This window comes from Podarcis filfolensis (assembly GCF_964270895.1).
Source record: "Podarcis filfolensis genome assembly, chromosome: 9".
NCBI classification, from domain to species: domain Eukaryota; kingdom Metazoa; phylum Chordata; class Lepidosauria; order Squamata; family Lacertidae; genus Podarcis; species Podarcis filfolensis.
Genome location: NC_139610.1, coordinates 50220238 through 50364416, shown reverse-complemented (window position 1 = coordinate 50364416; position 144179 = coordinate 50220238). Strand labels below are relative to the sequence as shown.

At 41.4% G+C, this 144179-nt stretch overlaps 3 protein-coding genes and 1 long non-coding RNA gene across 7 annotated transcripts in view; 2 read left to right on the top strand and 2 right to left on the bottom strand.

The window, feature by feature from the left end:
* Nucleotides 1–55198, bottom strand: part of PRSS12 (serine protease 12) — a 57648-nt gene extending 2450 nt beyond the window's left edge. Inside the window, exons 1-12 of one of the 2 annotated variants that reach the window (XM_083571219.1) lie at nucleotides 55092–55198; nucleotides 33862–34000; nucleotides 29627–29805; nucleotides 26881–27031; nucleotides 23733–23911; nucleotides 23265–23406; nucleotides 22113–22309; nucleotides 16788–16929; nucleotides 5894–6099; nucleotides 5599–5677; nucleotides 5039–5161; nucleotides 253–533 (exon numbers count right to left, since the gene is read on the bottom strand). In XM_083571219.1, the coding sequence (XP_083427345.1) occupies nucleotides 253–533; nucleotides 5039–5161; nucleotides 5599–5677; nucleotides 5894–6099; nucleotides 16788–16929; nucleotides 22113–22309; nucleotides 23265–23406; nucleotides 23733–23911; nucleotides 26881–27031; nucleotides 29627–29805; nucleotides 33862–33926 (1744 nt within the window). In that variant the 5' untranslated portion in view covers nucleotides 33927–34000; nucleotides 55092–55198. Of the gene's footprint in view, nucleotides 1–252; nucleotides 534–5038; nucleotides 5162–5598; nucleotides 5678–5893; nucleotides 6100–16787; nucleotides 16930–22112; nucleotides 22310–23264; nucleotides 23407–23732; nucleotides 23912–26880; nucleotides 27032–29626; nucleotides 29806–33861; nucleotides 34001–46180; nucleotides 46800–55091 lie in introns of those variants that run through there. The other variant, XM_083571218.1, reaches the window with a different exon arrangement.
* Nucleotides 2313–4263, top strand: LOC310742604. The gene is made up of 2 exons (XR_014538602.1): nucleotides 2313–3339; nucleotides 3388–4263. It is a non-coding gene; the product is annotated as an uncharacterized lncRNA (long non-coding RNA).
* A 14084-nt stretch (nucleotides 55199–69282) lies between the features above and the next one.
* METTL14 (methyltransferase 14, N6-adenosine-methyltransferase non-catalytic subunit) lies at nucleotides 69283–85636 on the top strand. 2 transcript variants are annotated; one of them, XM_083571530.1, is made up of 11 exons: nucleotides 69283–69443; nucleotides 70854–70942; nucleotides 71567–71654; nucleotides 72281–72361; nucleotides 72927–73014; nucleotides 74148–74238; nucleotides 75532–75673; nucleotides 75795–75887; nucleotides 78121–78237; nucleotides 82260–82470; nucleotides 84067–85636. In XM_083571530.1, exons 1-11 carry the CDS (start codon nucleotides 69378–69380, stop codon nucleotides 84369–84371), a joined length of 1371 nt encoding a protein of 456 aa, XP_083427656.1. In that variant the 5' UTR covers nucleotides 69283–69377; the 3' UTR covers nucleotides 84372–85636. The 2 variants fall into 2 exon arrangements, with proteins under 2 accessions (XP_083427656.1, XP_083427655.1); XM_083571529.1 differs by having other exon boundaries at nucleotides 71567–71660.
* Nucleotides 85637–86077: 441 nt separating this feature from the next.
* On the bottom strand, nucleotides 86078–142127 carry SEC24D (SEC24 homolog D, COPII coat complex component). 2 transcript variants are annotated; one of them, XM_083571118.1, is made up of 23 exons: nucleotides 141940–142127; nucleotides 135702–135879; nucleotides 134904–135030; nucleotides 132614–132743; nucleotides 131113–131359; nucleotides 129131–129252; nucleotides 127676–127787; nucleotides 125833–125960; nucleotides 113039–113177; nucleotides 110673–110788; nucleotides 107469–107593; nucleotides 105207–105398; nucleotides 104190–104283; nucleotides 99388–99504; nucleotides 97976–98146; nucleotides 97060–97156; nucleotides 95942–96087; nucleotides 94255–94393; nucleotides 93528–93646; nucleotides 91514–91693; nucleotides 89967–90158; nucleotides 87968–88057; nucleotides 86078–87776 (listed from the first exon to the last, which is right to left on the bottom strand). In XM_083571118.1, exons 2-23 carry the CDS (start codon nucleotides 135847–135849, stop codon nucleotides 87636–87638), a joined length of 3072 nt encoding a protein of 1023 aa, XP_083427244.1. In that variant the 5' UTR covers nucleotides 135850–135879; nucleotides 141940–142127; the 3' UTR covers nucleotides 86078–87635. The 2 variants fall into 2 exon arrangements, with proteins under 2 accessions (XP_083427244.1, XP_083427243.1); XM_083571117.1 differs by having other exon boundaries at nucleotides 131113–131373; nucleotides 132616–132743.
* Nucleotides 142128–144179: the final 2052 nt, after the last annotated feature.

Below are 144179 nucleotides of genomic sequence, written 5' to 3'. Positions count from 1 at the left end.
AAGCAAAAATCCAGACAGACCTGTCTGAAAAGCTTTTACTAGCTGGGTCATTCCATATCAAGTGATCCAACTTTTTTTACCTCATGTCATCCAGTTTTCTTCATATTTTGTACACTTGTTGAATGATCAAAACTTAAGTTTAAATCTAAAATTTTAATTTTTTTTATCTCATCCCGTAGGTGAGTTATGACAAGAAGCCCACATTACCATTGTAAGGAAAAAATGATTTTGTGCTGTAAAAGCAATCCTTACCTGTGTCACCCCATCCAGTGATGTAACAATTGGGAGCAGTTTTCTGTGGCCTCTCTCGTCTGAGTGGCAAACAAGCAGGCAAGACATGGGTGCTAAAGCGAGCACACTGCTCTTCGGGTCCTTGCAGCCTCACCAGCGCAATGTCATAATCACTGCTATCAGGCCTATATTCTTTGTGTTGCACAATCTCTTGTACTCCAATTTCTTCCTCGTACTCCTCAGGCACTAATGTGTGGTAGTCTCCAACACGCACCACATAGCTCCGAGTATTATTGCCATATCTAAGAAGAAGAAAATAAGCTATCACCTTTGGACTGATCTTCTCTGGTAAGACGCTGGGAAAGTTTCATTAAAGATTCAAGCTTTTTGTAAAATCCCCGCCCCGCCAAAAAGCGCCTCTACAATTTAGTAGTAGTTTCAGCTACTGTAAACACAGAAGCCTGGTCAACTACGGTCAATTTATTTAATCAGTCCAGTCTGTTTTGACTAAAGAAAACCGTTTTACAGGATTAAGAACTCCAATTATAAATACATCACTGTATGTGCTTTAAAGAGTTTGCATGTTTTAGATGTGATCTAGCACTGAGGAAGAGAACAACGGGGGCACGTGACAGAAAACCCTTTTCCAACACTAATATTTTGTATAGTTCTCTTGCAAATCCCCCTGTATTTCCTTTGTCTGGAAATTCAAATGGAAAAATGCAGCTGATGTTAAATATAAAAAGTGCAATGTGGAAAAATTGACCCTTGTTATCATGAACACCCACTCCCACTTAAAATTGTATTTAATTATACTATATTTAAAAAAACAAAACATTAACACGTTTTTCCCATAGGAAAAATAGTGTCATTTTCCTAACTGGTCAATGAAGATTGTTTTCAGGATTTATCTTCTGAGTTGAAAAAAAGGCATGGTTTTTTTAAGTAAAAAGGAGATTCAGAAATTATGTTGACACCTTTAAAAAAAGGTTCATAAATACAGTTCGCTCACAGGATGGTGTGAAGGGCAGCAAGGACTTATAGAATCATTGATATTTCAGAAAGATAAAAATCCTTCACACAGCATACTCGCATATATCTAAATTGTGGCTATCATTCATGGGAGTCCTTGTGACTTAATCTAAGCAGCTGAGCTAAAGGTAAAAATAGCATTGCTGCCCCAATACAATTGATTTTCCAGTTTGAGATTTGTATTCCTGATATACAATATGAAGGGAGGGAAAACACATTTCCTAAGTTCATTTGCAATGAAATTTCTAACTTCTGATACTCTCAGTGTTCTCTCCCACTATTTAGAAAGTTGTTCTAAAATTATTTTTTCACATAGGAATGACAATTTTGAGAATTGGCATACATTTATGAATTTATATTCATTGGCATACATTAATGAATCTCACTATATTGTATATTTCAGGTTTCTGTGCTGGCTGTTACAATTTAAGAAATAATTTCATGTCAATAGTGGTGTGAATAAGCTTCAAATACTATGGAAATGTGTTTTCCAGTGACCTGTCAGCCTAGAATCTTGACATTAATTTACTTGTAGGAACTCTACCATCTGAATGAGAGAAATCAATAGAATACTTTGACTTAATTCGAAAATGTCACAACTTAGTCACAAATGATGTGTTCTGACACCCACAGCAAAGAGGTGGCTTGTCTCCCTTCTGACAATGCTTGTGGCTTTGCTTCAATCTTCTTTGAAGAATGAAGGATAGTTGTTCACAGTAATGAATACATGAAGAGCTGAATTAAGCTTCAGTACTTAATGATGCAGCAAAAAGTTCTCATTGAAATTGCCTATATGTGGACAAGTAAACCGATTTTGTTTCCTGCACTAGTCAATAAAAAATTCCCCACTAGGCTATCGTTTCCCATAAAGCAAAGGTATATTTACCGTTTGCAGTTTGGAAAAATCTGTAAAATAGAGGCAGCATTTCGGATACAGATATATAGAACCAGAGGCATAGCTGGGGGGGGGGGGCAAGGCACAGTGGGCGCCACACCACGGGGAGTGGCACCATGGGGCCTGCAGTGTGTCCGAGTCATGCGTCTCTTCGCACTGCCCGAAACAGCTGAGGGAGAGGCAGCGAGCAGACTGCATTGCAAACTCTGCGCTGCCCACAAAGGCATCATGCAGCTTGCATCTGCCCTAGCGGCTAGCTATGCCGTTGTATAGAACAGATTATATTTTGTATGATTTGGCAGAATTTGGGTGACAAATGACTAGGACAGATTAGGAGACATTTGTGTGTATTCTTGTGTGAGAATATGCAAATAATATTGTGTGACCTAAGTGCTGCAGAATTTTGAAACTTCAGAGTATGGGTCCTACATGAGCTCCTCAGTGCTAGAAATCCGTTGTAGTTCTTTTTCAGTATCTGGCCTAGCTAAGGTGCTTTCTGTCAATGCAATGTCCTGAAACAGCACCGCATGTGTAGGCTGGGAAATAAGAGATAGCACAGTTGTTCTTTTGCGGTGAACTCACACTGGTTTAGGAAGAAAGCCGAAAAGTAAAGGCTGCAGAGCGTTTTATGTGTACTTGCTCTACCATGCAGCAGATTATTCACAGAGCAGATGTATAAATGGAGTTTAAAAAGCATCCTGATACAGGAACGGATTAGGTTCCCTGCCGAATTCCACTCCCCACATCACCTCTTCAGCGGGTGAGATTATATACTAAGAGGATAACAATTTGGCTGAAGTTACCAGTCCCTTAGCCAATTTTTACAGCCCTCTTTAGACTATTGTAAACATAAGCACAACTGTATGCATGCATACAGCCTCCTCTGAGGACTGCTTGTATTAAGTAGTCACTGACAGACTGATAATAACCATCACTGTGAAACGCACAATTGCCCTACAGGAAGTTGCAAGAGCTGAGCTATGGAACTCATTGCAAAGAAAAACGCTGTGGGAAAGAAACTTAACAATTTCCAAAGATGAATTTGATATTGGTAGAAAATTGTGTCAGTGCTTGCTAGCTGATTATGCCAAACTTTTCCTGCATCTGCCAACATTTTGCGACTGGCTCAGCCCTTGGACCACAGTCTCAACTTTCTCAAGTGGGTCCCGAGGGTAGAAACTGTAAGAATCCCTGCACTGTTGTAATATCTCTTCAGGCTCATCCAATAGCAATGCAGCTAGAGGAACTTGCTGTTAAATTTGTCTCTCTTTACTCAGCATATTTAGTGACTTTTCGTCATTTTAAGAGGAAGTTCTATTCATCTCAGTCAAGCTTGAATGATGCTGTACTATAACAAAGCTTTTAAGATATCTAGACTACATATCATGCTTGTACAGTAGATCCACTTCACACATATTCTATGATCTATGCTTACGTTATTTTAAACTATTACATGAACTTCCACTTTATTTCTGATTCTGTGAATTTGGACAGGGAGTGGGTGCGGAAGGGAGGCTATGTTAAAATACATTTTAGATATTCCTACTGGCCAATGTAGACACGTTTGTTACCTACAAGGTAGCTTTATATGCACTAGAAGCAAGAAAACAATTACTCTTTTTTTAACCCCAATGTTGTTGACTGTTAAGGGAATTTCAAAATCTAAATCGGGTTGAGAACAGGATCTGTTTAGAAGGCAGGATGCTGAGCTCCGCCATCCTCCACAGGGCTGCCCACTCATCAGTTGCTTGAACTTACCATGGACTTTGTAACTGAGTCAGCCAGTCACAAGCTTTTGCCCAGTTGAAAAGCACAATATACAGATTTACTGTCCTGGACTGACAATGATCAACTTTATTTCAAAATGCTTAGTACCTGGAGAACCTGGTGTTTCTGTTGCACTATGTAACTGGTTGCTTGCTTTGTAACTACAACTGTTAGTTTATGAACTAATTAAATTATAATGAATTGTGTCATTATTATGTATTATTCCCTACTGTATTTCACTGCTGAAAATTAGTTAATTTTCTGCAATTTTCAAAATGATATTTTCTATATGCCTTAAGTGAAGCATTGTAACACTAATAAAATTATTGATTCATTTATTATTATTGATTCATTTAAGCTACAATACTGAGCCTGGTTTTGATCACTGGTCATGCTTTACTCTGTCTCACTGGGTTGCTGCTGAGCAAATTCAAATCCTTACTGAAGAACCCATTTAATTTTTCTGCACTGGCCTGGAATGGCCGGACATGCAGTGGTCTTGGCTGAATCTCAAATTACCGAATGTTTCGCTCTATAGGACGCACTTTTCCCCCCTCCAAAAATTAAGGGGAAATGTGTGTGCGTCCTATGGAGCGAATGCAGGCTCCTTGGCTTCAGCGATAGCAACGCGAAGCCTCCAAAGTGCAGAGGGAGCACTCCCTCAATGCTCCGGAGGCTTTGCGTTGCATTCGCTGAAGCCTGGAGAGCGAGAGGGGTCAGTGCACACCGACCCCTCTCGCTCTCCAGGCTTCAGGGATAGCCGCCTGAAGCCTTTGGAGCGCAGCGGGAACTCCAAAAGGCTTCGGGTTCCTTTTGCTGAAGCCGGGAGAGCAAGAGAGGGAGAGCTGCGCAGCGCCCCTTCAGCGAAGCGGGAGGAGAAATGGAAGGGGCTCCGTTTCACCTGCCGCTTCACTGAAGGGGCGCTGTGCAGAGAGGGGGAGAATTCCCCCCCCCTGCTCTACCCCTCCTATGGTCCGGTGCATCCTATGGTCTGGTGCATCCTATAGAGTGAAAAATACGGTAACTGTCAGTGGGGTCTTTGTCTTCCTTGCACTGGTCTCCTTCCTATACTAATGACCAATACATAGCCACCTGCAAATCATGCAATGGTACCTCTTAAAACAGTGTGCTGCCGTAAGCACCCAGCAGCTGCTGATGAGAGTGGCACCACACAGCAATCTTCCATCACCATGGGATGATTTCAAGCGCAGAGCAACTTGCCAGGGCCATCCACCTCTAGAAAGAGAACAAGAATAATTCAACTTAATATTCCATTCAATATAAGGGTCTATGTGAAGTAGCAACTGGCGCCTTCTCTTTGATACAGCACCTTCTCTTGTGCTTTGTTTTCAATAGTTCAGCGACATTAACTGATGAGACTTGTTAAGTGACATTCTGAATTAAGATTACATTTATACATTATTCGGCAAGCGGCAGTCTTTTCTCCTATTGTAAACCAATAAAACTAGCTCTTCTTGAGCTACATGTTTTGTTGCAAACAAGATTGTCACTGTATCTCACCTGGAAATGACAATAAATGAGCCTGGGACATGCAAGCAAGGTATGTGCCCTATGACTGAGCTAAGGCCCTCGCCTTTTCACACTCTGGTTCTTTGAATCCAAGCTAATAGCTTTTTGCCCAAGTATCATTTTTAAAAAATTGCTCCATTTACCTTAAAGAATTTTTCCCTCCAATGATCCGCTTCTGCCGACGATGCAGTAACCTCAAACCACACACAGAAGAAAGAGAATCTATGCAGGAATGAAATCATAGACATTAGAGTCTCCCATCAGGAAACAGCAGAGCACTATTTCAATTGTTGGCTTGTTTTCCGTACGCCATTACTAGGGCTGACCCACTACTTCTGTATCTTTTTTATTAAAAAAAAAAACACACACAATCCACATCAATATATTTTTTCCTCCTTCCAGCAAGCACTGAAGAAATCAATATAATACCCACTTCACCTTTATTACTGTTTGCAGGTGCCTTCTTGCTAAGGTAGTCACAGATCACCCCCGCATCTTCACTATGACGACAATTGTGTCTGCCAATATCCTGTTTAATGCAGTCAGCAAGAGATCTTTCATTTCCTGTACATTTCACATTGTCCACATGGATGGGGCCCTTTCCTTCTCCAAAATATGCCATGGTCCTTGCTCGTGCAGAACCTCTAGAAACAGAAAATTTTAAAGGTGACTTTTTTATTAAGACACTACAGCAACAATAGCAATTGAGGTTCAATACAAATTATCTTCCATCTTTAATATTGCCTGCTACAGGAAAATATAAATATCTGTAATTAGTAGGCATATCAATGGTTTTGAAAATTAATAGCAACAGCTCAGATCAAACCACACCACAACAGGATGTCCAATCCAACTACTCACTCCTTGAAATCTATCTACACTGAGAAAAACAGCAGCTATGGTCATGACAGTAGCAGTGTCCACACAGCATGGTAAACCATAGTTGCCGTATTGGCCTGAATATAAGCCGCACCTGAATATAAGCCACTTCCTTAAAATTCTGCAGGCACTCACACCCGTTCCGTTTTACCATATGTCTGTTTCAGCAGCAATATCATAAAAGTCACTTTTCATGGTCAGAATTTGGGGAAAAGCTGAGAGTTATATTCAGGCCAATATGGTAATGGTTTACCATAAATGCACAAGAGGCCCCCATTTTGCACCTCTCCTCTTATCCAGCAGGTCCAACAAACCACAGTTCCTCACTTAGCATTACATCCAAACCAGAGATCATATTTTGTTACACCAAGGTTTGTTCTTCGCTTATTAATTGTTGTTTGAACACAACAAACCATGATCCCTTGTTTGGCTATAACACTTAAGTCAGGAATCATGCTATGTTGCTCTTACTGGCTACAGAAGTGTTGTGACGAGAGCCTCTTGGGCATTTACACTAAGCATTAACTACAGTTTATCATGATGTGTGAAATGGGTCAACGTATCAACCTGCATTAACAGCTCATTGTCAATACAATATTGCAGTTGGTGATCTTGCACTTTTCTTCTTTTTTATTAGCCCAACAGATCTTAGGGCTGTTTCATAAAGCATCACATATCCTTGCACAGTACTATGCAGTATTCATACATCATAATGTTATCCAACATAAACTGGTTCAACTGCAACATATTGGGATCTGCAAGCTATATATTTTCCTTAATCCGTTTAATCTTTGCATAAAATCAGCAGCTGTGTGAGTTAAAAATAATGTATTTTATAGTGTGACTCTTCTAGGAAGCTAAACTCATTCAGACAGGGAAGAATCCTTATGCTACATTTTGCTGCAAACCTTGCCTACAAATAAGGCATTCTGAAATAAATCATTAATATTGCACATCAAATAATTAATAAGCGGTATACAGGGCCCCAACAAAAGCCCTTTTAATTTTGTACTGACGCTAGCAACACCAGTCTCCACAAGCAGCCGATTAGATGATAAACTTAAATTTGAGGCATACTACTTTAGCTTGCAAGAGGGTTAAATGCTCCTCCAAACGAAACATCCCCTGCGTGTAGAAATCTAACATGCCAGGAAGAAAGTTGGTTGAGAACCCTTCTTTCTGACATCCAGTTTTCTATATGCAGGGACTTTTTTTCCTTTTCAGACATGCCGATCCTATCTGCAGTTTGCAACGCTACAGTTGAAAAACAGATTTCCCATTTCATCTGTTGCTTGTAGGAGCTAGGTCACAGGTATCTGACACGAAGACATATTTTATCATCCGAGTAGCTATACTTCAGCTTCTGCAAACTGGACAGCTCCTTCTGTCCATGGATCCAGTGGCAAAGTGTGAGAAGTCAACTTTTGCACCATTCCCACACTAGTCTAAAATCAACAAAAGTTACCTCCCCACTTCTGATGGGAGTCATGTCTGGATCCAGCCCATTATGCTGTTCCTTTGGTCAACATCTAACATTTTCATGTTCAATTGCTTCTTAAACCATGTTTGGGTATCATATACTGTAATATCAAGTCTACATTTATCAGTTTGTAAGGGAAGAATGTGATATAATGTGAGACGCTGCTTTCCCAGAGAGCAATTATAAATCAAATTTATTGTGTACTCATCGGTCACTGCAAGCTTCATCATGTGTCTTTTACAAAGACTTGCGTCATCTGCCAACATTATTAAACCCACTTCCAACCAACTTGTATAAACAGAAAGAAATGAATACTCCAGGATTAAAATTATTTCATTCTTACAGTTTCACTGTTTCTCAGCCAGGAATAACGCAGCATAATTTGAAGTTGGGGAAATATACTATAAAATGTTTTTGCTGTCCCTGCCAATCCTAGATTGGCCATAAACCTTAGTATAAGGCACTTACTATACAGGAAACCAGTCTGCAATCATAGTGTTCTCTTAGGATGTCCACATTATCTAAGTGAATAAAACATACAGTTCTATGGAGAGTTCTCAATCTCAGCATCTAAATGTGCATTGCAGATGTCCCTTTTTAGTGTTCAAGAGGCTGATAAATTCAACCCTACTGTAGGTAAGGGAGACATCCGTTCTGACTTGCTGACTTTTGCAAATTATTAGGCAAATCATGCAAGCAGTTTTTATGGGTGAAAGCTACCTCCCATCCCCCAAAAATATACAATCGCAGACAGCACTGCTTATAAAAAAAAGTTCCTTTCAAGAGCAGATGCCATTTTGCTTAGTCCTTATGAAGTTAATATAAGCCAAAGTATTACTTTAGTCATAATTAATACATTGGCTTATATCAACTCTTAAAATTATGAACTGTATGACCTACAGAGTAAAAATCATTCCCTCTGCACCTGCATAAGTTGGAATCAATTACACACCTGCTCTTTTTTTGGGGGGGGGAGGGAGTGCTACCCCCTCCAGAGCAAGTAGCTTGCCTGCTGCCCAGAGCCACCAATCTGCAGTGTCTCCTTGTCAGGATTCATATTAAGTTTACTGACCTTCATCCAGCCTATTACTGATTCCACGTATCAGTCCAACACCTTAAACAAACAGCCTCTCCTGATTCTGCTGGAATGGCAAGAGGGAGCTGAGTTGGTCAACATACTTTATCCCCAAAACTCTGGATGACAGCTTCTGGCAGTTTCGTATAAAGGTTAAATAGGATTGCGCCACAGTATATGCCTTGATGGTTTGAAGCATGCTTAAAATACCCTCTATGAAAACAAAAATCCAGTGCACTCCATTAAAAAGTTTTATAAGATGAAATTTTCACCAGTTCCTGTGACATGAAGATATTGGTTGTATCTAACTAAGTTTTGCTAAGAGTAGGCCCAATGAAATTAATAGACCTAAGTTAGTAGTGTTCTTCAAAAATTTAAATGGGTATATTCTAGTACAACTAACATTAGAGGCAACTCTTTTATACAGGTTAATCAATTGCAGAGACACCAAGATGCCCCAAATATTGACAGGGCCCGAACGTGCATTGCGAATGTGTGAGGTCATGTCATGTCATCGCAATGTCTGGAGGAGACCAAGCACTAAGGGGGAGCCAGTCACTGAAGGTCTGCTGCACTTGGCTCCACGCTCAACCTCGTCTGCCCCCTCAACATTGAGGGGACCAGCCCCCTTCCAACAAATATTGAGGGGGGCGAAGATACCTCATCCCCCTAGAGTTAGCACACCTGGTCAATTGGATCAGTTCAACACTAAAACCAACAATACAGATAAAAATACTACTAAGCTGAGGCCTTTGGAGAGGCTTGGGTAGCAAAGGAGAATGGTGTTTTTTCAGTAGTCCCTGCTCGTAGGACACTTTCCCCAAAGACGCTCACCTAGCATCAACATTGTTGTCTTTTTGGCTCCAGGGGAAAACATTTTTATTCTCCCAGGCATTTGGCCAACAATACTGTTGCAATTTCGGGGGCTAGTTTAGCAGTCCCTCCTTTTTTGGGATGGGGCAAGATATACAATTGACTATTGTGGATGAACCCTTTTAGTTAGATGTACTGTATTAATTGATAAGTTTGCTATGTATTACATTTCTGAATGTTACTTTTGTTGCAAGTCACTTTAAACCTTATTTGTGAAAAGGGACAAATAGATAATCAAAAGTCCAATAAAACAAATGCAAAACCCCAATGGTCCATAACAAATAATGAAAGAGCCTAGAAATTTGAATTTGTATGAGTTGCACGTGTATAGCAAGGAAACCCAAAGAACAATGACCTTAAGCAGCACTATCCGTTCATCTTCACAAAATGGACCTAAGATTATTTGTTTAACTCGTTAGCCACAAACTACATGCCTCTTCTTGTTCCAAGTTCTCTCTCACCCCCCTTCACAAATGAACAATTATATAGATTGCAGATATTGCAAGGAATGTTCAACTCCCTGACAGCTGTTTTTCCCCATATATGAGCTAAGTCTGCCAGACAGTGACAAAGTGCAGGAGACCTTTTTAAAGTTACATCTACTGCTGGAATCCAAAGTTAAGCACTTCTTTTCAAGATCCATCCAAGGATATTTAACAACTCAATTTCCTTGGGTACCATAAGGAAATTAGTTCATATTGAACAGCCATTGCTTAATCTATCCTTAAATACAACTTATTATTGCATATATATCATAAACCAAAGCGACTCAGAGCCCTTCCATATTTATTTTTCATGCTAATGACCATCATATATGGCCGTTGAGTAAATCCAGATAACTACAAATTGCTTAATACGGCATCCTGTGGAGCATCTCCAGAAACACAGCAATGTTCAACAACATTGGCTCTTGCTTAATAAAGAAAAGTGATTTCTTTTACTCTGAAAACCTGGGGGCATTTCATGCTAGAACAAGAGGCCTTGTTATTAGAGCTTCCTGTGCAATGTTATCTTAAGATAGACTCCTACGTAACATGGATTTCTTCATAAGCCCCAGCTGTATTTGCTGGGCTACCATATAAGGCATCTCAAAGCAAACCATGGACAGACATGTTTGAGCTGAACAACTCCTATTCATGCTTTTATGACTTCAGTGAGACATAGTACCAAGTAAATATATACAGGATTGCAGGCTTCACTCTGATTTTAATCTAGATAGAGGCTCCTCTCTGTTAGATACTGTTTGGTGGCTAAAGTATAACATGATGCAGATTGCAATAGTTTTAGAGAGCAACACTACATTCAAAATAAAGAGTTCTCAATGGACATATAAAGAACATTTGGTATTAGAATAAATTTCCACTACATGCCCAAATTATACACAGGTATTCCCCCATCACATATAAGAGGGCGATGTAATTTAAAGCACCAAAGGAGTGCTTTTTGTGCTATAATGTTTACTTTATAACCTTGTTTATTTAACACATGCATGTTCTTTCCATTGCTGCTATGTCTTGGTCATGTTTTCATTGGCTGACATTTTTATGATTTCAAAAGAACTTACTACATTTTATGTTACATTTTCCCACTATAAATATTAATCTGCGACTACAGCAAGCTCACTAATGTACAGGTGTAAAATATTAACTGAGGTTTAGGAAGATAGCCAAATCTATAAGCTTTTTCAGTCCAGTTACTTAGATTTATTTTTTATGGAACATCACCATCTTAATATTTAGAAAGTCTACCAAACTTTGGCAATCATGCATGCAAACAATGTTTCTTTTCCATTCCACTGATGCAATCTACAAATTTCAGTATTCTTCCAGAAAAACAATCTAATGCCAAAAAACACAATACAGAGCCACACAGTTCTATGTGATCAAGAGGGTTTTGGGCTTGAATCAGTGGTGTAGCGTGGGTTGTCAGAACCCGGGGCAAGGCAAGTAATTTGCACCCCTAACCCGTGGATTTGCGCCCCCTAACCCTAACCCCCAAATGTTGCGCCCGGTGCGGCCGGCCCCCCCTGCACCCCCCACGCTACGCCACTGGCTTGAATAGCAAAGACAAATGATTCATGTGAATGCATGGCGGCCATGCGTCAAGCTCCTCCACATGGTCTAATCACCACTCTCAACCTTTGCATTGTCTAGTAGAACTTATGCATGTCTTGGCATTCAGCAATTGCTCATGCCTGCTGCATGTCATTGGCTGCCAACAGCAGAGGTTGGTGGGGACACCGAGTGTCATGACATCTGAACACAAGTAAATTCTATTTGACTAAAATATTTATACCTCAGCTTTCCACCATTTTGATTCTCAAGCCAACTTATGAACAAAAGATACAACAATATAAATACCAACTATAAAACAAATCTAACAACTTGAGAACATATGAAACAGAAAAACCAAACAGCAGGGAAAGAAAAACAAAACATCAGAAAAACGATAAGAAAATCAATATTAAGTGTATCAGTGAGTCAGATGAATAGAACAGGTTTAGCCTTCTGATAATAATGGCAGCAGGCAAATATGCCTAAAAAGGAAGGTACACAGTCTTGGTGCCAGTGCAGAAGAGATTCTGTCCACTGTAGTCATCTGTCTAACTTACGGAGGCATGGATTAGATGCAATAGCCATGGAGGGGAAGGGGGTCAGGAGACACAGGGCTGCTAATTTTCATGGCAGCCATGCATTTGAGAAGGGCTGTAGCTTAGCTGTAGTGCATATTTTGCATGTGAAAGGTCCCAGGTTCCATTTCTGGCTTCTGCAAGTAGGATTGTGTGGTTCATTCATTAAATGTACTGTAAGTATTTATACATGCTGACAAGTTCTCTGGATTTTTACCAAATAAGTTAATTTCTTCAGTTTAAGTGGCACAAGTGTAAATCAGAGGTATTTAAAGAAACCTCAAGACCCTCTAGGTTTTCCATACATAGCTGTGATTTATATCTGAGCCACCATAAGTAAGGTGAGGAATTTGTTTGCTTTAGATTGTTTTTCTTGGGAAATGTTGAAGCTCCTAGACCACATAAGTGATATATAGTGGAATTTAAAAAGAGAATGAATTTATTATATGCACATTTCCTCAAAGCTGGGCTAGCTTTTTTCCATTATTGTATTTAATAAAATGCGGCATGAACAGTAGCATTTTGGACTTTTCAGCATTTCATGGTAATACACAATCTGTCTCTCAACTGAATTTAAGAAAGCCAGTTTTGAAGCTACACCAGTCCTATGTTTCAGTGTTCACATGAAAACAGGATTGTCATCTGATGTTTAGCTTAGGTCCCCGCCAGACTTGCACTCTTTTGTGGGAGGGATTCCATTGCATACTGCAACATTTAAGTTTGCTCAATTAAAGTGGCTTAAAGGACCCTGGCGCACATTGGTGCAACAAGCCCACACTTTGTGTTAAGGAAACCAATGGGGAAATGCACTAGAAAGTGTGGGATTAACTAGGAAGTCATATAACCTGTCCTATAACCTCCACATAAACCAGTCGTGCTTCTCAACTGATTCTCTGGTGGTACTGAATGCTGACCACCAGAGAAATTTGTAGAATAGAACAAATGACACTCTTCAAACTCCTCAGGCACCCTGAATAAAAAGTGAGCAGAATAAAAACCCTGAATCCCACCCATGAGATATAAGCCATGTACAATCCCATGCACAGCATTCCTGGGGGAAACTATATCAGCTTGTATTGAGGCACAAGAATTTCTATCCAGTCTTTTGCTTCTTCTGCAATTCTCTGGCTCTTTGTATTAAAATCTAATATTTGCTACCAACAGTGCAACACACCTCTGTTGTGGCCCCGCTGCCCAATTTTCCTGAGTATTTAAGCACTCAGTTACTCAAGCTTTCTACCACACTTAAGAAATTCAGCTAACAGCAACTGATTGCATCAAACTTCAACCCTGCCTGTTTTGTTTATCATATGTTGATGATGACTGGAGGCATCTGGCCCAGTTCTTCTGAACTAGAAACAGCTGGAAATTGGGGGTGATCACACTGAACACTAGCTGTGAAAGTAAGGAATATATTTGCTAAGCTGGACATTCAAGAAAAATGTGTGGAAATAGAAGGAAACTCCTCTCTTTTCCCTTGCAAGAAATATTACTTCGCACAGCATAACTTAGCATGTGTAAACAAAGGGAGGAAAAGTCTTCATCATGTATTAAATATGGTCCTATGGGAAAGACAAGATAACACAAGGCAAATTCCTTTCCAGAGCAATGTAAATCAAAATGGCACAAAACCTGCAACACAAACTCACTGAACTTTACTAACCATTAGGATGATGTAGGAGAAATTCAGGGTGTTCATTATGGATTCTAGTATGAGATAAAAATGAGGGCAAATGAGCTGCATACATGGCAAATGACATGAAATTGCTGAATAGCTGATAAGACTCCAACCAGCAGATTGTGCCCAGAAAACAAACCAGAAAATTATGTAAGCAATGACATAAATATGTTCGCTATTTCAGGTTGAAATTATGTTTTTAGGGTATTTTGAAAGGCATTTGTTTTAATGCAACTTTTTTTCTTTTATTAGAACCGCTATGTGATTATCCTCCCATTGCCGCTACCAGAGGTTTAGTATGTAGTCTGCACGCTGCTGTCTAGTATGTAAGGTAAAGGTAAAGGGACCCCTGACCATTAGGTCCAGTCGTGGCCGACTCTGGGGTTGTGGCGCTCATCTCACTTTATTGGCCGAGAGAGCCAGCGTACAGCTTCTGGGTCATGTGACCAGCATGACGAAGCCACTTCTGGCGAACCAGAGCAGCACACGGAAACGCCGTTTACCTTCCCTCTGGAGCAGTACCTATTTATCTACTTGCACTTTTGAGGTGCTTTCGAACGTCTAGGTTGGCAGGAGCAGGGACCGAGCAACGGGAGCTCACCCCGTCACGGGGATTCGAACCGCCGACCTTCTGATCGGCAAGTCCTAGGCTCTGTGGTTTAACCCACAGCGCCACCCACGGTATGTAGCCTGCAGTTATTTATGCAACTTTTTTACCATGGGAAGGGGAGGTTTAATCCTCCTTCCTCTGCACACAACTGTTACTGATAGTAAAGAAGTCCCCATGGGCATGAATGGGAGGTGTTTTACTATCAGTAACTGCTGGGCTGGGCTGGGCTGGGGGCCAGGTGCAGGTAGAAGTTTCAGCGGGTGAAAGGGAGGATTAAACCTCCCCTCCACATGCACCTTGCTTCTCATCTAGACCTGGGCCTCCACACTTACTTTTGACTAAGAAAAATCGCATATGCAGCTGCAGGCTACATGTCCAACATAATGTGCAGTTTGACTGACACACAGGACTTAGGGGGAGTGCTGTACCTTGAACAGCAAAATGTAATTTTCCTGCTAAATCACACTTCAAGCTTGTTCAAAGTTTCTGTCATGCATCCTGTGACCATATTCTTGCATTATAGCTATGCCCAAATCAGAAAAAAGGTAGAGACAACTGTGTTGTTATGCTTTTTAGGATTTTAGAAGTTCAGTATATATATGTTAAAAGACAAGGCAGTCCTTGCCTGCAGGCTCACAATTTATTGCCATGATACAAAAAGATTTTTAATTTTTTTAATGTAAAGGGAAAGGGAATTAGGAGGTGAAAGGAAAGCAGGCACTGAAGTAGCTAATGGATGGGGCAGGAAAGCAGGGGAGGCAGCATCTCAGTAGTCCAGAGTGCCTTGGCTGGTGACAGACATAGAAACATGCTTCCCTTAATCTTTGAAGTCCCTGGACAACTATCAGTTGGAACACAGTATACTTCCTTGCAGGGAAAGGGAAGCATATTCCTTGCAGCTCCTTCTCTGAGTGATACATGGGGGCAACTTGGTCTGCTCGCCATGATGAAAATAACAATGCAAATTGTACTACATCTGCTGGTCATTTTTCCTGTGGTTTCAGGCAAAATTACTAGCAATGCCTTCTGGTGTTGTCATGCATGCTACTAAACTTGTCATCTTTTGTTGTTTGGAAATGCCCCATAAATGTTGCTACAGTTTTTGATCAAGCACCAGAAGGCATTGAATCAATCTAATGGGCGGCACATGAGCAGCATATAAACTACATTATGCTTCTTTCATATGAAGCCTGTTACACTGATACTCTTGGCAAGGTTCGAAAATCTGTTTATATCGTGCTGGAGAAAAGCAACTTGGCAGCTCCAGCATGAAAAGTATTTTAACCTCTTCAGGAAGGTTGCTTTCTTTTATAACACAATGTAAAGTCCTGCCTTGAAACTGAATGGAGTTTTAAAGGCAAGTTGAAATATGTCATATTTCAAGTGAGGTCTGTTGCTCAAAGAAACAGCCCCACCCCAGATAACTCACCAGAGCTGAGTGCAGCTTACTAATAATGGTGTTATAGAATTAAATAAAAACCATCGATTGCAGCAATACTAAATTAGTCATGCTTTATGCCCACTAAAATAAATGGGGGTTATATTAGCATTTGATTTCAATGAGATTTAATTGTGATCCAACTAACTGTGATGAAGGGTGTCATATTAAATAAATAAAAAAATAAGATTAATAATTGCACATTAAATGGTCAATGGTCCCCTCCAGATATACTTTTCATTGCATAATGATTTGTGCTCATGTTGCAATTGGGGTGACCATATGTGACCCTGCTTTCAATACTACTTGAATCTAGTTCCATTTCTAATCAGTGCAAATCCTGCAGCTTGCTGCTGAAATCCCACAAATTTTCATGCCACGAGTGTTCTTAGTTGTTGTTTTAAACCAATTTTGTTGTGCTTCAGCCCCTCCAAACAGCAAGAATGTGTTAGAACTGGGGAAGCATCACAAAATAACTAATAAAGCAGAACAAATCTACTACCAATGTACTATCATTGTGTCAGTAACATGTTGCCAAATACACCCACACCACAATAAACGCCAGTCTGGAGGGGCCCAACATTTAATTCTATGAACTTGCACAATCTATAGACAATAATGTATGGAAACCAGATAAAGTATTTAAGGACTATTAAATAATTTCTCTTACTTGAAGCCAAGTTGTCGACATACCACAGCTGCATCCTTATCGGACCATCCATCATCACAAATTGTCCCCCACTGGCCGTGGATAAAGATCTCCACGCGGCCCTCTTTCTTATTTTCACCATCCATCAATCTGATAGGAGGCCCTGGGAATAAGTTACAGCTGTTAACACACAGCAATAGTAGCAAGAACCATTACCCTAGCTAATTTTCATCACATTGAAGGAAAGTTGTCAACTGGGGCTCAAGTTCAAGCATTCCAAGTTTGTACACCAGTGATGAAAGCATTTTAGTCTTGTAACTTGTATGACATCAATGCCAACTTGTTCAGCAAATCTAGACTCTAATGTGAAATGAATTTCCTCTCTGGTATCCACAAGAACATATTCTCAGTCTGCTGATTCCCAAATCTATTCCACTTTTCCAAATTTAGAGGTCCCAGGCTGAATGGGAGAAAATCTTACTAAAGAGTCTGTGAAGGATTTAGGAATGTAACACAGGAAGCTAACTTTCCTGCAAAAATTGTGCACCATATTTTGACACGGATGCAAGCAAAAGTACAGTGATTACAGGTGTCCAGTTTAAAGAATCCTGTCTCAGTGGAGAATGTAATTAAATCCTGATACTAGCTTGATCCGGACTTTGTGCTGTCTTGCACCCCCAAATTCATAATAATATGTACCATTTCAGGTGGCAGATGTGGATCACAGCTTGATTCCTCTCTTTCATGGACAAAGAGAGGATGTCAGCCAGAAGTTTATGCTACAACCTCCTGCTTGGAATTCTAGGGGTTTTTAACGTGTTATGAGCTGCTGTTTTTTATGGGGGTGGCTACTCAAACATACAGTCTGCTACGTACAGTCTAAATCACCCTTCCCCAACCCAGTGCCAGCACATGTGATGGGAGTTGTAGTCCAAAATATTGGATGGTCATCTGGTTGGGGAAGGCTGGTGTATGTGGCAGAGCCTAGTTGAAGATGCACATTATAATTGCTCTAATCAAACCCCTTTCAGTTCCGTGATTGGGTATAGTTGCTTTGTTTTGTAGTTTGTTTCCTGGCACATATCTAGGACACTCCCCTGTTTGAAGCTTTTCTGTAGCACTACTAAACGTTTCTTGGGTGAGAGGGAATTGAAAACCTTGACTGGCTCAGTTACACTTTAATCTTCTCTGAAGAACGGTATGGCAGACTGCCAATTCCCAAAGGCCTTTACAGCCAAAGGCTGATCATCATTACTCGATGAACTCATAAATGCAATCAATACATTTTCTTCTAACCTTACGTTTCCTCAAGAGTTTAGCAGCCAGTGTCATAGAAAGGTCTTCTGCTATTAATAATGTATTATTGTTGCACAACAGCTCAAATTACATTTTCCTAATGCACAACAGAGCATTAACAGATGAAAGAACAGATGAAACTAACAATTGCTCGCATATTGAAATCAAACATAGCAAATGTCACATTATCCTTGCCTTTGAATTTATTATATACATTTTAACATATGCAGGCTGAGTATATCCAGACTGACTGGAACTCATTCTGTATCACTGCACACCCAGCTCACAGCTCTAACTACACTTGGCCACAGTGCAGTGATCCTGGTTGAAGTTCTAAAGTGACTACAGGGTGAAAAAGTCACACAACAGCTTCAACACAAGAAAGGATCCATTAATAGCACTTCCTTGGCACATTAAAATGACTCATTTGGAAGCAACCCTGCACGTCATCTACATGTGATAAATCCCATAGATGAAAGGCTGGGCTTGCTGGCACTTTGTTTGGAAATGGATTGTTGAACTAGATGGGTCCTCTCCTAGGGCCAAAATGCACATTATGCTAAAAGTATAGCTTGCATGCTACTACGTTTGGGTTTTCTGGTTTAACCAATTACAAGAGTGGGGAAGCCAGGGCTGGTCCAAGACATTTGGGCACCTGTGGCAGACCCCAAAATGTCATTTCCCACACCCATGATGAAGGGGCGAGGGAAGATCTACATGAGGAACAAAAGGGGAAGAAATATTGACCTTGGGATCAGCTGCCCCAGTGGACCCTGCCACCTGAGCAGCTGCCTCACCAGGCCTCATTGGAGGGCCAACCCTGAGGGAGGCCCAATTGTGACCAGCATGTGGAGGCAGAAGGTTTATTCCTTCCCTCCCTGGCTGCAATCAGGAAGAAAACAGCCATCCTCCCATGAGGCTGTTGATGTCAATGGAAGGCTTTTCAAGCATCAAAGCTACACTGGGATGTGGGGGTAGATTTTCATTCCAACTGTTGCTGAGAAGGAAGGGAAACCTCCTGCTGGCAATTGTGTTCCTGTGCCATAACTAATTACAGGGGGCGGGAATCCAGATGCAGCTTGCATGCCAGGCATTTAGCAGTATGTTTTGCCCTCAGTCTAATCCAGCAAAGCAATCCTTAGGTTCTTAAGAATATTTGCAAAAATCAAGTCTTAATGCTTATTTTTATCTAGCCGCATTGTCTATTTTTTCCATAACTGTACAATTTTTTTTAATCTTTCTTAAACTTCAGAAACTGTTTATGAGATTCATTCCAGCCAAATATATCACAATAGATATGAAAAGAGTTCATAATCTAATTACTGTAACGTTTGTTTATATCAATGGTTCTTCTGTAGGAGCCTCGCCTAGCCTCTTTCAAATTTACGGAGGTTAGGCTGTGCAACATCAGTGTTTATGACTGCATCCAAAATGTCAAAATTTTCACCTCATTTTTGTCATCATCCAGAAATGCTTACTCTACAAGAATATAATTTCAGTTCAGACTTTACTCGTATTACCTGGGCAGCAACACAGGATATTAGCTGTAAAATGGAGCAGATTTTATTCTCAACCAGCTTGTTACTACTTGGAAGTTTCATTCACAACTGTTAAATTAATACAATTTTCAGGTACCCAAAGGGAATTTTACCATCTGGCAGTATTTAACCATATTGGACCCTTTCCAGCTCAGGTTAAGTTCCATAGTTTCATGAACAGAGCAGCACAGATGTTCATTTAGTGTCTATGTGAATGGCCACTATGATATGAACCCCAGCTATTCGGGGTTTAAGTGTTCCCATTCTCATTGTCTCACCCACACAGAAATACTATTTACATTATACTGCTGGTGTAATAAAAGCTTTGGAATATTAAGAAGTGTAAAAGAACAGCAATGAAAAGAGATGAGGGAAAGAGTAATAATATGACTGGAAATTCATTTAGCAAAGCATGCAAGATGGAAAGAAACTCTAGTTCAATAATGCTGTAAACACTATAATTTGTTTAACAGTATGCCTCAAGTTATAAAGTTGGTATGGTACCAAGATATACTTAATAGAGCTCTTTGTTAAGTTGAAAGACATGATGCAATTCTTAAAGAAATTCCTTATAAGCTGTCTAATCTTCATTACTATGTTTACTTCTCATTGAAATGCTGTTCTTTGGTTCTTTGACTCTGTTTACCATTTCCCAACATAGGGTGAAACCTATATTTTTCCTCCTCATAAACAGGGGTGATAAATGAGATCAATCATTTCCATTCTTGGGGGTTAGGTAGTCAAGGTTCTTTAAACACCTGTAGCTGGCTGTTGAGCTATATTATACATATGAAGTTCTCTTCATTGGTCCATATTTCCCAGTACTGTCTCTTGTGATAGACAGCATCCAAGGCCTCAGGTATGGGGTCTTTCCTAGTCAGGCTATCCATAACACTTTAACTGGAAATGCCAAGGTTTCAACCTAGGACCTTCTGCTTGCCAATCAATTGCTCTGCTCTCTATTGCAGGGGTGGCAAAGAGAGTGGTGAATGGGCTGGCAGAGAGAGTGCACAAGAGCTATGCAGTTCTGCAAACTCCATGGATCTGGCCCTGCCCATCAATAGCATGCATTGCATAGAAGACTGACCCTTGGCAGAAAAAAGATCTCAGCTCCTTGTTCTTTGGAATAACTATAGTTCCTTCCCAGACACTTCTCATGTTCCAATTTTCACTCTGCAAGTTGTCCGAAAACTCATACCTATGGGGAGGATTTATTCGCATGCCTATTTATATGTCGGGTGGGACGCGGGTGGCGCTGTGGGTTAAACCACAGAGCCTAGGACTTGCCGATCAGAAGGTCGGCGGTTCGAATCCCTGCGATGGGGTGAACTCCCGTTGCTCAGTCCCTGCTCCTGCCAACCTAGCAGTTCGAAAGCACGTCAAAGTGCAAATGGATAAATAGGTACCGCTCCAGCAGGAAGGTAAACGGCATTTCCGTGCGCTGCTCTGGTTCGCCAGAAGCGGCTTAATCATGCTGGCCACATGACCCGGAAGCTGTACGCTGGCTCCCTCGGCCAATAAAGCGAGATGAGCGCCGCAACCCCAGAGTCGGTCACGACTGGACCTAATGATCAGGGGTCCCTTTACCCTTTACCTTTATTTATATGTCACACTTGGGTATGTGGAGTTCACCATTACAACCATACCAAGGGCTGGGCATATGCTTCACTAGAAAAATACTCTAGTTCTCTGTGAAATAAAAAACTCAGCTACTCCAGTACTCAACTGCTTCAGAACAAGCCTATGGTAACCAGATTAAAAATGTCCTCTATTTGCATGACAAATAGCCTGTTCCTGTACTAGGTAGACATTGCTCTGTATTGCTCTTGCAGCTCTTTCCTTCCTTGCCTTTCTAAATTTAACAGATTTAACTTTTTAAAATGGATACTCAGTATAACTATTCTCTGTTTCCAATCTTGAAAGCTGCTTTGTATCTTCTTCTAGCTAGAATGTGGCCAAGATTCAAAGGGCTACTGTTATGTACTGAGTTGAATAGGATCCAAACTGCAGCAGTCTGATTGGTCCTAGAACAATAGGATTCAGAATGCAGCAGTCTGATTGGCCCTAGAACAATGCAGCAGTATGATTGGTTGGCAGGAACCACCCAATCATGCTCCAGATAGAAGTGAATCCACAACCTGATTGGCTTACAGTAGAATTCCGGAATTAGCCAATCATGTGCAGCCCATTGTGTAAATAATGTATATAAAGCAGATACTTTGAGGGGACTTTCATTCATTCCTCCTCACCACTATGAGCTGAATAAAGAGCATGAAATCACTTTGCGACTGAGTATATTTCAGCTACTCACTGGCTTCAATATGCCCAGCAAAAGTTCAGACTTTTTGCCTGTAAACAGCACATCCCATGCCATATCAGAAGCAGCCTCAGTTTCCCAAAAAGGTTTGCTATGTGGCATGATGGACTGGTGCTCAAGAACCACAAAACTAAAGGACCTTTGGGGTCCCTTGGTTCTCTGTATCCAAGCTTGCATCTACAGAGAGCAGCTTACCCAGTGAGGCTCTGTGGCTGTCGTTATCTCTATAACAACTTATCCCAACATCCTCTTTGTGGCTGCAATCATGCTTTCCCCATTCCCTCTTTGAACACTGGAGGATTGCAGACTCCTTTCCTGAGCAGCTGACATCATCCAGCCAGATGGGTCCAATGTTCTCTTCTGGGTAGTGTTCTGAGACACTTTTCCCATTCCTGTTTGCACATAGATAGATTGGCAGTTGTATTGTGAGTGAGGTATTGAACATATGATCAACATAAAAAACAAACAATAATATTTCATGTAATAACAGTTCCAGTGTACATGCCACAATTAAGTTCAACTTCGATTAGCATCCATTTTATTTTGAGTAACATTGTCCAGTGTCCACCACCTTTAAATAAATCTTGTTGCTAGAAATCCATGGATGTTTTACTTTTCAAAGGCCCTGATTCAGCAGAGCATTTAACCACTCATTTGACACAATATGCAGAATTCTATTTCATTCTCTGACACTAAAGGCTGCTATAGACATAATCCTGCTGACCGCTTAGCCTTGTATAAAAACTTTCCATGTTTTTTCCTTCTGGAGTGTGAATTCTTCCTCCCTCCCAGGACTAATCACATTTAAGTCAACAACAATGTTCCTGAGTTCCTTCTTAATACAGCAAATAAAACTTTGAAATACACACACCACAAAAGTTAGATTTGTGGGAAGGAGTGTACAATACCACAGCACTGCTCAGTGCTATGTCTGCACCAGCCCAGATTATCTCAATTCCCATTTTAAAAATTGGCACCTGCCTGCTCTGTTGGCAATTTAAACATTTGTTCCAGTAGGACTGTTTTCAGACATGGATTGCTGAACTAGAGACTGGTAGCAAACTGATTCAATTGATAAAGTGCACCCCCTTCCCAAACCAAAGACAACTAAGAAATGGGTTGGTTTTTTTTTGACAAAAAGAAGATAATTAAGATTCTTAATCTAACCATTTTTCTTTTAAATCGAAGTTTTTCAATAATGTTTTACTGCTGATAAATGTACTCCTGATTAGGACATAACAGTGAAGTTAAGTGGGCACCTGTGAAATTCTGGACAATAGCATTTTGCAGAAAATTATCAGCAGTGATATGCAAAGTAATTAACCTCCTCACATAAATGGACCTTACTTAAAGCCCAGCTGGCGGCAAACCACATGTGTGTTCAGTTCAGTCCACCCATCATCGCAGATGGTGCCCCACTGTCCGTTGTAAAGCACCTCCAGTCGTCCCTCATGACTGACTTTCCCACCTGCCAGTCTGATGGCACCATCTGTAGCATTAAAAATAAGAGCCAGTAGTGTTTAAGAGGCAACTTCGGGGGAAAGAATCTGTGCTATAAAATGTGCTGCAACAGATTCATTAAACAGCTAGACACTAGTAATTTGCAAGGTTTTATAAAAAAGTAAAAGGGGAGAGAGCCCTAATACTGGCACATTTCCCATTGTTGCTCTTATCCAACTTCATAATTTAATCCCAAAATGGTTGTACTATATACATTGAAATGTCACCCTGACTTGGCCCCACATCCCATGGCTTCACTCCATCTTGACCCAAAATCTATAGACTTCTAAGACTTCAGCAACCTTTGTTGCCTACCTGCTAGAGGTGTGCAGGAAACTCCTGCATCTTCTTTGTGGCCACAGTTGTGTTCTTGCCAGGAACTCTTTAGACACTGTTCTATAGACAGCTCATTTCCTGTACAACGCACTTCATCCAACAGCACAGGACCTGAGCCTTCTCCAAAATAAGCCTGGCTCCATGCCTTGGCAACCCCGCTGCACAAACATGAACAAACAGAGAATCAATGATGGCAAATGGTCAGAAAGTGCCTCTAAATTAGCTACTGAAATGGTTTGTATTGCTTTGGTACGTATGCTACAATCCAAAGCAATATTGATCCAAGTAGATGAACAGAGTGGTTACTTAAGATGCTTATTTCTTAGAAGAACCCTTTGATACATTTTGCATTGCCCATTAAATGTGTACATTTTTATCAGGAAATTAGAGTGGTTCTGTCATAACAGAACTAAAATAAATATTCCACCCCATGTTCTTCTTTAGTTTAGTCAATTGTATGGAGAAGACAAAAATAAGACTATTTTTGCATTTCCCCCCCAAATTGAAACAAACAGCTAACAGACAATAGAGGAGATATACCCCCAAAAAGCAGGAAAAACATGGTCATGTGTAAAGAAAACAGGGAGAGTAGAAAGCAAAGCTCATTTTGTATATAAAACGCCAGACACTCATTTACGACATCTATAGTTGAAAAATCCAGCCTTAAACATAACAGTGCTTTGCACACCATGGTTTCTTTTTAGATTACTTTCCCCAAAACTTCTATCTTAATGTCCTTCATGACTCATAAAAATATGCTGCGGTTTTTCAATCTGTTTATAAGACATCTGGCCGTCTCCTTCGCCCACAGCCTAAAGCAGGTTGAGATTATCAAAAGTGAGTATCGTAAACTCAGAGGACCTGGCAGACACAAGGGCTGGTGCTAGATTAAGGGAACAGGATCAGCAAAACAGAGATAAATTAGATAATTCAGCAAGAAAGAATGTACTTCCTGTTGTAACAACACATCAATAATAAAAACTTAAAATGTCTCATAGTGATTTACAAAGAGAAATTAATATACGGATAATAGATTCTGGTTTTGGAAGAAAGGCTCTTGTTTCTTACAATTTAAAGCAAATACATCAGACTGTTTCCTCAACAGGGTTGTTTTTTTTTGGGGGGGGGGGGTTGCCTCTTTTGGTCATCAAGCAAACAACCCTCAATGTTACACCTGCACAGTTTATGAATCACTGAGTAAAACATATCATCCTTTTGCCACCTGCCAGAAAATATGAAACAAAAGGCCAAACTAGACATTAAGACATACTAAATATGCATTTTTTAATTTAAAAAAATGCAGCTGGCAGCTACCGGGGGTGATACTGCAGCAAACAAAAAGGGGAACTTTAGGCGTTTCCTCCCCTGCTGTGGTCTTGCTGAAAATTGCTCCCCCAAAACTCCTATTTGCAGTAGGAAGAAAGCCACCACTAATGCCAGTGGTTTGTTGTTGTTGTTGTTGTTGTTGTTGTTGTTTAGTCGTGTCCTGGGGACTTACATTGCACTGCATCCCTTTTCATTTCTAATTTATATCTCACTTTTCCATGCACATTAAAATGTGTGCCCAAAGCAGCTTACGTTTGTTAAAAAGAATCAAAACAGTAAAACAATGCAGATCAAAACCACACTGTAACACCAACATTTCAAAAACATTTCATTTAAATAATCATTATATCAGTGGAATGAAGAAAAAATATATCAAAGATGTGTGATGATGTCCAACTAAGTCGGAGGAGACCCAATGATACAAAAAAGGACTTAATCTCCACTCGTTACAATAGGTGCATTCTGAGTATGACTAACTCTGGATATTCTACATGCTCTGCTGAAAATATACTTATGCAGTGCCTCACAGGCTGGAAATCCATATGCTATAATGGGGAGGGGTTAGCATACAGAAAGTATTTAATTAGATGAGCAGTATTCTCTTCTTGTCACTGGCAAACTAATCCTGGTGGGTTTTATTGCAAAGTAATGCCAAGTGAAAGCTGTGAGAGGATAGGAAGGTCATTTCCAAGAGGCTTTATTTTATAATTTGCAGAACATTTCCAGCTGGATTAACTGAGACGATATACATACACACACAGCTTGGCGTCTCTTCCTAGCCCATCCACCCCCGGCCACTATATATTTCCTCTCATGGTAAATTTCAGTCTAGGAATGATGAGCCTACCTGCTAAGGCATCTTGCTTTTTCTTCTTGAGCTCACTAGTCCTTAGGCTCCCATAAAAACATATGGATAGGGAATATTTAATGGCAACTATAATTTACTATACTCATGGGACAGAGGCAAGCTAGTCAACCTCAAAGTAACGTAAATGTAACTCTACTTTAGCATGCGGCATGTGTTCGAAATTACAAATTACCAATAAACTGTGGCACACTAATTGTATATTTGGGCTTGGCTCAAAAGAGTGATGCTGCAAGTGCATGAACCTTTGTCTCTCTTCTCGTCAACACAGATGCAGTCCTCACTCCATATTGGAAACCAAATATTCCCAATATCAGGAACAACATGCTGAACATCAGAAGTGGAGGTCAGTGTTTAGAAAATGGCCTCAGAAGCTCTATTGAGCACAAGGGGGTGGCTCCCTGTGCAGCTCTCAGGCATGAGTTCAAATCTATCCTCATGTGTGAATCCCACTGATTACTTCCAATATACAACCTACAGCCAACGTGAAATTCATGGTGGAACAAATCTGAGAATTGTCATGCAAATAAGTCACACTGGGCTACTGATTTTTCCTAGGTGGTATGTGGATACTCAATACATGGTGTGACATCGTTGCCCTTAATGATGGCAAGGATGATCCTGCAAGTGACATCTGTTGCACCACACCGCACATGGACTATCCCTACAAGTTGCATGGGAGAGAAGGAGAACAAAACATGAGATTGCCCTTTTAGCTTAGAGTCTATACATTATCAGCAACGTTTAGTTACACCCTGAGGTGGTCAAAAGACTCTGTTTTGGCTCAAGTGGTGCTGCTTGTTCAGCCGTCCTAAGTATCAGATCCATTTCAAAACATGGTGCAGGCATTTGACTTTGCTTTTGCATCTCAATTCATTGGCAGTGATTAGCTTTCTTTTTCAACTGAATACAATATACTGGGGTGGGGAAACTAACCCAAGGCCAAGCTGCCTGCAGACTACCTCAGCGTCCGCATCATCCCACTGGTCGTCGCAGATGGTTCCCCAGTGACCAGCATGATACACTTCTACTCTTCCTTCATAAGCACTGCTTCCATCAACCAGTCGGACTGGGATAAAATCAGGGTCTGAAATGAAACACATAAGGAAGGGAGGGAAATGAAGTTTTCATTTCCCAGTTCTTAGTGATCAGCTGCTACCAAATGGACGGCAAAGGCTTTGTAATTTGAACAGACACAACCTAGTAATATTGTGGCTCATTTCAGATCACTAACAGCATAACGCAACAGCATGCCTGGAGTATTAATAATTCTTGCAGCTCTAAAGCAGAAATTTCAACAGCAGAAACAGAAACTAAGAATTCCACATCTCCTAAACTTGATGTGAAGGAAACCCCATCAGTAGTGATCCTTTCTTATAACTGAATATAACTGAATAACAATAAAGGAACTTAAGTTTCAAACAGGGGCTAGCCAGTTGCCTCTGCGAAGCATTCTCAACAATGGTTATCACTGAATCACACCTTCTCTGTGATGGTCAAAATGGAAATTTGGAAGTATTGAAAGCATGAAGCCCTTGTGCTTCCTTCTCTGTTTGCAACAAATTAACCAGGGTCTTCCATATGTACATTCTGTTACTTTGGACCATGTGTATTATCCTCAGTCTTCTGCATTATTTGATGATTAAAATTTGGGGTTTCATTTAAAAACATAGTTTTATCCAGTGCTGCAAAAGCCAGGTTCTGGTTGCACAGCAGGACTTCCCCTTCTTCTCTTCTGTCTGTGCATTCCCAAGAACTTAACGGGAGAGTCCTCCAGCCCTCTAGAGCAGATTCTGAGAATATATTGGGGGCTATAGGAAAGGGGAAGTTCTATTGCAAGCCAAATGACAAGATTGCATACAACTGTGTCTTACTCGAGAGAGTTGTTACTTCAGTTTGCAACACTGCTTTGTTCAGAGCCATGCAAGCAGCCCCAATCTATGATTTGGCACACACTCACACAGAGCAATGTCCATGTACACCAAAAGGTGCATTTATACAGCTGAAGCAATCCACATGGTGACAGTAACTAGAAAAAGAGCTCTTGACCTGCGGAAATAGTTGCTGGTTGTATATGCATACAGCCCATTTTGTAACTGTTTCTCCATGGGATTACAAAGCCTGCTTGTAGCTAAGGAAATGTTAGGATTGCTCATAGGTAAAGTAGTTGGAAGAACTAACCTGCAGAATTCTAAGCATAGCCCAGACTAGCCCTGCTCACATGACTTTTTCAATCCACTGTACTCAACGAGTTCTCTTTTCCCTATACAGTACCTTAGGAAACAATCATTTTCTGCATTACATTTGTGCTCCTGTATATAAATATACTGGAGGCTGGAAAAAGATGCCACTGAGGCTCTTCGTATGATGGTCTGACAAAGAACAAAGCAGCCCTAAAAAAAATTCTGCATATCTGTGCAGTTCCTATACAGTAACATAGTTAAGGGTGTCAGTACTGTACACTCCTCTAGCTGGACAAACTCACTGAGGAGCAGAATGGTTTGAATATCATCAATCATGATGCTTTATTTGGAAAGAGAAAAAAGTACAGAATGCACTTTTTCAGAAGGTGACAAATTGCAACACCAGCAAGTATTTTTGGCCTAGACAAGCGCATATATGCACACAATGTATTCTGGAGGCATCATTCTCAAAGGGTGAGGCATGCCTTCCCAAGGAGGTGCAGGCAGCTGTTCAGGGAGACATGATGTCATCTTGCAAGCAGCAATGTGAGCCTCATAAGTGTTCCACCTTCCATTGATGAATAGTGCTGTGTGCCATGTGGAATCCCCTATCTTTTTTTTACAGGCTTTGGGGTTTGATTGATTCTTAGACACCTTTAAGGGTCCTGCTTTGAACTACTTTTGTCTAGATCCCAAGAGAAAATGAATTGTGCCGGTCACCTTAATTTTGTCTTTGCTTTAGTGATGCTCAGAGAACTTCAAAGGTATTAAGGAAGCTCACAAATATTTAGCCATTGTATTACACAGTCAAGAGTGCAGGCAAGTGCCCTGAAACACCACAACACACCTTTAGGTAGAAGGACTCAGACAAGAAGATAGTGGGCAATCATTACATAGGCCACAGGTGGTCAAACTGCAGCCATAGGGACACAGACAGTCCTCAGCCCAATCTTATGTGGTTCTCAGACCAATTTCATGTGGGTGGTAAAAGAAGGAGGAAAAGTGGTGGAAGGTACAGCCAAAAGGGAGACAAAGAAAAGGCAGTGGGCCACCAACATTAGCCTCTGGACCTAGTCACTGTAGAGTCCAGTCCTGCCCACTCTGGCCCTGCCCATCACCCCAGAAGGGAATGTTGTTATCAACATGTCCATCCCTCCTCTGAAGAGTCCCTTAAAAGGCTAGTGAAAACCATCAAGGACCAAAGAACAGAGAAAGGAGTCCTTGAAACTATCATCCTAATCCCTGAATACAAAACCTTCTGCATGTGATACCGATTTCAAAATCTCCATTGTGGAATAATTCCAGCTAGCTCAAAAGGTATTTAGGCCTCAATTAAATACGACTTGGAGGAGAATAATGACGCCATTATTTAGCACACCCTTAACTACTTTACCACCAACTGTTCTCAACAAGGCTATTTTAAACTAAATTGTCTCTGAAGATAACTATGCTGTTTACATAACACAAAACCAAATTATGTATGTGTACTTGTATTTTACCATGGGAAAAGCCACATGCAACAGCAGCTGCCATATTTTGAGGACACATTCCATCCTGCCAGACACTTTTTTCACAAAGTAAGATGTTTTCTTCATCACCATGGCAATGTACATCACTCCAGTAAACAGGGATAAGGCCCGGTCCAGAAAATGGGGTGTGCTTCGCTGTGCCTCTCTCCCTGTGGGAAAAGCAACAAACATAGGCAATGAGGAAGGCAACTGAGATAACTAGAAACCCCTTGTTAATGTACTATTCCAAATTAAATAGCACATACTTCACTGCAGTTTCTGAGGCACAACTAAGCCTTTCAGTGGATATTATGTATATGCATGTGTACTGGATCTGAAATTGTTTTCATTTTTTTTATTGATGCGTTATGATGTTTTTATGATTCATCACTCTGGGATGTTTCATGAAGAGTGATTCATAAATTAAATAGGTTGTTTTAAATATTCCCTTATCTGCAGTGAACTCCAATATCGCTTTTTAAATTCTCACATGAGCTGCCAATAGAGACAGACTATTTCTTCAGCAACTTTCCCAACAGGCAACTTTCATGCCAATCCCCCAAGCTGTCTCTTTTAAATGTACATGAATTTTAAAAACAGCTTGAAGGTTCGCTGGGAGCACTCTTAAAATACTACGAGTGCACTGCACTAGTGCACTGCACTGGATCATGCTATAGAGAATTCTAGAAGCCACTGGTAAGCCCCATAAACTGAAGCACAGCATATGAGCTCTAGTTCCAGAAGCTCTTTAGGCAAGTAGTCAGCTATAGGGTTCTAGTTGAATGTATGTGAATCAGCATCACTTCTTCAGCCTTCTCCATACATTGTACCAGGTATTCACACTCAGGTTAAGGTAGCAGCCTAAGAGAGCCCATACATGTGTTCCATTTTTATATGGAAATTAGTTGCTCATTTTGAAACCATCCTAATATCAAACAGATAATTCAAGCAGACCCGCTGGCAGCTTATATCGCTCATACCTTGAGAAATCTGGGAGCAAAAACCTTTTTATATGAAAACCAGATAGAGAAATTGCACGTAACACACAGCTAAAACCATAAGCAAAATTGCAACCTCCAGATGGGCAGGACTTTGATCTCATCTAATCCACATATCTGTATAAATTGGTTTGGCATGTGCAGATTAATATTAAACATTACAAAACAGCTCAGAGTCAGTCCAAACTGGCCACTCTTTTAAGAAGAGTAGAATAATCTCTAGTTAACATCACATTGCATGTATTCTAAGCAAACCCAATAAAGCTTTGGTTTGTTTGTTTTTTTAAAAGGGCCACAACACAAAAGAACAATCAAGGCAACCTTACTCTGTGGGATGTGAAAGGCAATGGAAACTGCTCCATGAGGGCAAATGGGACACTGCCCCACCAACCTCAGTCTGAGCTAGCCTGCTTCCTTATGCACAACCAGTCCAAGGGCGGACCTGGCTGTCAGATTCCTCATTGGTCTCAGGTTTACCTTTGTAGAACTTAACAAGGAGGAAGATGCTGACAAAACTCTGCTTCCACCTACGGTTGGCCCCCCTAGCCTCTGCCCTAGCAGTACCACTACTGGTGACACCATTGTAATATTCAGTATGGGATAGAATTAATAAGAAGCACAGGTGACCTTAGCCAGGAATCATAGCCTGGCTATAGCAAGCCACAGCAGCCCTAGAATTCTCTTCTAAATACACACCGCTCTGCCCTGCATTAAATACAGCATTGTACTTGTCATGCTTTGTTCCATTTAACATTCCCCAATCTTTTGTTACAACTTGAATTTAGCAGAGTTGCTTTCAGTTGAAAAATACACATTTCAAGCATCACCCTCTTAAAAAATCTTTTTACGATCAAATATGTATTGAAGAGAGGTAAATAACCCAGTAGGATTAACAGATGAATACAACAACTTCACTTGGGTGTTCATTATTTCCTGAAAAACTCCCTTGAAGTTGCAAATGGTTAATTAATCACTTCTATAATGTATCCATAGCAACCTGCTGATTTTTCATTATTTTGATGACAACCTGTCACATGGCATTAATTAAATATTTATGTTCCAGTCTGTCAGAGAAGGATCAAATGTGAAAGGCTGGGCTTAAAGTTTATTCATATAAAATTCCCTACCATTTTACTAAATAATGAGCTTGCTTTAAGAGTCTGTACTCCTGATTCTTTTTTGTTGGCATCTGTCTGTCTCGAGAAACAATGTATGTCACTACAGGGCTGAGGTCAAACCACTGCGTTAGCAGCACTGAAGTAACCTTCCCAGCGTGCAAGCCTTGGCAGTGTGCATGGAGGTCCTGGGCTACCTAGATGACAAGACTCCCCTCTCAGCCTTGCTGATGTGGTCCAAAGGAAAGCAAAGCAATACATTTGGCACCAGCTTGCCTGTAGGAGTTGCCGGAAGGAGGTATACAAGGTGCCATCCAGCCGTCTTAGGGACTCCACTCTGGATTTGTGTAGGGTTTACTCCTTAGACTTTTCTTTTCCCAAATATATCCCACAAGGCAGCAGTGGGTTTTTTTCTCCTAGATGGGCTGCCTTCCCAGGTTGACGAGCCCCATCTGCCCCTCACATCCTTCTACAGTACATGCTGTAACCAGCTTCTTGACTGTTGGACCCACAATGTAGGACAATTCTTCAACTGTGGGATTTTTTTCATAGCATATATGAAAATGCAACTCTCTGGGTAGAACTTCATGTGGGAAGCAGTTCTCCACATGGTTAAGGAAGATGTTAAAGCAATGTATGGTTCAATAAACTCAAACCAAGTTGAGAATGATTCAAATGCATAGTTTATATTTACAGTATAATTGTTCGTTTCATCAACAACAAGGAATTTCACAGAGTACAGTGAGGCTGGATCTGGGCTAGGTTGGGCCTGGGCAAGTGTTGGCCTATCCCAGTTGAACAGAACAACAGTCCTTAACATGCTTCTTTTGTGTTCAGTGGTGTGTGTTTTCATCCAACCTCAAGATTTCATCGTCTTCTTTGTCGTCAGATTCTCATCTTATTCTAAAACCACCACCTGCTATGTTAAGGCAAGAACTAGTGTTACAAATTGTTCTAGGGAGAACCAGTTCCACTGCACGAGACACAACAGGCAATCACCCAAGACCATAAATACAAAGTTATATAACAATCTTTGTGCAATCTTGCCATAAGTTATCTGCAGGTAAGTGCCACTGATTAAACTGGGACTTGTGCATGAATAATAGAGGACCACTTATATCCAAACATGATGGGTTTCCTACATGCGGATCATATCCATGTAGGTAATTGTAGGCAATGCAAGTATAGATTGTCACGCTCCCAATGTGGTATTTTGCCTCAGTTTATGAATTGGAAAAAAATGTTGCAACAATCTATATGCTAATTTAATGCTATTTCGTATTCTGTGCAGAAAATCTGTAATGCATGCAGGACTGTAGCATCAATACAGATTCCATAGACCTAATAATTCTTTTCTGTTTTTCAGTGTTCCTGCTTTAAGCATCACCTTTCACTTTTTTAGAAAACAAGGCAAGTTGCTATTTACGGGGTGCTGAAGAAGACTCAGCATATCTTGAGATGGCAGCAGCTGAACTCCACAGATTTCTAGGCTGTCTCTGAAACCAATACAGCTGGAGGATTAAAAAAGAAAGAAAAAAAAGGAGAATGGCAATTACTCTGAAATGCTCCATCAGGAGTCTGATCCTGTATTCCATTATACAGCTGCAACACAGAGCTTTTCAATCACCTATATAAAATATTGTTTGTTTGTTGTTATCGTTTTTTTAAAAAATAGGGCATATTTCCCTCAAAAAAAGGATTCAATTACTAGTGTTTTGCTTTGTTTTGTCCTTATTTTAGAGTGCCCTGAGAAAACTAGTATCCCAATTTTATATCTTCCAGCTAGAACCAGAGCACAGAAAGCTGTTTTTTACATTAAAGTGAAATTTTCAGAGCTTTCTTGTTTTGATTACTTAGTTATTTAAATGATTTCTAACGCCACTGGCTTTCTACTGAAGTCATTGACTACATATATTCTTAACTGTCCCTGCTTTCCAGATAAAAGTAATGTTTCCTCTGGAATTATCAAACTTTAGTGAATAAATTATTTCAAGCAATTGTGACATCCACTAATACAGACAACTGAGAACTGACCTCCATTTTACTCCTACAATGTGTAGGAGTAAGGCACCATTTATAACCCTATGTGAATTAAGAGCTATATAGCACTTACCCAAGTTCAAGCTGTTGACATATCACTGATGCATCAGTATCATCCCAATGATTGCTGCAGATCATTCCCCATATTCCGTTCAGATAAACTTCAACTGTGCCTTCAAACTCATTTTTGCCACCTTTAAGTCTCACAGAACCTATATATTAAAAAATAATAATGATAAGCTGTGTGTCTCTGTGTTAGAATCCTTCTCATAGATGAATCATTGGCAATGTCTACAGCGACCATTTAAAAAACAACAACCCTGTATCCTACAGGAAAAACCTTCTCAATAGCATTTGCTGTATTTGGGGTCATGGCAAGTTCCTCATGGAGACAGATAGCAGAAGATTAAGGAAGAGGAGGAGGAAAAAGATGCAGTATTCATATCGCTTTGGTATTAAAGGTATCCATATCCTAGTTCCATAATGTTTTCAGTGTTTTCTCCACTGGCATTCTTTGATATATTCAGTCAAGAAACTACTTTACTTGGGTAGTGTTTGATTGGTGTTGGAATTGTATGTTTCAGGCAAATTTGTAAAAGTGTTTACTGTGTTTACCAACCTTGAAATAGTCTTTCAATGGAAATCTTCATGGAATGTATTAATATGGTGAACAAATTAGTGTTTGGCCACCCCATTTCTAAACTTGCGGCCAGGCATGCCAGAGGGTAGCGATGAGGGAGCAGAGTAACAGAGGTTACTTCCAAGTTGCATCACAGCCAGCCTGATATACTATTTCTCTACAAATGAAATGAACGGTGACAATACCATTTCTTCCTTGGAAGCTCAGTGTCTGTGTAGGCACAGAAATATCAGCTTTACAGAATTTGCAGTTCCTTTTAAAAAAGGCATTAAGACATACACACACATACCACAAAATATAGCCAGGGATGAATACCTCTCATTTAATTCCATCATGTTAAAAGGCATTAGAAAACAATCACATAGATTACATAGCTTTTTCAGTGACCCATATAATATTATACATGACACAGATGCCAGGAGTTTATTTCAGGCCAAAGAATGCATTTGTTCATACTTGACCACAACCAAACACCACTTCACAAAGCTCATGTGAATTTATGGTCTGTACTTCCTCAAGTCTAGCAATGAAATAAGAAAACACCCCCACCATTAAAACACCCCCATGGTTGAGTAGCAAAAGCAACACACGCATGGCAGATATGGAAAACTGAGAAAATAGTTTATACAAATGAGAAACTTGTTACCTTGTTCAACGAAGCTGAAGCATTTTATATATCACCATTGGGCATTTATGTAACTGTTGTAAAAGCCACTATAAATACAGGTTGCACGTTATATCCTGGGCAGAAGTGTATTGCATGTGAGCTTTGGCTAAATTTAAAGGACGTAAAGGGCTGGAGTTTATGGATTTCGTTAAAGGTCCCTTACTCTTTCCCTCTATAATTTGACCACTCTCAGCCAAATAGGATTACATTTTATACCAGCCTGAATAGCCAATATTACATACAATGAATTTATTCATTTGCTCTGCTCTTTAGCCACCAACATATTTGTCCTAATTAGAGCCACAGTCCTCAGTATAACCTTCAGCTAGGCTTAGTATTGATCTGTGGCCTGATCTCTTTTTTTCTAGAGGGACCATTGACCATTCTTCTCTACAAACAGCACATCAGGAAGGCAGGCTACTACCTTGTTCACTATGTACAGAACAGGGAAGCTGAACCCCTCCATATATTGTTGGACTACAACTCTCACCTTCTCTGATCATTGGCCATGCCAGATGAGGCTGATGAGAGCTGGAATCCAACAACATCTGAAGGATTACAGGTTCCTCATCAAAAGGAAAGGAAGATGCCACAGCACATAGTTGAGGTCAGAGAAGGAGAGATATGGATCCCATGTAATTGCGACACTAAAAATTCCTGACTGCATTATCCTAGCCCTGAGGACTTGTTTACACAATCAAGATCCATAGATTATTTCAGGTTATACTGAGATAGCTAGCCCTTAAATCCACAAGCAGTTTCAAAACATTCTAGCTACACACCCATGCAAACTATTCAGTTCAATGCAGAACATTATATGGGTTGTTTCACATGAAACACAAAATTGACCCTGGCTATGGTGCACATGAGGGTTCCCTGAGAGGACATGATAGCTGCTTTGGATGTCTTCTGGTCCTGTTACTGCTGGAACTAAATGATGAATGTCTAAAAAAGTGTGTCACCAACATGAAAAGTTTGGAAAGCTCTGGCGTAAGGGATAAAATCAAGCCCAGAGAAACCCCACATTGAAGGCTCCACCGGGCCAAACATTCTCCAAGCATCACTCCCTTGGAAATGTCCATCCATCTAGGGCTGGAACCACCACAAAGCACTGCTACTCACCCCCCCCCAACTCAGGCAGCCACTCCAGAAAGATACCATGGTTGATGGTATTGAAAGCTGCTGAGAGGTCAAGGAGAATGAACAAGGTAACATTTTCCCTGCGTCACGGCGCTGTGGGTAAAACCTCAGTGCCTAGGACTTGCCGATTGTATGGTCGGCGGTTCGAATCCCCGCAGCGGGGTGAGCTCCCGTCGTTCGGTCCCAGCTCCTGCCCACCTAGCAGTTCGAAAGCACTCTTAAGTGCAAGTAGATAAATAGGTACCGCTTTATAGTGGGAAGGTAAACGGCGTTTCCGTGTGCTGCGCTGGTGCTGGCTCGCCAGAGCAGCTTCGTCACGCTGGCCATGTGATCCGGAAGTGTCTCCGGACAGCGCTGGCCCCTGGCCTCTTAAGCGAGATGGGCGCGCAACCCTAGAGTCGGACACGACTGGCCCGTATGGGCAGGGGTACCTTTACCTTTACTATAATAAAGGGAATAGTCATTCTAGCTGCAATGTAAGGAAATTTAGTTGTGTTTAAGCCCACTAAAATCAAAAGTATTTCAGTGGGACCAGCAGATGCACTCAGTTAACAACCTGATTCTAAACATTGTTCCTTGCAATTGATTCCTATTATTTACTTTATATAACATAATAGAAGAACATGGCACCTTACATAGAATAGGCTTAACAAACCTCTAACCCAAGAGGCTTACTAAACAAATAGATACAAGAAGAAAATAATAAGGGGGAAATGGAGACAGGAGTTAACAGGTAAAGAATAATACATGTTATACAGTGGTACCTCTGCTTATGAACTTAATTCGGTCCAGAGGTCCGTTCTTAAGCTGAAACCGTTCTTATCCTGAGGTGTGCTTTCGCTAATGGGGCCTCCGGTGTGCAACTTCCGTTCACATCCTGGGGCAAAGTTTGCAGCCAGGAGCAGCTACTTCCAGGTTAGTGGAGTTTGTAACCCAAAGTGTTTGTAACCAGAGGTACCACTGTATTTCAGTTACACCATTTCAGCTGTTACAATAGGGTGTTGGGACAAGGAGTTGCTCCAAATGCTTCAAAGAATGAAAGACCTTGCTTTAAGCAGCCATGCTTTGGATTCCAATCAGTTAAGTTGCAGTGATTTCAGTGGGGATTCTGATGTGCCTTGCTCTGGACTCCACCCAAACCTTTAAACTTGAAGTCACCAAGAGTCAGTTCACGCTGTTTATATTCAGCCTGGCAATTAGAGCTCCTTTGGAATGGACCCAAGCAGAAGTATTTGATACCTCCTGTTACCCTTTAGAGAAGATTGTGTTACATTTTCCAGTGCAAGCTGGAAAGGAGAATTCAGACTAGCATGGATGAGATTTACTTGGTTAACACTTGTCACGGGCTCTGCATGAGGCAAGACCAAGCATGGAACGTAGATGAAAGAGGGCAGACAAGAAGAAACTCTCAGCTGATTCCAACCTGTTTTACTGCTGCTGAAAATCAATGTCCTTTATGCATACAATATAGCTCCATCAACCTCCCAGCGCGTGCGCGCGCACACACACACACACACAAATGAGGGTTTCTGAATTCCTATACATTTATCGCTCCTGAAATCTGAAAGTCCCAAAGCAATGTATGTATTGGCTGTGTACTTGTCTGCAATAGTTCCTTCACAGTGCTACAGCTCATTGATCAATGATCTAAGATTCCATGGAAATAAAAGACATGTAATGGCCTGTGACCTAATTGTCTCATGTGTTACTGAGCTGGAAATAATTAAAGTAGGGGAGGGGGTTAGGGGTATAATGAGAATGGCTCCCAAGGAGCCATCTCACTTTCAGAAAAAAAGTACAATACAAAGACTTCCATATTAAGTTGGCCTTCACCCTGTACTCTTTTAAATTTGTTCAACGATTTCTGGATTAGAGAAAGAATAGGGAAAAAATTCTACTTTGTTAGGTTTTTAGAAGATCAGCAAAGATTTGTTTGACAGGCCTTTGAGACCAGACCACTGAGAGCTGAGAAATAGTTTTAGATATTGCTGTTGCTTTCACGATGAGCATATTCCTGTTGTTCTATTATTTTGTTATAAAGAATCTGTACATTTCATTGTTATTTTTAACAGGCTAATGTTAGCCACTTTCATTACCAAAACTTCAATATGAGATCGGAAAGTATTTCCAAAAAGTATTAAAAAAATTCCTAGTTACATAATTGCAGATAAATAAATAGAATTATTCCTCCAGAAAGAGTCATCTATCATTCATCCAGCAACTTCTAGCTTGAATGACACTATATTCCAGAATCCATTTTGTAACAGATCTAAAATTACATGCATTTACATTCCTAGATGATCTCAAGTGGAAAACACTTACATTCTATTGTTATGTGCTGCAGGGTAAATACATGAAGGTGGAAATTCCAGGCTGCAGGAGTTATTCTTTCTTATTCTGCCCTGGCCAGTTTGCATGACACATTAGACCATAATTAAAAATAAACTATGGTTAAATGCAAACAAGCAGCATGCTGGTGCATGCTGCTGAAAAGTCCCTGCTTTGCTCCTTGCTTTGGTGCAAGACAGAGGAAACAAACAAGAAGATGGTTTCATATTACATGTAAATCAGCAATCATAGTTTGTTTCCTTCACACAGACCATGAGTGGTGAACAAACCACAATGATAATGTTCACACATAATGTGAAGTCATCCTCTGGGTTGCTTCCACCCTGCAGCGCCAAAGCATTCTAGCTCTCACATTTATACAGGATAGCTCTCACATTTATACAGGATAAACACGCCCGTAGCTCTCACATTTATACAGGATAAACACAAGCAGACACAGTCACACACGACCCATGAGCTGTCCTGTGCTGATCAGCTGAGGAGGAAGGATTACTGCTCTCTCTCCACTCATCAAATAATCAAATTGACGATGAGGTAGGGAGAAACTGATATCTCCATTAGGGCACTGGCCCCCAGTACTGTGTTCACATTATTTTCTTTCCTTTTTGCTCCCACCAAAATTGGTGGTGCCTAGGGGGAAGCAGAGCATTCAGAAAAATTTGCTTGTGGGACTGAATCCGGCCCCTCAACTGAAGGCTAGCCACCCATGCTTTAAACCATAGTTTATTTTTCATGTGATGTGTGGACCAGGCTATTATCTCCCAAGCATTCTAAGGAACAGTGTTCTCCCTTAATAGTAATCGTGTTGCAATCCATTTCTCGAAGATCGGAGGTAAGAGGTATGACCTTTGGCCTTACGACAGATTATTAATCTGTAGTATATGCATATCTGTAGCAAAGATATACCCATCACAGCTGCCAACTAGCTACTGGGCTAAGTTGAAGGTGCTGGAAATGGTGCTTAAAGCCCTAAACTGCTTGAGACCAGCATACCTAAAAGATCAACTCATCTCCAATATATTCATCCAATCCTGCAGATGCCATCTTTTGAATGGGTCCATTTCCCACAATGTCAAAATCAGATGTTTAGTGTAGCAGCACCTACCCATTAGAACTCCCTCCCATTATATATCAGACAAGTATCATCTATATGCCACTTTAGGTGCTTATTGAAGACTTTCCTCTTTCAACAAGCCTTCTAAGTAGAGATTGTTGTCCTAGTCAGTATCTGTATTGGATTTGAAATTGATCTTATTTATGCGATAGTTGTTGCTTAATTGTTTTATATGTAATTGCTTTAACCATTTTATTTATACAGTGGTACCTTGGTTTAAGAACCACTTACGGTAGTTTATGAACAACTTGGATTAAGAACGCTGCAAACCCGGAAGCAGGTGTTTTGGTTTGTGAACTTTGCCTTGGAATAAGAACGTGTTTCGCTTCCTGTTGAGTGTGTTTCATTCGTAAACTGAGTCCCCTGCTGCTATGGGAAAGCACGCCTTGGTTTAAGAACGCTTTGGTTTAAGATCAGACTTCCTGAACGAATTAAGTTTGTAAACCGAGCTACCACTGTATAATTGTTTTGTGCTTGTTTTTGTTGTATTGTACCTCACTTTAAGATGACTCACAGGAAGAGGTTCATAAATGAAATTAAATAACTAACTAACTAAATAATATAGAATATGTTCCAGTTCAAAACCACATTCTTGCTTCCTAAAGTACCCTGGGAAATACCATGTTACTCTTCAAGAATATGTTCAAGCATGGATCTATCCACATGTTTATATCAAGATGCATATGGAGAAGTGCTTCATGCTTCATGCTACAAGTCTGTTGTGGAAGGAAATGTTTACACCTAGCGTGACAGTGCTTACCACAAATAAATGTAATGCCATGGAACACAGCCAGACTGACGAAACATACAGCTGGTTTGCTCCTGATGGACTCTGAATAGTCTTGAAGAACTGGCTCACAAAGAAGCTGATGAAAAAGGCTCCATATGGAAATAAGCCTCAAGATGACTGTAGCAGTTATTTGTTCCAGTAGCTACCAAGGAACACTGTAATGTAAAAGAACTCATTTCCAACCCTCTCTCAGTGCCTCCCACTGAGATCCTCCCTCTGACATCAACCGGCATCTTTTTGGATAAGAAGCAACAAGCAAGTCTCAGCAAGCAGCTATGTCCTTGTTCTTCTCTGATGCTCTAAGTCCAAAAAGAAACCGGGTGCTGCGAGAGGAAAGATGAGTGAGCCTAGCTATCAGAACTACTAGCTACAACAGTCACTCAGAAGCTTCTTACTAACTAAATGGAGCTTCATTTGTGGGTTTCTGTGTGACATGGGGCATGATCTAGCAAAACAAGAGTATGCAGTGGGTGCTGCAAGTGATATATAAGAACAGCACTACTGGATCAGGCCAGTAGCCTATGTAGTACAGCAACTTGTTCTCACAGTGACAAACCAGATGCCCACAAGCCATTCCTGAGGACAACAACACTCTCCTCTCGAGCAGTTTCCAGGAACTGGTATATAGAATGATACTGCCTCTGACTGTGAGGGCATGTGGAGGAACACTCCTAGACAGGTTCAGGAGATTTGGCTGCAACATATGAGCCTGGCCAACATACCTTCCCCACCTTTCTGTACTGATCTGTCAACAACAAAGTCAAACCAAGGTATGAGGGCAGGGCTGTGAATCTTACCTTGGATTTTACTTGTGGAGTGCAAGAGATTGGCCACCTCTGCTCTAAAGTAAGCTGTAGCATGGAAATGTGGTTGCTGGTGACTGCAAGCTAAATTGCCCAGCCGTATCAACAAATCTCTCTCATCTTTGGTATCTCAAAAACTTTGTAAATGATTATGCTGAAGAAAGGCAAGGAGAACTTCAAATGACGTGGCATCTGTCAGATATATGAACAGTATATTATTACTAAAATAATAACAGTTTAACCTTAGTGGTGATGAAACCACATATATCAGTACATCTGTTGCACTATTTCTGATACAGTAGATTCTTTTTATTAATATAATTTTTCACCCCATCGCCTGCTTATGAAACTACCTGGGAGACTTGTTGAAAATGAGATCCAACTTAGTTTGACATTTACTACAGTCAATACATTATACATCCAAAGGATTTGTATATTAATAGACTTCACTACAAAAATTACATTTTCTTTAAAAATGGATAAATTTAGACACAGTCTCATAATTATTTTGAAAAATGAAGGTACACCTGTATATATGGAAGACATCATAGCTCCTGTATGTGATACAAATGAATAACCCTGCTGGATCACAAATTATGCAGCTGAGTTTCCCACATTTGGAGAAATCACTGGGATTAACAAATTTAAGGGGTTATCTACACTTACCTTTGCCGCCGCCCCACTCTTTCCAGGCACAGGTCCACACTTAAAAGGCCTGTGTCCAAACATTTCATTTCATTGCCCTGGAGCTTTCCCCATGAAAACCTACCCTTTAGCACTCAATCGGAACAAGCATCAATTCAGGTTTTCCGTGGGTTGCAGTTTGGTCCACTGAGCTTTAAAGAGCAAGTTTTCATGGGGACTGCTCCACAGCAAAAAAGAAAAGGGGGTGGGGGAGCTGCTTGGACATGCAGCCTTAAAGCATGGACCCTGCCCGGAAAGGGTGGAGGAAAGGTTAGTTTGGATAAGCCCTTACTTAGAGTGCAGTGGATGAGCCTCACCTTGGGAAAACCACATTTGTGATCATGATTTGTCCCTTGCCAGGTACCGTAATTATGCTGTCCTCAATGCCAACTGTCAGAAACCATAGGAGGGAAGAGTTCTCTTGCGCTTGGGTTCTGTTGGCAGACTTCTCACGGGGCCAGCTAGATGCCTATGGGTACAAGATGCCAGACTAGATAGGCCACTGGCCTGCTGTAGCAGGTCCTACTTATGTACTTACGTGTTGTTACACCCTCTTTAGTGTGGACCCATAAAACAATTAAAGGGAGTGGAGAAAGAGAGAAGAAAGGCAGGGCTAACAAAAGAACCTTTTCATTTATCCTTTTATTTTTTTTTCCAGTCTGCACATTACCCTATGCTGAATCGTTTTTGGTTCAAGATCTGCAGGGTTAAGATGGATCCATGTTAGAGCTGTAAGTAGTGCTTACAACTAAGATGAGCATTTGGATGTGCGTCTAGAGTGCACACCCCCTTGAAAGCAATGTTGTGCAGATGAACAAAAAGATTCCTGCTTCAGCAGAGGAGCTCAAACTGGTTGTCAATGCAGAGAAGGAAAACCTGGCCCGTTGGGTGTAAATTCCTTCCCACTTTTCAGGCATACAAACTGCAAGGTTGGAGTCAGCCTTCCAGTTTAAATAATTCTGGAAGAAATTGGCTTGGAAAACACACAGATCACCTTTCCACTGGCACTTTAAACAACAGGAGACATTCTGTCATACACTTGAAGTTTACATGATCTGATTCCTGGGGGGACATTGGAGTCAGAGAGTGCTTGCCCTGTGGAATCAGGCCGGGGGGACATTGGAGTCAGAGAGTGCTTGCCCTGTGGAATCAGGCCGACCCCTTGTTCCCTAACAACTTAAGTTTAATGTGCATAAGCAGCCTTCACTGTGTCCACCTGGGAGGCTTACTTTCTCCAAACCTTTTGGCAAATTCTCCTCAGTATGCTAGACTGCTGTCCAGCCCTCCCCCTCTCCCAGCTTTAGGGTACTTACAGGGCATCACTACATGGCATTGTCTGAAGGGACATGATGCAGCAACCTAGCCAAATCTGGCTCTGGTCAGTGTCTCAGTGGGAGATCACCTGAGAACCCTATTTGCATTAGCTTGGGTTCTACAATGGAAAGGTAAGTTATAAATGAAATAATAATCCATGTAAAAGTGAAGGGGATAGCTGGTAGCAGTCCATTTGCATAAACACAAGTAACTAAGACTGAAACCCTATTCACACTTACATTGGCTTAAGTCCCATTGGACTTACTTCCACATAAACATGTGTGGAATTGTACTGTAAAAAAGAATACCAACCAACACACATATTTCACACATTACCAGTACACAATATGCTGCCCGCCCCCCCCCCCAAGATCACAACTAACTACTGTATGCTGCAATCAGTCAAAATAAATTACAGTAAATAATTCATTAGTCATGCAATCTAGTTGTAGGGTTTGGTGCTTTTTTTTGCAAAAACTCACTAGCTAACACATACATCATGGCTGAGAGCTTAAGCAAGATATTGAAACAAATACAAGAAGTAAAAGTGAAGTAAAAGGTAAAGGTACCCCTGCCCATACGGGCCAGTCATGTCCGACTCTAGGGTTGTGCGCCCATCTCACTTAAGAGGCCGGGGGCCAGCGCTGTCCGCAGACACTTCCGGGTCACGTGGCCAGCGTGACAAGCTGCATCTGGCGAGCCAGCGCAGCACACGGAAACGCCGTTTACCTTCCCGCTAGTAAGCGGTCCCTATTTATCTACTTGCACCCGGGGTGCTTTCGAACTGCTAGGTTGGCAGGCGCTGGGACCGAGCAACGGGAGCGCACCCCGCCGCGGGGATTCGAACCGCCGACCTGACGATCGGCAAGTCCTAGGCGCTGAGGTTTTACCCACAGCGCCACCCGCGTCCCTAAAAGTGAAGTAGTCAACAGTAAACATACCACTAGGGTATTGTATAACAAATGGCATCTTCAAAGCAGTTTTGTAAATCACATAGAGACTATTAATATTAGGTGATTAATAAGTTTAATATTGTAATGAAAAGTCGTAAATGAAGGCACACAACCCAACAGTCAATACACATCAATTAGTACAGGCAACATGTACATGAGCCAAACTTAAAGCATGTCATCAGAGGACACATAAATTCCAGTAGCCAATGCACAAAACACCACAGCAGGTATCCTCCCAACCCTGGGGCAACCAATATGCCTACATCCAACAGTCACAATTTGAATTATCTCCAAGCTGCCTTAAAGGTTCATTTTTTAATTCAAAGGTGGGATATAAATGTTTAAATAAATGCATACTGCAGGCCATACACACAAATCTCACAACACAAATCCATGCCCCCCCCCCCCAAACACAGGAACTTTCAGTCTCCAGACATAATTTTTAAAAACAATATACATTCGAATGTATTCATCTGAATGCATTTCACCAGCCATTTAGAAATCCACATATCATTCAGAAAGAAACAATGCATTCTAATAGACTTTCAGCATTCGTCTTTAGCATCTCTCTCTCATACATAAATCGCAACAGCTGACACACATACACAACACTACACAGAACATGCTGGAATATTAACAGTTTCAAAAATCAACCAACACGTACTTCCCAACAACTAACAAGGGCAACAAGCACACAGAGACCTCAGCATCCAAGCAACCAACTTGCCTAACCAACTCAGCCCTTCTTCCAGAATTAACCTTGTCCCATTAGAGCAAGCTAATGAATACCAGCTCAGCAGTGCCCACCTGAGCAATTGTTCTCATAGCCTGAAGGATGCAGGGCTATGCTTGGTAGCCAGAGAGCATCCACCACAACAGACTCACAAACTTCCAAAGTTCCACAGGGATGAAAAAAGGGGTAGTCTTGTAGACTTGTAACAACCCTATTCTCACATCAAAGATTATCACACAAAAGTTTACTACCCCACACTTTATGGCTTCACTATGCAGGTTTTGAACAATTTAAATAGCAGCAGCTGTGATGGTTGTGCGTTGTTGTTCTCCTAACTATTGAGATTGGGGCAGATGTATAGAGAGGAAATCTACCTATTCCCCCACTGATGTCGTTGGGAGAAAAACCACTGCTCTGAGTCTGCAACTTGCTTTGGGCCAGAGGTGAGGAACCTCTCCTGCTCTTTCTGGAGCCCAACATCCATTTGTGCCAGTCAAGATTGCTATTGGTCAGGGATGATGACAACTGCAGTCCAGCAACATCTGGAGGCCTGCAGGATCCCCACCCTGGCTTGGGAGGGGGAATCCCACATTGGTGCCAATGGGAATCCCCACCCCAATTCAAATATTAGCTTTGAAGGAAGGTGGGTTTCTCTTCCCCCTCCTCACTCTGGCTACTTCCTTGCCTGCTGTTGAGTGCCCTTCTACACCTCGAGATCCTTCCCCTCCATCATTTAATACTGTATCTAGTTTGGCCCTAAGTCCTGGAAACAAGGAAGAGACAGTTGCAGTGATTGTATCAAACAGAAGGAGCCACTTGACTGTCTGGTTATAGGGAAATCAGAGGCAGTGTGGCTTAGGGGTTAGTGCCAGATAAGGACCCCAGAAATCTGGGTTTGAATCCCCGTTGTCCTTGGGACAGCTTGGGACAGTAGCAGTTTCTCAGCCTAACTTATCTCCCAGGAATGTTGTGGAGGAGGAGGGGGAGAATCATGTATACCACCTGGAGCTCCTTTAAGTACTTACCTGTATTTAATCAGCATCATCATCAATGCACAATTACACTCCAAAAACGGGCGGGGGGGAGAGAAATAGACGCAGGGGGAGGTAGCAGAATACAAAAGCAAATAGGTCCTTTGTTGGAGGGACCCTTCTCGCTCTCCCTCCTGTCACCTGCCCCCCCCCCCCCGCCTTCCTCTTCCTCACCTTGCCTGCAGTCACAGTAGCCCCAGTCGACCCTGCCGCGGCTGTTCCTGAAGAAGCACCAGGGCCTGCTCCTGCCGTCGGGGTTCCTGCAGAAGTTGCGCTGCCCTCGCAGCCCTCTGCCCTGAGGCGTCTTCTCCAGGAAGGTGGGCACGTCCGCCCAGGGCAGGCACTCGGCGCCGGACTCGGTGACGTTGACGAAGCGCCCGCCGCCTCGCGGGCAGCCGCCGGCGGGCTGGTGGTGCTGGAGCGGCAGAGGCGGCGGCGGCGGCGGGGAGCGCGCCTGAGGCGGCCGGTGGGCAGAGCCCCGCGGGGCGAAAGGGAGAGGCGAGCGAGCCGGCTCCGAAGCGCCCGGCTCAGCGAGCGTCGCCAGAGCCGCCACCGCCAGGAAGAGGCGCGCGAATGTCATGGTGCCAGTCGCGCTCGCTTTGGTCCATCGCCCCTCGGCTCTCGCGCCCTGGCTGAGGGGAAGGAGAGGGCGGGGCCGCGCGGCGTCCCACTAATCCTCCCCCACCCCCCGGCGGGGGAGCGCGCGACTCCTTCCCCCCGCCCCGCACGCTCCCCGGCGCCCCGGCCCGGCCTCAGAGCAAGCTGCCCTCGTCCACCCAAGGACATCGACGACGGCGTTGTTGATAATAATAATAATAATAATAATAATAATAATAATAATAATAATAATTAATTAGTTGCTTTTTAAGGTATTGGATTTAGACATAGTCGGAGTAAACCCACGGAAAGCAGTGAGACTTAAGTTAGTCGTGACTAACTTGATTTCAGGGGTTCTCCTCTGCGCCTGACTAAATCTGGATCCAACCCATCATCATCTGTATCTTCCCCTTTGGCATCCAAACGTAGCCATAGAGGGAACCCACGGGAATCAATAAGCCTTGCTGGTCGGGATTCAATTATCCCACTTGGCTTCAAGGGGGTCTCGTTCAAGTCTGGATCCAACCATCGTCTCGCCGTCGCTGTTCATATTTTGAATCCAGACTTCCGTCATCCTCGGGGTAAATCCGCGGAAATCAATGGGGCTTAAGTAAGTCATAACAAACCCATTGATTTCCAGGGGGGTCTCCTCTGAGAATGAGGAAGGCTCGATCCAAGCCATTCGCATCGCCATCTGTGTAACGTGCGAGCTGCAGCTCAGCCCTGGCTCGTCACAGCGCGACTCGCGGCGTGTTTACTCAAACGTCAGCGCCACTGAGTCCAAGGGAATGCGCTCCCTGGTAAAGTGCGCTTAGGAGTTGCAACTCTTTCCCACATGGGAATGTTCTTTGCCGCCCACGACGACGCCCCTTCCCAGTCCCAGTTTGGGAGATTCACATATGCCTTTCACAGCTATACCAGCATCTGCAGAAATGCCACTGGTCAAGCGTTTCCCCCTCCTATGCTGGCAGGAAAGCCGCACCATTTGCATCTCTGCCTGTCCGGGAACTATTCAGGATCCTTTCTGGAGGCTGGGCGAGCTGACAAGCCCATCTTCGGAGATGGATCGTCTTCCCAAAAAAGTCAGGCACATATGGAGAAGGGGGCTGTGATGATTACTGAAGGAGTGCAAGCGCTTTGCACGTGCACAAGAGACGGAGTACAGGACTGTATTCAGAGAGCCCTGATGTTGCCGGGCGAGGGAAACTAAGCCCTCGAGGCTCTTCTGGTTCCAGCTGAACCCTGAAAAATCACCAGGGCGCAGAGACCCGGAAGCGCAAAGAGATGAGAAGGGCAAACTCAGGCTGCGGGCAGAGCTGGAGAACAGCGGAGAAGCTCACAGTCTCCATCTGGGACAAGGCACTCAAAGTCGGGTGGGAAGATCTCGGCCACCCGGAGAGATTTCCGCGAGCCTGCCAAGGAATCGGGGCGCACCATGGCCCGCTGCGATCCGTCGCAAAAGCATCGATACCAACCAGAAAGAAGAGCGAGGCGAGAGGCATCTGTTGGCAGTCGCGTCACCCTTACGCGGGGAAAAGTTAGGCAGGATAAGGCAAACGGGAGAGCCCCCCCCCCCCATGGACCAGAATTGAGAGAAACTGGGAAAATTTATTAGTGGAGGCGGCAAGTAGGGCCGCCGGTTTCCTTTCTATCCTTTTGCGCAAAACCAACTTGCCCTGCGCCCAAATCCGCTAAACCGGCGCACGTGACGCACGCTCCGTTACCTCCTGTCCTGCTTTGGAATGCGGGAATCCTGGCGCGCGCCTGCGCGTCGTGCGCAAAACATCCCAGGAGTCAAGTTGGTTTAAGCAGAGGAGGGGGAGTGTTTGCTCGCCTTTCCCTTTCTGTGCCTCGTGCCAGTTCCCTGAGATGTGCCAGTTTCCCAGTGACGCTCTCTTGAGCTTGTTGAAGAACGGCCTGGCCACGCTAGGAGGGTGTCCTGACCAAGTCTATGGGACCACACCACTGAAAACTGCTGACCACTCGGGAATCCGAGGGGCTGTCGAGTAAGAGTGGGCCAGCCTCCTTAGTTATTATTTAGACTAACTTGCATTAAATTCACCAGAAAACCAACTGAAAGAGTTAGAAATAAAAATTCCAGGAACATTTATTTTCTATCACATGATTATAGATGGGCAGATTCACGGACTACAGCAGGTTCTAAAACACCTGCCACATATGTAAAAGGTAAAGGGGACCCCTGACCATTAGGTCCAGTCGTGGCCGACTCTGGGGTTGCGGTGCTCATCTAGTTTTATTGGCCAAGGGAGCCAGTGTACAGCTTCCAGGTCATGTGGCCAGCATGACTAAGCCGCCTCTGGCGAACCAGAGCAGCGCACGGAAACGCCGTTTACCTTCCTGCCGGAGCGGTACCTATTTATCTACCTGCACTTTGACATGCTTTTGAACTGCTAGGTTGGCAGGAGCAGGGACCAAACAATGGGAGCTCACCCCGTCGCAGGGATTCGAACCGCCGACCTTCTGATCAGCAAGTCCTAGGCTCTGTGGTTTAGACCACAGCACTACCCACGTCCCACATATGTATAGACATACATATACATGCACCTGTTCTTTGGTTCTTTGGTTCACCTCATATCCTAAGTACTGGAAGCTGAATGGTGGTTTACGCAGAGCCACAATTTTATGTATAATGTTTAGCAGCTCAAATAAGGGGTGCAGTGGGGTGTCTGCCTTCTACTTGGGTTATAATTCCACCCCTGGTCAGACACATTAGATGGGAAATCCATTGGTGTTAGCAGAAACTGTAAAGTATTTAGGATCACAGCATAAAAAGTTTTAGTCCCCCAAGCCACTTGCTCCACAGTAAATAAACAAAGACCCACTGGAGTTAATACGATTACACCATACAAAGCAGTTTCATGGTTTGTCTTTGTAATGTAATTCATTCCCATTCATACCTATGTCATTCAGTTTCTCTCTCCCTTTTTTTCATAGGCAATTCCAGATGCTTGCCTAGCTTTCAATTGCCCTGTTGTTTTTATGCCATTCTGTTTCATCTATGGGTGTGTTCCCCACATTCCAAGATTCTTACTTCAGATTCCACAAGGCCTGACGATGCCTGGATCCAGGACAACTCTACCATGTGCTCATCTCCATTTACTATATTAGAAGTTACAGATAGGTAGCCGTGTTGGTCTGCCATAGTCAAAACAAAAAAAAATTTTTTCCTTCCAGTAGCACCTTAAAGACCAACTAAGTTAGTTCTTGGTATGAGCTTTCGTGTGCATGCACACTTCTTCAGATACACATGTATCTGAAGTGTATCTGAGTGTATCTGAAGAAGTGTGCATGCACACGAAAGCTCATACCAAGAACTAACTTAGTTGGTCTTTAAGGTGCTACTGGAAGGAAAAATTTTTTTTTTGTTTTTACTATATTAGAGAAGCTTTAAATGTGCCCTTTTAACTGCTTTATAAAGTTAGGCATTCACATTAAGCTTTCACAGCTGGCTTCTGTTCCTTCGTAGGAAGTGGCTTCAACCCAATTACTATCTATGACTAAATCCCATTGAAATCAATTGAATGTTAGTTGTTTCAGTGGGATTTACAGCACAATCATTTATGTTAAATGGCACATACTCCAAAGTAGTGCATGCATAGGATTGCAGCCTTACAGCAGAAGCCTATACATGTTTACTTAAAAGTAAGTGCCACTTTGTTCAATGGGGCATACTCCCTGGTAATTGTACATTGAATTTAGAGTCATGACTAACTTTTTCAAATTTTGAGTATGAATGTATCAATTGTTTTCCTTGCCTCTAGAGCTGATTTGAATTTTTTAGCACCAACATGCCTTGCAAATGAACTTTTTAAAGTATCCCACTGCAACTAACTAAATTGCTTCAGCCCCCCAAAATTATAGGGTGTACAACAATATTCAGCTTTGTGCAAATTTGTTTCCCATAAACATATCCAGATTTGTGGAGAACCCAGATTCACAGGCCAGCAATTTTTAGTTTCATTTGACCTGGCTGTATGCCATCACTGTTTATAATGGAGATAAACTGCAAGCAGCCAACAGTTACTGCTTTCCTTCCAAGGTTAATGGTGCAGTTCAGTAACCTTAGTTTCTCTGAACTCAATGGTCCTACAGGTGTTCTCCTTCTTAGATGGTCATGTATAATAATTCAAAATGTGCTGAGTTTTGTGGCTTTCCTGTTCATTCATCTGAATGGACCCCTGGACCTCTGCCCTGATAGCACCATTGACCAAGGTTTCATCTGAAAAGAAAAAGCTAAAATATTCTGCAGAAGTACCGCTGTGGGAAAAAAAAACCTACAACTTGCAGGCCTCTAGCTTCTTGCTTGATGCATCTAATTTGAAAATAAACAGAGTTGTGTGTGACTATGCAGAAAGTATCCCTGCAGTTCTTGTCCCATCATTTCCATCACAGGATCATATGAATTTAGTGTGTTCATTTTAGGAGTTGTTGTTTTTTAAATCCTTTGTATAAACAGGCTAAAATTAAACTTAGGTCAGGCAGCACTCTTCTCTTTTCTGGGAAATATTTGTATATTTATAATAAAGCTAATGTGTCGTACACACATAAATACACATAAACATGTAGGCATACACCACACTCACATAGAGGCAATGGATTTCTCTATCTCAGTGCTGAGCTGAGCAATTTCCTAGTGCTGCAATGGGTTCTACTTTTCTAAGGTGCCCCTTGTAAAGTGGAGAAGAGGTGCCTGATTTTGTCACAGACTGGTGGGCCACCAGCAAACTAGATGCAGCCTGCATGGGCCATAGGTTCTTCAACCTTGATAAATATGTTAAAAACATGAGTGGGGCAGAAAGGATTGAACCATGCAGGATCAAAAGGGTTACATTCCACCTACCTCTCTTTCAACAGAGGTCATCCCTCAGAACAATCAAGGCTGCATCAGACTGAAATGGATCTTGCATCTGAACTAGGGGTATCCAACAAGGTGTCTCTCAGACGTCATGGACAACTCCCATAATTCTGGACCAATGGCCATGCTGGTTGTGGCGTTGCAAGTTCAAGTCCAAAATATCTAGAGGGCACCATGTTAGCTTCCCCTGATCTAGATAATTAAGGACATCCAAGAGAAAATGGAGTTGGACAACAGCCACTCATTTGGACAGGTTGCCCACACTAGTGAGCAAATCTCATGGAATACAGTGGGACTTAGTTCCAAGTAAACATTCATAGAATTGCAGTCCAAGTGAATGATGGAAAGTAACATGATCATAACATTAGCAAGAGGAAGTATTAAAAGCTTTTCAGTAAATTATTTATTTGGGAAACTTTTAAAAAATATTTTATTAAACACAGATTGGCATGATCCCCTCACAAAAGAACTTTATATTAGAGCTAAGCATGGTGGGGTCTCTTGGGGCACTGCAAATAGCAGTTTCCTCTAATGTAAAGTTCAATTCTTTTATAATCGAAATGTTCTTTTACGTAGAATAAAGAAAACCACTGTTTGCTTCATTACATTACTGAGTCTAAGCTAAAAGGATAGTTGAAGACTTTACCATGCATTGAAACACATTGACAATTCTTTTATTAATGAGAAATTTAGAGTAAGTAATAGACACATTAGAAAATAATTGCTGAAAAGATCTGCTAATTATATATTCTGGGCAACATTCCAGAACGTCAAGAATGTAATTTGTCGCTCACCAAGAATATAATTTGGTGTTCAATAAGGATTGCAACAATGCGTGAAGACAAAAGATTTGCTTTTTAAGAGCCAAGACAAAGAAACTCTACTAATAATAATAGATTTGAGTAGTATTCAAGGAGCTCTGTCTCCCACAGATACCAGTGAAATCCACATATTCAGCAAATAGTGCAAGCCTATATTTCAGATCTTCTGACTGAGAAGCTATACTATTTTCACGTTGGGATTTTGCCTGGGCAATAATCTGTCTTGTCCTATTCTCTGGCTCTGACCTTCAGACGTGGTTCCCACTCCTGCCTGATGCCTGCCTGTGGTTCAGCTCTGACACAGATGCAATTATGTAAAAAGAAAGCACGTTGAAAATGGCACGATGGCAACAGCTCATTCCCAGATTATCTGTTTACTGAATGTTCATTCTGATTTGTCTGCAGGGAAGGATGTCATTGCCTCATGCAATTGTTATCTCACACTTTCCAGTGCATTTCCCTGTCACTTTCCTAACTTCAGATAGTCCTATGTTTTTGAAGAAACAGGTCTGTTGCTCCAGAGTGCCAAATCCACTTTTATTGAGCAACGTATATTTGCCAGTGTGCAACTGAATCCCACCCAGAAACAGTTTGGAAGCACCCTTGGATTCAAAGGGTTCACACTGACTCATTCATTCAATCAATCAATCACACCTGCACCATGCATTTAAAGCACAAGCCTTCCCACAAAGGATCCTGGGAACTGTAGTTTGTTAAGGGTGCTTGGAAATATAACTCTGTGAGGAGTAAACTACAGTTCCCAGGAGTCTTTGGGGGAAGCCTTATGCTTTAAGTGTACTTTAAATACCGGTATATGGCATGGATGATCCCTACCAATACCCCTTTTTGCTAGAAAAAAATGATGGGAACTGCTGCAGTCTGGAGATGGGGCTCACCTAGTCCTCTCCATTGTGGTGTCTGCCATGTAGAACGCTGATATTAAAAAGGTAAAGGTAAAGGACCCCTGACAGTTAAGTTCAGTCGCGAACAACTCTGGGGTTGTAGCTCACATCTTGCTTTACTGGATGAGGGAGCCGATGTTTGTCCACAGACAGTTTTTCTGGGTCATGTGGCCAGCATGACTAAGCCGCTTCTGGCGAAACCAGAGCAGCGCACGGAAACGCCGTTTACCTTCCCGCCGGAGTGGTACCTATTATCTACTTGCCCTTTGACGTGCTTTTGAACTGCTAGGTTGGCAGGAGCAGGGACCGAACAACAGGAGCTCACCCCGTCGCAGGGATTCAAACCGCCGACCTTCTGATTGGCAAGCCCTAGACTCTGTGGTTTGGACCACAGCGCCACCCATGTCCCTATGCTGAGATTAGGCAAGCACAAACTCAAGGGTGTTTATGCTACCAAATGAAGACATACTTGTTCCCCCAGGCTTGCCCTGACTTTTATTATTATTATTACTGGTCACTGTGATAGTTTTAGTGAATTTATTATTGTTGCTGTTGTTAGATTCATTATGTTTTATTACTGTATGAAGCATTTTGGTATTTCTGTAAATGCAAAGCAGTGTAGAAATACTTAAATGAATGAATAACTGGAACCTTTTTCACCTCTGGTATTTTTTTAAAAAAATGAAATACCAACTCCTTGTTAGCAATAGTGATACTAAGGTATTTCTGATATTTCCTGCAGGAATTTTTAAGGCATCTTTTAGGAAACCTGATAGCAATTTAGATACAAAATGTAAAAGGGGGATTAAATATCTCCCAGGGCACTGCAACAGCCCGGAGGAATATAAGAATTAATTTAGCAGTAATCTGTGCCTGGATATGAAATGGCTTCTCGGATATTCTATTAATCATGGTTTTGTCAAGTTACTATATTACCGAGGTCAAGAAAGACTATACATTGGTTCTAAAAAATGTATTTGAGTATTCAGGCGCAACTATTTGAAACATAGTCTCTTTCCTGTGAGCCGTAACATAAGTAAGTCAATACAAATCAGTAGTGGGCAAACAAGATCGTATATATTAATAAGTAATAACAAAGAGCAATGTGGAAAATATTTCTATCCAAGCGCAGACAAGAGACATAAACGTGTGTCCAAAATGAACTTTGAAAAGAATGAATTTTGTTAAAGACTGTATCAGAAGAAGAAGAAGAAGTAGTGTTTGGATTTGATATCCCGCTTTATCACTACCCTCAGGAGTCTCAAAGCGGCTAACATTCTCCTTTCCCTTCTTCCCCCACAACAAACACTCTGTGAGGTGAGTGGGGCTGAGAGACTTCAAAGAAGTGTGACTGGCCCAAGGTCACCCAGCAGCTGCATGTGGAGGAGCGGAGACGCGAACCCGGTTCACCAGATTACGAGTCCACCGCTTTTAACCACTACACCACGCTGGCTCTCTGATTCACTATGGCTACTACATTCTGCTAAATTAAATGCCTTGTTATTGCCTGTAGGAACGCACTTCAAGTCCTTCAGAGCCATTCAAAGAGCAGAGGATCCAGAGGACTTTGAAAGTGCAAATGGAGCTGGGAACCTCTGCATTGTTTCATCAGCACCTGTGCTGGATATATGTGGAACCTCCATCACATGTTATGTCCATATCTGAGGAGGTGGTAAGAGCAGGGCCTGAACTCAAAACATCTGAGTACAGGGCAATCCTTTCATGGAGGTTGCTTCTACTTCAAACAAGTAGTGGGCCTGAACTCAAGAGAACGCATAAAGGTGTCATCCCATGTTAAATGTGAGGGTTTTTAAAAGTTATTTTTAGAAACAGTTATTATGCCTGAAGCTGGCAAGACAATAAAAATAAAAAATAAAACAGCCTCTCACTTTCCAACCTGGCTTGTTCAAACTGTCAAGGCATCAGCTGCAGGCTGGTGGATCTGCTGTTCCATGTTTCTGCTGTTTATGGATTGTTCATCAAGAAGAAGAATCTCCTTATATAGACCATCCTTGAAGGTGTCCTGCAATTACAGATACGTTAAAAACTGTGATGTGGCGGGGGAATCCATCTTGTTCTGACTGATTTGAGCTATGTCAGCTAAGTCAAATTAGTGCTTAACATTTCTCCAGATTAAATACTGAGTATCGAAACTACAGATCCTGCATAGACAAATAACTCAAAAGATTTTTATGAAACATGGCAATTTGAACTTGCTGGCTACAAATGGGGATGCAAAGGAAAATAAGGCTTAATGAAAAGCATATTTATAGATTTTTAAGGAAAGGGTTATGGCAGCTGCATTCTATAAGCGTTAGCAATGGTGTTGACAGATCCCATTGTCTTAAAAGCACATTGAAAGGACATTGCGTTCCCCAAGGAATCCTGGGAACTGTAGCCCTGAGAGGTATAAACTACAGTTCCCAGGATTCTTTGCAGGAAACCACATGCTTTGAATGTATGGAGTGGATATTTGCAGTTTTCTATTTGAGGAGAACCTTAAAACTATTTGAATCACTTTCTTTTAGGGGCTATTGCCTCCTCCTCATATATCTTTCATTTACAGTTTTCAAAACTGTTACCAAAAATTATAGCAATTAAAATTCATCTCAAACAGCAGACAAAATATATTAACAACTTTTAGTATTTAGAAGTAACTATATAGACTTGCCTTTTTATTTATTGCATGCCCATTTGTGGCATTTTCTAAGGAACCTTCGGAGAAGGGGTAGCAGATGCCTACAAGCTATGACTCCTTCTAGACTTTCCCTCAACCAAGAGATCTTGGGTTGTGATAACCAACTTGCCCTCCCACTTTGTGATGCTGTTGCTAAACACCAGGTCTGTGTACAGTAAAACCTCTCTCATCCATGATACTGCTTTTAAGGAACACCTCACAAATGAGGAAGACACCCTGGTGTTTATTATAGAATGGGAGGGATCTGGGTCAGAGAGGAAGAGCAGGGATTTTTGAGTACTGCCTAACAATCTCCCTGACTGAGCTGGTGGTGATGGTGTCGAGAATGGTGCTCTAACTTTATCATCCATGTGGGGTCCAACTTATCTGGTCTGACACATACTATCAGTTGCTACACCTGGAGCTGGCTATTCTTTTTATACGCTCGCTTGCTGTAGCATTTCCTAGCTGGAGATACTTTGATATCAGTAGCTCACACTCTGGTGACTTCGCATTTGGATTATTGGTATGCGCTCTACGTGGGGCTACCTTGGAGCTGGAGCTAGTGAAGAATTAATCTGCCATGTTCTGAACGGAGGCAGCAAGTTAGGAGAATGTAACATTGCCTCTTAAAGCACTCCACTGCCTACCGACCCTGATTCAAGTACCCTAAAGCTTTTTAGTTTTTTGAATATGAAACTAGGATCCTAGCCTTCTCCTCTGTTCAGTTTTCTTAGTGTCTGTATGCTGCTGTTTTCAATACAAGTACACATACAACCCACCGGCACTTACGCATACCCCATTTTCGTGTGGCCACAAAATAGAGATAGATAGATAGATGACAGATAGATGACAGACAGATAGATAGATAGATAGATAGATAGATAGACAGATATAGGCATGCAGGTGTCATAGTGCCCACAATGTTCTGCCAAGGTCCCCTCTGCCCCCTCCTGCCCCCATTTCAGGATTCAAAGCCTAAGCTTGAGGAAGCTGCCCCAGTTTCTTCTTTTATTAATGTTGCCAGACTCCCAGAAATGACCTGAAGCCTCCAGGTTTGCTCCCCATCCAATGGAAGGGCTCGGATCTCTAGGTGGGTGACAGCAGCCAACTGCAGTTCTTAAGAATGGCAGGGTTGGGCCTCTTTTCACAGCTTCCAAGACAATTCGTGGTGAGGGGACTCATAGAAGGGCCTTCTCCCAAGTGGGGCTGCTGCAACTCTGGAATGATCTCCCCCTGGAGTCGCATCTGTCTCTTTGTTGGGATTTAGATGTCAGCAAAGACACTTCTGTTTGCCCAGGCCTTTTCAGTCTGATATGACAATGTTTGCATTGAATAGCAATGTGTGGATTGTGTTTTTAATGATGGTTACTTTGTGAATATATTCATATTGTATTTGTTCTAATTTTGTTGTACAGCCACCTGGTCCTGTATGAGGAAGGGTGATTCCTAAAGGCAATCAATACTAAATAATAGTAGTAGTAGTAATACAAATAAAAATATTTATCAGATTGCATTATTATTTATTTCATTTATGAACCACTTCCTATGAGGCATCCCAAAGTGGGTTTTATTATAATAAAAACATAAATAAAAGTGTTACATATATCAAAACAGTTAAAACAATTGCATATAGTAATACAATTTAAACAGCACATACATTAAATCAATTCAAACTGAATTCATATACCACAGGGATGAAGATCTCCATTTCGAAAGCTTGGTGAAAGAGGAATGTTTTTAACAGGCCCATAAAAGATACTACTGCAAAAGCCATTTTAAAATTGGGCCAATTATAATTTTAAAAATTGGAAGCATTATTATAGATTATAATTTGTTGAGCTCTTTTGTTTGGCAAAATGTAGTGTAAATATAGCTAATTTCAGAGACAAGAAAAACCCGCATGTAGGGGTCAAACCAATTGGGGATATATTTTTGGGAATAACTGGGTGTGCAGGAAGTATTGTATGTGTTTAATTTCCCTCAAGCACATCAATCTCCATTCTGAAATTACGCCCCCCCACACACACTCCTGTATTCATTTAAACAAGGACGTTTCCCGCCCCACCTCCAGAAACTCATGTCTTCAAGCATGAGAATGTCCTGGCTTTACACTTGCATGTTAATATAATGTTTCATATGTCTGTGTACTAATCTTCACTTCTACAGCATTCTCAAGAACTGATAAAGCTGCTCCGAGCATAAAAGTACTATAGACGTTACAAAAGTCAAGAATGCACACAAAGCTGTTCTTCTGATTCTGCAACACAGATATGCTTTTCCAAGTTTGTTTCCAAGGATGCATGAATGAACAGGTAAACAATTTCCTTTGGGAGCTCTGCTATAAAATGTTCTGCTTAAGGGTCCACTCAAGGCACTTTCCTGCGCTTGGTGTTCTGTTCAGTGTATGTATTGAAATTCCTAAATGAAACAACAGTGTTGAAATTAATGTGCTGAGGTTATTATCTGGGTTGGAAGGGAAGAAAGTTCACTGTTGAACCAGCTTTTTGGAGCTGAAACAATACTGGCATTTTGCCAGATGCATTACCACAGAAAACTTTAAATGCTCATTGGGGTTCTTTGAAAAGCCAAGAGTCAGCGGGTAAAAAACAAAAACAGAGCAAGATTTACTACCATTGCCCTAAGTGTGAGACATAGTAGTTCTTAAATCTTTCTGGTTTTCTGAATAATCTCTCTTTTCGCTGGCTAACTTGATAACTGCTGCTTCATATGGGCAATACAATTCTGGATCCTACCAATGTCAGTGAACACAATGCACATCTTATGGGCATCCCGATTCTGTTCAAGCCTGTAATCTATGGAGTAAATTCATTTCACACAATTAAGTTTTTCATATGATTTCAGCTATTCCATGGTCATTTCACAGCCCCAACAAGTGTCTGCCATTATGAATAGATCATTTTCTATTCATCTACAAGCCATTGAAGGAAGTTCACTGCTCTAAAAGCTTGTCAAATGATAGCAGCAACACCAACGGGTTGTGTGAGCTCATCCTTTCAGACCTACAACAGCAGACAAGGGATAAAAAGAGATCTCCATCACAGTGTCCTATAGACTGGATTGGATGCCTGGCTTAGTTCAAATTTCTGCTAGCTGTAAACTCTGCAAGTAGAGTGCAAAGATGCACTTGCAGGTGCAGGGCTTAATTAGGCATGCTGCAGAAGTAGGACAGGGGCAGGAGGAAGGCCCTGATCTACTGCTAGATCTCTGGACGATTTGCCATAGATCAGTAAGGGTTTCCAACTCTCAGTTCCTTAGCTCTTGGCAGCAGCAACAACAAAGCCCCCTTTTCTTCTTAATCAAAGTTACTGAAACAGAACTTCTGCTAATCAGGAGTAGACTATTGAAGAAAAATCTCATGTGTTCAGAGGCACCCTGTTACTGAAAGGTGGGCTTTGGGTGTGTCATCCTTATGCTAGCTTTTTGGTATCTTCAAACCCGACAGGAAAAACTGTGATTGATGAAGTCTGAAGATTGTGGCTGTGCCTAATGGGGCTATATATGGGTCACTTTGGGAGGAAGGGTGAGGTATACATTCAATAATACTAATAATAAAAGTGAGCCTCGGGCTGGGAAACACTATCACTTTGCAATCAGGCTGTGGTTTACAGTTTATCTGCCTTCATGCCCAGATTGCTGGATTCTTAATATGTAGTCTCTTGTGTCAACTGCAGCCTAGCAGTGCAGTCCAATGGATGTGTACTCACACCTGGGGATGGAGGAGAAATTTGATCCAGTTAGCATTTACAGGTGATCCTCAATGAGACTTATCTTGGAATAACGGTGTATATGACTCTAGAGTGATAGCAAGTGTTTGCTTGCTTAGGAGAAATCCACATTGAACACAGGCCCTCTTCGGGGGTTATGATCCTCAAAAGATAAGGACAGCGGGGTGAGCATGCTAGCTTAGCCTCTTCTGCAGCATCAGCATGTCTGTCTCCACCACTCTCCATGGGCTGGTTGGAGGACAAATGTCTACAGCAGGGAGCCTGCTGTACTCATGTAGACCTCCCCAGCATGATTTAGAATAGGGATGGGGATATTGTGGCCCTTCAAATGTGAATAAACTACCATTCCCATCATCCCCAGCAACAAAGCCAATGGTCAGGAATGTTTGGAGTTCTGGTCCAACTGCATCTGGTAGGCCACAGGTTCCTCAACATTGATTTATAACCTCAAATGATCGTAGAAGAGCATGGCTAGCTCCTGCTCTCCAGCACTGTGACTCCACAGAGATAGTTGAGTTAACAAGCTTGTCCCTTCTCTAATTGCATGGGGAAGACCATGGGTAGGCAAACTAAGGCCCAGGGGCAGGATCTGGCCCAATCACCTTCTAAATCCTGCCCGCAGATGGTCCGGGAATCAGCGTGTTTTTACAAGAGTAGAATATGTCCTTTTATTTAAAATGCATCTCTGGGTTATTTGTGCGGCATAGGAATTTGTTCATTCCCCTCCCCCCAAATATAGTCTGGCGCGCCACAAGGTCTGAGGGACGGTGGACTGGTCCCCTGCTGAAAAAGTTTGCTGAGCCCTGGAAGACTAACAGTCAAAATGTGATGGAGAGAGACATCTTTCTGAATCAACGTATAAGATTGTAGTGCAGGATTGTCATCCTAGGCACACTTGCTTTAGGAATAAATGCCACTGAACTCGGTATGATTTACTTGTGAGTAAAATGCTTTGGCTCGTGCTGAAAGTGTAGAGGGAAAACATGGCATTAAGTAGCATCACTGCTGTAAACTAAACAAGGTTGCATATGACAAAGATAGGCACACAAAAATAAAACAATAAAATGACTTTCCTGTTGCCGTGTGCAAGGAGATAACTCTGAATTATAGCATGCAGTCTATGCAATTATATTAAGCTTGCTTCAAATCAAAATAATATAGGCAGCAGATGTGATGTTATTATGTTTGAATTACCCTTGAGAGAAGATAAAAGTCTGGTCTCAGTATCAGTTGTGTACATATGGAGTAACTCTTGCAAAATCTATGTAGGTTTGTTTTTTGAGATGTGCAGCTTTAAAATTAGAAAGGAAATTTGGCCAAAGAACACAAAGTCAACAAAATATGTCTGAAACATGTTCTAATTTTGCAATGCAATTCTCCAACCAAACAATGTGTGCAAAAATGCATTATATTATGGGAAATTGATTACTCAACAAGATGTCTTCCTAAGCTTCACAAAATGTTAGTGTCCCTTCCACGAGAACATGCACAGCACCAATGAGGATGACAGGTCACCCTAAGACACCTTTCCAATAAAGAATGGTATGAAACAGGACGATGTTCTCACCCCAACTATCTTTGGCATATTTTTCTCCCTGGTCCTTTCATATGCTTTCAGCTCAACTGTTGAACTTGGCACATCTCCATGCTAAGACAAAAGTGTGGAGGGTCCTTACCCGCAGTGGCGTAGCGTGGGGGGTGCAGGGGGGGCGGGCCGCACCGGGCGCAACATCTGGGGTTAGGGCAAATCCATGGGTTAGGGGGCGCAAATCCACGGGTTAGGGGGCGCAAATTACTTGCCTTGCCCCGGGTGCTGACAACCCACGCTACGCCACTGCTTACCCGAGAGATGTTTCCAGATGTTGTTTCCATTCTGAGAAAGCTCTACAGGGACTCATCAACCATTTTGCCCAAGTCTGCAGGGAGTTCAGCCTTGCCATCAGCCTGAAGAAGACCAACATTCTGGGTCAGGATGTCACCAACACTTCATGCATCATGTAATCATTCATCTTGTTTTTATTATTGCTTGTAAGCCGCTCTGAGCCCGGCCTTGGCTGGGGAGGGCGGGATATAAATAAAAAATTATTATTATTATTATTATCAGCATTCATGACCACCTGTTTGAGGTGGTAGACAATGTTATCTATCTAAATTCCACCATTACAAGCAACCTCTTCATTGACGCTGAGCTGGACAAGCGTATTGGCAAGGCAGCTATGGCAATGGCTCATCTCTCCAAAAGGGTATAGGAGAATTTCCATTCCACCTTTAGTTGCAGATATGGGGTTATTGTGAAGCTGAAATCAATGCGTCATATTCACTTATGGATTGTGAATGGTTGTTGCAACTGTTTCAGGATTTCAGGGTTAATGTGAAATGTCCTATACAGGTGTATCAAGACAATAGGTCCTGTTTGGCTTTGCTAGCTTCAGAGAATTGCAAGCAAAGAACCAAGTACTTGCAGATAAAGCTACATCGTGCAAGGGAGTGTCTTTGGAAAGGACTCATTCAGGTGTCCTACATGCCAGGAAATGAAATTCCTGCAGATCTGTTGTCTAAAGTTGTTAAGGTTTATGTACAGCGGTTGAAGTTGGGTTGAAATACTGCATCGCAGGTTACATGGAAAGGGGGAGGTTGTTGGGAAATTTCCATTCCACCTTTAGTTGCAGACATGGGATTATTTGTCACATTACTGTGACGCTAAACTCAATGCACTGTTTGCTGGCGTAAGCTGAACTTCCGCTGTATTGCTTTTGCTTTTGACTCTCTCTCCGAGGGGACGACAGGAGAGACATGTTTCTTTGTCTTGATTTATGTTTAAGAAATCCGTAGTTCGTAGTATGCATTCACAGCCTCATTCTCGTCTGCTGTGCAGTTTACACTAAGTATAGTGTGCCCAGGTCTGGGAGGCTTGGGTTGCTGATTTATGTCACAGCAGAGGTCGATGGATCTTCGCAGTGGAACAACTGGAAGGAGACGACCCAGATGGGGGCTAGCCAGCTCGCCGATCGACCCCTGCATGCTGATAGCTTCAGGCCCATTGGCAGACCAACTCTGCATTACAAAAATGTCTGCAAACAATACATGAAAGCTGGTAGCAACAACCCTGCCATCTGAGAATCCATTGCAGAAGACTGCAGTGCCTGGAGACAGACCGTCAGGTTATTTATCCACAGCAGTGACCAGAGGAGGAATGACCACCAGGAGGAGCGCAGAGAGAAGCAACACCATGATGCATTTGCAGCAACAGAAACAGACGCCTTCACTTGCCCCAGCTGGAACAAAACACATATCTCCCATTTTGGGCTCTACAGCCACAGCAGGCGCTGTAACTCTCCAGTGGTTTGACTTCAAACCCAAAGGCGCATTCCTCCATTGCTTCCCAAGCCAGACAGATTCCAACAACAAGTGATTACCATTAGTGGCATAAACATCTTAGGTTTTCAATCATATGTCCCTTCCACCTTTGTTTCTTTCATTGAAGTGTTCCCACAGTATTAGCATTAGTATTAGTGCATATATATTATAGCAACTGTCACATGATTAAAAGGTAAAATTGCCAGGAAAGCATGCCACAAGATTATCTAGCAAATGTTCTAATGCAAGATCATTGTGAAGCCTGAAAGGTACTGGAGATTGTCCTGACTGCTTGTCCTGCAGTTGAACCTAACCAGAAGATTGCTGTGCGATTTGGACGAAAATATGTGATTTTCTCTACACTGGTGGTTTCAGTGGAAAATTATACTTGCAAAAAGAAGGGCTGACGGTCCTGACAGATCTTTTACCATGTACTGTAAAGCCAACACATTTGGTTTCATTTAGGTCTGGCGTACATGTTTTTGCAATTATTTTTAATATGCAGAGTGCCCGGTAGGTATAAAATACTGCTGTGAAATTTGAGGGAAACTAAAGCTCCTAGGTTGCCTAGACACTTTGCTCAACCACCTGGCTTTGCAGGTACACAAGAAGCTGCCTTAGGCTCCATATACACTTGCCTGCTGGTGGTCTCAAAATGTAGTTTTTCTCAACCTGGATTCATGCTCATTCATGCCCCTTGATCGGATTACACATTTGAAAACCCTCCTCTTGCAATCTTGGTATATCACAACGTCATTGGGCAGGCATGGAGAGACCCCTCATTGCTGCGACCACCTATATCTGTTTTCAGATCGACACACTGTCAGGTAATGCAGAAGCAATCTGCAGTGGGCTTTTACTTTCAGAATGAAACCAGTTCAATGAGAAGCATTTTTCAGGGGAATAATAATAAATGAGTGTGTGGACTAGGTAGAAGAAGAAAAAACATCTGTATGGCCTACAGTGCTGACAGCTGCTCTCCAGGGTTTCAGACAGAAGTCTCTGCCAGCTCTACTCTTTTCCATGCAAAGTGTGTCCTCTGCCACTCAGATTCCTCCAACCTCCAACATACCCATGGAATTTGCCTGGCTGCAATGCTTTCCTCATTGAGTCACACGGAGAAAGTAAATCAAACCAAGCGTTTGCCTAAATTTTCATTCATCTACATGTGAAATTGTGGAGTACGACACGAGTCTCAAATATGCAGCACATTCACAGTGCAGCTGCAAATTATGTTAGTTATTTTATTCATTTTTTCTTACGTTTATATTTCACTCATTTTTCGGCTCATGTTGGGTCAGCTTATAATTAAAACCTCACAAAAAGCACAGCATAGAAGAGTTATGCGAAGTACATACGGCAACCTTTCCTTAGGGCTGGCTCCAGCTTTGAGGAGGTCCTGGCAAGGTGTCAAGTATTGGGGTCCTGAAGCCAACAGCACCTCCGCCTGAACCTTCCTACCACCATATCACAGGTTGCTCTTGAAAGCCAGGGGGGTTTCCAAAGCATTGTTCCACAAGGCAGGAAGGAGAAAATCCAAGCGCAAATCACCCGTGAGCAATTAACAGGTCTGTCAATAGGCCACTGCAGTTGTGTCTTTAGCAGCAGCTTGATGTGTAGACATTAGCAGGTGATAATAGGACAGTTTGCGTGTTAATTTGAGTACAAATGAACACATGGAAGGAGAGGAGTGGGGCGGCAACTTCACTCAAAGCTGTGAACTGAGCCTATTATACACCTTTAGATGAGTGGTGTGATCATAATGCTCAGCTGATTTGTGCTGGGAAGATCTGTTCCAGAGTGATGTCAGCTGAGCTGTTTTGGGCTTGGAGAAGGAGACTTCACCATGCTAGGGTGGGAGACTGGATGGGATAGGAAAGGGAGACTTCCACCCCATCCAATCCCCCACCCTAGCATGGTGGGTGAGGAGTGTGGCTTGCAACTTAAGTCTCTTAAAGCAGTGCCCTAGCTAGGGGAGGAAGGGAGTGCCAAGCTGGGTCTTTGACCCAGGTGAAATAAAGCCTAGTTTCGCCCCTACTTATGGTTATCTAACTCACTATTGTGCTCTAAGTATGTCCTACTGTTGGACAAGAAATTACATCCCATGAATTTCAAAAGGAGAGAGGGTTAAGCAGGAGCTCAAGTTTCCCACTTAAATAATCTGAGCCTCAAAGTATTCAGCTGTGCCTGGGCTCTACCATTCCTCTCTCCAATTAAAATGTGAATAAGGGCAACCCTAGCTGACTGGACACGGACAAAGTTCAGCTCAGCATTTATTTAAAACAAAAAACAATGCAGTGCAGATTTCCTATAATGTATATACTTTTGAAAACTCCAATAACGTAATATTTTTCACTCAGATGCAGTGTGATCCTCCCCTGTGCCACAGCCAGCATTGAGTGTTATAAAATTACCTTGTCTTATGAGACAGTTCTAAAAATAGAATACTCCCGCACACAAATCTCTGTTCATCATTTCAGAGGATATATATATTTGGGAAGTCTGAATATCCAAGAGGAAGTGATTCAGTTACTGCGTAGGGACTTCCACCATATTCATTACAGCTAACGGTACAAGAGAGATGTAGTTTGAGATGAAGTTTCTCTATGAAGTTTCCATCTACAGGATGGTAAAAGTAGTAAGCTGGTAACTCAGGAAGTACTAAATCACAAAATGGCATTAAAAAAAAAGAACAACAACAGAAGATATCCATTATGTTGTTAACATTATAAATCAGTAATGCATACCTTTTTATTTAGTGAGTGAACACATGCATCCCAAATTAGTTGCCAGGAGCACTTGATTTTATGTACAAATCTACATTGGATCTCATGTATGTATGTTGTTGTTGTTGTTGTTGTTATTATTATCATTCCCTGATGGGCTCTAATCCAGGTTCTAGGCAGGCCAAATCTGCTTAGCCTTTGTCCCATGGTGTGTTACTCAATGCCAATAGCACGATATCCGGTTCACATGTGATGGAAGATAGCTGTATTTCAGTTTCCCACATTTTTCAAAAAAAGAAGTATCAGTAGGAGTGCACAGTCTTCTAAGAATGAAATAAAAAGCAATTTCAAAGCAAACATTAACAAAATTGTTAGCAATGGTGCAGCAGGATGGATATTTTTTGATTAAGTTCACTACTGGACAGGCTAAGTTTTCCAGTGCAGAAATTGTACAAGGAAGGAATGCTGAACTTCTGAAATATGAAAAAAAAAAAAAATGTCACAAAACTATTAACCCAAGCTTGAAGAAAGAGATTGATCTGTGCTTCACACAACACATGGATAATTGCTATGATGAGGTATCAGCCACAATCTTATTGAAGAGATAACTAAAGCTGTTTGGTTTGCGTTTCTGTTCAATCAAAGGTATCGTTTTGCTACTTGAGCTACTTGTGCTAATCATGCGATCTATAAGAAAGTGGTTTGGAAGTGCCATTATTCTGTTCATTCAAGGCGATGTAGCATCTCAACTTTCTGTAGTGACCCTTGAAATTAATTTTCCCTATCTGTCTTCCAGTAGTCAAATGCATTCTGATGAGCATAACTCTTGGGGTGGGGGGAGCAGGCAGGCAGGGGGGCTAAAACCAAGGAGGAAGCTTAGCCTCACACACAGCAGGAATGTCCTGACTATTTCCTTATAATGTGGATCAAGTGACAAAATAGCATTTCCTACTAGAAAAGTAACCAAACACCCTGTGCTAATGTGTCTAGCTGCTCCCTGATATGACTGTGCATATCTATTTCAAAATTAGGTTTGTTATTTGATACTTTATTTTACTTTTTAGCCAGCTCATGTTTTCCATAACTTAAAAATGCATTTTTCCTTAGAAAAACTGTTCCTAATCTTTCCATGTAAAATGATATTAATAGTTAAGCACCGTTCACTTCAAAACAGAGTTGTGCAGTTTTGGGAACCGATACTGTAGTAGCTATATGACTGGGACAGTTTGGCAGTTCACTAAAGCATTATTTTTTCAATGTTAAGGGTGGGAGATCCAGTTTAGTAAAAGAAAATCATATATTCATACAGCTTAGCAACGATCAACAAATATCCTTGTTTGTGTTAAACCTTTGCAAAAAGCTGTTCTAGATATTAATATTGAACATGATCATCCGTTCCACTGAAATCAAATGGACATAAAACGCTTCATTTTTGCTGAATACTGCCAAATTGTATTTATGTGGCTCCACGTGCTTGAGTTGACAAAATGAAGTAGAATGCATTTGTTCTCCAGGCAGTTATTTGATATAACAGAAATCTATAAAACCACATCAAATATTGAGCACTGGGATATAAAAGCTCATAGAGGGCAATTTCTGAGTGGTCCGGATAATACTTTGGGGGGATACAAAGTCTATTTTTGGATGCAGAAGTGGTGAAACTAATTCCTTCTTTGCATTTATGTTTCCAAGGTGAGGTATGAGGATACCCACATAGACCACTTTTGGAATGTGCAGTAGTATGCAGCTGCTCACAGGGAGCAGTCTCCTGGTGGTCTGGTTCTATGATTTGAGGTGGGTCAAAATGTATTAGGGGATGCACAGCTGTTCAAATTCCATTTCCCTATTAATATTTTGTTACTGCGAGGGATGAATGTACCCCACTTATGCCATGAAGCCCACAAGTGTGTTTTTGAATGAGGTTCTCAGCAGCTCTACCAGAGAGAGCTCCATCACACGACCCAGAATAATTTAATTTATACGTTCTTGAGGTTCACAGCTAGCGAAATGCTGGTTCCTAATTTCTATATTATTTCCAACGTGAGAGACGGAGAACCTGCTTCAGAGCATATTGTGTATAAATGAACTTTTTCCATCAACCCTAACCACATTCTTACAGTGGTCTGGTCATATGATCTGATGTGCTTCAAAGTTACTGTGACAGTGAACAGCAGACTAATTCAATTGCTGTTATTTATTCAGGATGCATTATTGAATTGACTCAATCACACACAAAGCTGAATAGGGCACAGGTACTATTCGATTATTATATCATTGTCAATAAAAAATACATTAAACAAATAATGCCAGATACCTGTTTTTAAAAGTCCTAATTTGAATTATTTTGTTTCACTTCCATTATTATTTATAGGTATTCTTATAAATTATGAAAAATCTTAAAACATTAGTGATGTGGGGCTATAAGCTGTATCATGTCCAGGGTTCCCCCTGGGGAAAACCATGAAGAATTTAACAACACAATACTTTTTCAATACATAGGAATAACCAGGGCTTTTTTCCAGCCGGAACTCACCTCTCAGGTGGGCACCATTGCCATTATTCTGGCACCTCTTTTTCTAGAAAAACAGCGCTGGGAATGACAACAATGAACATAGTGGAGCTTATTTCCAAATACTGTCAACCTGCTTATACCTGCGCAGCAAAGGTTTTTGAAACAACCCTGCCTCATAATGGTATACTTGGCTGTGCACACACCATACATCTAAACCACATGACTTCCCCAAAAGAACCCTGTGAACTACAGTCTGTTAAAAGTCCTGGGAATCGTAGCTCTGTGATGGCTAAATTAGTTTCCAGGATTCTCTGCTGGGAAGGTAGAAAGCAATACGCTTTAAATGTATGGTGCATCTACAGCCCGATAAAGCAAGCCTACATACACCCAATAGTATTTAGGGATCTTCAACTGGTGGGCCTGGACCCACCACTAAGTCACAACCTGGTCCAAGGTCACAACAGCAGTACTATCACCATGGTGAAAATTTAAGAAATGAATCCTCAAATCTATGTTTGGGTTAAAGGTGGGTCCCAGGTCTGAGAAGGCGGAAGACTCCTGTACAGTACACTCCAATTAAGCCAGGAGAAGATGTGTCACAGCTGCAGCATCATATGAATGCTGTATTCAAGGTAGTGAAAGGCACACCACACAAAAAATACAAAAATAAGGTGAAAGCTGTAGACACCAACAACGTCCATATGCCAATTACATACAGATATTTGTTTAAAAAAATAAAATAAGAATGACAATGAACCTGCTTTTGCCTGGAAAAATAAACTGTTTGCTTGCTTTTTCAATAATGAAACAACAATTTGAATCGATTGGTTTATGTGGCATATTTCTAATGCGCCTTTTAGCAACTTTCATTGAAACGGTTAATTAAAAGGCAAACCAAACCCCACACTAAAGCAGCCAAGCCAGACGGTTTCCGCTGCCCTCAACAAAAATGGCCGCTCACAGCTACCGGAACGAGAGCGGTCGCACAGGTTCCATTCACTTCTGCACATTATATTCCATTCATTCCTACGAAAGTACTGGCAAAACTCATTACCGTCGATGGTGCCGGCTATAGAGGAAGGCGGAAGTGTCGTTTTAGGTAGGCGCCAAGTAGGCGACGACAGTTCTTTCGCCCGCGAATCCGTCGGACGAGGATGAACAGCCGCCTGCAGGAGATCAGAGAGCGGCAAAAACTGCGCCGGCAGCTCCTCGCTCAGCAGGTAGAGGCGGCTTGGACACCCGAGTCGATTATCTCTAGGCGGCAGCTGTCCTTCGGGAAGCGACGACGGGGTGGGGTGGGGGCAGAGTGGCTTGTCTCCCGTCTCCTAATGAGTCTCATAATTAGCGCACTGCTGTGACGTAAAGCCCGAGTTTCCCCTAGTGGGGAGGGAGGGGGGTTGCCGTCGCCATGGAGACGAGGGTGGGAGGTCGAGGGGGCTGTATAGGAATAGTTCAGTCTCCTGTCTCTGGGAGCTTTGGGAGGGGTGGTGTGTTTCCTGGTACATCTGTTTGGTGGTGTTATTTATAAATAATGATGATAAATGACGGCCGTGTTTTTATTGCCTTTAAAGTAATTCAGAGTTTCTGTTAACAGTGTGCTTTCCAGGGCTCTTTTCCAAGTGATAATACAATACAGTGGTACCTCGGGTTACATACGCTTCAGGTTACAGACTCCACTAACCCAGAAATAGTTTTGTTGTAGTTTAGTTGTGTCCGACTCTTCGTGACCCCATGAACCAGAGCACGCCAGCACTCCTGTCTTCCACTGCTTCCTGCGGTTTGGTCAAACTCATGTTGGTAGCTTCAAGAACACCCAACCATCTCATCCTCTGTCATCCCCTTCTCCTTGTGTCCATCTTTCCCAACATCAGGGTCTTTTCCAGGGAGTCTTCTCTTCTCATGAGGTGGCCAAAGTATTGGAGCCTCAGCTTCAGGATCTGTCTTCCCAGTGAGCACTCAGGGCTGATTTCCTTCAGAATGGATAGGTTTGATCTTCTTGCAGCCCATGGGACTCTCAAGAGTCTCCTCCAGCACCATAATTCAAAAGCATCAATTCTTCAGCGATCAGCCTTCTTTATGGTCCAGCTCTCACTTCCATACATCATTATTGGGAAAATAGTACCTTGGGTTATTAACTTTGCTTCAGGATGAGAACAGAAATCGTGCTCCGGTGGCACGGCAGCAGCAGGTGGCCCCGTTAGCTAAAGGTAAGCTGTTTAGGTTAAGAACAGTTTCAGGTTAAGAACGGACCTCTGGAACGAATTAAGTACTTAACCCGAGGTACCACTGTACATTGAGAGAGCCTGTGTTGGAAGACAGCCCCCCCCCCCCCCCAGCCGGAGCTCTCCAGGTGTTTGGGGCTGCAGCCAGGCTGGGGAAGGCAAGACTTTATGGGAGACGCAGGTTAAAAACCCTACTCAGGTATAAAGCTTACTCAGGTGCCCTTGGCCCCATTACATACTCAGCACAACTTATTCAGAGGTGAATTCAGTGGGGTTTAATTATTCAAACAAAGCCACTGGAAATGGTGAAAATGTGTTATGTTTATAGCAAACCTTTCATCTCTGGCTTTTTCGTTGGGTACTAAGTGTGCTGTTTATGGTGTTCTTCGTTTTTTGCTTTTCTTCCAGCTTGGGGCTGAAAGTGCTGATAGCATTGGTGCAGTATTGAATAGCAAGGATGAGCAGAGGGAAATCGCTGAAACGAGGGAAGCATGCAGGTTTGTACTAAAAGAGGTTGGTTGCATTTCTCATACCGTAAGCAGTTCAGAGGGAGAAGGGAGATTGTGTCAACTGCTGTGTCACTAAGGAGCTTGAGTTCTTTTTGATCTTGACTAATGCAGACTGCTCAGTTTGTCAGCAAAAAGCTGGAAACGCATTTCATTGTAAAGGACAAAAGAGTTTGGCAAATAGTAGTATATTAATCACTGTGGTCTTATTTGTAAATGCATATATTGTCTCTAGTAAGCTCTCTAATAGTGCCTGAATTTACAGTTTATCTGGGGTATGACTTTATGTCAAGCAGGAGTTTCTTTGCACTTCTGATGTCCAACATAAATATGAAAATAAGCTTATTCAGGAGCCTTCCCCACTTCTAGAGAGGCTTTTCCTGGCCTGCAGAGTGGAGGTTGGGGAACGTTTATTTCATGGACTTCCTTAAGTGAATTAATCTTCGAATCCATGCCACTGTTTCTCCAGTAAGCTTTAAATTGGGAGAGTCCTGATTTGCCATAGAAGTAAAGATGGTGCCATATCCAATGAGATAAGAACCAGAAATAAGTGAAACTGCTGTTCAAATCATGTTAATTAGATGTGTTCTAGACTGTTTTCTTCCACATTTGCAGGGCCGCTTATGATACATCTGCACCAAATGCCAAACGCAGATATCCAGATGAGGGAGAAGCTGATGAAGAAGAAATAGAAGAATATAAGGTTAAAGTGTGTCGCAGTAATCCCTCTTCTTATAATAGCAGCATATGTCTGTCATTCTTTCTAATGGAGTTATATGAAATGCAGAGGTCTGAAGACATTAATATAATAAGGTTTGCTTTTTCAAAGCACCTTGACGTTACGTATTTTAATAATTAAGGCCACAATTTATCATGTAGTGGTTTTTAAGACTTGAAGAATTGTCTTTGGATCTGTTCCTGTTTTAATACTGGTGCACAAATAGTTTGATAGCTATCTCAATGGAGAAACTATTTTGCTGCCTTAAACAGTATGCTACTATATGATGATATACATATAGCCAGTCAACATCAAAAGGCTTATCTTTCCTCTTTAGTGAAATAATAGTGTAATATAGGAGATTGTTTAGTTTGTAATGTAATTTGTAAGGTGTAATTTTTTCAGTAATGACAGAGAGGGGCCTTTCTGGCACCATTAGATTTTATTCTCCTCCCTGCCCCCCAAAAACATCTGTCATTGGAACCACTCATGATCTGCTGTTGCAGGAAGCTAATGTTCATAGACAGTCTTCTTTCATCCAGAAGTGGAAGGATAACGAGAAGAGAAACATCCTGTCTCTACATTCATATAAAATGTGCTTTCTTCCAAAGGATGAAGTAGAATTGCAACAAGATGAAGAGAACCTGCCTTATGAAGAGGAAATTTACAAAGATTCCAGTACTTTTCTTAAGGTAACCAATTCATATACCGCAGTGTTGCCATTGTTTTCCTATCTTACATCATTATTGCACCTGAAATAACTGGAAATACAAATTTAGGACTTTAATTTAGGATTGTTATACCTGCAGGTATAGGGCGGTATATAAATTCAATAAATAAATAAATAATACTGAATTAACAAAAGCATACTCCTAGATATACTTTTGACCAGCGTTAAACACTAAAGCTGCAGCATTCCACAACATTGAAGCTTCTGTTATGCACAATGATGACAAGGTTGAAAGGTGGCAAAGTTGGTTGCCTAAAATGGTGGTTATACTGTTCTATTTGCTATATGCCTCATGTCATTAAAAAGGGATGAGCAGGATATGCTGTGCATTAGAATTGAAGCATGTTAGGATAATAGCGAGCGGGGAGATAATGGATCACTTGTCTGCAAGCGATATCAAGATAATTGAGCCAAACCCTGTGCATAGTGTTGGGTTCCTTCGTGTGCAAACGGCATGATAAAACCAGTGTATCTCTGATGTGCATCATTTTGCTAATCTATGTTCTTGGGTGTTTTTCTTCCTGTAGGGGACCCAGAGCTTAAATCCTCATAACGATTATTGCCAACACTTTGTGGATACTGGACATAGGCCTCAGAACTTCATCAGAGATGTGGGTATGTCAGAATAACATGAATGAATTTATGAAGTGGTTTTTCATGTTTGCCATATGGTTTCTGCATGCAAGAGTTGTAGGAGTTATTATTCACTATTATCCTGAGAAAACAGGATATCAGATGTTTCCAGATCTGCCTTTGAGAGTAGTGTCAGCAAAATTAGTGGTCTGTGTGGAAGGCTTTATTGAATGGTGTTTAGCTGTATACCAGTTTACTTATGGTACAGAGGGCAGGGGTGGAGAAGAGGGTAGGAATCACTGCTTTTTCCTGTCTTGGCTGAAGAATCCTGTCTCAAATATTTGTGATCTATCTTCCAAATGCAATGGCATTTCTTTTGCAGAAATAATTTTTTAAATACGTTTTAAAAGTTAGAATTCCTCTAAGTATGTAATACACAGAAATCAAAAATTAGATTTCAGGTAGCCATGCCTAAAAATAAAAATAGCAGGCTTCAACCAGACATCTGTAAAAAGACTTTAGACACTTCTTAGCCTGGTTCACGTGTCACATCATTTGACCGATCAGCATTTATTGATGTTTTTAATTATGTTTTGTGTGTGGATATTTTAGTTGATTTTATTCTTGTATGTTGTATTCTGCTGTATTATGAAAGTGTGGATTATCACTTCATATATAAATAAATGACATTTCTGGCAGGTTGCCTGGGGGATGGGAGTAGGAGGACATAGTATATCCCTGTTAGTGTAAATGGGTTGGATTCTCCTGTGTCCGGCTGACATGGGGAAATCTCAGTGTCATCTCCACAGCTACTGGATACTGGCAGGGTTGACATGATTGTTGGTGAAAGTAGCTGATGTTGCATTTACAGAGCAGTGTGTGTGTTCCTCTCCTGTTCTAGGCTAGATTAGTGCAGGGTATTCTGCCCCAAAAGATGGCATTTGTAATCTGTTCAAATATTACATGCAATGGTGCACTGAAATTACTGGCTTTTGGCAAGGTCAGGTAGAAATTTGGGTTGTAACACAAAGTGGTTCTATGCTTGACTAAGTTGTAGCATCTAGCTCAAGTTCAATGAAAGGGTTTGTGCCAAAGAGTCTGTGTCAAATTAAACTTCTTCACCTGTTTATGAAAACGTAATTCTGTAGCATAAAAATGGCATGTTTTTCTCTTAGGCTTAGCAGACAGGTTTGAAGAATATCCAAAGCTTCGAGAGCTTATCAGACTGAAGGATGAGCTAATATCTAAATCGAACACTCCCCCTATGTAAGTACACTAAATGAGCTGGATTCTGTTCTTCAGACTGGCTTAACATTGATTATTGTTAGACTGCTAACTAAACCCCTTTCAGCACCTGTTTAAGATTTGCATGTTCTATTTATGAAATAAGCAAGGTGAACTAGGATTCACTAGATTACTAGGGCTGATGGGAGTTGTAGTTCAGCAGCATCTGCAGAGCCAAAGGTCCCCCCACCCTGATCTAGAATGACATGAAAAGAGGATTAGACAAATGTATGGTGGATAAAGCTCTCAGAGGTTGCTAGTCATGATAGCAGTGTGCCTCTGAATACCAGTTGCTAGGAAAGTTGTGTTGCACTTGGATCCTGCTTTTGGGCTTCCTGTAAGCATTTGTTATCTGTTACTCCAGGGAGTAAGACTTGAACCAACAGGTTCAAATTACATGAAAAAGACTAACCTGCTAGGAAGAAATTTATGCAGTGGAATACACTGCCTCTTGAAGCAAGTACTTATTCATTTCAGGTTTTTAAGCAAGCTGGAAGGTCACCTATCAGGGATGCTGTAGTAGTGAGCTTCCTGCATAGAAAGGGGATTTATACGGTGTAGCAGTCTCCTCTTTGATACAATTTTACTAACCAGTCTCTATATGAACCAATCGTGGTTTGAAACTGGTTAGTAAAATTGTGTCAAAGAGGAGACTGTTGCACCGTATAAACCAGCTATAGTAATAATCATTTTTATGATTGCTGACAATGCTTTTTTCAAAAGCTACCTTGCTTGTAGGTCAATAACTATCCAAGAAGAGGCCCTAGAAAAATCTTTGAAGAGAATTTTAGAGTAAAGTTGGACATAATTTTAAATAGAATTAAAGTTGTGCTGATTTAAAAACAATCACAGTGCTCTGAGTCTAATTTTTCATCTACCTAGGAGTGCAATTTTGTAGCAACATTTGTAAAATTTAATAGAATAATGGTGGCCAGATCTGATTTCAGACATCAGTTTCTATATAATGAGGTGTCTAGTGGTCAACAATTGTTTGTGGTTTTCCAAATTTGAAGTGATTCACTCAAACCAAGAATATTATAATTTGTGCAGCTTCACCGTAGGAATTGGGTTCTCCAAGAGTGTGTGTTACTTCTCATGTATGTAAATAATAGATATTTACTCTGAAATGCCATTCATCTGTACATATTTTGTTCATTCCATGAACATTGTGTGAGATATGTATCATTGTCAGTAACTGCTGAGAAATTTTCAACTTAACTGGAAAATCCTGCACTAATTCATCCAAGCAACCTTGTATTTTGTCTGTGAATATAGGTATTTACAAGCTGACTTGGAGGCTTTTGATATGCGTGAACTTAAGTTCAAGTTTGATGTGATTCTTTTGGAGCCGCCATTGGAAGAATACTATAGGGAGACTGGCATTACAGCTAATGAGAAGTGCTGGAATTGGGATGAAGTGAGTTTGCTTTTTGAAAAACCTTTACAGGATGAATGCTTGTTATATTTTTAGCTATCCATGAGCCTCTTGTGTGTATTACTCTATTTGCTTAAAATGTTTTTTGTTCTGTCTCTTTTAGATCATGAAGCTAGATATAGAGGAGCTAGCTTCCCCGCGTTCTTTTGTCTTTCTTTGGTGTGGTTCTGGGGAGGGCCTTGATCTTGGCAGAATGGTAAGATCCTGCTCCAGTACACTGGGCCACATACTTTCTCAGACCTTATAGTATCACTTTGTTTCTGTTTCTTGTCACTTTAAATGCAGAATAATTCTCTTACTATTTCCCTAGATAATGGGGTGAGGCAGATATGAAATCAATCAAATGTTAATCCTTATTTTCCAGATGGGCACCCGTGAAAAATACCATGCACTGTTTCAAGAGATCATTTTTCTCTTTGTAGTTTTGGTATCTCTTAGGTTCTTCAGCACTAGGTTGCCTTCTTCTGGCAGTTTGCTGTGCTTTTGATTGAAAGAGCCATGGAAGCACTGGTATCCTAAATATTCTTCTCATTAAACCAATAATTTCTCTGCACTGCCTACCTTTGCTAACAGGGAGCTAGCATGTTCAGTTTTATGCATGGTCTTTAAAACAGTTTCTTGTTATTGTTTTCATTTATTGCAGTTTCAGGCAGCCATTCATTACTTAGAATCACAGGGCAGTATACAAAAACAAACAAAACTCTATTCCGTACTCACTAACATTTCTAAAACAACATTAAAACCAACAGCATTCAAATATACAATCAGGTTAGCAGATCAGCACCAGACATAAAAATACAGATCACTGAACGTTACACTCCTACCTCAAAAGCCAAGGCAAAAAAATGCATCTCGCTCTGACCCTGGAATGGAGAGAAGCATATCTCCAGTGGAACTGAGCTGCGCAGGCAGGGTGCCACCACAGAGAATGCTGTGTTTTGTGTCACTGCACAACAAGCTTCACTATGAGAAGGGACTTTCCTGAAGAGGTCAAAACCTAGGCCAGCAGATGTAGGGAGATGCTCTTCTCCAAGTTTGGGTCCAAGTTTATTTAAGGCTTTGCACATTAAAGCAATGCGTTGAATAGGGTTTTTTTTATAGCAAATTGATGGTTGGTACGCCATCAGGTTGGTACACCCGAAGAATCAGTATTGCATAATGGTTCTCAAAGTGTCAGTATTGTATAATGACTCTTGCAGGGACATTCTGCATCAGCTGCAGCTTCTGAATCATCCTTGAGGGTAGAGTGCATTACAGTAGACTAACCGGGAACTTACCAGGGCATGGAGAACTGTGGCAGGATGTCTCAGTCAAGGAAAGGCCACAGGTGGCAAATCATTTATAACTGGAAATGGACACGACTAGCCATTGTAGTCATCTGGACCTCAAGTGACAGAACTGGATGAAGCAGTACCTGCCCAGCTACATAACTGCTTCTTCAGCAAATACATCCATAATAGACCGTCTTCCTAATTCCTGGATGTGTGAACAACCCACCAACAACTTCAGTTTGGTGGGTGGTTCACACATCCAGGAATTAGGAAGTAGGTGTATTATGGATGTATTTGGCCCTTACACCCAGCCCATTACTGTGTCTATCAGTGGTTCAGCACCTGCACAGCCTTTCCTGATTCAGATAGTATATAGAGAGAAGAGTTGGATATCATCACCCGCTGGTTCCATTTAGTCAGCCCTTTTTAGCGAGCTGTTGTCAGCCAAGAATGGCAAGGGTCAAGAGATGTGGCTGGCCACACCCCTAAAGTGCCTTGTTCTCATCCCTGGGCCACAACATCTGGCCAGATATTCTTTCAAACTGCTATTAGGGGTTCTATCCCAGCTATGGCATCAACTGCCAAGCAAATGCAAGTATTGACAGCTTCATAGTTGTCATGGCAGCCATTGAAGCCCTGAGCTGGCTTAGATTGGTATACATGTTGAAATTCCCCAGTACAATTGACTGGAGGCTTTCCAGCACTACATCTTAGACCTTGTTTGGCCATCTTCCCATGCCATACTTCCCTCTGTCAATATAGGTATCTGCCTGCAATCATGAACAGGCTTTCAAGGGTGTATGCCCTTTTAAGCACAATGGGACTTGCTTCCAAGCAACCATGCATAGGATTGCACCGTATGTATGCTTAGTGTCATGCCAATGCATCTCCACCATGGTAGCAAATGTTTAAGCATACACTCCTTCACATGAAATGATGTCCTGCATAAATAAATATTTAGTAGTGTTGCTAGAATAACCACGGTGGAAATTTCAAGGTGGCTTTTGCTTTAACAATTGGAATTTGATCCGATTCTGAAAAATGTACAGGAGAGGAAGAAGCTTTTAGGCATGCCAGAAGTGAAATATCTTATTCTACTTCTGTGTATTGTACAAAGTGATTGTCTAATTTTATTCCCCCTTTGTTGAAATGTTTCAGTGTTTGCGTAAATGGGGCTATAGAAGATGTGAAGACATCTGTTGGATTAAAACCAACAAAAACAATCCTGGGAAGACCAAGACTCTGGACCCTAAGGCTGTCTTTCAAAGAACAAAGGTACGTCTTTGTCTGAATTTCTTCATCTCCTCTTAATTTAGTAGTTCCACAAAAACCACCAGATGTTCTGCTGTTGTTGGTAGCTGTTGTAATTTTAGGAAAGGAGTTACAGAGCAGCTTACTTCTTTTGCTTTCAAATGTAAGTTTATCTGATAATGATTTTAGAAAATGGGTGACCAATTTTTAACATTTGTGGACTCTTAGCTTCGTCTGAGTAAATATTGAAATCCTCTCTTGTCTTCATCTAACAGCTTCATGAAGTTCTTTTTGGGAAACTTTTGAATGCTCTTATTCAGTCATTCTTATTGAAATGCAGATCAGATAGGATAAGGCGTCTTAGAAATACTTTGCCCTTCTGTCACCCTTCAGGAGATGATGGAAGAGGGGGTAGAATGCCTTGTATAGTTTTCTTTGTGCTAGTCTGTTGCTATAGATGGGAATGCAGTGTGATTGACTTTCATTTTGTCAACTATTAAGACTCCTACATTGAAATGTAAATAAAATATATTGGTAGCAAGGGGTTCTCTTGGTTTTCTCAAGAGCAGTTTGGGATTGCTATCACTACCCTACAATGCTAAATGCATTGTAGAACTGGAGCCACACCAGTTCCTTAAGACAACTGTGCCTCTTACTAGAGCAGATTTCTGGGATATTACTTTGTGTTTGATAGGATGTCATTGAGAAGTGATAGAGCAGAAAAAATAAGTTAGTGTAGAGTTAAATTGTTTAAGACTTTCCACCCTTGGAAAAATGTCAGTAGGATTACCTGGAGAAATTTAAGATGTGCTTAGCAAAAGCCTGATAGCTGCTTTCCCTAGATAAAAGCAATGTTGGGTGGCAGCAGTTGGAGAGTGGTTCAATATCTTCTCTCAAATTGCCCTTTCTTGAGATTGCTGCTTTTTCTGAAGCAAGCAGTATCAGGAATTGGTTGCATATGTATGTAGTTTACTCTATGACATTTGTTTCTGTTAGTTTCCCTAATGATAGCAGCATCAAGGAAACTGTCACCAAACACATTTTAAGGTCTGTGTCTAACTCAGTATTTGCAGAGCATTAGTGATACACACAATACTTTATGTAAATTGAGATGGGCTCACTACTGTGGTGAGTTTGCGGTCTGTAAAGATGATACAGCGGCTTGGAGAAGGACTGAAGGAAAAGAAGTGATTGAATGCATTCATTTGCATAGGGGTGCAATCTATTAAGGGCTTGAAAGTATTCGTAGTACTTTCTCAAACAACTGTATTTCTTTGTGATGAATGACTAAGGTTATTTACAGCAGCAGCGAAGAGATTTGTTTAATTGTATAACACAGGTTTCTCCAAAAATGATCCTACCAGCATTTCCTCACTTGTCTAGTTCGATCTGAAATAGTGGGTGAGAGGAGAACGGAGCCTAACTTTACATGTTATATGCTGTGGTGAGGGAGGCGGGAGGACCACATACATGTTGGTCCTTAAGAAAAACTATGAAGTTCACAGTCAGGAATATGTTTCTTGTGGCTAAACAAAATGCACAACACTTTGAACAAGCTTTTAAGTTATCCAGAACTCTTCATCAGGCTAGATGTTAAGCCAAGCTGGAGAGTAGGGTGGGGTGACTTGCTAAAGGATACCTGGTGACTGGTTGTTATTATAGACCTTATATGGCATCTTACAAAGTAAGCTTCTTGAATTTGTCATATTTAATTGTATATTTAGCTTAAAACAGTTTTTGTTATCCCTGTGTGTGTCTTAAATTCTGTGGTCACTTACAAGTCTTGAAATACTCATGAGAAATACACATGTTGAAAGTATGAGAAGTTGATTCATGTCTACAATGGACATTTACTTATATGCTGCTTTTATACAATGTTGATGGGTTCTTTCTCCCTGATTAGCAGCTTTAGTGTCCTTGGGTGCCTTGAGTATTGCATTGTTGCTTTCAGTACTGAGGTAGAAGCACTAGCACTAGTTTAGAAAAGTTCCTCATCTGTTTAAACCTCAGTGCTGTTTTACCAGAGACTAAAGTTTTGAGAATTGCAGTACATGTCCAAGTGGTCATTTTTCTTTCTCTCCTTTTTCAAAATGTGAACCCCTACAGCTTGCGCCAGAGATCTGGAAATGATTATTCATTCATGTCTGCAATTTTGTGAAAACCATCTGGCGACTTCAGTAAATCAGCATTTTATGATCTGGGGGAAATTGCCCATTTGGGTGGTGGTCTTCAAAACCAGATTAATCTGCAGAACCTGCAAGTAATCTTACATCAGTTATGTAGACTATCTCTGTGTGAATAGCCACTTGCCTTCATCTTTAACATTAGAATAGAGTAGACATTGAGCGTCATCGTCCGTTTAATTGACACAGGGCAGTTCTTGGGGTTATCTAAGTCAATTAGTACTGATTCCATAGCATACTGCAATTAACTACTATTGAGCATTTGAATTTGTGGAAAGAAGCTGCATAAAACTACACTGTTTAGTTTTGGGTTTTTTGGAAATTATTTTTGTCTATAATTGCAAATACCACTGCATAAAAATAAGTAACTGTGTAGCGCACAGAATTAATGGGCACCTTGTTGATTAAATCCACAGCCTTATCACTAGGAGGACAGGGGTTAATCAAAGAGGAGCAAATCTGTGGACCGACATAGTTCACCTTATTAGGCGGTCAGCCAAAACCAGTTTGTTTCAGAGGGATGTTATACTTAACTGTGGACACATGGGAAAATCCCCCACCCCTTCTGCGAACTCCAGAGAATATCTCTGTTTGGACACATGCTTGGGAGAGATGCCGATTCATACAGAAGATCCCCAACCTCTACACCAGGCATAGGCAAACTCAGCCCTCCAGATGGAACTACAACTCCCATCATCCCTAGCTAACAGGACCAGTGGTCAGGGATGATGGGAGTTGTAGTCCCAAAACATCTGGAGGGCTGAGTTTGCCTATGCCTGCTCTACACTCTGCCTGAGCTGAGAGCTGCTGCTGCTTCCTCCATCTGCCCATCTCTGTGGCTCTCATCACCATAGCTACCTCCTCCTTTCTCATCCTGTACCATAGGAGCCAACTCCTAGGGCCCAAGGTCCCTTTGCCCCCCCAAAAAAAGTTTGAGGGGGCTAGGACCCCCAAAGTTGATGGTCATTGCCATTGAAATGGTGTGTGTGCACCGCATCTTGTGGTTGATTGCGCTGGGCAGGGTTTACCTGGACCCCAATACTTTATCCAAGTTGACATCCCTGTCCTGTACCTTTCCAGTGCCAGTTCTTCCTTATTTTAGATATTTTTTCTGTGCTCTTCAGCCAACAGGACTTATATAATACTAACACAACCAATTTATATGGTCAATAAAAACACAGCTGTTAAATCGCAGTTGAGAGCAGCATTAAAACTCAGCATAAGGCAAATATGTGCTGAGCATACAGGTCACCTGCAGCTCTTCTTTGCGCCACTAATCAGCGCCCAGAACACAAGCCATCTCTGCTCTTTGTATAGTGCCTGTCTACTTCACTTGGTTTGGACTGGAAGAGGCAGGTCAGTTTAGGTGGAGGGCAAAGCCATCCTCTGAGCACTGACTAGTGATAAGAGGTGCTGGGAAAGATGGCAGCTTTGGTAACCACTTCAGGAGGGTTTATAAAATACGCTTCTTCAGTTGCTCAATCTTTTATCTTCCATAATGTGGGGCAGATTTAACCTTGCTATTCATAACATATCTCTGTTGTGCACTTTGCACACTTTTATAACAATCACTTCCACTTTACAAACACTTTATGAGGACTTGGTCATGCTCTTTAGAATAATGATTTTCATGCTTTTGATGCTCAATTTTAAAAAGATATCTGCGGCTGAGAAAGTAGAATTTCTCCATTCATTGTCTTGGTCTCTGGCTAGTTAGATGGATCTTCAAAAGAAGTGGCATGCTGTGTTCTGTCTCCCATAAGCAGTTGTATATATGTGACATGCGGATTTGCTGGGTTGGCATTTTCTTGTGTGCGTCTGATATACTTCCAAAAACTTTCTCTTTGGTTTTGTTCTACCTAGGAACACTGCCTTATGGGCATTAAAGGAACAGTCCGTCGTAGTACGGATGGAGACTTTATCCATGCTAATGTCGACATAGATTTAATTATCACAGAAGAGCCTGAAATTGGCAATATAGAGAAACCAGTGGAAATATTTCACATCATTGAACATTTTTGCCTTGGAAGACGACGGCTTCACCTCTTTGGCCGGGATAGCACAATCCGACCAGGTTAGTGTTAGTCTGATTCTGATACTTAATCATTATTTCAAAGTTTTTCCAGGAGAGGTGGACCTTTTATAAAGATTAATGGTGTGCATGAGTGGAAGAAAGAAACTCTTTAGAGAGTAGTTACATTAATCTGTTGCAGCCAAATACAAAATCTACTTATACTCCTAGACTAACTGATTCATTAGGGCATGAGCTTTCATAGGCAAGAGACTATTTTTTTTCAATAAAGTGGACTGAGAACATGATGGGAACATAAATATTTCAGAGTTAAGGCACTTGGGGTGGGGAGGAAATGAGAATGAGAATGCAAGAATCTGAGTTCTGCTATCTGCAGTGTAAGATGTGAATTGAAGAATATTTGTGCTGGGATCTTCAGTGCACAAATGCTAAGTAATTTCTGTTATTAATGAAGGAAAGATAATTGTTATGCAGATTCTTATTCTAACTCCTTTTTGAACATTTTTTTTTCAAAGACTAAGGTCAGAGAGAAAACAATATTCAGCGAAATGGTCCACTGTTTTCATGTGTAGTTGGGTTGATCTTAGAAGAGTTCAGATGCGGTGTATTCTGTCTTGGTGCAGAGGGCAGTGACTAGATGGTATTCTGGTTCATTCCAGCTGTTTGGTTGATTGGGTTTGAGAAAACATGTTCTCCCACAAGAGGAACTTATTAGCCCTTATACTCCTACCCTGATCCTAAACATTTGCATCAGAATAAATGCATTTCCTTTGATATCAGCAGACTGTCATGGGTTGCCATGTTGTGCTGAAACCTAGGTTAGGGCTCCCCATTTCTACCCTTTGTTGAGATATTCCCCAGTTAAATAAGTGGGGATAAAATGGGGGGGGGCAATAACCAGAGCTACTGATGTCATCTGGAACTGAGCAAAAATTGAATTCCTTTTATAAAGAGACCATGCAACTTTTATGTGCAAAATTTCTCCACTTAAGTACTGGAGTGAGTGGAGGATTTCCCCAATGCTGAGTATCACAACGGTGAATAAAGTTTTCTGAAGAGAGGCATGTACGAATAAAGATTTGTGCGTAGTATATCTTGTTTGGTTACCGCATTGTAGAGAGTTTCGTTCTGGCACTAGAATGTTGGATTTATAGGCTCTCCTCTCTCGAGTAATGGATCATGCATTTTCTAACAATGATAAATGCATACTTCTTGAGAGCTCACTTTCTAAGCAGAACTGATGAAAGGATTCTAAAAACAAAGGAAAGGAAGTGTAAGAATACTGGCCAATTATTGCTTCTTTCTTGACCACCTTAGAAATTAATCAATCCCAAAAGTTTCTTCTGCAAATGTGGTGGCGTATTTGCCTGCCTCTCTTCGCTTTCCACCGAGCAGGTAATCTAACCTTCGTCTATGAACCTCCCTAGCAGCACTTCAGCAATGGGAGTTCAGATTCTGCTTTTAGCATCTGATTACCAAGCCTAGTAGGGGGTTTTTTTGTGTGTGTAACAATGGTTTGCTTCCATTTCTATAATATCTATAACTTTATGTAGTTTTACAGTAATCCAGTCAGGTGGTAACCAAGGCACTGAACTCTGCTCGCATCTCACTGATTGCTGCTTTTCTTTCTCCTCTTAGGCTGGCTAACCGTGGGACCCACACTCACAAACAGCAACTTCAACGCAGAAACATATACATCCTATTTCACAGCTCCAAATTCCAACCTAACTGGCTGTACAGAAGAGATTGAGAGACTCAGGCCTAAATCGCCGCCGCCAAAAGACCGAGGCGGTGGCGCACCGAGGGGTGGAGGAAGAGGCGGGACTTCAGCTGGCCGAGGAGAAAGGGGCAGAGAGAGAAACAGAACAAATTTTCGGGGGGAAAGGGGAGGGTTCCGGGGAGGACGGGGTGGTACCCACCGGGGTGGCTTTCCTCCTCGCTGAACGTATCAAAGTCTCAATCTTTCCCTGCCTTAATACCACTGCTTTTCCTTTGTTTGAAGTCTTCGTTCTGCTGAGGTTGTCCTTATTAGCGACTGAGTCCAGAATTTTAGTACCGACTGTATTCTTTCTTTTTTATATACATGCTGCTTGAGCCAGCCCATTTAGAGCACATCAGCTTCCTTGATGAGTAACATCCAGTGCTTGTGACAGATCTCATTCACAAAAGTTGAAATCAAAGCAGAAACACCTCTCAGTGGTTTCAGTTGTGGTTTCAAGAGCTTTCATCAACTCTCGGTCTTCCCGATTTTATTTACTGTTAATCTTGACTCATAAACCGAACAAAAATCCTTGCTTGCCTCCTCTAAACACTATTTATTCTCAGGCTAATGAAATGCAACTCTAGTTCCCATTGCAATACTAGAAAATTGGTGCTGATGTAAACAGAAACTATTATATTTGGCATTTTAATTAACAACTTGTGTCAAATATGTTAATTTTTCTTTTAAGAGGTGATTGACTTTGAGACTAATGATTCATAGGAAGCGCAGAGAACCTATTATCAGTATTCTGTAGATACCTCATATCTGTATGTCAGCACATAGTCCATATATGTGTGTAATCAGGGAATGATGCAAAGTGGTGGTGATGGCTGCCTTTTTTAAAAAAGAAAAAAGTTAAAATCTTGCTAATACCTATAACAATTTACCATATTCGTTGGCTGAAAAATTAAAGTTTAGATTTACTTGCAGAAGGCTCAAAACACTTAAGAATATGGTCCAACTAAACTGTAGCAATTTAGTGGAAGAAATTCAGGTGTGCTGAATTTCCTGTTGAAGCTGTTGGAACTTCAGAAAGTGCCAGGCTGGATTGTGCTGTAAGTATGTATAATACCCAAATGATAGGAAATTACTTCTAAAATACTGCTTGTAAATATGAATTCATTTGCTCTTTTATTGCAGCCAGGTGCTTTGATCCACATAAACAACAGAGTGGGGGCTACAGGCTGTACTCCCTTTGTCAGCCCCCCAAATGATCACTTGAAATTTGTGTGCATTTAAAAAAAACACAAAAAACTGATGTTATGGATTGGTTGTATATGATGAAATCTGATGAAATTTCTGCTCATCTTGTCAGGAATCCTCCAGACTAGAAGTTGTAACGACTCAAAATTTCTTGTACTTTGGTTCCTGAAAGCCAGCTTTTAAATGTCTTTTTAAGTGATGGAATGTATTTTTACTATTTTTGATAAATGTATAATTATTTTATTGGATGCTTGCCTTTATTTTATATATTTATTTTCATTAGCGGGTTCTTGTCAGTTTTCACGTTCAGCTTTGCAGCTTTAAACCCTAATTTACTGTAGTAATACATTTTTTTCATAGAACTGTGATTTTATGCAAGTCTGTAAATGAGAACTCAGCTGTGAAACTGTTTATGCAGTATCCAAGACAAATGTGTGACTCGGGTTAACCTTTTTGGTTTGATTAGGTGGAGTTGCCACCTAGTGGAACAGGAATGAAATTCTAAAGTCAGTTTATTGTGCAACCTATGGTTTTTTTGAAGACCAGTGTATTTCCACATCCTACATGAGAGAAGGCACCACTGGATGAGATTGATTGTATCCTGTATAATACCGACTCCAAGAAAGTTGGGGATGTAAAATAATGTTTTTAAAATGATCTTAGTTAAGTAAAGATAAAAGCTACTGTAGGGCTAAAGTAATAGTTTATTTCTCAAGGTAGTAATTTCCAGCTTCTGAAGAATATTATGTTCTACAAATTTAGATGGCTTTTTAAAAGAATCAGACATTCATATACATCCATCAACAGCTGAACGAAAACTCATAATCAGAGACAATATACTTTCAAACACCAGAAGCTTGGGATGAACACCAGGAGATGGCTTAATGTCCTTTACGCACTTCCTAGAGGCACTTATGGAAACATGAAGGTGGACTACATCATGGACACTTAAGTCTGGTCAGGTAGGGTCCTTTTGCAAGAACAGTGTAGTATAGCGATAGTGGCTTCTTGTAATAGAAGACTATGAAATACTGTTTGTTATGATGCAACAGAACACAGGATAGACCAAGATGAAGATGGAAAACGTATCAAGCTGTTAAACAAGCTAGGACACTTTTTCTTAACAAACAGTTTAATGTAGTGGTTCCCAATTGGGGGCCCACATAGCCCACCCGGTGAGTCCATGGCACATACCTGTCAATTGTCTGGCACAGCCTGCTTTTGGGGGCTGTGCTTTCGCCCCCAAACATATCAGATTGCGGCTGTGCTTTCATGTGGGTAATGTGATTCATGTGGGAGTGCAGCACAGAAGACGGCATCCCAGTTTTGCACTGGGACATGTGGCACCATTCACAAAACAAAAACTACTCCAGATATATCAACATTTTTCAAAAGTAGGAGGTCCAGAGCTTGGCTTCAGAAAAACAAGAGGGCTGCAATACTTAGCTAATTGGGAGCCACTGGTTTAGTGCATAAGCAGCACCCTGCTGGCTGAAACAAAGACCTACCTAGTTACAGCAGCCATTCATTGAGTTACTAAAAGTTCTAATGTTACAAGAGGGAGAAAAGCTTTTGCCCACTTTCTCTGTTTTATCCGCCACAAATGCTTTAAGCAACAGGAACAGGCAGTATGGTCTCCAGATGTTGGCCTACAACTCCCATCAGTCTCAGCCAACATGGCCAATGGTCAGGGATGGGAATTACAATGTCTGGAAGACACTGTGTCTGTTACCCCTGTTTTTAAGCCTTTCATCCTAAGGAAAGTGCTCCAACTCCTTGATATTTTGGTTACCATGGTGCATCACAGCACACAAAATGAAAAGAACAGTTACTTAAATGTATATCAACTTGAAACTGTAAATAGACCAAAACATAACAGGGCTGACAACAAAACGATCAGTTCATGAGCACTAAAAATCAAAGGTAACAACTTTATAATGCTTTGCAATTTATTGAAAGTTTATGAAATGAAAACCACACGCTTTAAGCATTGAAAGATTCCAGGATTCCAGATCTTGCCATAAGAAATATTTTTCATTTTAAAGAACAATAAATGCTCTCCCATAGGAGTTATACCTGAGCGCAGACTTGCCTATGCTACATTATTATGAAAAGGGGCACTAGTGTATGAAATTAGAAACTGTACAAAAAAAGTAGCATTAAAAAGCACCTTCTGGTGGTTGGTCACTTAAGAATAGTCCCTTTTGACAAAATGCAAAGAGAATTAATATTCAAGCATCCATTAGTTGAGCAGCTGACAGATCTCTTTATGAACACAACACAAGAAATCCACGTAAGAAGCTCCTCCATAAATACTCTTGTCTTCAACCAGGAATTGTTTGAAAGCCATTTCTGCTTGCTCCCTTTGCTTCACAATCAGAATCTGAAAAGAAAAGTTGTGATCCAGGTGTTAAGAATTCAAAAATACTGCATTGAGTCTGTTTTACCTTTCAACAAACTGAACACACAGCAGAAAAGGTTTGAAAGAAGTTCTGTTTGCTATCCCCATGTCAAAACTGCACAGTTCAGCAAGCATTTTAAAAATAGCATTACAAGGGAAATTTAATCTGTTACCTTCATGGAATAAGGTGTTTTGCTCTGCAGATGATCAATCATTGATCTCAGTTTCTTAGAGTAGGGATTGTCCACTTCAGGAAGAAGTGTCTGCATGATAAAAACGCACAGAAAATTAATGTATAAAAGAATTGATTTGGGTCAAAAGACGGCCTTATTTACATATTGTGGGAGATGGGGGGTTTCTATGGTGTGACCAAATTACATTGGATTTTAATCTGCATTACTATTATTATTTGCAACTGTGGATTTATTTTGATTATAATTGTTCATGGGTTTGGACATTGTATTTGTTGCAGTAAGCAGCCCTGATTACTTACTTTGGCCAGCCTCATTTTCTTTTCCAGATTCTGGGGTAATAGGGGATTAAAACCTTTGCCCCTACCCATATTCCCAATCCAGATCTTCTACAGTATGTCGCTAGTATTTGGTGTCAATTGTAACTTTCTTCTGGAGCAAATAGCAGTGGTGTGTGTGTGCGTGTGGTCCAGACTGGGACCATAGAAGGAATAAAGTGTTAAATCCATTCTCTTAATATGGGTCTTAATCACCCATATTAAGTTGCAACTTAGATATTACAAAAAGCAAAGAAATTTTATATAGGCTGCTATGCCAACAGCTGCAATTTAGCTCTCCGTAACATGAAAACCCAGTTAAATACATGCACCACAACAATTCCCATAAATGGGGGCTACCGCTGCAACTTAATACCATGTGAATTCTGATTTTCTTCTATAAATGACATTTTGCTTTTCAATTGCATATAGCATCTTGCATGTTTCCTTTCTGCTTCCCATGTTATGTTAACTTACTTCCTTTCCCAAGTCGCAGAAAGTACTAGAGTTTTAAAGAGGATTTCAATAATATTTATTTCATTCATTCATTCATTCCTACCCATCTGGTTTGGTTTCCCTAGCCACTCTGGGCAGCTCCCAACATAATTAATGATGATGATTATGATGATGATGATAAAGCAATAAAACATCAGACATAAAAAACTTCCCTAAACAGGGCTGCCATCAGATGTCTTCTAAAAGTCAGATAGTTGTTTATTTCCTCGACATTTGATGGGAGGGCGTTCCACAGGGCGGGCACCATGACCGAGAAGGCCCTCTGCCTGGTTCCCTGTAACCTCACTTCTTGCAGTGAGGGAACCACAAGAAGGCCCTCGGAGCTGGACCTCAGTGTCAGGGCTGAATGGTGGGGGTGGAGATGCTCCTTCAGGTAGAGTGGAACCTCAGGTTAAGAACTTAATTCATTCTGGAGGTCTGTTTTTAACCTGAGGTACCACTTTAGCTAATGGGGCCTCCCGCTTCCGCTGCGCTGTCGCCACACAATTTCTGTTCTCATCCTGAAGCAAAGTTCTTAACCCGAGGTACTATTTCTGGGTTAGCAGAGTCTGTAGCCTGAAGCGTCTGTAACCCAAGGTACCACTGTATACTGAAGTCTCTGGAGGTGTGCAGAATTGCTGTGTGTGTGGTGTTTTTTTTTTTTAATTTGGGACATTTCAAGCCCTATGAATGGGCTGGCGGTAGGACAGAAAGAAAATCTGTTTGCACATCCAATTTATACTACAGCTCTTTAGCTGTAAAGGGTTGGGCTTCTCTTGAATTAAAGAACGCTGACCCACATGTTACTCTCTGCTGGGGTGCGGTTCTAATGCAGCCGGAGAACAACAGCTGGGTAGCTATTAACCTGAGCAGATGAGGAGGGGAGTTAATATTCGTAGTGAGAAACTTAGTATTTTCCTTTCATGTAGAATAGCCCTCAGCTGCAGAAACCCATCCCTGGTTCTTTACCACTGCCTGCTTGTTAACTGGCAGAGTGTTTGTATTTTCAGCTCCCTTGACTAGTAAGGGGCGGGGGGGTGATGATCTTAACGTTGTACTTGCCAGTGGACATTTTATCATTAAACAGAAGTTAAAGCTGGAGATTGCATTTCAAGGCAAGCATGCAACACCTCTCCCCACCCCCATCTTACACCACCCTGTGTACTCACAGCCTCTGTGCTGACATGTGCAAAGGAGGGCACATTAAATATCCCCTGGATAAGCTCTGGTGGGGCACTGACTCCCAGCCACAAGAACATGTGTACCCCATTTGCCAGCAAGAATAGTCCTCCTTCAGACAGACGTTCTTCGGAGCAGCGAACAGCAGAGGGGAACACGTCGCTTTTTACATCCATAGAGTGCTGTAATGATAATGTTACATTGTTTAGCACATAGTCCTTTTCTTTATAGTATGTTCACTGCAAGTAAGTAGTGCAAATATTGTTGCTGGGTGAATAAAATGGTAGAAAGCTGTTCTAGTTGCTTATCATGCACCTTTCCAAACATTTTTTGAACCTAAACAATTTTATTTTCCATCTGCCACACCAACTGCAGGCTGTTGAACTGACATCTCCTTCCACTGCCCCCAGTAACACTGGATAGACTAAATTCAATCCTTTTATTGTGGGGTCATTTTCTGACTATATAAAGCAAATATTCCAGCACATGTGAGTTCAGGACAGATTGCAAAAGAAGTGGCTGCAGAACATCCCAATGTTGCAGTATTGCAGCCTTGCAAGTGGTTCTGTAACCAGTTGGGAAGGACAGGAAAATCTTTCTGGATTCAATCTCCAGCATCTCTGGATAGGGTTGAATACCACCCATCTTAAACCTGTGGAAGTCACTGCCAGTCATTGCAGACAATAATGAGCTAGATAGATCCATAGTCCACTTAGTGCAAGGCTGTTTCCCATGTTCCCGGGTTGAGGAATGACCAGGGTTTGTCACATTGCCACAACAGTGGATTGTGGTATTACTATACTGGCATCACCAGAAGGGTACAAAGTTATTGCAAGTACAGAAATAGGCAGGTGGAATAAGGGGCTCAAAGATGGACATTAAGGGGCACAAAAATTTTTCCTATTTGACTCATGTATGAAAATGTACCTACCAACAACAATGCCTCCTTTGCATGGCTCTGAGTAAACTGCCCTCAGTGCCCATCTCCAGAGTCTGATGTTTCCAGGCTGCCTCCTGCAACTGCTGTGGGCCACTCATCTGCCCTCAGAGGTGGCTGAGGGGTTGTGTGTGTTGGGGGAGGTTGCAAGAAAGTGGTTTTGGGTACAGTGTCCAGCACTGTGCACATGCACTCACCAGAACCAATGTCTTACTTACACTGGCTCTACCAGTCGTGTAGCTAAAAATGGTGGTGATGGCAACTCAAGTCCAGTGGGATATGCCTAGCTGTTGGCTCAGCTCTGCTACTGGGCTGCTGCTGTGGGCAAACAGACAGGCAGTCTGTCCACCCAGCAGAGGGCTGGGACTGTATGCCGGCTCTGAGTTATTTGGACTGGTGTATGTAAAATTATGCTGTCCGTTTAGGTGTGTGAGCATGGAAGCATGGTGGCTTCAAGGTGGTGGTCACTGTCTGGTAGCAAAATCAGCCGTTAGGTGATGAAGTAAGGCTTTCCCAGCACCCTAGCACTTCCCGGAGGATGTCCGTGATGGCGCCAGCCCTGATACCTGCTGTTGTACCACTCCTCTCTCAACAACTTACAATTGGCAGAAGCTGTGGATAGAATAGAAGTTGGGTGCCAGCAACGTCCATTGACATGACTAGTTGTCGGTGAAAAGTTCTTTCATCCGTGGGAATCTCAGGTTTGCCTATCAGCACGCAGCTTTTCAGGAGACAGTTCATGTAGACTGGGAGCACCTTCATTGCATCCGGAAGGATAAGCTGGAAGACAAGAAAGTAGGTAAAGTCAAACTACTGCACCATTTGTTCATTCAGCATTGAATGTTTGATTTTTAAATGAGCATTTCACCAGACAGGTGCCAAAGGAAACAAACCAAAGGCTGACATTTATTGTTTGTTCAGTCACTATTTTCACATACAAGCAATGGCTGATTTACATGGGGGGACGGGGCACACTGGGTGCCACACCGGGGGGGGGGCAGCACTTACCATGGGGCCTGCAGCCACATGTCTCTCCTGGGAGTGACACGGTGGCTCGGGCGCTTGCAGGCTCTGCGCTGACTGAAATGGCAGTGTGTCAGGGACCGTGCTGAGGAGGGCTGCACAGATGAGAAATGGTGGGAGCCTCCCCCTCTCTCTGCTCCTGATCAGGATCCTGAATCTTCCCAGGAGCAGTGGGACAGTATAGATTTGGAACAGTGGTTTGCAGAGGGACATACTTCAGAAGACAAAAGTTGTGAAGAACTGGGTGGTGAACAGCTAGGAGATGAAGAACTGGAAGAGAGAGAGTTAATAGACTCTCTCTCACTGGGAAGCCTACATCCGCCCAGCCCAAAGTCACAATGAGCATATAATCTGGCAGCACAGAAAGCAAAGTAGTTGTAAGATTGGGTTGCAAGACAACGAAGTGACGAGGGTGACTCGGGGGGGGGTGTAAACCTTAATTGGGAGCACCTTTACTCTTTGTTCTTTCGCCCTAGAGCTGATGGGGAGGCAGCGGGCAGACTCCTTGGAAGCCCTGCAGTGAGTCCTACCCCGGCTCACCCCGCCCCATGGGTGGCTTGCTCCACCCCATGGGCAGCTTGCCCTGCTCCTGGGTTCAGGGTGCACCACCCCGGGCACCCGAGCAGCTAGCTACACCGCTGTTTACATGCATTCGATATGTGCACAACGGCACATGGTGCAGAACAGACTTGTGTGCACTCTGCTGCCGCGCATGATGACCCATAACGTAACCCCGGCACAAATCAGGGGTTGCCTGTAGCTGAAAATTGCCTTTGACTGTCCAAATTCTAGGTGACGTAAGGGCTGATTTTGTGGTAAACATATAAAGTAAGTACAGTACATGCCAATATGATGATTAAGCAGGAAAGCGGTTTGTGATGGGATACAATATCCAGTGGAAACTGCACCAAAATTCACCACATACCTTGCCCTTTTCTTTTTCTATGCCCTTTTCTATGTGTGGACACACATAGCACAAAAATAAAGATTTGCCTAGAACAACCTGGGGGCAATACGGTCACGAAAAAGATAATTAAAGCTGAAAATATCTTTGGCTGGAAAAGTCCACGAGAGGGAATTAACTTTGTCAAAGTTTTGTTTTGGTGTTTTTTATGCCACGATAGCAGGTGGTGCTTACCTCCCATGGTTTTAAGGTGATGATGTAACTGGTGAAAAATGTACAATGTTTCTCTTACTGATTAATTAGGCAATGAGCAAAGTGATATTTTTGCATTCTTCATTACCTCATGCTTAACCCCCAGTGCTAAAAAAGTAACAGAGTGAGAAAGGGTTCTGCACTTACATATGAAGGACCAGTGCTGGCATTTACACTGACATGATAATTTTTTTTTGAGGGGGGGGGGAGAGTTGCCATCTGTTGGCCTTACAATCTAGGCTGCAATGGGAAAACTCGTTAGATGACGTGGTGGAAATCAAAACTGCATACTAAAAATCATGGAGGGCCAATATTTTCTTAGAAGGTACAGCTTTCTGTCAAACTCCCATGCTCAAAACTGGGATTTCAGAGCTAAACCCCAACAGCCAACATTGCATAAAACTCAAACATTTGGAGCTGAAAAAAATAAAATACCTGGCTCACTGCAGATGGGCTAGCACAGTTCTTTCTGTAGCATGCCAACATGCGAGCTGTCTGGTTCACCAGGATCTCACGGACAGTCTTCAATGGCTGGCTGATAATGGCTTTGTAAGCTATAATGGTATGAAAGTGAGATTAAACTCAAATTGTTTCTTTCGCTCCTCCATACCACCTTTCCACAGACAGCTGAGTAAAGCAACATCCTTTTATTTTATTTACTGAATTAAGAAGAAGTCAACTACTAACCAGAGTTTTATTTGATCAACTTCTTAATAACACATTTCAGACCTTTTTAAAGCAGATCCAAGTCCAATAAATTGCACCTGCCCAGAGAGATATCTTCTTGGTTTAAAATGTGAATCATATGAAAGTGAAAACAGTACTCAGAATGGGTTTCTATCATACATCCAAGACACAACGTGGCTTATAATCAGCATGCCCCTGGGATGTGACGTAAATATGCCAATATTCTTACTTACAATTTGTGGAATTAAACTATGAGATTGTGATTTGCATATGAACCTAGCAAATACATAAGAAGTTGGTTGAAGAGGATGACGAGCTACATGCAACACCTAGGACATTTTATTCATGCATCCAATAAGTTAATGTGTGTCTCTGATGTGCAATCTCTGATTTATAATACTTGGCATTACTCAAGAAGTTAGGCTCCACAGCCACCCTCAAATTTCCCTTCCCAAAGCATACATCCAAAGCTTACCTGTTTTAACAAAGAAATTTATAAGTGCATCGGTCTCACAGCTCTTGTAGACCTCAGCTAACTGGGAGCTGCAGTTAAGGCCAATATTATGTACACGCAGTCGTCTTTGACCACTCATTGATGTGTAGAGAACTGCACACTGCAATTAACATAAAAGTGAAATTCACTTTTCAGAAACCGTAATTTCATCTCTTACTATTGGTATTAATATATTTATTACAAGGTCCCAGGGCTGGTCACAACTATGTGAAATACCACATTTAAAACAGTATAAAAAATTTCAATCACAACTACAGTGGGTCTTGTGACACCCCCCCCCCCAACCTGGTGATATTCTATCCCATCTTAAAGGGAGCCTCAGGTGCTAAAACCAGAACCATATGGTTCTGATTCAGCTCTTCTTGTGGTACCAAGACAGACACCCTCCATTTCCCTATGATATACAAGGGCTTAGGGCAGAGATGTGTTTTCCTAAGGAACGCCTTCATCCTTGCCAAGGCTCATTATATTTTATTGTACCACATTTACAACAAGGATTTGTGGCTGACTCATGGCCTATATTTCAAGACAGATGACTAACTGTACTAAAAGTAAAGGGTTTAGGTCATTTTGAGAACTAGATTTGCAACCTGCACCAAAAAAAGAGAGGAAGCAGTCATGACAGAATAAAAAGTCTTCACCTCATGTGGAAGTTTATAGCATGTCTAGGTTTTAAAGAATTGTTGCATCAACGCTTTTGAGGCAGAAAAGCCAGGGGCGGGGGAATACTCAGCTTTTCAATTCTCTCTATTAGGACACCGGGAAGCAAAACTGCTGTAGTTTCATTGCAGTAGATTTGCATCCATTCTGTTCTAATAACAATCCACACATCTCCTTGCAATTTTTTCCTCTCGTCCTGCTATGAGAGGAGCACTGGATCGTGATTGCCAATATGATCAGTAAGGAAGAGTGCCTTCAGGGCTAGCCCTACTGTTAGGCATAGTGAGGCACCTACTTCAGGTGCTGGGGGACTATTCAGCAGTCCTCTGTTCCCCCTGTACAAGCTAAAGCTAGCCAGCTGCCGTCAAGTGTATGGGAGGTCACTATCCCATTGCCAATGTGGAAGTCCAAGATGGAATGTAGAATGTGGCTTTGCAGGTGTCATGGACAACCATTGGATGCTTGATATTGCTAGTGACAAGTGACCCAACTGCTTGCTTCCTTCCTTCCAGCATTGTCTTTCTTAATGGTGTAGAAACCATCCATGGAATAAATTGACCCTCTCATGAACAGAAAGATAAATCTGTGTAATGTTATGCTTATGCTGGGAGGAGCTTCCATCCAGATTCAAACCTATTTCTCACTAGAAGAGCAAGGTTTCCTTACAGTTGCTGCTTCAACTTTGTGGATATTTCCTTTTATTTAGTGCCCTCAGGATGGTTGCTAGCTCACATGATGGAGAAAGGAAAGGGCCCATTTTGCTGCCTGAGGCAAAGGACAAGATGGTGCCTTCCCATTCCACATTTGCAGTAACCATGGCAAAAGGATCTTATTTCCCTAGTGGAAAAATATCAGTGTCTGGAATGCTGAAAAACTCTTATAACACAAGACTTACTTTGGGGGAAATGTCTGAAATGCTGTACACATTTATCAATCACAGAGAGAGACCCTGAACAGACCAAGCACATGAACCTATATAACTTGTTACCTGGATTAAAGCTCCATTGTCTTCATTCAACTTGTCATCATGCTTGAACTCCACTGTCACTGCTTTGTCGCAATCTACTGCTGCCATTTCGACATCCGTGGTGTTGTTCATGTAAACAGCTCCCAAAAAGTCTGTAGCCCTGAAACCTAGAGCAGATTGCAAAATAATCTCATGTTTGGACTGCCAACTATCAGCAGCATCAGCACCAGAGCTGAAATACTGTCAGAGGTGGCATTCCTCCTCCGCCCTCCTTCCATCCTCAGGACTGATGTGCAAGTTACTTGATGTGGAAGGGCAACCACAGATTTCTGTTATCTTGTCAGTTTCACATGGCTAACATTTCACTCGAAAATTGCTCTGTGTGGCAACAGTTGGTATTTATTATGTTAGTTCTCAAACCTTTGCCCTTGTGCGATGAATGCCATGACACTATGCTGCAGAACATTCATACAAAATGCTAAAATGAATCTGACAAAAAGATTAAATCACCGTGTGATGGTATTTTCAACTCGAGAAGCAATGTGTTAATTGACCTTCAGAAACACACTATTGCTAGAGATGAATGGGGCCAACCATAACATCAGTCCAGATTATCCATGACTACTAGATTTGAGAAGCTGCCAGCAGTTGCTAATATATTCTGAACTATGGGATTCAAAGACTTATTAAATCCTGGGACACTGGCAGTTTCTCATTTGGAAAGCATGCATGGCTTGTTCACATGTTTACATATGACCTAACCCTGTTCCTCTGCTTTTGCTGGATTCCCAATGCCACACTAAGGCTGTTCTACTAAAAGTGTGGAGAATTGCAACTAAGAAAGCCGAATAGTAGTTGGGCCAGAAAAAAACCTTCACTCTCTATCTCTGGTTCAGGCAGTCGATTATGCAGTTACAACAGCACCAGCATCAGGGACCTATCAGAAACCTTAAGGGAACCCCGAGGTACAAAAAAGTGGGAGGAATGTAGAGCTAACCCCAAAAAACAGCTGACTGAGGAATGAGTATGCTTAATGACTACAAAATGCTGACTAACTGTTGAAGGGATTGGAGAACTGAACTGAGTACAGTACATTGCAATTTCTACCGCAGGCGCCACTTGTAATTTCTAGTTGTTACCTGTGCTAGTACGAACCCTCATGATAGCATCAAATCCCATCCTTTTTTCTATACTTTTCCTGAGATCATTCAGAAATTGGGGGCTGTCAGAATGGACCTAAATGAAAATATAAAGAGAGAGATCTCTTAAGCAAATTGTAGACCTGCCACTGGATGGCAGCAACATACTGAAAGTTGTTCCAGGACTTAAGAAATTCAGTGGTATTCAACTTTCCTTTTAATAAGGAGTACAGTGAACAAACTTTAATGGGGCTCTCAGACTCACTAATGTTCCAGCAGACTTTTTATTAAAAAAAGCTCAATCTGCTTGTTAACTTCTCAGACGTAATACTAGTAACGAAAGCCCACATCTTTCAAATGAATCCAATAATCAATAATGGATGTTTAACAAACGAAATGCTTGTTTTCTAAATTAATAACTGGAGCAAGCATACATTTTAAAGCTGAAAAGATCTGAAATGCTTTTCTCAGAAACTGTTTTCCTTGATCGAGACAGAGCTTGCTTTTAACCACATTCACTGCTTCAGTGTTGTGCCAATGGCTTTATTTTTAACACTGATGTAGAGTAGCAGATATTTCATTAAAAAGATTCAGGGGTTTGTGAGAACTTAGTTCAGTAGAAGATTAGCATGCATTTGCACTTTCCCCATAGCACTTACCTTTTAAGATTAGAGTTGTAGTATCAGCTCTGCTCTAGTTCACATTGTATAAATAAGCAATGCTTTTTCACAAACTCCGGATACAACAGTAAGTCTCTAATCTAGACATGCTGTAACTTATCTCCAAATCTACAATCGGTCCATTAGAGGACATCATTAGATCCTTACTATTTCATTTTCAGGTGACACAGCAGCATATTATGCACGTCAAATTCCATGTATCCAAGTGGACAGAAAGAGAACCTTCTGACATTTACCTGAAAATTGTTGTATTTGTACAGGGTTCCTCCAGTGTGCATTGTTACAAGGCCCATGGAGGCTACATCAACATACTGGTTTGGGAAAAGGAACAGATCCACGCAGCAGCCACTAGCGACACAGTCTCTGGCCAGGGTCTCATAAATATTTGTCTGGGGTTGAAACAGTGTCTGGAGAATTTAAAGGCAAGTACTGAGCAATACACAAACAAAACACCATTCATGAGAACAACCTGACATAATTCAATATGAATGAGCAGAAAAAATAGGAAAGCAAACACAGCGAAAACATTTAAAAGGTCTACTGTACCCATATATGATATATTTCATAGAGTTGTTTGTTCACCATGCATTTGGAAACCTCTTAAGATACTGTAACTAAATTTTGCATGGTGGTTACAGAGATCAAAGGAGCCCATTTTAGTCTATGTTTGCATGCAGTTTTGAATCAAGATGTATAAAGAAGCTTTCAAAATGGCACCATTTTTTTGGTTTCTTAGAATACCCAAGCAGCATTGCGTATGAGGCTGCTAATGTTAACATAGCATGTCAACTTCAAGGGCAAATGCATATTTTATTTTACTTTATTTCACATATTTCTAGCCCATTTTCAAAGACTATTATCTTCCCAAGGTTGTTTACATTAATTACAAATATACTATTTCATTAGTAGCAATCATTTAAACATAAACTCTGGTTAACAATAGAAAGAATAAGTTTAAATAAACCCAATATATTAAACGCAATAGTTAACAGCAAAACTCAAGGAAAATGCCAGCAGTAACTTATGCAATAAATGTTTAGTATAAAGGCACTCCTGTGATGCATTCCTTAAACAATGACAACAATCACCAAAATAATTACTGGGTGGGAAAGACGATTAACAAAAACTGATATTCAGTTTAGAGATATGATTGTTGCTGTATTAAATATCTACTAAGCACAACACTTTACTTAATAATCATTTTACCATAAGAGCCAAACTACATGCTATGCTTAATAAACCTCCAATCCTGATCTCATACCTTCACACTGTACATTAAGCATAGCATGTAGTTTGGGCTCTTATGGTAAAATGAAGAATAAGTAAAGTGTTATGTCCATGCCTCCAGCTGCAAAAAGAGCTAAAATCAGTGTAGTCCCCAGCACAGGTAGAGAAGTTTTTTAAAAAGGTTCCCACGGGCACCAATTGGAACTTTTTTTATGACCCTTGTAGTGATTCAGGGTGATGCTAGTTTAGTCCTGAGGAACGAAGGGAAAATCTCCTTTCCCCGGAACACTGAATAACAATCCCCCTGAATCCGAAATTAATTGAAGTAAAAAACAGAACTATAGCTTCACGTTACCCATTGAGAGTAACATATATTTTTGTACTAAGTTGCATACAAAAAAACAAACCAACACTGAAATACCTTTTCTTTTTCTGTATTGACCAATTTTCTATCATCTCTGCTTTTCAGCTTCCCTGGTGCTTCTGCAGTCGGCAGGGAAGAATGGAAGATAAACAGCTTTCCAGCACACTCTGCTGCCTGTTGCAAAGACACAAGAAATGACCTTTTTTCAAGCTGGCATTATAAATATTTGAGCCAGATCTCCATACAATTTTAGCCAAGTCTCAAATGCCAGCATAAACTACTTTGGAAACTTTGGAAACTAAATAGTGTGTTTGTTTAGAGTTTGAACTTTTGGTGACACCTTGAAAAAAATAACTGGGAAGTTCAGAATTTTAAATAACCGCAAATAATCTAACACAAACACCTCAATATATCAGTGCTAATATACACACATAAATGAGAAACTAGTGCTATGGGCAGTTCATGCTAACATTATGCCAGGAATTATTAAATGGCACAAAACGAATTAAAAACACATTTCAGTGCATTAGAAAAATCAATAAATTGTCCACTTGCAACGTGTAATCAAACTGGGCCCTACTCCAGAACATGTAGTTCTTGGACTGACCTTTAGGGATCAACCAAAACAAGCACATTATACTTAGGGGAATGGAAACAATATGCCAGATTCTAAGCGCAGGTGTGTGCCAGCACTAACCTGCTCATGAGGCTCAAATGCAAGAGGAAGAATGATACTAAGACCATGACCAACAAATTAGCAATGCAATTAGGGAAGGGTGCTGTAGGTTCAGTACAGGATACAGCTTGGGCTGGAATGGTCATGGATCCTCTGGTGCTGCACTCTGGTGCATGCCTACCTTGGCAGAGTACACAATACTGTAGCCTGTGCAGCTTTCTGTTTTGCTATTCCTACATGAGTGACCTCAGGACTAGACCAGGGCGGAGGTAGGCGGGCATGTGTTTGTACGATGCTCTTGGACTGCTGTACTGTGTTATTCAAGCTGTCTGTTGATCGAGTCTAAAAAGACAGTGAATCAGCCTCAAAAGACAACTGTGATGGGAACACTCCCCAAACTCAATAATCTAGGGTTTAAAGGATGACTTAAGGATGAAAGCAAATACCAGAAGGTTTGCATTCTAGATAAGGGTTACCAGCAAAGTCTGTTAGATGCAGTACAAAAACACTTATAATATGGCAAATGCTGAGCTGCCACTGTTTGTGCTTTTTACCACCACACATGGATGAAACATAGCAGCAGAAGAGGTTTTCCCAACTTTTACTTTGGCGAAAAGGCACAGGTACATCAAAAACACTCCCCTATCAATGACAGACAATCAAATTTTACTTTGTCCTCCAATTTTACCCACAATAAAAATAGCTTGGGCATGGGGGAGTATTTGCTTTTAGGCAACCTGAAACTTTTCCAGTAGGAAAATGTCTGCTGTGGACCCCTCTTATCTGGGATGAAACACAAAGATTGATGACTTTGCATCAAATCCCTCAGCTGATGGGGAATTGGCAGAATTGAGTAGACTTCTGGACACTTTAGTTCTAACACTTTACTCTCAGAATCACCATCTATTTATGCTACAATAAATCTGCTAGTATTTAAGCCACAACAAGACTCTGGTATGTGTATGTTTACTATCCCAGTCTAACAGAATAGCCACTGCAGCTGTTTTTAAAACAGGGATGTTTGAACTCCAAATGAAACTCTGACCAGAAATCTGGTGGGTGCATTTTGGACCAGCTGAAGGTTTCTGAATCATCTTCATGGACAGCCCCATGTAGATCAAATAAATGGCATAATATTCATCTGGCAAGTTTTGCAGCTGAGCAGAAATGGGAAACGAGCTGAAGCCAAAATTCTGTTCACTGCTTTGAGACAGTTAGCAAGAACTGTGAGCATCTTCAAAAGACTGAGGAGACAAATTCCATAATTTTTGTAAGTGCTTCAGAGATGCCTAAAATGACCTAGCTGCTCAAATAATTCTCAGAACAGTTATCCACATGTATTCCCAGTATAAATCAAGGAAAGGAGGAAAAGAAACAGTGGAAAGTGTACTTTTATATGTCAGAGATCATAAGGCTCATAGCTATCACTTGAGGGGGCTTATAGATGGGGACTGAATTTCCAAGCTGGTCACTGAGATATTGCAATCATGCTCCTCATATATTTATTGTTACTATTTTTTGCAGCACCCGCACAGAACTGTTGGCATCAAAATACCATTTACATTCCCCTCCCCTCCCCATTTAATCTGGAAAGGGTAAATCTGGTTTAAATCGGGGATGGGCGGGCTGGTATTTTGATGCTAACATGAACCAGCATCATCAGTCCCAGAATAAACACACCTCTGGTAGCACCCAGAAACAGAACATAGTCGTTACAGGGGGTGAGGGTGGGGAGTAGGCAGGAGGGCAGTTTAGGATCCAGAAACGGAATATGTCTTATTTGTTGCCTTTATATCCCACCTATTTCTCCAAGGAGATCAAGGTAGTGTACATGGTTCTCCTCCTCCTCATTTCATCTCCACAACAACCCTGCTCACTGATTTCGCAGAGGCATCTGACTGGCCACTGTGAAAACAGAAAGCTGGACTAGATGGACCATTGGCCTAATCCAGCAGGCTATTCTTATGTTCTTATGCTAGACTGAGAGGCAGAGACTTGTCCAATGTCACCCAATGAACTTCATGGCCAAGTGGTGATTGAAACCCTGGTTGTCCGGGTCCTAGTCCGACCCTAACCACTGCACCACACTGGCTCTCATACTGGTCTTGACCATCAATTCACACAAGGAGTGAGTTTAATGTACAGCCCACACACTGGAGCCTTAGCAGTTTGCTTATGTGCCACTAGTGACCTACCCAAGGTTTAGTACATTTCCCCCCCAACCCCCCAATATGTGTATTTAAAGTTTTCAAATAGCACCCATTTTACCCGATCACCAATTTCCTTTTCCCAGGAAGATGGTGAAAGAAAGGAAAAATACTGAGAAGATTTGATTTATGCTGTAGCATAAGATGTTTGACTGTATTTGCTCACAGTTGGCATCATGCGGAAAAGAAACAAAGGAAAATAAATGCAGAGACGAGAAGTCTGCACGGCCACCGAGATCACTTTCATGGTAAATATACACAAAAAATATTCCAGATGGACTCAGATTGCCCCCTTTGAAGTTGTCATGTATTCATTTTATGGGTTTTGGTTTTAATTTCCCTGTGTGTCTGCTTCCAGCACATTTGTTTATTTCTTTCATTCATGACAGATGCCATTTGGCATTTATATAAATTTATAAAAAATAAATACATTTTCCTGAAAACTGAAATGTGCTTCAGCTTTCTTACCCTCTCCAGAAACATGCTGATGTTTAATACAAAAAGAGCCAAGGCACCAGCTATATTGCTTTTCTCTGAGAATGACACCAAAATTGTTAATGCCTGGCATCAAAACAGGATTACATCATGACAACTCAGCAAATAAGCCACACAATTATTATTTTTAAAATAAAAAAATTCCTTCCAGTAGCACCTTAGAGACCAACTAAGTTGGTTATTGGTATGAGCTTTCGGAAGGAATTTGTTTGTTTGTTTCGACTACGGCAGACCAACATGACTACCCACCTGTAATTATTTTTAAAACTGTGGTAAGAACCAAACCTATAACCAATACTGAGTCAGACCACTGATCCATCAAACTTTACTGGGCTCCCCAATGTGGTTCTCATGGGTACCACAATACCCCACAACACCTACCAAGGCCTCTTTTTAAAGACTGAATATTTCTCACTTTTTTTATAGGGTGGTTTGGTGTGGGGACTGCTTGTTTTTGGAGGCGGGGTTGTAGTAGGAACTTTGCCTGGTGTTTGGCATGTGGTTTCTTAGATGTCCAAATGTGCCACCAAGTTTGTAATACACACTGCGTGGCAGTGGCTATTGAGGGTTTGAGACGAGAGTTATTCCCAGTCCTAGTGGGTGATATCAAGGACTGAACCTGGAGCCGTTCCCAAAGCCTTTCGGCCACTGAGCTACAGCCCTTCCAGATTGACTCCTGTGTGAAGAAAAGCTAAATTCTGTGATATGTGCCACCTCACTTCCTTTCCTCTCCTACCGCTGTAATTTGAACACTGATTCTTTCTATGTTTTGGACTCTAGACTAGCACCGCAGTGGACACAATATAACCTCAGCCACTTGGGGAACCTTCCAGCAAATCATAAAACCACAGTGAAACATTTAAAAATTCCCTTTGCAGGGCTGCCTTCAGATGACTTCTAAAAATTGTGTAGTTTTTATCTCCTTGACATCTGACGGGAGGGCGTTCCACAGGGCGGGCGCAACTATCGAGAAGGCCCTCTGTCCAGTTCCCTGTACCCTCACTTCTCACAGTGAGGGAACCACCAGAAGGCCCTCAGAGCTGGATCTCAGTGTCTGGGCTGAACGATGGGAGTGGAGACACTCCTTCAGGTATACAGGGCCTGTGTAAATGGGCAGGGGAATCATGTACTGTTATATATATTTAACAAATATGAATTAAAACAACAACAACAGAGTATTGTCCATATCTGTTTTGCATACACTGGTAAGTTAAGATTGACAGCTGGTTCCCAGTGTTGTGTGTGTGCTATGAAGTAGATGACTTCAATTTATAATCTGTATAATTTGAAGGATTTATTGTTTTGCACCTGTGTGCAGTATGCCTGAATTCTGAGTTATATTACAAAGTACTATGGTTGGTGCTTCCTTTTGCTTCCTGCTGTGACCTGTGGGAAAGGCTAGCCTTCCTCCAGAAGAGCTTTCGTGGCTTATAAAGTCAGTCCTAATAAAGACTTTGTTGCACAGAAAAGAACATTCTAACCTTTAGCGCTTCCATGCCAGCCTGGATAACAGGAGCAAAGACAGTCTCACTCTCATTAGTGTCTGTAAACATCTCTGGAATCTGGTCCAGCAAGCTATGACAGGGGGGAAAGATCAGTGTTTCAACAGGTTGGAATGGACAGGATAATCCTTCAAAGAAAATAAATCATATAGACACCAGGCCCCTTTGCTGAAAGATTTAAACTCTGCATTAAAAAAAGAAAACAAATGTTGCTGGTGCATTAGCCTCTACAAGACTATGCACAGTTCCCTGTTTTGCAGAAGAAACTGCTTTCTAATTTATTTAGAAGTTTTGTATGCAGTGAAAAGATTTTAAAAGCTACAAAATACTTTTCAAGTAAATTATAAGCCATTTGTTGAATACTGCACAAAAACATTAATTCCTCAATCAAAAGGCAGATTTGTAATGCTGTAAGGCAACTTTCGTTTGACTGCACCGATATACCAAAATAAATTACGGCTCTTGTGTACGCACTCTATAAATAGTGTATTTTTAGCAGTGCAATCTCAGTCATATTATTTATTTGCAAACAGAAAGCTGGTGACTTAAGTGCATTTAAGTTCTGTGCATTCAGCTTTACAAACTTGGAATATATATAAAACGGGTCAGCATCCTGGAAAAAAGACTTTGGCAACCCCAACCGCTATTGCATCCAATTTGTTGTGGGCCTACTGTTTAAAGTTCTTGTCTTTACTTGCATCGGCTTTTGCATTGTTGTAATAATTCCCATCAGCTCCAGACATCAGGTCAGGGGTGATGGGAGTTGTAGTCCAACAACACTGAGGGACTCATGATTAGGTTGGTCTACGGACATTATGTACCCATGGAAGCACACATACAATCAAGTTTTACATGCATATTTCTCTAGGTCATAACCATGGTCTTTAAATATGTGATTGTCAATTTTTGTAGGTTGAAAATTGATGAAATCACCCAAGGTAATTGCTATTGAAGATATTCACACATGAGCATAAAAAACATAATTTATATGTTTACTTGTTTATGACAGCTTTTGACTCCTGAAAGTTGACGAGGAAACCATCCAGTAAAGGGACAAACACTTCACTGACATCAGTGACCACCATCATCTGAGGCTGGCCAAGATTGCGTTTTACATTGAAGAAATGGAGGACTTTGTTGTAGGTGACAAATCCAACCCGAATAGTTGAAGCCTCCTCTTGCTCCTCCCTGGAAGAGAAATGGTTTTAGAAAACACAGCTGCAGGTTAAATTTCAAAAGCATTATTTTGCATGGAGGAGGGGGGAAAGAGAACTTTATTAATTACCATATTAATATTAACTGTCATATCACGAGTGTCTAAACTGTACAACAAGAAACAATCTTTATGAAAGACTTAGATTTTAGCCTGAGACAAAGTGAATGAAAGGCCATATCTGAGCATCAATAGGATATGTACACACATATCTTGGGAACTGTAGTTTAAGGGTGCATGGAACTGTAGCTCTGTGAGGGGTAAACAACAGTTCCTAGGATTATTTGGGGGAAGAGCTGTGCCTTAAATGTATGGTGTGCATGCAGCCTTAGTGTTACTAGTGAGCCCACTATGAATTTGTACTCACACTTTTCTTGGCCACATTTCTTTCAGAAAACAGCACAAGGGCAGCTGTCCCCCCCCATGGCTTCAGCAAAACCCAGATGTGACGAGTGTTGCTGAGCTGTCCTTGTGACAGTCATAAAGTCAGTCCTTTCTGCCTCCTTTCTCCATGAGGCAGGATGAAGCAGCTACCTCAGGCAGCGGAAGCCCCCAAGGCTGTGCCACAATGGGTGCTCCATTACCTACACCACTGGAACTGGTGCCAATTTCCTGTGATGCAAGATCTCACAAGATTTCACAGTGCGAGAGAGATGTTGCGAGATTTTGGCAAGGTCTCACCAGAAATCAGCGCTGATGGCGGCTCGACTTCTCTGTCAGCAGCTGAGGTGGCGTGGTGCTGCTGCTGGTATAGGTGGGCAGAGCTGAGGCAAAGATGGCACAGCAGAGCTGGAGAGTGGGGTGGCACATCCCACTTTGCCTCAAGCAGGAAAATGCTGTGTGGCACCCCTGCCCCCACTCTGCCCTCTGAAGTACTACTGTATTTCAAATTGGGGGGTTGGGGAAAGCCAGATAAACATTTAAACAGATGAACGTACACTACCAGGAGCCTGAAGTGTTAGTATTTTATTTTAAGCTAAATACCTGTTTGAAGCTTGCGGGGCAGGAGTGAAGAGAAAGAGGAAATACGTCCAGAATAATCAGATGAGTAAAGGGAGCGAAAAGCAAATCTCACTTCTGCCAACCACCACCACAGCTCTGTACCAGTTCCTGTCCAATATGTAAGTACCTCAGGTTGCGAACGTGAGCCATGTGGGAGGCACGTTTGCAACACACAGTGCTGCGTCTGCGCATGCATGTGACGCGATTCGGCACTTCTGCGCATGCACATGACATCATTTTGTGTTTCTGCGCATGCACGAGTGCCGAAACCCGGAAGTAACCCATTCTGGTACTTCCGGGTTCAGTGCCGTTCGCAACCCGAAAACGTGCAACCCACAGCATTTGTAACCCGAGGTATGACTGTAGCCCAATGTATACAAATTAAACACTAGCATATGCACCCAACACGGAGCCAAAAACCCTGGTTTAGTTCTGTAAGCCAATAATACACGCAAGTGGCAAAAGATTCAACATGTAATCACAGAAAACCCAGAAACCAGGGTTAGTGGCTTCAAATCAAGCCAACATTTGAAGCCATGGTTTAAAGTCGGCTTGTTTTCCCACTCGCAACAAGGGAGAAGTGTAGACATCAATATGCACTGGTTGACTGTGGCTCCCTTGTCTCGTGTGCCATTGTCGAAACATGCTAGAGAGCATGCATCTCAAACAGTATTGGAATGCTTGCCTTCTTGAGGGACACAGGAAGGCATTAATTATTTGAACAAGCTGAACAGAACTGAAGGAGTTTGACCTTCCTACAGCACAGCAAAACCAGCAGACGGAGTACATATGGATTCTGCAGTCACAACATTGAGGAGGAGGGAGCAAACCAAGACATTCCGTGCCATTCATGTCATGGCTGCAGTGCTTGATGAGGAGCAGAATCTTTCAAACCAACAAAACTGGGAACCCCAAGAAAGTGATATCCAGAAGGGAAAAAAGAGCATGGAAACACTATGCAAACACTAAAGAATTTTTACCTGGCAGTTACTACATCTCCACCAAGGGTGCTAAATGTACTAGAAGTTTACTGTTGTCTTTACCTTGGAAGTCTATCCAATACAGTCTTCAGTTCCTCACAGATAAGTTTAACAAGGCCACTCTTTATGTTATTGTAGGAAACATCAATCATGAAGATATAGGCTGGTGGCTGTGGAGGCTTGTTGTTCTACAAAAAAGAAAAAAAGAAATCAGGGGGGGGGGAAATACCTACCGAAGATTCATAATCCACCCAGATATTTCCACAGACTACCCTAATAATTGTTGGGCAATCATTTTGCTTATTTATTTGCACGGGTAAGTCACTGCCTTAGGATAATGTTTTTTACTGACGAAAGTTGTGTTTCAGTAAAACTGTTAAGAATTGGACAAATATTTCCCCCCTCACACAATATTTATACCTAGGTGTTTAACAAGTAGCTTCCCCATTTTTATTTTTCATCGTTCTAATCATTCATTCAGTCATTCATTCATTCATTCTGTATGAAGCTTTTATTTATCCAGTTTAAAAGCTTCAAAAATATATACCTTCAGATGACTGTAGCAATCAGAAAACAAAGTTCAGATTTTCAGCATTTATTGATGAACAATCCCAAGTAGACAATAGGTTAAAAGCATGCATCACATGTATCTTGTTTTTATTTTTTAAAAAAAACCAAAGTTGGCAGAGAGAAAGAGACACTGGGATCGGCACACATAGGTGGCCCCCATGCACTGTGGTGACACTGAAATCTCTCTCTCTCTCTCTCTCTCTCTCTCTCTCTCACACACACACACACACACACACAGAATTTCACCCTAAGAGACAGCTTCCCAGATGAAAAAGCAGCTTCAGAGTGCTGGTGAATGTGGAGAAGATGTTCACTGGGACCATGGCAAAAAGAAAAAGGGCTATGTCCCCGTGCACTATGGTTCTGGATCTGCCTGTTATTTGTAATGGTAAAATGAGGCACATTAAAATGCATGCACCCAGTTAATGCAACATGTGGCTGGTTCTCAATAGGTAGTTTTTATCCTTTAACAAGTGTCATATATGTAACCAAGAGGCACAACTACTGCAGAAACCTACAGATTTCTGCATGCTACTGCTTCTCTTGTGAAGCATCATATAACACACACACACACACACACACACACACACACCAAATTTGAATCAAATACATTGATACCTCCACTATTTATACTCAACGTTCAGCAATTTTTGGAAGACTAATTACTTTAGAAATTTAAAGTATAAGCAAATACTCAAAGAAACAGACACAAATGTTTCTCAGAGCTCTTTTAAAGAAAGCCAAGGCAATTTATGAGAGTCAACTGAGATATCAGGTATCCGTTGCAATCAGTTGCAGTCTCACCTTCGCTCCAAGAACGTAAAGATGATAAACAACATACTTTCCACACCAACCCCAGCACTGCAAACTCCTGGTTTCAGAATGTACACACAAGAGGCTCCCCTAACATTTCCATTATCAAACAAACAATCAGCCTGAGCGCTTGCACGTGTTCAGTGTTTTGTGAAAGTCACTTCCTGGCCTATAATTTACTTGTTAAAGTTCATCGAAACATTCACAGGTTAATCATGGATATGGTAAGATGGAAGTACATATCAGCAACAAAGGTGATAACGAGTGCAGGATTTTTGTCAGCATAGCCATAACAACCCTTATTTTCCTTTCATTCATTTCCAAGTGACTCCAAAGCAACACCCGGCAGTAAAATATGTGAGCTACAGCAATGTAAGTGGAGATCTGAAGTTTTCAAAAGCTGTTGCAGTTTCTGCATTTGCAGCAGGCTGACAAACATTCTCATAACTTATGTAAATTCTATAGCACTTTTTGAAAAGACCTTGGAGAGATTCATGACACATCACAGGTGCCAACTCCCAGGGTGCCCAAGCACCCACAAAAATCCCCATGAAGGGGCCAGGCACCCAGAAATTTCGGTGCCAGGGCCATTCACACTGCATGGCACCCACAGCTCTAGGCACCCCTGGTCGCAGGGCTAAGTTGGCACTCTTGCGAGACATTTATTGAAAAAGCAAAAATTTTACATTTACTAAATCCATTCCAAAGAATTGCAACACTACTCAACAGCTGTTATTTGTTAATGTTTTTCTAGCTGTTCATCCTCACTGTTATTCAATAAGGCAAAGAAAAATTGTGGTTTTCCTTCAATGTAGGAGGGAAATACATCATTATGCTTTTGTTGTATTCGATACACTCTCCCCAAATCATGAATGTACCATTCTAGTGAGAGACTTTACAATGTGGAGCGTCAACAGTAAAAAGGGACTGTCAACGGTTAAATTAAAACCTTGTGTAAAATGAAAATAGCTTAACCCCATGCAACCTGACTGAGAGGTCTGTGCAATTTTGTACGTGTACAAATAGTTGCCTTGAAATGTACAAGATGTCCAGTCAGTTTAACCGAGGGACACATTCTGAAATCGCAAAAGGAAAGGGTATGGACAGAGTGCCTTTACTGAAATTAATGGAAATGCTCTTACAGAGTATGCACTGTGCACACATAACAGTTTTTGCAACAGTAAACAACTCTATGTCCCACTTAAATCAGGTCAGAGGCTCATCTAGTCCAGCATTCTATTCTCACAATAGCCAAGCAGACGCCTATGAGTACCCACATTAAAATCAATGTGAACTTATGTGACATTTAACTTTATTTGGATTTCACCTAATGCATTTAGAACTGGGTATAATCACTGCGGGAGGCAGTGGAAGATAGGAGTGCCTGGCATGCTCTGGTCCATGGGGTCATGAAGAGTCGGACACGACTAAACAACAACATAATCACCTTGACTTTGGTGCAGACTAAAACTAGAGACTACGCTTAAACCAGTAACAGACCCTCAAAGTTTTCCTATTTCCCAGGAACAGTCCCAGATTTACAGAAGCAGTCCTGGTTTCTTATTTGAACCTGGAATGTCCCAGTTTTCCTTAGGATGTCCCTATTTTCTCAGAGAAATGTTGGAGGGTATACATTAAGGCTGCAGCCCTAAGGACACTTACCTAGTAGTAAGCCTCACTGATCAAAGGGACCTAATTCCTCAACAAATAGTTAATAAGTATCTGCAGAGCTCTTTCCTCCATCTATAATCCATGCAAGTGAGTCTCTCACTTCCTCTTTCATTTCTTTCTTTCATTTTGGGTGTGTGTGTTTTACAAATGTAATGGGTTCTCCTTGATTTAGCACAAAGTTTACAAACTGTTTTCCAGGCTGAACAGACTTACCTTGCAATAATCCAAAGTAGCAATGTATTCATATGATCCTAGAGATAACTCTGGCCTTTCGTAGTGGTCTATTCTTCTGCCAATGTGATCCAGATGTTGAAAATAGAATGGAGGAACTAAAGAAAAAGAAAAACAGGAAGCTGATTTCTCCCCTTTTGCTAAACACACAGATGGCTCTGGGTGTGTGCTATATTCCACTATAGTTCTGGCAGTGGCTTTTACATCATGGGAAAGCTCAAATATATTGTGGAAATTAAGAGGTAGGGTAACATCATGTAAGTAGAATAAACTGCCATGTGAATGCATAATCTGGCCCCATATAAGGCAGCTTCAAATGCAATACAAGCTAGAAATTTGCTAATTCAGACTTTTCAACAAAGCACTCATCTTGTTTAAGTTTATAAAAGTGGGTGGCAAGGAATGGCAAATAGCACTAGGTCCAACCTCCTTCTCCACTCCACTGTCTATTACGAATATCATGATAGTTCAGGGAAGACTTAATACTAGTGAACAAGAAAATGACAAAATTCTTAAAAATAAGTTAGAAACATTTTGGGTGACTGTGGATAAGCCCTTGCTCAGCTGTTAGGGTGCTCGGTTGCTTATTTACTTCAAATGTTTATGCACCCCCTTTCAAGTGAATGTTCTCCAAGGCAGTTTAGAATAGATTGCAACAATAAAACGCACACCCTGGGGCCCTTGCTCTGCAAGCCAGGGACAAAGCCCGGTGTCTTTTTTCATACTTCTGCAATCCCAGGGCAGGTATAAATAGGATAAACATGAGTCTTATTTGGTGGCTCTTTTAAGACTCCCAGTGCCCTTCCTTCTCCAACATTGAAACAAAAGTTTGCATTACAATTTTCGCTCAGAGTCCCCGATGCAAAACAACTCACTAGTGTCTCACTGTTGCCAGTCACCTATTCAGCAAGACTGGGCAATTTTCTCTTAATCCCTCTGCTTATGATGAGTACTTGAAGCTTTAATTACAGTGCATGAAAGGATACAGATGAAAAGGCCCTGCAAAAGTGCAAATGATTCTATTTTTACTGCAATATCAGTTTAAATAATAATTTGGTAGCTTATTGCTATGCAAATAGTAGGCATTTGTAAGAACTTCATGCTGAGTTAACAGCCCATGATGCCGACGGCCCTCTCTCTCTATTTCATTCTGCAGATTAAGGTCTGAGACAAACAAGAGTTGGCATAAGTCTTTCGAGGTTCATGTTTCAGAGTTGAAAAGATTACTGTATTAGGGAAAGCTCTCTGCTGCCACTTTGATCCAGCTGAGGAAATCCAACTAGATACAAACGTCTCGAAAGACTCATTCTGGCAAAGTCTTGGGAACCAGCCAAAAGCTCAGGAACTCGTACTTATGAGTCACATGCAACTGCACTTGGACAAATATGGCATGGCATCTTGCGTTCAAAGCAACTCCCATCACGGGAAAATTAATGGATGATTTAACCATTAAAATCCTCTGTCATAAAGGGAGGCAACAACCTAAACATTTGCTCTTTTCTGGGCAGTTAAAATATGTTTCCCCCTTTGAAACACATTTTCAGCCTGCTCAGAAAATAATCTCATATAATGGCATAACCTCCTCTGCATACCTATTCAATCTAATGAAATTGCAGACAAGACGTAAATCATTACAGCAGCCATATTATTTTACAGAACTTTTCAGAACAAAGGATTCAGGTACATTTTCTCATAATAGTTTGATCATCCTTGTTGAGTGCATACATATGCATTCCCTAGGGAAAGCCAGTGAAAAGCTCAACACAGGTTTTGCTCTTAAAGTTTATTCTGCATGCCAAAATGCCTATGCCTTTCCAATTCCAGATGATTGCATCCTGGAAGGAGCATTTTCTTAATGCAAGAATTTCTAACTCTTCGCAGCTTTCAGGCTAGAGAAAACAAGAGCTTTGTTTTGTGCTCTTCCCAGCGACATCCATTTTCCTGGATCAAATGGTTAAGTAATTCCATTCTGATATCCAGGATGACACAAGGAAAGTCCATAGCAAAATTAGGTCTAAAAGAGCATGAAGACCACATATAAAAATTCTGATGTACGAGTCATTCCGCAATTCAGGTTCACACGAAGTTAAGCATTTAGTATATATTTTTTAAAAATCCATCATGTAGTTTTAGCAAGATTCAGATCCTTACTTTGGAATGCAACCTTGGGCTCACTTACTTTCTTAGGTATCTAAATTAATGTGACTTTCAAGTCAATGCAGATTGGCCTGAAAATGAAACAAAGTCTTCAAAAACTTACTTTAAAAAATAAAAATAAAGACCTAAGTAGTTTCACATTTGATTAGAAAATGGCTTCCATTATTTCAAAATAAATAAGTACTACTTACCATCGTTCACACAGTTACAAAATCCACACTGATATCGTCTTCCACCCTCAATGAACTGCATGAAGGGGCACATATAAGCCTTGCACCTGTTGCATCGAATAGGTCCTGTTTCACCATGATTTACCACATAAAGGGGTGTCTACGGAGAATTAAGAAAACCACTTAGCTGCAGATTAAACAAGATCACTAAACTACCAAAGCACCAATCAATTTCGAATTGTTGCTGGTTTCGTATTCTTATTGCAGCTGTGTAGCTGAGTCCTTGGTTTGGATCGCCTGGGAAACTGTGGTTTGAGAAACCAGGATTTCTTTGCCAAAACCTGCTGCGCAATGAGAGTATGAAAGGGAAATGGTAAAGGAGCACCTGGATCATTCTCAACAAGGATTTTTATGTTAGAGCCAAGCCAGAGCGTTGATTCATAAATACATCTTCTTCACATCCTGTGTGAAGAAAATGGTGTTCTCACTAGTTCACAAACCGTGCTTATCTTTTCCCTGTTACTTAACTGAAGCAAGTGAAAGGAAATCTAAGATCACCGCATGCTAACTCTTTACAATGGAGAAGTTCTAGATTACCAATCAAGTTTACTGAAGCATTATGTATAATTACTAGGGAACAATACAGTTAGCTAAGCTCGTGCGACTCAAAGTTACCTTATTTTAATGGCAGCATTAAGCACAAATCTCTCCCACTGAAACAAGTGGGATTTAAAAATGCTTAACTTTGGCTGGATCATACCTACTGTAAACAAACATTTAAGCCACTAACCCCACATAATTGTGTAGGATAAGAGTGATAATATATAGTTGGAAGTAAGTTCCATTGATTATAGGGTCTCTTCTAAGAAATGTCCATGGCCCACACAAAATGTTTTTTTTTAATTAATTTGCTCTCTTTTACTGTTGAGAATGCTTTGTCTAATTTATTTTTTGCTAGTTCACACTGTGTTCACACTGTGTACAAGTTTGTTATTTATTTCAATAAATATTTCTCCCAGTATTAGTTTTCAGTCTTCCCAAAAACCTTTTTGCAAAATATGATTGCATGTGTGCTAAATACTATCTCCTCTACCAAAGTTTTAAAACAGAAGAGCTTCCTTTTGTATGTTGTTGGGCTCCAACTCTCATCGGCTCCAGAGAGCATAGCCAAGATCAATAATGATGGGAATTATAGTCCAACATCCAAATAACATGTTGGCTACCCCTGTTTTAAAATGCTACTTTGATATGACAATTCACCAAGAATGTCACGCTACAATGAACATTTCTTCATTTTTGAAAACATAACCTGTTACCAGTAAACCAAATTGAACAATCCAACAAAAAGTATGCTTAACATTTTGCTATTTAACAAGATACATTCTGGGGTGGGAGAAGAAGAATGGCTCTTGAAATGTTTTGATCGTGTAATGGGAATTTAGCAGGAAAACTTCTGCCGGCGAAAGGCAAATTTCTGCGCTTTGATATAAAATGTCAAAGAGCAATTTTTCCAGACCAATGCTACAATCCAGATTAGATAGTATATATGGATCTCTCTTTGAAGCTGAAAAAACAAGCCTCTTTTAAACTGACGAAAGTTTGCCTTTTCAGCATTGGGAGTCACAAATATTATGTCTCTGAACCAATGCCCAAAGAATTAAGCATTCATGATGGATAGCCTTCATATATTTCAGTGGCAGAATGGAAACAGAAGTTAATAAGGATATAAATAATTTGAAATGAATGGAGCAGAGGTTTGCAACAGCAATATTTAGTAGCCCCCACCCCCAATCTTCCAGAGAAGATTTTATGGGTGCCCAGGGGACTGCAAGCAGGGGAGGGGCATCCAATCCACCAACTATGTCTGTTCCACCAGCATATGAACACAGATTTTACCCTATGTCTATAATCCTACATACAATACTTATGAACAAACTCCACTAAACTTAGCAAGCCTTACTGCTAATTGGTATTAGATTTGGACAGGGTTAAGTATTTATTTTGTGCTGGATTGTGCCCAACACACAAATAGTTTGGTTAGAGGTGATGAGGGTTGTTTCATTAATTTCCTTATACATGCAAATATGTATTTTTCCCATACATATTTTCTTGTTGGGATACTGCTTTGCAATGGACAATGAACCTCAGTGAACTTATAAAAGTGAAAAGGGAAACTGTAATAAACACATCATCTTAAAAGTGTCTCCAGAAACCAGAAGGCTCAACATACAAATAAGAATGCTCATAAAAGTCGTTGGTTAAGGTTAGGAACTTGCAGACATATTTTTTTCCTTGCCTGTATCCAATTTATTGCTACAGACAGGTTTAGTAAAAGGAAAACAAATCAGCTTGGTTTTTTATCATCATATTTGGAGTGGGTTGCCCCACTTTCCGTTCTTGCTGCGTCCCTAAGGAGGCAAAATTAGCACTGTGTGTTTTTAAATAGTTTTGTATTCAGTTTCTTCCTTTTTTAGATGTCAGCAGTACTAAATTAGAATACAGGCATTCAAAGGAAACACCCACACTGTCTTTCTATAGTGCAACCAGAGTACAACTAGAAGCAATAGGAGTTTTTTTGTGTGAGTGGGAGTGTTATCATATAATCAGAGCTGCCACAGCATCACCCATTTAAACTAAGTTAAATGTGTAAATACATGCAAGCTGCTCTGCAATAAGATTAAAATGCCCACTCATTGCAGGAATTATCTAGTTACCCCCAAAATAGTACCGTTCAACTTTCATGTTTTTAGGAAACCACTTACTCTAGTAATGTCCTATTTATTTTAAATCTACACTCCTCAATGTGAGATTGCCATCGTGGTTGTTAGAAGCAATTATTTTGGTTGAGTTTTATGGTTCCTTGAAGTCATCCCCTTCTGGATTTTAAACTAAGGCTTTTTGGTTCAATATTTCCAATGATAACACAAGTAATACAAAATCAACAACCTGTAAAAAATGTTTTCTACAAATTCAGATCTATGGCCAGCAGCTTCTTTTTTGATGATTACATATGAGATTTAAAATTAATTTTAAGCCTACAGTAATAAGGCAACAATTTTGTATGCATGATTGTCATTTCACTCATCCTAGTAAATTGATAGCAATGCACACATATCTTATTGAATTGACTAAAATGCGGTACACACATTGTACTCATACTGGGGTGGGGTGGGGTGAAGAAATAATTTAATTCTCTTATGAGAATAAAAGTGATGTGTAGATTTTGGAACACACACTTTTTAATCCACCATACTTTCTGTAGGTGGCACTGTGTACTAGGAGATATTGAGGGCCTGTGCTTATTGTTAAATCTTAAGCAACCAGTAAAATTTGTAGTGCCCCCAGAGTAAAGTAGGATACTTTTTTCCTAATCAGATTGGTAAATGCTAGACATGTATTGCCAATTTCTCTCATATTTATATTGTATACAAATGTTCATCCTAGAACAGTTAAAGTGCATTTACAACTGATACTATTTACACAATTTTGTATCTAATCAACATTAAAAACAAGTTATGGTTCCAGTACATTGCTTCCACCATATAATCCCTCACAATGCTACAATTTGTAGAACCCTTCACAAATTACAGTTTGCAGGATTCTTTGGAGGAGTGAGGCATATGCAGCTCTGGTTAACAATTTGTGTGGCATTGTTCCTACATGTATCATATAAGATGAAGGCCATCAAACTTGGATTCGCAGCCTCTTCTGCCTTAGAAATCTGAGGCAAATGGTGGTGACGAGAGGAAATTCTAGGCCTAAAAGGCAAAATAAAAACCGGCAAATCGCCAGGTCTGGATTATATTCACCTGAAATTTCTCAACAAATTCAAATGTGAAATTGAGGCTCCTCTAGCAAAAGTATGTAACTTGTCCCTAAGAGCAGCCTTCATATAAGAAGACTATAAAGTGGCCAAAGTAACACCAATTTTAAAAAAAGAAATCTAGGAGGAATTATAGAAATCACAGTGTAGTTAACTTAATGTCTGTTCCAGGAAAACTGGTGGAAAGTGTTGTTAAAGATAAAATAATGAAGCATATAGAAGAACAAGCCTTGCTGAAGCAAAACCAGCATTGCTTCTTCAAGGGTAGGTCCAGTCTGACTAAGCTATTTTAGTTCTTTGAAAGTGTTAACAACCATATAGATAGAGGTGAACTTGTTGGCACAGTGGACTTGGACTTTCAAAGAGCTTTGAGAAAAGTACCTCACGAAAGACTCATGAGTAAGCTTAGCGGTCATAGGATAAAGGGAAAGGCCCTTCCATGGATCAGAAACTGGATACTTAACAGGATGCAAAATAAAGGAATAAATGGGCAGTCCTTTCAATGAAGGAATATAGAAAGCGGAGTCCCCAAGGGTTGATATTGAGACCCATGTTTTTTAACGTATTCATAAATGATCCAGGGTTAGGAGTAAGCAGTAAGGTGTTGAGGCTCACTGGTGATTCTAAATTGTTCAGGGCTATCAAAACAGTAGCAGCAGCAGTAGCATATTGTGGCAAACTCCACTTAATTTCACATATACACACAGTGTGGTCTGAACTGGCAGTGGCTGAGGACGAGGAACAAAACATTGGGATCAAAGTAGATGAAGATGTCAACCCAGTGCTCAGCAGCTGTGAGAAAGGCAAATTCTATTAAGAAAAGGAACTGAAGCCACCAACTTGGATGACTAAAAGAAGTTTAGATATATTCATAGAGATAAAGGCTATCAATGGCTACTAGCCATGATGGCTATTGCTCTGGCTTCTCATTGGAGACTGTGTGGTTTTGAATACCAGCTGCTAGAAACTGCAGGAGGGGAGAGTACTCTTGCGTTCGACTTCTGCTTATGGGCTTCCCATAGGCATGTGTGTGGCCACTGGGAAAATAGGATCCTGAACTAGATAGGCCATTGAACTGATCCAGCAGGCTCTTATGTTCTTAGAATATGGTAGCATTGGTCAGAGTGACATCATCATACATGTGACATTGTGTGTCATTTATAAATTAGATGAAGTGATTCTGGTGAAAACTGCCTTAGTGGTCAAAGACTTTCTTATTGTATGTTGCAACTTAATAGTGTGTGAATGCTGTTAAGACAAAGATGAACCCATCTTAAGAACAGCCAACACAAATTTTCCTCACATCCATCATTTGAGGTAAGAATTAGTTACAGATAGGTAGCCGTGTTGGTCTGCCATAGTCAAAACAAAAAAATTTTTTCCTGCCAGTAGCACCTTAAAGACCAACTAAGTTAGTTCTTGGTATGAGCTTTCGTGTGCATGCACACTTCTTCAGATACTATCTGAAGTAGTACTATTCTTCAATGTAGTACTATTCTTCAGTGTAGTACTATTCTTCAGTGTAGTACTATTCTTCAGTGTATCTGAAGAAGTGTGCATGCACACGAAAGCTCATACCAAGAACTAACTTAGTTGGTCTTTAAGGTGCTACTGGCAGGAAAAAATTTTTTTGTTTTGAGGTAAGAAGTAACAGAGGCATGCCTGGGCAGTCAACATGTTCACAGATGTCAAGTGATAATGTCACTTTCTATGTCACCGGCATAGCATGAAATCAAAAAGGCAAATAAAACCCTTTTACATTAAATCCACAAAACAAAGCCAAGGGAACCAAGACAACATTGGCCAATGCATGAAACTAAAGGTTTATTACCACATTCCATTGTCAAAGACACCATTTTAATTGGGATTGTGGCATCTATAGAATTGGCGCCATAAGCCAGATGTGAGTGACCTTCAGTATTTTTTTTTTTAGAAGTTGCATGGCTATGTAATTATGCAAAATTTGTCATTTTTGAAGATCCATGCAACTAAAACCTTCAAAATCATTTGGATCTGGCTGTTTTTAGATAATGGGATGAGACAATGCATGGAACCAACAATTGGTTGTACTATGACACAGCAGGGAATACATGTAATAAAGTCATTAACAATATTCTAGTATTACAACTTTTCTTTAAGTAGATATTGCAAATGCATTGTACAATGCATGATTAACAAATACAAAGTCCATTCTGAAAAAAGAATTAAAACAGGCCAAGTCCTCTGCTTTCTACAATATCTTATATGTGTACATCTTCACAAGGCGACGTTTTTATTTTTGTAATTCTGTGTTCTCTCTCTCTCTCTCTCTCTCTCTCTCTCTCTCTCACACACACACACACATTCTTACAAATGTATGATATGCTTGGTATTGACAGCAGAGTAGAATACCACAAATTCTAGTGATTGTGGAGTCCAAGGGGAGAGTGGCTGAATTAACAAGACAAAGTACATGCAACTACTTCTCAGCTTTGAAGTGCTGAACTGTTATTTGGATGATAGGCCACACTGTTTATCAAGGGAAGGTCAGTAGTCAGGATTAACCAATGATGGAAGCAGAAACATGAAATGGAATGCACGATGATAATCAAGAAACTGTACTTAGACAACATGTCTCCAAAATGTCAGTGAACAGAAGCAATCAGAATGCAGGAACTGAAAGGAAAGAAATTGAACAAAGCTTGTATGCATAACTGATGGGTAATTGCTACTTTAATAAGAGAGTTATAGTTTTAACTTTGTTATCAGAAGGTCATGACAACAATTTACAACAAAGCCTCTGCTTCCATACCAAGCCTTTGCCTTCCATGGCTTTCACTCAGGGCTGAACTGATGTGGTTGGATTACTGTACTGATATTTGCAGCCGTCCATATAGAACTAACAGAATACCATGTATCTGTGATTTTGTACAAACCATTACACAAGGGTTCTGAGAAAATCTGCAAGTTTCTAATTTCTGCTCCAAGCACCATCACTGTTTGTTTCCCACTGGCATAAAATAAAGGATATTTTCTGTTAACTAAAAGTTTATTCTGTACCCTTCATTCTTTGCATCCTTCAAGCCTGCCCAGCAAAAGAGCCCAAAATTAATTTGGTTTTCTTGATGCTTTAAACACATTCAGGAAATAATTCCTATGCCTATAATGGGACATACATGCAGTAAGGCTAACTAATTACACACACCCCAAATTGCTAACTTCAGTTTTCAAAAACAGATGTCTTGTAGAAAAAATATAAGTAAAATATTATCAGAAATTTATAAGATATAACAAAACTTATCTGTATAAATCTGTGCCTCTCAAAGGTCAGTAGTGCTCCCTCTGAGGTCTGGGCCATAGGCAGCTGCCTAGTTGGCCTAATGATAGCACCAGCCCTGCATATATGGTCCCCAAAATAGTATTTTCATACTGAAAGTGGGGTTCATAGATTCAAAATTCTGTTCTATCATATAACAAACTCATTCTCTCTTCTCCCATTAGGAAAACAGGATTAGTGACTAGATATACAGGAAAGTGTCTGAGAAAGCATGTTCTCCATAGGAGAGAGCACGTGTTGCAGTTGGGGATACAAGCCACGCCATTGTTGCTGGGCGGATTTTGGCGAAGAACCCAGGCAGCGAAATGGTTAATTGGGTCGCTGGGGAGAATTGAATGTTGCCAAATTTGGAGGTGGGGTCAGAGGTTTTAAATGCTGGATGCCCAACTTTGGGCGTCCTCTTGGCTGTTTGCACCGGATCACCCGCCCACCCTCCCTGTAATGGGGGGGGGTTCGTTTGCTTGACCTTGCTATGCCTGTCATGGGGTCATCTGCCTTGGTGCAGGGGCCTGGTAGGAATTTTGCCATCTGGCTAATTGGCTGGTGCCATTTGGTTTTGCCTACTGCGTAGCAAATCGTCACAACTTGTAAGGTTGGCGGTTAGGCATTGGTTAAAATTGGTTGGTGGAGGGGTAAGTGCCTACCCCTCCAATGGTGTTGGAGAAAGGGAATTCCGTTAAAGGAATCCAGGGGATTGCCATTCTTTTTGTCCTTGTCCCTGGCATCAGACTTGGGCTGTGCAAGCCCCACAGGAACATGCGGGTGAGAAGTGAGGGACTGAGGCCCAGCTTCATTTCTCACCCAATAATTGTTTCCCACACTGGCTTCCGCTGGAATCCGGAAGTCAGTTCTGTTCCTGGGGCAAGGACAGATAGTCATAACCAATGCCTAAGCAACCACTCACATTTTTGTATTTTGAATAAAGTTGTGGCCAAAATTATGCCAAAAAACCTTAAACAAAAATTTATGTGTGATGTGTGCATTATTTTGGGGGGTGGCATGGGAACCTCAACACGCAACAGGAAGTGTTGATCACTTTGCAGATCTAAAGTGTCAACTTCATATTTTATCATAAATAAATCAAAATTAAGAAGCAGAAGCCTATGCAGAGCAGGACTGGTGAATTATGTTCAACATTAACCAGTAGGAAGGAGAGAATCATTTGGGCCTGAATAAAAACAACAACAGCAACCCAGACAACTATCTAGTTATTTCCCAGGAAGGCTCCTTCAGTTCCATGGAAATTAATCTTTAAATGAAACATCACCCTCAAAATGCTGAGAAGTAGGGCGTTTTAAATAGAAATGTGCTTATGTAAAGTCAGTTAAGGAGATATTTCCTTTGCACATGTAAACTCCATAAAACTTTGTATGATTTCTTGAAAACCAGTGCCTTAAATCTTCCTCCGATTCAGCTTTGTAAAATGTGCAAGGTCCCTCAAGGCTTGGAGCAGGGTTTACACTCTTTAATTTATGACTGCTCTTATGATCCATTTTGGCAGCAAAAGAGCGGAACACAGTTTCCATTTCAGAATATGGACTCGTCCATACTTCTCCTTGTCCTGTGCCTATAAAGCAGGGATCTAAGTGGTTTTCTGCTTGTCTCTTGCTTCCTAGGCACAGGTCCAAGAGGTTTTGTGTTAGCCACACAGATTTCCCCTGGAAAATATGCTGTTTACCACTGAACTGGAACAAACAGCAATCCTCAGAAAACCTGACTGCCGTATGTTCCAATCCAGATGCAAACTGCGGGTTTTCCTGGGGAAAAGAGGTAGGGCAAATGGAGGTGCAGACGAGCCCACTAAAATAAAGGACAACCCCCCCCCCACAAAAACATTGTCATATAATTGCCAGAGCAAAAAAACAAACAAATGAAAAGCACAGGGCCTGATCTGTATTTGCTGAGTGGGAAGCAAGACCTTTTGTCAACTAGCTTTCCCCTGGCACAGAATTGCAATTGCTACCTTTAGGTTAGTTTTGAAGGGTGAAACATTGACACTTGGCCATTCAATGAGTCCTTAAATAGAACTGTACAGCTGAATTGAAATACTGAATACTATACACATTTGATGCAGCCAGTGGTGGGGCAGAGCTGTCTTCCTGTCACTGGTGGTGTCTGCAACTTACCAAGATAGGGTGGAGCAGCGGTGAGGTGCTCCCCTCCCCCACTTTAGTGGCTAGGTTAGGGAAAGTAGAGCAGGTTGCACAGGGGACAGTTCTGTTGTCCAACACCACACTGCCACTCTGTGCCCCCAGCATCCACTGCCTAATATGACTAGCTCATTCTGCCCAATGGTAAAGCCTGTCCTTGTGACTAAGACCACAGCCCTTACCTACTCATTTTACCCCAAAGAGGGCTAAAACCTGGCCTGCATGCATTTACTTTCTTTAGATTCAGACATGAAACAAGATCTTGACCAGCTCAAAGATAACAGAACCAGGATTTCCAAAGTGCTATTTAGTTCAGCACTCAGATGCAAGGCGTTCCAACCATCAATCGACCTAGGCAATTCAGATGAGCCACAGTGCGCTAGAAACAGGGAGCATGTGCACTGCAGAAAGTCCTGGCACACAAAAATGAAAAAGAACAACAACCACAAAATAAATACTGAGGTTTGTCGCTAATATGATCAACTTTCCACCACAAAATTTCCTTCCTGTTGCAAGTTTAGCAGCTCTGTATATAAGCAAAGATCATCGAGTGAAGGTCTGTACACACAACGAGGGAGACGATGCTTGTCCACAGACAGTTTTTCCGGGTCATGTGGCCAGCATGACTAAGCTGCTTCTGGCGAACCAGAGCAGCGCATGGAAATGCCATTTACCTTCCCGACGGAGAGGTATCTATTTATCTACTTGCACTTTGGCGTGCTTCCGAACTGCTAGGTTGGCAGGAGGTGGGACCGAGCAACAGGAGCTCACCCCATCACAGAAATTCGAACCGCCGACCTTCTGATCGGCAAGCCCTAGGCTCTGTGGTTTAGACCACAGCGCCACCTGCATCATAGTAATAATAATAATAATAATAATAATAATAATAATAATAATAATAATAATAATAGCAGCAGCAACTGCTTCCTCCACCACATCCTGACTCATCCTGGTCCACATATTGGATGAAACTTTTAACTGGAGTCTACATCTAGGAGTTAAACATGTGCAGGTTGAGTCTAGATTCTTACCTCTCAAAGTACATCCAAAGCATAGACATATTTCTGTAACCCATTGCAAAAGAAAACCATGTTTGGTGCAATTCCATGCCACTCACATTCTGCCTCTATCAAGCAATTTCTAGATGAATTTGGAAATAAAAAAATAAAAGATGGCAGCAGCTTTCTTTTTAGTTCTGATTCTGCAATCACACAAAATGATTTCTCCATCATCAAGAGAAAAAAAGGGGGTCAGCTTTGAGAAAACCCAGATAGGCAATCCCCCATGTTTTCAAAGAAACCTATGAAAATACAGTGTCTGAAAAACAGACAAACTACAGCCAAGAGTCTTGATTCTCTGCCATCAGTAATCTGAAAGGTCTGGACTACTAAATGCTAATAGGTATGGGAGTAAAGGTCAGAATGGGAGTGGAATATCCTATGAAATGGGGTGCTTTCAAAGATCACTGCATTGTTCAGACCAGCCTCAGCTACAGAATGCTATGTCTCTTCAAACTCTGGTATTATGCTAGTGAAACCTGCAGTATGTAACAGGTACTGGGGCTTATGACAATTTACACTATGAACCACTTAAGTTCCAAGACCTTCTCTTATTCTATTTACTTCCTGCTTTTGAAATTTCATCCTCTATTAGAGAAATCTTACACAAATAATGAAATCTAATCTATAGGAATATATTTATGTTACTTATATGTAATCCACACCCTAAATGTCCCACGTGGTACACATAATAAACATGAAAACCAATAACAATACCCACTGAACTTTCAACTTACCAGTGTCTCCTGCCAAAGTACATTTTACTAATTGTAATAAGATCACGGGGGGGGGGGGAGGGAATCATTTGCTAGCAATCCAAGTTCTTTTTAGACATTTTAAACAAACATACATATATTATCTGGAATTGGAATAAGATTTTTGAATTTGTAGAATGTTACCTCTAGCCAAGATAATATTAGTGGCAAGTAACATAAAATGTTAAACAAAGATCATCTGGTTTATCCAGGCTTGGCAAATAGTCATACATCTCCAAAACAAACTTGCAGAACGCCTGGCCTAGCATGATAGCTGCTGGCTTTTATTTTTATAGTCTGTTGCTAAAGCAGTGGTCGGCTAAAAATATATTCTGTCAAACAATGATATCGTATTCTCAAAGAAATACCCTATAAATACCCCTGATAGGTCATCCCTATTGGAGCGAGGAAAACGAAAAGAAATTCTGTTGATGAATATAGAAGGAATCTGTATAGACAAGGTTCTGAAATACAGAACTACAGACAGCAATATAGTTATAAGTGTTTGAGAAATTATTTCTTCAAGGAATTCTTCACACCCAACACATCCTTGTACACCCAAAATTGGATCCATAAGATGGTTGCCACAATCCAATGCTGTTGTTTTTTGTATGGAGTTCTGATAAACATGGAGAGCTGTAATGTTTATTTCAGTTGAACCCCAAATCGCTTTATTTGAAATGAACAGAACAGCCTGGATCCACAAGTGTTCTGTGTGGACGTCTTTATCTAAATATTCATCAATACATCATTCAATTTTAAAAAAACAACTTTTAGAATTTGTGTGTGAAGAGCCAAGGAATTACAGATCAAAGTCTCTTAATGGTTCACATGTGGAAAATTCATGTACATGGACTATATAGAAAACTGATAGCATCTGAAACAGCTCTTCACACTTGCCAAACCCCTCAGGTTAAAGATCAGAAGTAGATGCTTTTAATCTTCTCTTGTGGTTTGTAAATGAGAAGAGGAGGGAACCCAAGGCTCATGCAGGCTCATTCACGTAGCAGGAAACCATAATTTCATCAAGAAGACTAAGGAAACTGTTAGGAAACTGAGGTTTATTTAAATCAGGTTTCCCCAACATGGTGCCCTCCAGATGTTGTTGGACTACAACCATTATAAGCTACAGTCAACATGACCAGTGGTTAGAGATAAAAACTATGGTTTAGCAAGAACAAGTCAGGATAAAACTGTCCATGTAGCTTCGTTCATGCAGTTTGAAAGTATTCTCCCTATTATATCTAAACATTAAGGCCATAGAATCTTTTTTTAAGTTTTCTATTTTCCTCATCTTTTCTTCCTTCTGACTTTGTTCTCTATAGACTAAGTAGTTGTTTCATCTTAGTATATTATAAAAAAGACACATTGTAATGGGTATGCATTTTTTTATATCTTTGAATAAGTATAAATAAATAAGATCCTGTTAAAGTTCAAAGATGGCTCTCCTTGACAATTGCATCTCAAGACATTTATTGTGATAATAGGTTACGAGAATTCAACAGACCCTCCTTGATGATACCATGAACTTAAAATTTGTAAAACAAGTGGCCCAGTTTCATAGATACTTTCTCCACACAGATTGTTCTTTCCTGTCAAAGGATTATCATTCCCCCAGACCAAGGGTCAATCCCAGCTGAATTCAAAGCCATTGAAAACCTTAACTTGTGAACAAAAACATTTCCTCTCAGAGCTTCAGTTTTATTCTTTTACCTCATTTGATGGAACATTGGCAAACGGTTTGATGATAGCAGCTAACGGAATTTGAGCCTGTTTCGCCAGATCTGAAGATGAAGGAAAGCAGTATGTGGTACATCGAATGAAGCGAGGGCTGGCATTACCTAGGACAATCAAAACAATGAGAAGATTTGATGAAGTAAAAAAAATTAAAATAGCATGTTTAGGGCTAATTAAAAGCAACTTATAATTCTTATAATGAGACAGAAGTTCATCACATAACATTTTAGAGCAGGAAAAGGAGAGATTGCAGGGTGGGAAAGTTTCTCAAAACTGCTTCCTCAACTTTTTCCACCAATGCCACTTGTTTTGTGGTCTGAGCTGTAATAACTGCAATTCATGCTCCGTGGCTGATGTTTTAAATCCACAAGTTTCCAGAGTGAAAGCAGGAAGCATTATGGTCACTTGGCCTTGGCTTCATGCCAAAGTCATGTCATCACTTTGTGTTGTCAGGAAGCCAAATCAGAGAGGGGGCAATGCATCCTGCTCTCTCTGGAAAACTTGTGGATCAAAAAAGGTGTGCAGTCACGGCTGCTGGCAAGTCTGCATCACTTGCATCACCATCAATAACCTTCAGAAATTCACATCTCACAATAAGTATAGAGATTGAGGCCTAGCACTACTTAAATACAACATCTTGCTCCTTCCACTGAACTCCTTAGTAATTTCTTATAAACCTTTTGATTTTTATTATGTTCTATGAAAAAGAAAATCAGGATTGGTTACGATTTAACAGCTCAAAGCATTGTCAGTTTAATGATCAAACAGTAAACACAACAGTATCATCAAATTCCAGTCAATCCTAAACAAAGAAAATCCCAGTCAATCCTAAACAAAGAACCAACACAAACCCAGTCACTAAAAGCAATTTCAAGCAAAAAGGTTTATACAGCACCCCCCTTACATGCATCCCACTCATGCATGACCGCCTTTACATGTATTAAATACATAAATAGATTGACCTCCCCTTATTCGGGGCTGCTGCCCAGACAAGGGAATGTAGCCTTCAATCAACCAGTGGTATGGGGCAAGAGGCGCCTTCTCCCCCCTCCACCACATCTTTTCACCCTCATCCTGATGCCAGTATTGCTGGGTACCCTTCTCACCCCTTGCCCTCTGTGGCCAGGCTCTTCAGCCCTGTGCTCGCTGTAGGCAGGCAGGCTCAAAATAGGCCAGGCAGTGGCCCCGAGTGATTTCCAGGGTGCGCCCCCCAATCTCTCTTTCCTTCCCACACACCCTCCATATTACAGTGGGGTGCTCCCCACTTTACAATATGTCACTTATGCACAGAGGGGCCTGGAACGTAACCTTCACATAAGTGGGGGGGGGGCTGCCTGTAGTCAGACAATGCTTAAAGTCAGCCTTGTCAAGGAAAATGAATTCCACAATTGTGACCATTCACCAAGAACCCATTTCTATATACAGTGGTACCTCAGATTAAGTACTTAATTCATTCCGGAGGTCCGTTCTTAACCTGAAACTGTTCTTAACCTGAAGCACCACTTTAGCTAATGGGGCCTTCTGATGCCGCTGCGCCACTGGAGCACGATTTCTGTTCTCATCCTGAAGCAAAGTTCTTAACCTGAGGTACTATTTCTGGGTTAGCGGAGTCTGTAACCTGAAGCGTATGTAACCTGAGGTACCACTGTATTGTTGCCCTGTCCGCTTGACAAACAGAGGCAACCCGCCAAAATATCTTCCTGGCCAATTTAAAAAGGCATCATAGAAATTAAACATGAACATTCCTATCAAAAGAGAAAGAGAAAGGGGGGGTTCAATTTCTCATAGGAAATGAAGCCAGAAATGGTTTCCTATTTACCTTGATCTTGGATCACAGAATCTGTAGTAACTAGAGGAGGAACTTGACCCCTGATGTTGGTAGCATAGATTTGACCTCCCCGGGACACTTTGTCATTTTCGATAACCTGGATCTTATGGATAAAATGTTTAAAATTGTAAGAAATGTGAGCTTTATAGTGGTTCAAGAATAAGGGCTTCTATGTATACAGGACAATTTCTATATCCAGCATTTATGGACATAGATGAGGAACCTTTGGCCCTCCAGGTGTTGCTGAACTAACTCCCATAATCTCTGGCTATTGGTCACGCTTGCTAAGATTGATAGGAGATGGAGTTCAGGAACATCTGGAGGGTAAGTAGTTCCCTGCTTCTGATATAAGAGATAGGAATCCCAGGAGCCACACCCTTGTCTACTGAAATATATTGGGGGTGCTTTGCTCAGAGCTCCACACTTCTCAAGAGATTTGAGGATGTACCGGAACTCTGTGTGTGGACCAAAACTGAAAAACCATACACAATTAAACTTGTTTGGAATGGTAACAGAATGTGCCTTAACTGGATTCTCCCTTAGATTTTGCAGCTTGGTTCTTCTGGAAAGATTTCTGGATCAAAACTTGGAGCGAAAGGATTCAGCTGCATTCCAGAGGAGTGCCTCAGAATTTTTCTAGGAGGAAACTGAATGGGTAAAACTAAAATAACTATTGTTTTGTTTTCCTCCTATTTGAGAAATTGTGCTATGGTCTCGATTACACTATTTCATCATTTCATCACACCGTTTGCATATTAAAAAATGGGGTGGGGGATATGCATAAGATTGTAGATTATAAACTGTCTCAATTAGAAATGATCATGTGGATCCTTTCTGAAACAGACTTTGATCTGCAACAATTTTGTTATTTGTTAAAGTGTCTAAAGACTTCATTGTTCTTTGGAAGAACCTACATTTCTGGGTTTTTACTGAGCCCTTTTCATTTACAGAGGTAAAATATAAATTATTTATAGACATTTGGTTGCTTTATACTGCTAAAATCCATTGAGAAAACATACAACTTGAACTTGAACCTTAGCCTGAGGAACTGGCTTATCCACGAAAAGTTTCACATTTCAAAGCTACATCTTTAAGCGCTAGATTAACCACAGTGGAAAGTATCCAAAAAATGCTTCCATTTTGTTGGAAGGATGCTTGTGCAATGGAACTTCCCTTCCCTCTCCTCTCCCTCTGCCCACTCCCACTCCCCTCAAATTCCAGAAGGTTGTAGGAATCCCAGAACCAATTTCAAGGGCACATGGGCAGAGGAGAGGGAGGGGAACTTCATTTCACAGCCCAAAGTCCTAGAGCTAGCAGAAGCACTTCATTGGATACCACCCAATATTCTGTTATGTCTTTCTATAATGTGGAATTGCTTGAAAATTCCCCATTTCCCCTCTCATGCTGTTGTTTTAGCCACATTTCCTACAAGAAGCTCTTACTCACCGGGCTTGGAATGGAATCAGGATCTAGTTTCTTCTGCTGTGGTCCAGCCAATTGTGCTGGACCTGATTGGAGCCCCCCTGGATAAGACAACTGTGCACCTGCCATTGGAGGACCAAAATTTCCTGGAAAAGAAATAAAATAAAATAAAACAATCAGCCAAATTAAAGTTTTGGGGGGAGGGTGTTGTTTAATATATCCTGCCAGAAGCCTTACTTCCTAAGTGATACTTGTCCAAGTTCTATTTATTGAAGGAGTCTTTTGCTGGCTAGTTCAACACTGCCAGTTTGAAATTTCTACTCCAACCAAGGCCTGTGCATTGTCTTCTTTATATAAATGGAGTACACATATGAACACGGGCCCAGCAGGAGAGTTTCAGGGGGCCAGATGTAAAAGAGAGAGGGGACGCTGCTTTCACACCTAACACTTTCCGCCATTACTGTGTTGAGAATACTTGTTAACTGACCTTGTTGAAGCTCACAGGCAATTGTGATGCAGCAGTGAGATTAGAGTTGGATGTCAAACTGGACACGCTGCTCTGGATTTTTTTTAAGGACAAACTTAATTCCAACCTATAAATACACAACCCTATTGTGCTGTATTACATTTTCATATTATCTTTCCTCCAAGGAACTCACGGTGGCCCACATGGTTCACCACCGCCCAAGACATCTTCACAATAACCCTCTGAGGTAGGGTTTGGCTGCAAAATTATAGCTGAGCAGGGATTTGAACCTGAGGTCACCTTGGTCTCAGTCTGACACTCAGCCACTACATTAGCTCTCATTGCTATTTTGATATTGTGGATGCTGGATTCTTCGTGTGTACTATTTAGTATAACATATGCAGCCTATCAGCCTTGGGCAATATTATGCCCCAAGCAGGAGCATTTCGGCTGGCCAGAGCCTAGCATTCTCTTCACACTTCTTCCTGTTTCTTTCTAGGCATTATGTTCTAAAGGAAGAAAGAAAAAGGTTCATATGTTCGTATTGGATTCATTTGCTATTTCTGCCCAAGCAGTTGTGTGCTATCAGCTTTTAGCTTCTTCTTCAAACCTGCCCTGGTTAACTATTGGAATAAGCCGCAAGACACAAAAGAACAAACAGGTGTTTGTTATTAATCAAGGACACATTTACGTGGCAGAGAAAAATCTCCCTATACAGCGATGCCTCGTTCTTTCACAATGATCAAGAAATAGAACTAGCAATACACAGAGAGCTTTGAAAACTTGGCAAGCGATTTTGGTCTAGGATTCCTGCAATGTTCCAAAGTGGTTCAAGGTATAACACTGCCATAGTAACCCCGCAAGCCACAGGGGCAACCTACATGTTACACACAGTTCAATGTAATTTGACCCTAACCTTTCTATCTTAAAAGGAAAGAAAAAAGCCATCACTGGAGAATAGAATTAGGAGTGGAGAAAGAACGGGGTGGGGGGGTGGGGGACTACTTAAGTGCATTCCTGCTTGCAATTTTCCTCTCAAAAATGTTCCTCTCCAATTTGCTCCACAGACATGTGTGGTCAAAAGAGCTGCCGTCGGAAGGTGAAGTTTGGAACTTAATGTTGAAGTGCAGGAAAACTGTATTTAGGGCACTTCCAGGGTGCTCACCGTTCATCCTTTCTTCAGTTCCTAATCCAACTGAAGCAACACTTTGGGCACTTCCAGATACCCTGATTGCTGAGCATTCATTCTGATTTGCTTGCAGGGAGGTTAGACGACACTACATCAAAGCAAGCACAGTCTCACACTTTCCACTGTTTTGCCCCCATTCTTTCTTGCAAAAGTCTGATCTTCTGAGGAATTGGGTTTTTTGCACAAGAACTCCAACCGTGCAACCTGAATTTGCCAGTATGCAATTGAATCCCACCTGAAAATAGTGGCAAATCATGCTTCTAGTTCCTTCTCTCTCCACTCCCATCCCTCTGGATTCAAAGCAGATGTTGCAACCTGGCAGTCTTATGTAAACTAGGTAGCTGCACTTACCATACTGGGGAGGAAACCCAGGGCCTGTGGGTTGGCCTGTGAGCTGTGGTGGCAAATTGGTGTTCGGTGGGTTTGAGCCAGGGATCCCCTCCTGTCTGGCCATTGAAGGTGGAGCACAGTGACTGGTCAAATTATTTGCTGGTGAAGAAATCTGAGGACCAGACGACAAGGCCATTTGATGTGGTCGAGGTGGTGGAGCTTGCAAAGGTGGTGGGAGGCCAGAAGGCATGCAAGGAGGTGTGTTTGGGGCGTTACCAGGACCTGAACAAGAGTATCACCATTATGAATTCATTTGAAAAACCTTTTAGAATAATAATCACAGTGGAATGCAGGTATGTCTTAAGACACCTGCTGTTGTAGATCTTTACATTCATTTTAAAAGGAATTAAATAATATAAATGATATTCATATCAAACCAATTGCTCTTCTCTAAAATCTTAAAATTGAAACATAATTATAGAAATAACTTTGAATATTAGAAATATTAACTTTAAATATTCACTGTAATACTTTCACAACTGAATCTGTTCTATACTAAAAACAAGTCTTCATTTGGGTGCTTAAATCTTACGAGAACAATGGATTGTGAAGGCTGCAAACGTATCAAGCATCTATTTTACTGCCAGTACAAAGTATATTGTAAACTGGCCCTGGCAAGGCATCAAATTTGGCCCATGAGGTCATTATTTTAAAACCACATTCACCTGCAAATCAACTCACATCATTTCTATGTGGGGCGATGTCAGCTGATCGGTGGGGCGGGATATGAGTATGGCAGCTCCCCTGCTGGGAACTAGTCCATGCAGGATTTAACCGCCACTCAGCAGCTGATATCCTGCTAAGTTTTCCTGTGTGTGGCAGTTCACTTCCTGCTCAATTTGGCCATGCACACATGTTCCATTGCTGGGGACAAAGGGCAGTTCAGGGTTGTTTGAAAGTCCCTATTGCTTTGTGCTGCATTTTGAAGACCCAACAGTCAGGGTTTCAAAGTACAGCATCACCTGACATCAAATGACTGACAGGTGACAGGGAAAATAAGGATCTGGCCACTAGCCAGGAAAAGTTCCCTACCCCTCTTCCAAGAGACTATGTTGGAAAATATACTTGCAAAAGAAAACATCTTTTCCGGCTGAAACATACAGAAAGTTTACAAATGCTGAACTCTCCAGTTATTATTATTTTAGTAAAACAGCCAATCTACAAAGTTTTTTTTTTAAAAAAAAATACATTTTTTAAAGAGCTGCCAGTTTAAAAGCATAAACATGATGTTCAAAGTCATGATCCTTTTATATCCCAGTACTATGGTTAACATGCTAAAACCTGGAGAACTCCAACAAGATTTAGAACAGTCCCATTAGAATTCAATCTTTCTTATCAAAATCTTCCAGTAGATTTAGACCTCTTGAACTTGTGAGCATTTGTTTTCTCTGGAACCAACCCAAACTAAAATAAAAATGCATGTGATCTCTCAGAAGCTTTTATGGAAGACTATGTAGTCCTTACCATAATTATTTATTTGCATGTTGCCAAGTTGATTGGCCAGCTGTGCAGAAGAAGGGGGTGGACTGTTTGGATAGGAGGACGGGGATGGATGGCTGTACGGGGGGAAGGAAGGTGCAGAAGGTGGAAACCTGAAGACAAAAAGAAGTGTTACCAAAAATACACCAAACAGCTGACAATGTAATATCCACTCCACAAACAACTCCTAGAATTCAAAGTCTAAACAACATGGTTTGTAAACCTATGGAAGAAAACCCAGGCAAGCCTCAGGATCACAGGATACTCCTCCTTTCCCTCTACTGTACTTCTCCAGAGCAGCCACAAGGAGTTCAGAAATGTTTACTTCACTCCTTCACTATCCAGTTTTGTGTTTTCCAGACCAGACAAAATGCATAATTAATTATGGTATATTTTCATTTGTAATTATTATTATTATTAAATCACCTTACACACACACACACACACACACACACACACTTGAATTTGTTCAGAGATAGAAAACAACACCAACTCAAAAATGATTAACATGCAGGCAAACCTAAGCACTAGGGCTTGCATTAATAACCTGTGATTTTGATAAAATGTAGCATTACTAATTCTTGCCCGGCACATTCAGATGGTAGGGTAGAAGAAACAAAGAGAACTGAAATAGGACTAAACCTCATCTTATGGCTCATGGACCTTCTGCTTTGATCTTTTAAAATCAGGCATGGAGGTCAAAGGCTATTCTCTGCCCATAGAATACACTCCATATTGTAACTGCACTAAACATATGGATCAAATTAGGCTCTGGACTGTAATCTAAATAACTGCTTGATCCAGGAAGAAAGAGTCGGGCTTTTCCCCTTGATTAATCTGATTTATACAGACGTTTCTTAATAAGCATTCCAGTGAACAGCACTTAAAAGTAGTGCTTTATTTGTTTGAAAGGAAGCACTAAGTTCTATCCATAGAGTATGTCACCTACACAAATGTTTAAGGAATGAGAGGACTCTACAGGATGCGCAGTAATGAAGTTAGTATTTGAGTGCAAAGGGCTGTGGCCTCATCAACAGCACAAACCAAACTGGCAATAGACCTTAGTGCTCCAGGAATGGGATGCTTTTGCTACACACACACATATCTGGGAGTAAATCTAATGGAACTCAGTGGCACTTCTGAGTAGAAATGTACAATAGTTATTATTTATAATTTATTTTCTCCAAGGAGCTCAAGGAGACATACATAGTTCTTTCCCGCCCCCCATCACATTTAATCCCCACAACAACCCTGTGAGGCAATCGAAACAAAATAAAAAAATTCCTTCCAGTAGCACCTTAGAGACCAACTAAGTTTGTTATTGGTATGAGCTTTCATGTGCATGCACACTTCTTCAGATACCATGCATGCACACGAAAGCTCATACCAATAACAAACTTAGTTGGTCTCTAAGGTGCTACTGGAAGGAATTTTTTTATTTTGTTTCGACTATGGCAGACCAACACGGCTACCTACCTGTAACTAGAACCTGTGAGGTAGGTTAGGCTGAAAGGCAGTGACTGGCCCAGGGTCACCCAGTGAGCTTCATGGCTGAGTGCGGATTTGAATCCTGGTACCCCAGATCCTAATCCTAGTCTGACACTAACCACTGCACCAAACTGGCTTTGGCTTGCCATGTGCCCCTTCAGCATATATCTGGGAATGTAGGATATGGTTATAGTCTAGCCCTGTGCAGGCATCCTACTTCTGTGTTTCATGTGAAGAGGGAGAGCAATGATGCACATGATAGCTCCACTGCCACATCACCGATAACCATTATCATCCATCTGTTGGAGGAACAGCTTCTGCAATGGGAGCCTTTTCTACTCATGTACATTCCACATGCAATGGCAAAACCTACATGTTACAGGGAACCTATGTGAATAGGAAATACTCCCCAATGCAGAAGTTATCCCTCCAACTCATGGAAAGCAATCAGAATGAAGATGAAAGCTGGAGCTAGAGCTGTCTAATTGCTCTCTCCACACATCTTACAGGCGTAAGATGCCCAAATAGAGACAGAGACTATTCTGTACACCATATACTGTATTTGATGGGAAGAAATAATTGAGATAAGTGCTAGCCACTACCTGAGTTCTGCTAATGGAGCCAGAATATTATTTTACTCATTTTTGGTATGGATTAGTGCTATGACAAAAAAGCTGTGGACAAGTTTAAAACTGCTTTCAATGGTATGTGTAGTAGATATTTGAGCAGATAAACAGAAATTCTAAGCATAAACACATTTATTGTTTAGTTTTAAAAAAAATCACCTCTGTGATTGTTGTGCTGTAGCGCTGGGCCCATTCTGGATATTGGTTTGGTTAAACTGGTGAGCACTAGGAGATGGTGAACCAATGGGAGCAGCAGACCCGAAAGGCACATTAGGTTTCAACATAGCTAAAGTAAAACACAGGCATGAACATAGTGGATAACAATAGAAAATCACTGCATAAATGAGGTACACATTACCAACAGCTAAAGCAAAATAAGTATGGAATTCATTTATGGACCTCAAAAAAAGGAAGTCTAAACTGCTCAGGAAGTTATATTATGCTCTAGTATTTACTGTAAATTCTAGATAGCAGATCACTCACAGAATATGCACAGTCTACATAATACCAAGACCAAGCATCTTTCATTGCTCATGGTCTTCTCATTGTAATACCTGATTAAACCAGGAGCTTTTCTTTTCACTAATAGTGCAAAATAAATATAAACAAGTACAGTGGTACCTTGGTTGTTGAATGGCTTGGCTCCCAAACAAATCAGCTCCCAAACGTTGCAAACCTGAAAGTGAGCGTTCCAGTTTGTGAACGTTTTTCAGAAGCTGAACGTCTGACACGGCTTCCGCAGCTTCTGATTGAGTGCAGGAAGCTCCTGCAGCCAATCAGAAGCTGTGCCTTGGTTTTCGAATGGTTCCAGGAATCGAACGGACTCCTGGAATGGATTAAGTTAGACAACCAAGGTACCACTGAACAGTAATGTAATAATATGGATAATGACATAACATGCACTAGTCTAGTGGAGACATCAACCTCTATATGGCCAATGCCTTGATGTTACTTTACCTGATTGAGATGCAGAAGATGAGTTTACATCACCATAGTGTCCGTACATATGTGAAGAAGCAGGTTGCCCCAAACCAGCAGAGAATCCCCCCATTCCTGGCTGGGGCTGAGAATATGGAGGTGTTGCAACATATCCTTGCTGATTCATTTTAGTAGTGATTTATTTCTGATGGAAAACCTGTCGTAGAAATTAGAATAAGTCAAGTAATAAAATCAGCAATACTTCACTGATACATAGTGCAGGTAAAGCACAAAATGAGCTTTATGACCCAAAAGCAATGTTATGAGGCAAGAGGATAGCATCCTACTTATTAGTTCTCTTGCATAATGGCTACCAGATTATTTATTTGATCTGGACAAAACGCACAGACGTTCTGTTGTAGCAAAGGCACTGATACAAACACTTTTTTAAAAAAATCAGCTAGAATAGGTGGATAACATTAATCACAGACTGAACCACTGTTACTTGTTGCAAAAACAAACAGGTTTTGCCCCCAGTGGTCGTCTGGTAGGACGGCCCAATTTCCTGATTTGTAGGAAAAAATAGGTATGACTACGGATGATTCCAAACATCTTTTGACAACCCATGTGGATTTGAAACGATAATATTATCTTTAGCACCTGAAAATATTATACAGATGACTTTCCAGGCAGAGCCAACCATTGGGTAGAAAGGGCCATTGCCTTTCCAGCTCCATGGAAAATGCAAACAGGAAAGCAGATGCCAGTAAGCAGTGGTGGAAGATGCCCATTGGGGCTGAAAGGGCAAAAGACAAGAGAGCCTAAGAGATGGTGGAGCCAAAACCAATGACAGATGGAGACTCCCCATGACTGGTTGCATGTAAGAAGACAGGTTGGTGGGGCATTGCCCCATCCACACTAATGGGCCACCCTCTACTCGCAGTAGGAACACCAAGCTCCCCCTATTTTGCACTTTTGGGTCTTTCCATTGCACATTCTGAACCAAAAGCTATCCTTGTCACCTGTATTATACCAGGGAATGACAGAATTCAAAATCTAGTGATTGACCTTGCCAGGAGCACTTTATAAAGTGGGTCCAGCCCTGCTTACATTTTGTTGGAATTTGCAACACATGTGCATGGGCACACACTGCAGTGCTCACTGATTTTTCTAAGTATTTGCTCTAAAATGAGGCCAGTTTCCATAGTCACTGAGCACACAGTAGCCCCTGATATTCCTCACTCAGGTCATTTTTCCTGCCTATGGAACCTTCATTTGCACACTGCTGCGAAAGCTGTCTTTTCAAACAGTTGCCACCACAAGATGCAAAAGGCACGATCCATTCCATGGCAGTTGCTTCACACAACTAAGTGGTCATCGGTAGGTAACCAACACACACAGAGAGACAGAGTTCAAGAGCCACACACCAACAGTCATGAGATCTGGCCCATAACTGGGCACTGTGGCAGCCAATACTTATTATGTATACTGAGTATACCACAATCTAGTCTCCAACTTCCAGTCAAAACACAAAAAACTCAACCATATCAGGAGTTATATAGTCCTGCAAGTGTAATCCAGACATGTTTTTCCAGTTGTGTAACTCAGGCCAGTGTGGTGTAGTGGTTAAGAGAGGTAGACTCGTAATCTGGGGAACCGGATTTGTGTCTCCGCTCCTCCACATGCAGCTGCTGGGTGACCTTGGGTTAGTCACACTTCTTTGAACTCTCTCAGCCCCACTCACCTCACAGAGTGTTTGTTGTGGGGGAGGAAGGGAAAGGAGAATGTTAGCCGCTTTGAGACTCCTTCGGGTAGTGATAAAGCGGGATATCAAATCCAAACTCTTCTTCTTGAGTGCTGCAATGGTTTGCCCCTTTACTTTATTTATTGCATTTCCCTCCCCCCCACCTTTTCTCCCACAAGCCCAAGGCACACTTCCCATCTCCATTTTATCTTCTCAACAACCCTATGAGGTAGGCTAGGCTGAGTGTGTGTGTGTGACTGGCCCAAATTCACCAAGTGGGTTTCATGTCTGAGTGAGGATTTGAACCCTGGTCTCCCAAGTCCTAGTCCAGCACTCTAACCACTACTCACACTGGCTCTCAGTTAAGCCCCACTGAGCATGACAAGGCTTACTTTTGACCGCGTACACGATGCCTTTAAAGCACATTCGAAGCACATTCGTTCCTTCAAAAGATTCTGGACACTGAAGTTCATCCCTCACAGAGCTACAGTTCCTGGCAACCCTTAACAAACAATGCTAACAAACAATTATTTGAGGGAAAGAAGGTGCTTTAAAGGTATAGTGTGTATACAGCATATTGAGTAAATGCAGATGGGGTCATGCTGTGTGACTCAGTAAACATGACAGAGTACATTACAATGGTGGTTACAGTGACGGAAGGCAGTAAAGATGACAAATGTGACCTAATGGTTCAAGTCTATGCAAGTTTACTCAGAAGCAAGTCCCACAGATTTCAATGAGGCTAACTCCCAAAAAAGCATGTACAGAAGAACTGCAGCCAAAGAAATCACCTGCCCAATAACATCTCCTACTTACATTTTAGCTCTTCAGAGCAAAACTAGAAGTACAGAGGGGAAATTCCAAATAAAAAAGTAGGTATGATGACGTGGCATTAGAAAAAAACTGTACCAGGGTGCAATTATCACTTTCAGTCCCTATAACTACAGCCATTATCTACTTCCAACTTACCCAAGATAAAAATTAAGGTAGCAAAGATCATGCAGGCCTAGCTACCATATTCAATTGCCATTTGGCGGGATTGAGTTTCTCTCTGTGTGTGAAATCAACATGGGTGTATTCCGGGTGCACACGGCTTGTAATAATTCAATGTGCTGAAAGAGTATATCAACTTTTTTGGAAGAAATATTACCTATATTATATATATGCAGAAACACCACTAGTAAAAAGTGTTAGGGTGAAAACGCATTTAAAAATGCTTTATATCTGCTCTGCTTTTTAAAAAACTAACTCTTCTGTGGATAGTGTGTGTATATATGCTTATGCTGCTAACTTTCAGGTGTGCATAAGGAAAGGTATCAAAAAATCTTTACCAAATTCAATGGAGATATCTCACTGAATATTAATATAGGACGCACGGCGAGAGTGTTAATTTATCAGTGTTATCATTCTGGATTATGGATGCTAATGTAGAGGTCTGGTCTGCAATGTACACTACTCCCCCCCCCCCCCCGTTGAAATATTTGTTTTGTTTTATCTATACTGAATGTTTCTATTAACTGAACGAATTCCAGTTTAAAAAATTCCCAAGCCTCTCAAGTTTCATGCATATATAAAATTGCAAATCCTTTCTTGGAATCTTTTTAATCTACAAGATTTAGAAAACAAAATAGGAAAGAAAGCACATAGGCACATCAGGTTTCTCCCAGTGCCAAGGTGTTTTCCCTCCTTCTGGTTAGACTGAAACGTGGCAGTCTAAACCCCGGTCACTTCAGCAAGTTTAGTTAGCAGCCAGCATGAAAGCACCTACACTACATTTTCATTGTCAGTATAAAGAATGAAGTTCAGGGCAATTGTTGTAGGACTAGGTAATGCTCTTAGCTTTGATAGTATCTAAAGGAAACAACTTCCTGCACAGTTCAGCAGGAGGGAAAGACAGTGTGCCACGTCAGACTTCCTATGCACAACTAAACAGACTCTAAACTCTTAGAAATACAAACATAGTACTGCTGACTTAGTGGCCTATATCCACTTCCAAACACATTACAGATAACATAGGTGGTTTAATAAACCACACCCTTTTCCCCAAAACAAATACAATACAAAGTACAAGTAAAACCCTATTTTGCAAAGTACATCAGATTTCAGTATAATTAACCCATTCCTCATAATCACAAAGGGCACACAAAACAGTACTAAAACCATGTATTTGGTTTTGGCCACTTGAGATAGGAAGCTGCCTTATGTGGAGTGGGCCATTGGCTTAGTAATGTCTACACTGACTGGCAGTGGCTCTGCAAGGGTTTCAGACGGGGGACATTCCCTACCCTAACTGGAGGTAGCAGTGATTGAACTTGGGACCTTCTGCATGCAAAGAAAATGCTCCACCATCGAGTTACTGCCCTTCCCCAAAGAGACAGAAGTTCCCTATTCCAAGGTGTCCAAAAACATGTGTCACAAACTCTTTCTACACCTATATAATTTGTTGGGCCAACCGGAAGTACTCTTTGCCATTTCATCTCCCTCCAGGATGTGTCTAAAGTTATTAGGGATTCTAGTCCTACCACAGTGCGGTCGAATGATTGGACTCAGGTAGACTTCCCAAAGTCATGCTGAAAGAGGTGATTGACTGCAAACCATAGAAAGAACTAGTCACGCTTAGGCCAGGTTTAGATATCACAGCTAAATCACCTTTGATCTGGCCCATACCTAGAGCTTGGATACTTCCATCTTCCTCTCCTTGTGCACCCCAGTTCCCTCACCTACTCATTTTCTTCTACATCCAAATCAAGCAAAATATGGTTACTGCCGAAAACAGATGACCACAAAACTGTTTTAGAAACCCAGTTCAAGCCATGGTTTTGTGGCAGTTCTGGTATTGTGGTAAACTATAGCTTGCAGTAACTACTTTGGCTGATTTGGACATCATAGCAAACTATAAGTACTGCCAACCAGGAAGTAAAGGATAGAGTGGGGCTTTGTGAGTCCAAGGCATGGCCCAGGTGACAGATCTTTGGTTTAGCAGTGGCGTTTGACCCATGTCATGATTTTCCACAAAAACACTAGGAAGAGCCTTCACTCATAAGCATATCACACATGTTGTATAGGCTGGAATGGTGAGCAAGAAGGAAGGAAGATCTAAAAATCAACAAAAATGATTAAATCAGGTTAAATCAACAAACCACTTGGCCATGAAGCTCACTGGGTGACCTTGGGCCAGTCACCATCTCTTAGTCTAGCCTACCTCACAGGGTTGTTGTGAGGATGAAATGGAAAGGAGGCGAACCACGTGCACCACCCTGAGATCCTTGAAAACTTAATGTGGCAAATAAACGTAATAAGGAATAATAATAAATGCTACAACTGTTTGGGATAGCTCCGTAGGTAGAGCATGAGACTATTTATCTCATGGTTGTGGGTTCAAGTCTCATGTTGAGCAAAAGATTCTTGCATTGCCTGGCGTTGGACTAGATGACCCTTGTGGTCCCTTCCAACTCTATGATTCTCCTCCTCTTCTTATGCCAGAAGAATTAATTCAAAGGCTATACTAGAAGTAAATCAGAAGGAGATTGTTGGGGACAGTGGCAGTTTCTGAAATTAACATTAGTTTCCCATGATCAACAAGTGAGATGTTTTGTGGTTGTGTTGTATTCTACAATGATTGGCGCATGGTGAAGGTGAAGCAGTTGTGCAATCTCTTTCCAGCGCCCCCAGTATTTAAGATGCTTACCAAAAGACTATACAAGCCATCATAAAGAGTGTCAGTGGTCAACCCAAGATTTTAAAAAGGAAGGGAAGAAGCATGCAACTTTTATGGTGATTAGGCTGATTTGCCCAACCCTGATGTGCATGGCAAGAACAGTATCCCAATATGCCAAGGTGCCAACATCACACTTTTGACTCATCACACACAGAAAATCCTGTGCCCACCTAAACAGCCCAGATGCATTCTGTCAAAATTCAATGCCTATACAATCAACTCTAGAAAAACCACAGAAGCCTTGCAATATTAGATGCTAGTTAGACAGGTGATGGTGTGTGTATTTTTAAAGCACCTTAGCATTGTTCTAATGGAGGCAACTTTCTAAAAAAAAAAAAAAGTTAAACACATTTAAAACTGTCCGTAACGATACAGCAAATCCCTAAACCAAAACCTTCCCGAATCTCAAAGAAGAGCTGAACACTCCTGCAATTTACATCGACTTATGCCAGTCCCTAGAAGACTGGAGGTGCCTCCTTGGTGCTGCTCAGATCCTGCGTCTGGCGACCACCCCCCGCAACTGCACTCAACTTGCTGTGGGAGACGGATAAACTCTTCCCAGTCCCCTCTCGTGCTGGGACACCCCTCTCCTCCTCCCCATAGAACTCCCCCTATGCCAAATCTACAAAATTCGTGGCTCATCCTGGGATCCTTCCAGCCGTTGTGCTGCTCCTTCTTTTGGGATGCTCCCCTCCCTCCTGCTCCCTGGAGGACAGGAGCTCCACTCACTGAGCAAAACATCCAGGATGCGACCCCCCCCCATTGCATGACGCTCGCCTCTCCCCCCCCCACCTGGGCACAGGTGGCCCCCTCACCTGGCCAGTCTCCCGCGCTCCCGTCCGCCCTTCTCGCCGCGCGGAGGCTCCGCGGGTCGCGCCGTTCCAAGCGGGTCCAGCAGGCGCTTGTCAGAGGAGGGAGAGCGTGGCAGCCGGCTCCAGGCTCCCGCCTCTCCCGCTCGCTCGCTCTCCCCGCCCGGGAGCGCTCAGTGAACTGCCACGTCTAACAGTGCTCGCGGGAGCGCGCGGCGAGGCCCCAGCTGGCCCGGAGGAGAGCGCGCGCCGCCGCCGACAAGCGTCAGAGAAGCAGCGCATCATTGGCGAAAGTGGGAGAAGAGTCGAGCATGCGCGGTGCCTCTGGCGAAGCCTTTTGCCCTGGCGCGCTCTTCCAGTCGTTGCTCCCAAAGAGGAAGGAAGAATTGATGAACGGGGGGAAGGCAGAACTGCTGAAGGGGAGGATCGGGGTTCTTAAGGAAGCGGGGACGGAATGGAAGAATCGCATAAGCTTCATTCATCATCATCAAACCTTTTATTGGCATCACATACAAACATCCATAACATAACAGTACAGACAAAAAATTTTTTTTCCTTCCAGTAGCACCTTAAAGACCAACTAAGTTAGTTCTTGGTATGAGCTTTCATGTGCATGCACACTTCTTCAGATACCATGCATGCACACGAAAGCTCATACCAATTACAAACTTAGTTGGTCTCTAAGGTGCTACTGGAAGGAATTTTTTTTATTTTGTTTCAACTACGGCAGACCAACACGGCTACCCACATGCAACTATTATTATTATTATTCCCCACCCATGTGGCTGGGTTGCCCCAGGCAAAAATAAGAGAAGCTCATGGCTTCTCAAAGATTACTGTTGCCACCAATGTCTGCTGTTGTGACTTTTAACAGTGCTTGTTTTGCATGCATTTGTCACTCCACCTATAGAGAAAGTTTGCGGCGTTCAGGACATTTTAGTTCAGAGAAGAGGTGGCATGACAGAAGTTTATAAAATTATGCATGGAGAAAGTGGATAGGGATCACTCTCTAATGCTAGTACTTGTGGGCATCCAATGAAGGTGAATTCTCGGAGGATTCAGAACACAGAAAGAGGAAGTAATTTTTTTACATAGCTTGAACTATGGAACTTGTTCCCACAGGAGGCAGTGATGTCCACCAAGTGGATGGCTTCAAAAGAGGGTTGGACAAATTCATGGAGGAGAGAGCTATGGATGGCTGCTTGCCATGATGGCTATGCTCTGCCCAGTGGCGTAGCGTGGGTTGTCAGCACCCGGGGCAAGGCAAGTAATTTGCACCCCTTAACCCGTGGATTTGCACCCCTTAACCCGTGGATTTGCACACCCTAACCCTAACCCCCAGATGTTGCGCCCGGTGCGGCCGGGCCCCCCCTGCACCCCCCACGCTACGCCACTGGCTCTGCCAGCCATAGTTGGAGGAAGCAATGCTACTGAATACCAGTTGCTGGGAACCACAGGAGGGAGAGTACTTTCCCCTCAAATCCTGCTTGTTAGCCTCCCATCATGGGGCTGATGGGAGTTGTAGTTCAAAACATCTGGAGGGCAGCAGGCACCTGAAGGCTGGGCTATCTTGTCATGCATCCCCCCCTTTCCTGCACTGGCTAAATAAATAAATATGCAGTTGCTGATTCCTCATCTCTGGAAATACTGTTAACCAGGTGTGTCTGCATCCTGAAGTAAAACATACAGGTTCTTTGATAGGCGAGAAAGAGAGCTAAAGGGAAAGTAGACAATCCATAGTTATTTTACTTAACAAACTTTGCATACTACTTGATTGTAAATAGAACCTATAAACTGTTTTTAAAAAAGCAAACACTTTGTCCGGACTTACCTCAGCCTTAGTTGAGCCATTTTTGAGATGGAGGATTTACACTGATGTCTCTCTGGCTGAGCCAGAATGGGGAACTTCAGCTCAGGTGGAGATCTGCCTATATCCCCTTCATTCTGTCTGATATCATGTTTGGATTTCTCTCTCTAATCGTAGCAGTATATATTATCACCATCCTCACCACCCCATTATTTGCACGCTGCTTGTCCACAGACAACGTATCGTCAAAGCAGCAAACAATTAGAACACACAAAATCAACAATTACAGGAGTAATTTCATAACAACAGCAATACAGTATATAACAAATGTAACAGCGAACAATCCCCACCCCACAACTTTTCAGTACTATAAATATAGCAACATTACGCCTCCAGGCAGTAGCAAAACAATTGAGTTTAAAGATTTTGTCCTTGATGT

Coding starts and splice junctions, on each gene's coding strand:
- METTL14 (XM_083571529.1), top strand. CDS start 69,378: ATGAACAGCCGCCTGCAGGAGATCAGAGAGCGGCAAAAACTGCGCCGG. Junction 70,943..71,566: donor GAAACGAGGGAAGCATGCAG/GTTTGTACTAAA, acceptor CCACATTTGCAG/GGCCGCTTATGATACATCTG. Junction 78,238..82,259: donor CTGTCTTTCAAAGAACAAAG/GTACGTCTTTGT, acceptor TGTTCTACCTAG/GAACACTGCCTTATGGGCAT.
- SEC24D (XM_083571117.1), bottom strand. CDS start 135,849: ATGAATCAGCAAGGATATGTTGCAACACCTCCATATTCTCAGCCCCAG. Junction 132,744..134,903: donor ACAGCACAACAATCACAGAG/GTGATTTTTTTT, acceptor TTTTGTCTTCAG/GTTTCCACCTTCTGCACCTT. Junction 104,284..105,206: donor TCAAAAGCTGTCATAAACAA/GTAAACATATAA, acceptor CCCCTGTCATAG/CTTGCTGGACCAGATTCCAG.